This window comes from Rutidosis leptorrhynchoides, chromosome 5 (genome assembly GCF_046630445.1).
Source record: "Rutidosis leptorrhynchoides isolate AG116_Rl617_1_P2 chromosome 5, CSIRO_AGI_Rlap_v1, whole genome shotgun sequence".
Taxonomy (NCBI): Eukaryota; Viridiplantae; Streptophyta; class Magnoliopsida; order Asterales; family Asteraceae; genus Rutidosis; species Rutidosis leptorrhynchoides.
Genome location: NC_092337.1, coordinates 92,692,601 through 92,836,779, shown reverse-complemented (window position 1 = coordinate 92,836,779; position 144,179 = coordinate 92,692,601). Strand labels below are relative to the sequence as shown.

Sequence of the window (144,179 nt, the reverse complement as noted above, 5' to 3'; positions counted from 1 at the left end):
ATACTGTAATTTTAAAAACTTTTTTAACGTATGCCCTAAGAGTACAAGTTAAGCATCATTTATTACACTTAAATTTTTCAAATATGTCACAAAATTAATTTATCAAACTCACAAATTTCCTAATTTACATATGTATTATCTACACTTTTATATTATTCATGGAAACTTTAGCATCATTAATGGTTCTTAACATGACCCTTAGAACACAAGTTAGTTTTTCCCTAATAATAATAATAATAATAATAATAATAATAATAATAATAATAATAATAATAATAATTAATAATAACAATAATAATAACAATAATAATAATAATAATAATAATAATAATAATAATTATGATGTTGATGATATAATAATAATAATAATAATAATAATAATAATAATAATAATAATAATAATAATAATAATAATAATAATAATAATAATAATAGCTTTTAGAGCTATGTTTAGGAATATTATTTAAGAATTAATTACATGTGTATTTTTTACTCCGTATGTGTTTTATATATTTCGCCTATTTTTTGTCTTCGAAAATGCCCATGTCAGACGCAAGTTTTCCGATTTACGTATGGACTTTGCGATTTGGGAATAGCTTGGATTTCTCAGTCATAACAAATCACAAACTTTTTTTTTTTTTTTTTTTTTTTTTTTTTTGTGATTTGGGCATTAAATTTGCGACTTCCGAATTGGTGCGTGGGAATTGTGATAAGAAAACATGCAACTTTGAATGGTTATATATTTTGATTTGAAGCTCCGATTTAGTCACCTTTTTGTTTGTGATAAAATATTATACCTGGCGAACCAAACCCAAAGTGCTTAATTTGGGTCTAATGGGTCTTGCATATGGGTCAAACGGGTCGAGTTGTAAAGTTTCCAGTTTTTGAGATTCGCATTCCTAAAAGTTAGTCCAATGAGTTTTTTTTAAAACATATTGGGTCTTAGACAAAAAAATAAGAAATGGGTCGATTGTAGTGACCCGAACTTTTCCATGTTTATATATATTAATTGAGATTGATATTTACATGATTAAATGTTTCCAACATGTTAAGCAATCAAACTTGTTAAGACTTGATTAATTGAAATAGGTTTCATATAGACAATTGACCACCCAAGTTGACCGGTGATTCACGAACGTTAAAACTTGTAAAAACTATATGATGACATATATATGGTTATATATATAGTTAACATGATATTATGATAAGTAAACATATCATTAAGTATATTAACAATGAACTACATATGTAAAAACAAGACTACTAACTTAATGATTTTGAAACGAGACATATATGTAACGATTATCGTTGTAACGGCATTTAATATATATATATATCATATTAAGAGATATTCGTACATCATAATATCATGATAATATAATAATTTAAAATCTCTTTTGATATTATAAACATTGGGTTAACAACATTTAACAAGATCGTTAACCTAAAGGTTTCAAAACAACATTTACATGTAACGACTAACGATGACTTAACGACTCAGTTAAAATGTATATACATGTAGTATTTTAATATGTATTCATACACTTTTGAAAGACTTCAAAACACTTATCAAAATACTTCTACTTAACAAAAATGCTTACAATTACATCCTCGTTCAGTTTCATCAACAATTCTACTCGTATGCACCTGTATTCGTACTCGTACAATACATAGCTTTTAGATGTATGTACTATTGGTATATACACTCCAATGATCAGCTCTTAGCAGCCCATGTGAGTCACCTAACACATGTGGGAACCATCATTTGGCAACTAGCATGAAATATCTCATAAAATTACAAAAATATGAGTAATCATTCATGACTTATTTACATGAAAACAAAATTACATATCCTTTATATCTAATTCATACACCAACGACCAAAAACACCTACAAACACTTTCATTCTTCAATTTTATTCATCTAATTGATCTCTCTCAAGTTCTATCTTCAAGTTCTAAGTGTTCTTCATAAATTCCAAAAGTTCTAGTTTCATAAAATCAAGAATACTTTCAAGTTTGCTAGCTCACTTCCAATCTTGTAAGGTGATCATCCAACCTCAAGAAATCTTTGTTTCTTACAGTAGGTTATCATTCTAATACAAGGTAATAATCATATTCAAACTTTGGTTCAATTTCTATAACTATAACAATCTTATTTCAAGTGATGATCTTACTTGAACTTGTTTTCGTGTCATGATTCTGCTTCAAGAACTTCGAGCCATCCAAGGATCCATTGAAGCTAGATCCATTTTTATCTTTTCCAGTAGGTTTATCCAAGGAACTTAAGGTAGTAATGATGTTCATAACATCATTCGATTCATACATATAAAGCTATCTTATTCGAAGGTTTAAACTTGTAATCACTAGAACATAGTTTAGTTAATTCTAAACTTGTTCGCAAACAAAAGTTAATTCTTCTAACTTGACTTTTAAAATCAACTAAACACATGTTCTATATCTATATGATATGCTAACTTAATGATTTAAAACCTGGAAACACGAAAAACACCGTAAAACCGGATTGACGCCGTCGTAGTAACATCGCGGGCTGTTTTGGTTTAGTTAATTAAAAACTATGATAAACTTTGATTTAAAAGTTGTTATTATGAGAAAATGATTTTTATTATGAACATGAAACTATATCCAAAAATTATGGTTAAACTCAAAGTGGAAGTATGTTTTCTAAAATGGTCATCTAGACGTCGTTCTTTCGACTGAAATGACTACCTTTACAAAAATGACTTGTAACTTATTTTTCCGACTATAAACCTATACTTTTTCTGTTTAGATTCATAAAATAGAGTTCAATATGAAAACATAGCAATTTGATTCACTCAAAACGGATTTAAAATGAAGAAGTTATGGGTAAAACAAGATTGGATAATTTTTCTCATTTTAGCTACGTGAAAATTGGTAACAAATCTATTCCAACCATAACTTAATCAACTTGTATTGTATATTATGTAATCTTGAGATACCATAGACACGTATACAATGTTTCGACCTATCATGTCGACACATCTATATATATTTCGGAACAACCATAGACACTCTATATGTGAATGTTGGAGTTAGCTATACAGGGTTGAGGTTGATTCCAAAATATATATAGTTTGAGTTGTGATCAATACTTAGATACGTATACACTGGGTCGTGGATTGATTCAAGATAATATTTATCGATTTATTTCTGTATATCTAACTGTGGACAACTAGTTGTAGGTTACTAACGAGGACAGCTGACTTAATAAACTTAAAACATCAAAATATATTAAAAGTGTTGTAAATATATTTCGAACATACTTTGATATATATGTATATATTGTTATAGGTTCGTGAATCAACCAGTGGCCAAGTCTTACTTCCCGACGAAGTAAAAATCTGTGAAAGTGAGTTATAGTCCCACTTTTAAAATCTAATATTTTTGGGATGAGAATACATGCAGGTTTTATAAATGATTTACAAAATAGACACAAGTACGTGAAACTACATTCTATGGTTGAATTATCGAAATCGAATATGCCCCTTTTTATTAAGTCTGGTAATCTAAGAATTAGGGAACAGACACCCTAATTGACGCGAATCCTAAAGATAGATCTATCGGGCCCAACAAGCCCCATCCAAAGTACCGGATGCTTTAGTACTTCGAAATTTATATCATATCCGAAGGGTGTCCCGGAATGATGGGGATATTCTTATATATGCATCTTGTTAATGTCGGTTACCAGGTGTTCACCATATGAATGATTTTTATCTCTATGTATGGGATGTGTATTGAAATATGAAATCTTGTGGTCTATTATTATGATTTGATATATATAGGTTAAACCTATAACTCACCAACATTTTTGTTGACGTTTTAAGCATGTTTATTCTCAGGTGATTATTAAGAGCTTCCGCTATCGCATACTTAAATAAGGACGAGATTTGAAGTCCATGCTTGTATGATATTGTGTAAAAACTGCATTCAAGAAACTTATTTTGTTGTAACATATTTGTATTGTAAACCATTATGTAATGGTCGTGTGTAAACAGGATATTTTAGATTATCATTATTTGATAATCTACGTAAAGCTTTTTAAACCTTTATTGATGAAATAAAGGTTATGGTTTGTTTTAAAATGAATGCAGTCTTTGAAAAACGTCTCATATAGAGGTCAAAACCTCGCAACGAAATCAATTAATATGGAACGTTTTTAATCAATAAGAACGGGACATTTCAGTTGGTATCCGAGCGTTGATCTTAGAGAACCAAAATTTTGCATTAGCGTGTCTTATCGAGTTTGTTAGGATGCATTAGTGAGTCTGGACTTCGACCGTGTTTACTTGAAAAATGATTGCTTAACAAATTTTGTTGGAAACTATATATTTTTAACATGTGAATATTATGTGATATATTAATCTCTTAACGTGTTTGATATTATGTGATAGATGTCTACCTCTAGAACAAGTCCCATTGACTCACCTAATAATAATGAAGAGTCAAATGTAAATTAGAATGATTCGTGGACTGATTCACAAGTTCCCGAAGAGGAACCGGAAGAAGAGTCGGAACCGGAAGAAGAATCGGAACCGGAAGAAGAATCGGAACCGGATGAAGAAATAGAACCGGTGGGGGAAATAATAAAACGGTTAAGTAAAAGAAAATCCTCAACCAACCGACCAAGGTTAATTATGGTCAATGGTGTTTCCGCCAAGGAAGCAAAATATTGGGAGGATTACCAATTCTCCGATGAATCGGATTCCGACGAGAATTCCGATGATGTTATAGAAATTACCCCAACTGAATTTAAAAAGGCAAAAGAAAATAATAAGGGAAAGGGCATAAAAATAGAGAAATCTAATTCCAACCCCGATGAACTTTATATGTATCGTCAACCCCCGAAGTCCTTAAGTTGTAACAATGACCCGGGAACCTCTAAACCACCAGGTTTTTCTAAACCAATGTGGAAAATGACGGATCGTATTAGGGGAACATCATATATCCCTAGAAACTTGGCAAAACGAACCAAAACCGAAGAAGAAGAAGAAGAAGAAGAAGAAGAAGAAGAAGAAGAAACAAGCGAGTCGGAATAAGATAGTTGTATTCGTGTGGTGTATTATATGTAATATAGTGTGCTTATGCTTTATGATATATGTAAAAATTGCTTGTATTAATAAGTATTTTTTTTTATGAATCTAACTCTTGTCTATTTTACAGTATAAAAACACAAAATGGATAGACAACCCAATATTTTAAGAGACCTACCCGGAGACATGATTGATGAAATCTTGTCTAGAGTCAGTCAGAATTCTTCGGCACAACTATTAAAGGCGAGATCAGTTTGTAAGACATTTGAAGAACGTTCCAAGAATGCCTTGGTTTATAAAAGGCTTTCGTTCGAAAGATGGGGGATATCACATTGGGAAATCCATAAGTTACGATGTGTTTACGATGTGTTTACAAGAAAGACTCTATGCCAAATTCTCCAAGTGTGAATTTTGGTTGAAGGAAGTTCAATTTCTTGGTCATGTTGTAAGTGACCAAGGTATTAAAGTCGATCCATCAAAAATCGAAGCCATTAGTAAATGGGAAACTCCTACTACTCCGACTCACATTCGTCAATTCTTGGGTCTTGCCGGGTACTATCGTAGATTCATCGAAAACTTCTCTTTGGTTGCACGTCCTCTAACCGCATTAACTCACAAAGGAAAGAAATTCATTTGGGCGACCGAGCAAGAATCCGCGTTCCAAATCTTGAAGACAAAGCTTACCACCGCTCCTATCTTGTCACTTCCCGAAGGCAACGATGATTTTGTTGTGTATTGCGACGCCTCGAAACATGGTTTTGGGTGTGTGTTGATGCAACGAACGAAAGTCATTTCTTATGCTTCTCGACAACTCAAAATTCATGAACGAAACTACACGACACATGATCTCGAACTCGGAGCCGTTGTCTTTGCACTTAAAATGTGGAGACACTATCTTTATGGAACCAAGAGTACTATCTTTACCGATCACAAAAGTCTCCAACACATCTTCGATCAAAAGCAACTAAACATGAGACAACGAAGGTGGATTGAAACCTTAAACGATTACGATTGCGAACTTCGTTACCATCCCGGGAAGGCAAACGTAGTAGCCGATGCCTTAAGTCGAAAAGAAAGAGCGGTGCCTCTTCGTGTCCGAGCCTTAAACATCACCATCCACACCAACCTTAATAGCCAAATTCGGGTAGCCCAAGATGAGGCTCTCAAGGATGAAAACGTTTCACACGAGCTCTTGAACATTCTCGTCTCTGGATTCGAAACTAAGGAAACCGGACTCCGATATTTCGCCGGAAGGATTTGGGTGCCTAGTTATGGGAACCTACGAAGTCTCATTTTAGATGAAGCCCATAAGTCACGATACTCGATCCACCCCGGTGCCAATAAGATGTACCACGACCTTAAACAACAATATTGGTGGCCGAACATCAAAAGGGACGTAGCTACTTATGTTTCCAAGTGTTTGACATGTTCCAAAGTCAAAGCCGAACACCAAAGACCGTCCGGACTACTTCAACAACCCGAGATCCCGCAATGGAAGTGGGAAAGGATAACGATGGATTTTATCACCAAACTACCAAAAACGACGGGCGGTTATGATACCATTTGGGTTATTGTTGACCGTCTCACCAAATCCGCACACTTTCTTGCCATGAAGGAGACCGACAAAATGGAGAAACTTGCGCAACTTTACATTAAAGAAATCGTAGCCCGACACGGTGTACCTTTATCGATTATCTCCGACCGAGATGGCCGTTTTGTTTCTAGATTTTGGCGTACCTTGCAAGAAGCGTTGGGAACGCGTTTAGACATGAGCACCGCATATCATCCTCAAACCGATGGACAAAGCGAACGTACAATTCAAACCTTGGAGGACATGTTACGAGCTTGCGTGGTTGATTTTGGAAAAGCTTGGGACAAGCACTTACCTTTCGCCGAGTTCTCTTACAACAATAGTTATCACGTGAGTATTAAAGCCGCACCTTTTGAAGCGCTATACGGCCGAAAATGTCGTTCACCTCTTTGTTGGGCCGAGGTAGGCGACGTGCAAATCACCGGACCCGAACTCATTCACGAAACCACCGAGAAGATCGTACAAATCCGAGATAGGCTCCGGACGGCCCGGAGTCGTCAAAAGTGCTACACCGACAAAAGACGCAACGACCTCGAATTTCAAGTCGGTGACCGAGTAATGTTAAAAGTTGCACCTTGGAAAGGTGTAATCCGTTTTGGGAAACGCGGGAAGCTAAATTCGCGGTATATTGGTCCTTTCGAAATCTTGGAGCGTATTGGAAACGTTGCTTATCATTTAGATCTTCCGCCTCAATTGAACTCCGTTCATCCTACCTTCCATGTATCTAACTTGAAAAAGTGTCTTGCCGAACCCAATATCGTCATCCCTCTCGAGGAACTTACTATTGATGACAAGCTTCATTTTGTGGAGGAACCGGTTGAAATTGTGGACACCTCCGTCAAGACATTGAAACAAAGCCGAATCCCGATTGTTAAAGTCCGTTGGAAAGCCAAAAGAGGACCCGAGTTTACTTGGGAAAGGCAAGATCAAATGCAAAAGAAATACCCTCATTTATTCCCAATTCCGGAAACGCAGGATTCCGAGGAAGAAACAACGACTACTACGCCTACTTAAATTTCGGGACGAAATTTCTTTTAAGGAGTAGGTAATGTAACATCCCGCCTTTTTCTGTTTACTTTTCCGTTTAACTATTTAAATCCCGTTATATGTTTATAACATCTCCCGTTAATACGTGTTTTAAAAATATCTCGTCTAGGTAATTCACGCACCCGCAACCGAACTTGAGGGACTAGTTTCGCCAAAATGCCAAAGAGGTGACTAGCCTTTGACTAGTCAACCCCCACCCCCATCTTTTCTTTTTCATTTTCCCTTTTCTTCTTCTACTTCCATATTTTCTCTCAATTTCTCAAACAAGGAATCATCATCTAAATCCAAGCTAGCGGGTGTCTTGCAAAACAAATTACATATTTGAAATCCTTGCAACTTCCTCTTCGATTCCATACCGACTTCATCAAGTTTGGGTAACTTTCTAAAATCACTAGATTTTGTGTTCTTGATATTTTTGAACTTATAAAGTTGTTAATTAGTGTCTATGGCTCAAGTCTAACATGAATATATGATTTATATGCTCGATTTCATTATTTGAAGTAACTATCTTGAGTATGAACTTTGGTGTGTTTGATTTGGTGATTTGGTTGTTTGAATGTTGTTAAATGTTATAAATGCATGTATTAAATGTGTTCCTAGTATCACTAGCTTCAAATTGATGTGTAGGTTGCTTGAGAAAACTCCATAAACTTGATTAGTGATTTTGGTGAATTCGGGTTAGGGTTTGATAAGCTTGAAATGAATATTTGATGCATTGAATGACATGAATTGTAGTTAGTAAGTAGTTAGTTGTATTGTATGCTCGATTACCTACAAAACGGCATGTTATATGTATGCATTAAATGCCCGAATCATAAAGGTGCACTTATCAAATTTGTGTATTAAATGTGTGCATTAATTGATCATTTACTTTGGAAAGCCGATTGTTACAAATAACATTTTTGGTTGGTGAAATGTATTTAGTTGTGTTCTTTGTCAAATTACCTTTCTAACGATATAAGATACGAGTTCTAAGTATTAGCGGTTTGCGAGTTATGCTTGAAAGTGTTTGGAATTGAGACTTGGACATTTGAGACTGACCAGGTACCAGTTCCCGTGTATTGTCGCGGCGCGACAATTTGGGGCCGCGGCGCGGCCTAAGCCGTGTCCAGTTTCTGACCTCTTTGGTCAAAATACGAAAAATGTTTGGCACACTATGGACCTCCGATTCACATGAGACTTGTTCTAACATGCTTATATATGAATAAAAACCTCAGAAAAATAGTTCGGGACCCGACCCGAACGTGTTGACTTTCGTTGACTTTGACCGACCAAAGTTTGACTTTTTGTCAAACTTAACCAAATGATTATGCAACCTTCCTAACTTGTTTCTGTACTTGTATCTTGCATGAAACTTGACAATTTGATTCACATGCTACATAATCGAGTCGTAACGAGCCATAGGACTAATTAAACATCTTTGACCTATCGTGTTTACCGTTATTGATACGACCTATTGGTTTAGGTCAAGACTAGCACTATCCTTCGCACACGTTACTTTGTGAAGTACTTTTCATACGTGCACTCAAGGTGAGATCATAGTCCCATCTTTCAAACAACTTTTATGCTTTAAACTATGGGATGGGAAACATATACGTATCATGCTTTTACACTTTGAACACAAGTACGAAAACGAACATTCCACTTATGGGTTTGAACAAAAATCCTCAATTCAATTATCATTAGTTACACTTGCAGGGTGTAAACGTGAACTTATATTATGTGATCACATGGGCTTGACGAGCCTCATTCGGAAGGTTCGCTACCGTTAGTGGATGAAATATATTTTCGGGTCTAGTGTATGTTCTAACACTACGCGAAGGGTGCAAAACAGTTAAGTTTGATAATTGGGTGCCCGCGAAACAAATAACAACTTTGGAATGCAAATGATTTAGATAATCATATTATATTAAATCTTGTGGTTCAAATGCAACGTTTACTAAAACACCTATGATTTCACCAACGTTTTCGTTGACAGTTTTCTATATGTTTTCTCAGGTCCTTGAAAGCTACTTGATACATGCTTCCGCACTCTTTTTGATACTTTCTTGGATGTCGAGTATACATGCATAGATGGAGCGTCTTTTGACTACTTTAAATTGTGTCGCATAGGTTTCATTCGTACGTTAAACATTGTAATGTAACTAGTCTTTCGAACTACATTTGTAAACTTGAAACATCCTTTTTCTTATAAAATAAATGCGACATATTTTGGTCAAAAGTCATAATAAAGACTTATGACCACGCAACGGGACCGAAGTAGTCGGCGCCGTCAAACATGATTTGGTCGGGTCGCTACACTACAACTATTAAACAAAACGTTTCCACAAGTGACGGAGTCGGTAATTGGGGTAAGAAATGAGGTTTTTAGATTGTTACGGGACTGTTGGACATTACGTAACCCTCGTCCCTTTGACGACGTTACAACACGCTGTCTTATCAACGGCCATAACGGTTATGTTCCACAAAACCAAGGATGGGAAGTAATCCTAGTAAAACCAGAATGCATGACTTGTTTCTGGACGTATGAATTACGTGTCTTTATTGCCTTTGCTGAACGACTTGTGTACTAGCTAGAATTATCTTTACAACCATCTTGTATCAAATTTATTGTATGCTATATTTCACGCTATATGTAAAATAAGCGGTATTGTAAGTTTGTAAAATATTGTGTAAAAGTTTGAACGCGAAATATTATTATAATCAGTTTTTCATATAGAATTGTAGTAGTTGAATTGTATATTAGCTACTAAGTATGAACTTAACGGGTAGGTACTACCCGAATTTAAACTTATAAAATGCTAATATGAAGAAAAAGCTTTTATAAATGAGTTCATATTATGCTACGAAATACTATTAACTACTCTTAATATTCTGTATGATTAACTTGTTCCATTTGACTATTTTAAAGGAAATGGCACCGACTACTCGACACACCGTGAATATGAATGAAGAGGAATTCCGTACTTTTCTAGCTTCAAACATAGCCGCAGTACAGGCTGCGCTACATACCAACAATAACTTGGATCTAGCAGTACAGGAAATCGTGTAGGATGCACCTACAAAGAATTCACTGCCTGTAAACCTTTGGAATTTGATGGAACCGAAGGACCGATCGGATTGAAACGGTGGACCGAGAAGGTCGAATCGGTGTTTGCCATAAGTAAGTGTACTGAAGAGGACAAAGTGAAGTACGCTACGCATACCTTCACAGGTTCTGCGTTAACATGGTGGAATACCTATCTAGAGCAAGTGGGACAAGACGATGCATACGCACTACCGTGGTCAGCATTCAAGCACTTGATGAACGAGAAGTACCGTCCCAGAACCGAGGTCAATAAGCTCAAGACAGAACTTAGAGGGTTACGAACCCAAGGATTTGATATTACCACGTACGAAAGACGATTCACAGAATTGTGCCTATTGTGTCCAGGAGCGTTCGAAGATGAGGAAGAGAAGATCGACGCGTTTGTGAAAGGATTACCGGAAAGAATCCAAGAAGATATAAGTTCACACGAGCCCGCCTCCATACAACAGGCATGTAGAATGGCTCACAAACTAGTGAACCAGATTGAAGAAAGAATTAAAGAACAGACTGCTGAAGAGGCCAATGTGAAGCAAGTCAAAAGAAAGTGGGAGGAAAACGGTGATAAGAATCACCAATATAACAACAACAGCAATTACAACAATAATCGCAACAATTATCCCAACAATCGCAACATCAACCGCAACTACAACAAACGGCCCAACAACAACAACAACAACAACAACAGCAACTACAATAATCATCCCAACAATAATAATAACCACAACAACAACAACAATCAGAAGCAGCTATGCCAAAGGTGTGAAAAGTATCACTCGGGGTTCTGCACCAAATTTTGCAACAAGTGTAAAAGAAATGGTCATAGCGCGGCGAAGTGTGAGGTTTACGGACCAGGGGTTAACAGAACGAAAGGAACAAATGGTGTCGGAACGAGTAATGGCGGAGCAAGTAGTGTCAGAGCAAGTTATGCCAATGTAGTTTGTTATAAATGTGGAAAACCGGGCCACATTATTAGAAATTGCCCGAACCAGGAGAACACGAATGGACAAGGCCGCGGAAGAGTTTTCAATATTAATGCGGCAGAGGCACAGGAAGACCCGGAGCTTGTTACGGGTACGTTTCTTATTGACAATAAATCTGCTTACGTTTTATTTGATTCGGGTGCGGATAGAAGCTATATGAGTAGAGATTTTTGTGCTAAATTAAGTTGTCCATTGACGCCTTTGGATAGTAAATTTTTACTCGAATTAGCAAATGGTAAATTAATTTCAACAGATAATATATGTCGGAATCGAGAAATTAAACTGGTTAGCGAAACATTTAAGATTGATTTGATACCAGTAGAGTTAGGGAGTTTTGATGTGATAATCGGTATGGACTGGTTGAAAGAAGTGAAAGCAGAGATCGTTTGTTACAAAAATGCAATTCGCATTATACGATAAAAAGGAAAACCCTTAATGGTGTACGGAGAAAAGGGCAACACGAAGCTACATCTTATTAGTAATTTGAAGGCACAAAAACTAATAAGAAAAGGTTGCTATGCTGTTCTAGCACACGTCGAGAAAGTACAAACTGAAGAAAAGAGCATCAATGATGTTCCCATTACAAAAGAATTTCCCGATGTATTTCCGAAAGAATTACCGGGATTACCCCCACATCGATCCGTTGAATTTCAAATAGATCTTGTACCAGGAGCTGCACCAATAGCTCGTGCTCCTTACAGACTCGCACCCAGCGAGATGAAAGAACTGCAAAGCCAATTACAAGAACTTTTAGAGCGTGGTTTCATTCGACCAAGCACATCACTGTGGGGAGCTCCTGTTTTGTTTGTCAAGAAGAAAGATGGTACATTCAGGTTGTGTATCGACTACCGAGAGTTGAACAAACTTACCATCAAGAACCGCTACCCACTACCGAGAATCGACAACTTATTTGATCAACTACAAGGCTCGTCTGTTTATTCAAAGATTGACTTACGTTCCGGGTATCATCAAATGTGGGTGAAAGAAGATGATATTCCAAAGACTGCTTTCAGAACACGTTACGGTCATTATGAGTTTATGGTCATGCCGTTTGGTTTAACTAATGCACCAGCTGTGTTCATGGACCTTATGAACCGAGTGTGTGGGCCATACCTTGACAAGTTTGTCATTGTTTTCATTGATGACATACTTATTTACTCAAAGAATGACCAAGAACACGGTGAACATTTGAGAAAGGTGTTAGAAGTATTGAGGAAGGAAGAATTGTACGCTAAGTTTTCAAAGTGTGCATTTTGGTTGGAAGAAGTTCAATTCCTCGGTCACATAGTGAACAAAGAAGGTATTAAGGTGGATCCGGCAAAGATAGAAACTGTTGAAAAGTGGGAAACCCCGAAAACTCCGAAACACATACGCCAGTTTTTAGGACTAGCTGGTTACTACAGAAGGTTCATCCAAGACTTTTCCAGAATAGCAAAACCCTTGACTGCATTAACGCATAAAGGGAAGAAATTTGAATGGAATGATGAACAAGAGAAAGTGTTTCAGTTATTGAAGAAAAAGCTAACTACGGCACCTATATTGTCATTGCCTGAAGGGAATGATGATTTTGTGATTTATTGTGACGCATCAAAGCAAGGTCTCGGTTGTGTATTAATGCAACGAACGAAGGTGATTGCTTATGCGTCAAGACAATTGAAGATTCACGAACAAAATTATACGACGCATGATTTGGAATTAGGCGCGGTTGTTTTTGCATTAAAGACTTGGAGGCACTACTTATATGGGGTCAAAAGTATTATATATACCGACCACAAAAGTCTTCAACACATATTTAATCAGAAACAACTGAATATGAGGCAGCGTAGGTGGATTGAATTATTGAATGATTACGACTTTGAGATTCGTTACCACCCGGGGAAGGCAAATGTGGTAGCCGATGCCTTGAGCAGGAAGGACATAGAACCCATTCGAGTAAAATCTATGAATATAATGATTCATAATAACCTTACTACTCAAATAAAGGAGGCGCAACAAGGAGTTTTAAAAGAGGGAAATTTAAAGGATGAAATACCCAAAGGATCGGAGAAGCATCTTAATATTCGGGAAGACGGAACCTGTCATAACCCGTCCTTAACCATAAGAACATGTTAGATAACGTATGATTTCATTGCGAGGTATTGACCTCTATATGCGACATTTTTAAAAGAACAACTGCATATATTTTACATTACAAACCATAATTCTTATTTTGATACAAGCTTTAGACAAAATAAAGATGATTATCGTTTAGCGATAATCTTAGACTTACAAACTTTACATGTGATGATAACAATACGATTTCTAGCATAATTTACATTACAATTCCTCGGATATGCAGTTTTATTTTTGACACAAATATGCATACTCAAGATCTTGCTTAAATTCAACATGTTGCAGCGGAAGCTTTTAGTTATCACCTGAGAATAGACATGTTTAAAACGTCAACATAAAGTTGGTGAGATATAGGTTTAATGCCGGCAGCAATATATATATAGACCACAAGATTTCATATATAAACATTTTAATAAAAATATTCTAAGTGGTTGAGCACTTGGTAACCATACTTAACATTTAATCACGTCGCATATTCCCTTTATTATGAAATCTTACTACACCGTACCAAGTGTAGTCACGAAACGAAGTACTGTGCAACCGTTGAATACTGGTCGTCCAGTCCAGTTGGGGTTGTCAGGCCCGATAGATCTATCAACAGGATTCGCGTTTACAATACCGCTGTAAATAATAGTTACCAAGCTACAGGGAAGTATGCCAGTGGTACAACTCAACGTAGAATATATTTTTCAGTTACTTGTGTCCATATCGTAAAACATAAAATACATGTATTCTCATCCCGAAATATTTAGAGTTTAAAAGTGGGACTATATACTCACTTTCGTCTTGAAGATATGTAATTTTGACTTGGTCTCCGATTGATATCACAAACCTAACCATATATAATATATCAATACCTTTTCTTTTTAAACAATCGTCACATATATATACTTATAATACTTTTAATAATTCCTTAGTCCGTAGTTAGCAGTTCGATGTTAGTAATTCAATTTTAAATGGTTCATTTTTAGGTGATTAATAAACCCCCAATGAAATAAATAAAAACCCCATCGTATATGTATTGGTCGAGATTAATCTTGACCCACGGTACCGGTGTTGTCAAATGACGTGTTGCGTACATAAAGTACCGGTGTTGTCAAATGACGTGTTGCGTACAATCATGGGATCTTATGATTAATCTTCTCGTATTGTTTACGGGTGATCCTGAACCATATAAAATTAAATTATGAGTACATGTATATAAAATATCATGTTATTTTAGAAAGATGTGATTTATTTAATTTTTTTCCAATTAATCACGTAGCTAAATTAGTCTTGGATATCCGATTTCGTTTTGGTCATAGTTTCTTCGTTACAACTCCGTTTTCGTTGGTTCAACTTGCCACTTCCTTGGATCGAGTCCCTCTTTAAGAATATGAACTATAAATACCTTAGTTTATATTCGAAATCACAGGTCATAGGTCAAACTTTGGTGAAACTTATGAAGTTAATCATTTTCCATCATGTAAACAACCTTAAATGATTATTTTTCTAAAAATACTTATACTTTGAGTTAAATTATAAAATATTTATGCGTTAACATATTCATAGTAAAAATCATTTTTCCAGAAAATAAACCTCCAATTCAAAGTTTAAGATGGTTTTTAATTATCCAACCCAAAACTGCCCCCGGTTACACTCCGACGTCGTAAAAACAGTTTTTAAGGTGTTCTTTGAAAAACCAAGTTAAACCTTGTTAAATTAGCATATATTTAAGATATATTACAGGTCTTGAAGTATTTTAAAAGTTAAGTTAGAAGGATCTATTTAGTTTGCAAACAAGTTTGAAAACATTCAAACTATGTTCTTGTTGTTAAAATTTTATACCACAAAATAAGATAGCTATATATATATGAATCGAATAAGGTTATGAACAAAGTTACTACCTCAAGTTACTTGGACAAGATTGCTGTAAAAGAAGAGTAAGAACCTAGAACCAAAAGGGTGATGGAATTGGATGAAAGATTGGAAGTAAGTTTGTGTTCTTGGAAGGATTCTTGAAGTGTTTTTGTAAGAGTTTTCTTATGGTGATTAAGTGATGTTTTTGAAGCTAGATCTTCATGGTAACTTGCTGAATTGATGAGAGTTTCTTAGGGCTTTCAAGTAAGAGAGTTAGAGAGTGATTTAAAAGTGAAAATGGTGATCAAAAATTTGATATGGGATGGCCATATAAAACGTGTTCATGGGGGGGCATGGACAAATTTTCCAAACTTGTAATCTTGTAAAAATGTCATACTAACTTCCAATTCTAATTACCTTATACCTAGGGTAGTAACAAGGGCTGGTTAGGTGGTGATTTGATGTGTATATACCAATAGTAAATACGTATAGAAGCTAGGTATGATACGAGTACATATACTCTAGATATACGTATAGAAATCTTGTGAAAAATGGAATGAGGATTCAAATATAGCTATCTTTTGTGAATACACTTATATGGTTTTATGTATTTAAGTCCTTAAAAAGTGATTAAATACATTACTTATACGGTATATGTATAAACATTATAGATTATAAGTATTTATGTCAATTAACGTTACGTATGGTTATTGTTTTGAAAACTTAAGTTAGTAGTTTCAAAATATACTTATAACTTATTGTTATTAATACAAAATGAGATATTAAAACATCCTTAGATCATGTTAAATATGTATATATACATATATATACACAAACGTATAATTATCATATGTTATATAGTTCGTGATATCATCGGTCAAACTAGACGGTCAAACGTTGTGTAAAACTCATTTCAAAAACATAAGTCTCAACAATTTGGATTGCTTATCATGTTGGTAAGGTTTAATTTATGTAAATATTAATCTTATAAGTATAGAACGATCGAAAAAGTGCGGGTCATTACAGTACCTACCCGTTAAATAAATTTCGTCCCGAAATTTTAAAATTGTACCTATTTTGCGTCATCGGGAAACAAGTGTGGATACTTTTGTTTCATTTGATCCTCTCATTCCCAAGTAAACTCGGGACCCCTTCGAGCATTCCAACAAACCTTAACGATCGGTATGTTGCTCTGCTTGAGCCGTTTAACTTCACGATCCATGATTTCGATTGGTTCTTCGATGAATTGTAGTTTCTCGTCGACATGGATTTCTTCAAGAGGAATGGTGAGGTCTTCCTTTGCAAGACACTTCTTAAGGTTTGAGACGTGAAAGGTATTATGTACTCCGGCGAGTTGTTGCGGTAACTCGAGTCGATAAGCTACCGGTCCAATGCGTTCGATGATCTTGAACGGGCCTACATACCTTGGGTTTAGTTTACCCCTTTTTCCAAAATGTATTACACCTTTCCAAGGTGACACCTTTAACATAACCATGTCACCGATCTGAAACTCTAATGGTTTCCTTCGAACATCGGCGTAGCTCTTTTGGCGACTACGGGCTGTTTTCAATCTCTCCTTGATTTGTACTATCTTCTCAGTCGTTTCGTGTATGATCTCGGGACCAGTTAATTGTCGATCTCCTACTTCATTCCAACAAATAGGAGATCTACACTTCCTTTCGTACAATGCTTCGAATGGCGCAGCTTTAATGCTCGCATGATAACTATTATTATACGAGAATTCTGCTAATGGTAGATATTTATCCCATCCGTTTCCAAAATCGATCACACATGCCCTGAGCATGTCTTCAAGAGTCTGAATTGTTCTTTCACTCTGCCCGTCGGTTTGCGGATGATATGCGGTGCTCATATCCAAACGAGTTCCTAGGGCCTCCTGTAGTGATTGCCAGAACTTTGATGTAAATCTACTATCACGATCGGATATAATGGAAATAGGTATTCCATGCCTTGAAACAACTTCCTTTATATACAATCGTAATAGTTTCTCCATTCTATCCATTTCCTTTATAGGCAAGAAATGTGCAGACTTGGTGAGACGATCAACAATCACCCAAATGGTGTCGTATCCCCAGGCAGTCTTTGGTAACTTCGTGATGAAATCCATGGTAATACCATCCCATTTCCATTCTGGGATTTCTGGTTGTTGAAGTAACCCTGACGGCTTCTGGTGTTCAGCTTTGACTTTGGAACAAGTTAAACATTCCCCAACATATGTTGCAACGTCTGTTTTTAAATTAGGCCACCAATAATGTATCTTAAGATCTTGGTACATCTTTCCAACTCCAGGATGTATCGAGTATCTTGTCTTATGTGCCTCATTCAATATCAACTTCCTTAATCCACCCAACTTCGGTACCCAAATACGGTTTGCAAAATATCGAATTCCATCTTCCCGTATAACGAGTTGCTTCTCATACTTCTTCATTATTTCATTTCCTATATTTTCTTTAGTAAGTGCTTCTCGTTGAACTTCTTTGATTTATGAGTTGAGATTCATGCGAATTTTTATGTTCATCGCTCGTACTCGAATTGGTTCTCGTTCCTTTCTGCTTAGAGCGTCGGCCACCACGTTCGCTTTCCCGGGATGATAACGAATTTCACAATCATAGTCATTTATTAACTCAACCCACCTACGTTGCCTCATGTTCAGCTGTTTTTGATCGAAAATATGTTGAAGACTTTTATGATCAGTGAACACAGTGCATTTAACCCCATACAAGTAGTGTCTCCATATCTTCAATGCAAACACGACTGCTCCCAGTTCTAAATCATGCGTCGTATAATTCCGCTCGTGAATCTTCAATTGTCGGGATGCGTATGCAATAACTTTCTTCCGTTGCATAAGAACGCAACCAAAACCTTGTCGCGAAGCGTCACAATATATTTCAAAATCATCGTTCCCTTCTGGTAACGATAAAATAGGCGCCGTAGTTAACTTCTTCTTCAGTAATTGAAATGCGTTCTCCTGCTCCGAGGTCCATTCATATTTCTTCCCTTTTTGCGTTAACGCTGTCAACGGCTTAGCTATTCGGGAAAAATCTTGATTAAACCTTCTATAATAACCGGCTAAACCCAAAAATTGGCGTATCTGCATTGGTGTCTTAGGAGTCTCCCATTTTTCAATGGCTTCAATTTTTGCTGGATCAACCTGAATTCCTTTGCTACTAACAACGTGGCCAAGAAATTGCACTTCTTTCAACCAGAAAGCACATTTAGAAAATTTAGCATATAGCTGTTCTTTTCTCAACAACTCTAATATCAACCTTAAATGCTGCTCATGCTCTTGCTCACTCTTGGAATAGATAAGAATATCATCAATGAAAACGATAACAAACTTATCTAAATATGGACTACAAACTCGATTCATGAGGTCCATGAATACAGCTGGCGTATTTGTCAACCCAAACGGCATGACCAAAAATTCGTAATGACCATAACGTGTCCGAAAAGCAGTTTTCGGTATATCTTCTTCTTTGACGCGTAATTGATGATAGCCCGATCTTAGGTCAATTTTCGAGTACACACATGATCCTTGGAGTTGATCAAATAAGTCGTCAATTCTCGGTAGTGGATACCGATTCTTGATAGTTAACTTATTTAATTCACGATAATCTATACACATCCTAAAAGATCCATCTTTCTTTTTAACAAATAAAATCGGAGCTCCCCACGGTGAAGTACTTGGTCGTATGAATCCACGATCCAGTAATTCTTTTAGCTGACTCTGAAGTTCTTTTAACTCGGACGGTGCAAGTCTATATGGAGCACGGGCAACCGGTGCAGCTCCTGGTACAAGATCTATTTGAAATTCTACAGATCTAAATGGAGGTAATCCCGGCAACTCTTCCGGAAATACTTCAGGAAAATCTCTTGCCACAGGCACGTCATTGATGCACTTCTCTTTTTCTTTCTTTTCGACTTTATTAACATGTGCTAAGATAGCATAGCACCCTTTCTTCAAGCACTTTTGAGCTTTCAAATAACTAATGAGTTTTAGCTTTGAGTTACCCTTCTCTCCATAAATCATTACTGGCGTTTTATTCTTACGAGGAATGCGAATTGCCTTCTTGGCGCACACAACTTCAGCTCCTATTTTGGACATCCAGTCCATGCCGATTATTACATCAAAACTTCCTAATTCTACGGGTATCAAATCAATCTTAAATGTTTCTCCGGCTAAATTTATTTTACAATCACGGCAAATTTTATCGGCTTTAATTAGTTTACCATTAGCTAACTCAATCATGTACTTAGCATCTAGAGGTAATAATGAACAATTCAATTTAGCGTGAAAGTCTCTACACACGTAACTTCTATCAGCACCAGTATCAAATATAATAGATGCGGATAAGTTATTAACGGTAAACGTACCCGTAACAAGCTCCGGGTCTTCACATGCCTCTCTAGCATTAATAACAAATGCTCTCCCACGTGCAGGTCCGATATTCTTCTCTGGATTCGGGCACTGGCTCTTATAGTGACCTTGTTTTCCACACCCAAAACAAGTAATGGTAGCCAAAGCAGTTCTATTTGCATTAGTGGCAGGAGTCTTGGTACCATTTGTATTTGTAACGAGAGCCCTACAATCTTCAGCAAGATGACCCTTTCGATTACATTTGTTGCATACCACATTACAGTAACCAGAGTGATGTTTGTGACATCGGTTGCATAAAGGATTTTGTCCTTTATAACCAAAGCTTAACCCACTACCCGCACCTTGCGTGTTTTCTTGTTTCTTAAAAGATTGTTGTTGGTTACCTCGATCATAATTTCCATTCCACTTTCTTTTGTTACCTGATACCTTCACATCAGTATTGGATACTTTCTTATCCATGATGACCTGATCCATTAGCTCGTTTGCCATGGTTATAGCTTCATGAATTGTCTTAGGTTTCGATGCTGTAACATTTGCCTTGACCTTTTTGGGCAAACCATCTTTGTACATTTCAATCTTCCGTTCTTCGGTTGGAACCAATTCAGGACATAGCAAAACTAATTCCATGAATCGCTGATTGTAGTTGGTGATTTCAGTACCAATAACCTTCAGACTTCGTAACTCATCTTCCAACTTCCTAACCTCGTTCCTTGGACAATATTCGTTGATTAACATTGTTTTGAATTCTTCCCACGGAGTATCATAAGCTACATCTCCTCCTACCGCCTTCACATAATTTTTCCACCACGTGAGTGCACTATCTTGTAAAGTGCACGATGCATACTTGGTCATGTCCTTTTCAACACAACCACTGATTTTAAACACAGTCTCCATCTTTTCTATCCACCGGGTTAAACCGATCGGTCCTTCTGTTCCACTGAATGATGGGGGCTTGCAAGCTTGAAAAGTTTTGTAAGTGCACCCCACACGAGGATTTGGGTTAACTGCAGCACCTCTTGCAGCCTCGACCCATAACATTCTGTCGTTCACTCGCTGATTGATGAGTTCCTGGATTTCTTGTTCCGTCATTCGGTTCAATCGCGCCATATTCTTCTATAAGAATGAAAAGAAAATAATTATTCACATGGAATATTATAGATGTAGTGTATATTTACAGTACATTATAGCTTATTAATAATATGAACCAGGTATTATTATAAAAGCCTTTTCTTCTTATTAGCGTTTTATAATTATATCTAGGGTAGTACCTACTCGTTAATGTCCATACTTAATAGCTTAGTACAGAATCAATTACTACCATCTAAATAATACTTAACCATGGAAAATTATTGCATTTCACACTTCACTATTTTACATATGCTTATCTTACATCGAACATTAAACAAACCACACTAATAATATTATACAAAACATTATATGATCCCATGGTTTAATACGGCAGCGCATCATTTGGTCTATTTTCTAGGACGTTTAGGTTCAAAGAATCGCTTAACGCTTATCCTGGCTGTCTGCCTATATTTTGGCTGTGGGACTGAAGAACTGGATGCCGGGATAGAACGAATAGGAATAGCGGGAATAGGGGTGGTAGTGTCTAGTGGAGTTGGTGCCACATCATCCTTACTAAACTCGGGATTTGAATTTTCTAATTCATTAGCCTTTCGTTTCTTTCCTAGTTCGAACTCGTCTTTTGTAATTTCCTGTATTTCTTCCTCGGGTTCACTTTCCTCCTCGGGTTCACTTTCCTCCTCGGGTTCACTTTCCTCCTCGGGTTCACTTTCCGGGTTCTCTATAGTCGGTTCATCCAGAATTTGTGAGTCTTCCCCAAAGATATTATTTTCGTCATCGGATAGGTTAATGACTGGAACACCATCTGAAGATTCTGGTTCGGAGTCGCTGAACGTGATAACAAGTTTTGAGCCCGACATCTATCACACAACAACTAACCCATTAGTACTACATAATATTTACATATAAATTTTAACCAACAATGATAAGCAATGGTTTTTAAATCAGACCCGGTCAAAGTCCAGACTTACTAATGTATCCTAACGACTTATCAGTTAGACACACTAATGCAAACCTGGTTCACTAAGACCACCGCTCTGATACCACATGTCATAACCCGTCCTTAACCATAAGAACATGTTAGATAACGTATGATTTCATTGCGAGGTATTGACCTCTATATGCGACATTTTTAAAAGAACAACTGCATATATTTTACATTACAAACCATAATTCTTATTTTGATACAAGCTTTAGACAAAATAAAGATGATTATCGTTTAGCGATAATCTTAGACTTACAAACTTTACATGTGATGATAACAATACGATTTCTAGCATATTTTACATTACAATTCCTCGGATATGCAGTTTTATTTTTGACACAAATATGCATACTCAAGATCTTGCTTAAATTCAACATGTTGCAGCGGAAGCTTTTAGTTATCACCTGAGAATAGACATGTTTAAAACGTCAACATAAAGTTGGTGAGATATAGGTTTAATGCCGGCAGCAATATATATATAGACCACAAGATTTCATATATAAACATTTTAATAAAAAATATTCTAAGTGGTTGAGCACTTGGTAACCATACTTAACATTTAATCACGTCGCATATTCCCTTTATTATGAAATCTTACTACACCGTACCAAGTGTAGTCACGAAACGAAGTACTGTGCAACCGTTGAATACTGGTCGTCCAGTCCGGTTGGGGTTGTCAGGCCCGATAGATCTATCAACAGGATTCGCGTTTACAATACCGCTGTAAATAATAGTTACCAAGCTACAGGGAAGTATGCCAGTGGTACAACTCAACGTAGAATATATTTTTCAGTTACTTGTGTCCATATCGTAAAACATAAAATACATGTATTCTCATCCCGAAATATTTGGAGTTTAAAAGTGGGACTATATACTCACTTTCGTCTTGAAGATATGTAATTTTGACTTGGTCTCCGATTGATATCACAAACCTAACCATATATAATATATCAATACCTTTTCTTTTTAAACAATCGTCACATATATATACTTATAATACTTTTAATAATTCCTTAGTCCGTAGTTAGCAGTTCGATGTTAGTAATTCAATTTTAAATGGTTCATTTTTAGGTGATTAATAAACCCCCAATGAAATAAATAAAAACCCCATCGTATATGTATTGGTCGAGATTAATCTTGACCCACGGTACCGGTGTTGTCAAATGACGTGTTGCGTACATAAAGTACCGGTGTTGTCAAATGACGTGTTGCGTACAATCATGGGATCTTATGATTAATCTTCTCGTATTGTTTACGGGTGATCCTGAACCATATAAAATTAAATTATGAGTACATGTATATAAAATATCATGTTATTTTAGAAAGATGTGATTTATTTAATTTTTTTCCAATTAATCACGTAGCTAAATTAGTCTTGGATATCCGATTTCGTTTTGGTCATAGTTTCTTCGTTACAACTCCGTTTTCGTTGGTTCAACTTGCCACTTTCTTGGATCGAGTCCCTCTTTAAGAATATGAACTGTAAATACCTTAGTTTGTATTCGAAATCACAGGTCATAGGTCAAACTTTGGTGAAACTTATGAAGTTAATCATTTTCCATCATGTAAACAACCTTAAATGATTATTTTTCTAAAAATACTTATACTTTGAGTTAAATTATAAAATTTTTATGCGTTAACATATTCATAGTAAAAATCATTTTTCCAGAAAATAAACCTCCAATTCAAAGTTTAAGATGGTTTTTAATTATCCAACCCAAAACAGCCCCCGGTTACACTCCGACGTCGTAAAAACAGTTTTTAAGGTGTTCTTTGAAAAACCAAGTTAAACCTTGTTAAATTAGCATATATTTAAGATATATTACAGGTCTTGAAGTATTTTAAAAGTTAAGTTAGAAGGATCTATTTAGTTTGCAAACAAGTTTGAAAACATTCAAACTATGTTCTTGTTGTTAAAATTTTATACCACAAAATAAGATAGCTATATATATATGAATCGAATAAGGTTATGAACAAAGTTACTACCTCAAGTTACTTGGACAAGATTGCTGTAAAAGAAGAGTAAGAACCTAGAACTAAAAGGGTGATGGAATTGGATGAAAGATTGGAAGTAAGTTTGTGTTCTTGGAAGGATTCTTGAAGTGTTTTTGTAAGAGTTTTCTTATGGTGATTAAGTGATGTTTTTGAAGCTAGATCTTCATGGTAACTTGCTGAATTGATGAGAGTTTCTTAGGGCTTTCAAGTAAGAGAGTTAGAGAGTGATTTAAAAGTGAAAATGGTGATCAAAAATTTGATATGGGATGGCCATATAAAACGTGTTCATGGGGGGACATGGACAAATTTTCCAAACTTGTAATCTTGTAAAAATGTCATACTAACTTCCAATTCTAATTACCTTATACCTAGGGTAGTAACAAGGGCTGGTTAGGTGGTGATTTGATGTGTATATACCAATAGTAAATACGTATAGAAGCTAGGTATGATACGAGTACATATACTCTAGATATACGTATAGAAATCTTGTGAAAAATGGAATGAGGATTCAAATATAGCTATCTTTTGTGAATACACTTATATGGTTTTATGTATTTAAGTCCTTAAAAAGTGATTAAATACATTACTTATACGGTATATGTATAAACATTATAGATTATAAGTATTTATGTCAATTAACGTTACGTATGGTTATTGTTTTGAAAACTTAAGTTAGTAGTTTCAAAATATACTTATAACTTATTGTTATTAATACAAAATGAGATATTAAAACATCCTTAGATCATGTTAAATATGTATATATACATATATATACACAAACGTATAATTATCATATGTTATATAGTTCGTGATATCATCGGTCAAACTAGACGGTCAAACGTTGTGTAAAACTCATTTCAAAAACATAAGTCTCAACAATTTGGATTGCTTATCATGTTGGTAAGGTTTAATTTATGTAAATATTAATCTTATAAGTATAGAACGATCGAAAAAGTGCGGGTCATTACAGAACCCGGTATAGGGCTGAAAGGATTTGGGTACCAAAATTTGGAGATATGAGAGAAATGGTACTTAGAGAAGCTCATAAAACCAGATACTCAATACATCCTGGAACGGGGAAGATGTACAAGGATCTCAAGAAACATTTTTGGTGGCCGGGTATGAAAGCCGATGTTGCTAAATACGTAGGAGAATGTTTGATGTGTTCTAAGGTCAAAGCTGAGCATCAGAAACCATCAGGTCTACTTCAACAACCCGAAATCCCAGAATGGAAATGAGAAAACATTACCATGGATTTCATCACTAAATTGCCAAGGACTGCAAGTGGTTTTGATACTATTTGGGTAATAGTTGATCGTCTCACCAAATCAGCACACTTCCTACCAATAAGAGAAGATGACAAGATGGAGAAGTTAGCACGACTGTATTTGAAGGAAGTCGTCTCCAGACATGGAATACCAATCTCTATTATCTCTGATAGGGATGGCAGATTTATTTTAAGATTCTGGCAGACATTACAGCAAGCATTAGGAACTCGTCTAGACATGAGTACTGCCTATCATCCACAAACTGATGGGCAGAGCGAAAGGACGATACAAACGCTTGAAGACATGCTACGAGCATGTGTTATTGATTTCGGAAACAGTTGAGATCGACATCTACCGTTAGCAGAATTTTCCTACAACAACAGCTACCATTCAAGCATTGAGATGGCGCCGTTTGAAGCACTTTATGGTAGAAAGTGCAGGTCTCCGATTTGTTGGAGTGAAGTGGGGGATAGACAGATTACGGGTCCGGAGATTATACAAGAAACTACCGAGAAGATCATTCAAATTCAACAACGATTGAAAACCGCCCAAAGTCGACAAAAGAGCTACGCTGACATTAAAAGAAAAGATATAGAATTTGAAATTGGAGAGATGGTCATGCTTAAAGTTGCACCTTGGAAAGGCGTTGTTCGATTTGGTAAACGAGGGAAATTAAATCCAAGGTATATTGGACCATTCAAGATTATTGATCGTGTCGGACCAGTAGCTTACCGACTTGAGTTACCTCAACAACTCGCGGCTGTACATAAAACTTTTCACGTCTCGAATTTGAAGAAATGTTTTGCTAAAGAAGATCTCACTATTCCGTTAGATGAAATCCAAATCAACGAAAAACTTCAATTCATCGAAGAACCCGTCGAAATAATGGATCGTGAGGTTAAAAGACTTAAGCAAAACAAGATACCAATTGTCAAGGTTCGATGGAATGCTCGTAGAGGACCCGAGTTCACCTGGGAGCGTGAAGATCAGATGAAGAAGAAATACCCGCATCTATTTCCAGAAGATTCGTCAACACCTTCAACAGCTTAAAATTTCGGGACGAAATTTATTTAACGGGTAGGTACTGTAGTGACCCGAACTTTTTCATGTTTATATATATTAATTGAGATTGATATTTACATGATTAAATGTTTCCAACATGTTAAGCAATCAAACTTGTTAAGACTTGATTAATTGAAATAGGTTTCATATAGACAATTGACCACCCAAGTTGACAGGTGATTCACGAACGTTAAAACTTGTAAAAACTATATGATGACATATATATGGTTATATATATAGTTAACATGATATTATGATAAGTAAACATATCATTAAGTATATTAACAATGAACTACATATGTAAAAACAAGACTACTAACTTAATGATTTTGAAACGAGACATATATGTAACGATTATCGTTGTAACGACATTTAATGTATATATATCATATTAAGAGATATTCGTACATCATAATATCATGATAATATAATAATTTAAAATCTCTTTTGATATTATAAATATTGGGTTAACAACATTTAACAAGATCGTTAACCTAAAGGTTTCAAAACAACATTTACATGTAACGACTAACGATGACTTAACGACTCAGTTAAAATGTATATACATGTAGTATTTTAATATGTATTCATACACTTTTGAAAGACTTCAAGACACTTATCAAAATACTTCTACTTAACAAAAATGCTTACAATTACATCCTCGTTCAGTTTCATCAACAATTCTACTCGTATGCACCCGTATTCGTACTCGTACAATACACAGCTTTTAGATGTATGTACTATTGGTATATACACTCCAATGATCAGCTCTTAGCAGCCCATGTGAGTCACCTAACACATGTGGGAACCATCATTTGGCAACTAGCATGAAATATCTCATAAAATTACAAAAATATGAGTAATCATTCATGACTTATTTACATGAAAACAAAATTACATATCCTTTATATCTAATCCATACACCAACGACCAAAAACACCTACAAACACTTTCATTCTTCAATTTTATTCATCTAATTGATCTCTCTCAAGTTCTATCTTCAAGTTCTAAGTGTTCTTCATAAATTCCAAAAGTTCTAGTTTCATAAAATCAAGAATACTTTCAAGTTTGCTAGCTCACTTCCAATCTTGTAAGGTGATCATCCAACCTCAAGAAATCTTTGTTTCTTACAGTAGGTTATCATTCTAATACAAGGTAATAATCATATTCAAACTTTGGTTCAATTTCTATAACTATAACAATCTTATTTCAAGTGATGATCTTACTTGAACTTGTTTTCGTGTCATGATTCTGCTTCAAGAACTTCGAGCCATCCAAGGATCCATTGAAGCTATATCCATTTTTCTCTTTTCCAGTAGGTTTATCCAAGGAAATTAAGGTAGTAATGATGTTCATAACATCATTCGATTCATACATATAAAGCTATCTTATTCGAAGGTTTAAACTTGTAATCACTAGAACATAGTTTAGTTAATTCTAAACTTGTTCGCAAACAAAAGTTAATCCTTCTAACTTGACTTTTAAAATCAACTAAACACATGTTCTATATCTATATGATATGCTAACTTAATGATTTAAAACCTGGAAACACGAAAAACACCGTAAAACCGGATTTACGCCGTCGTAGTAACACCGCGGGCTGTTTTGGGTTAGTTAATTAAAAACTATGATAAACTTTGATTTAAAAGTTGTTATTATGAGAAAATGATTTTTATTATGAACATGAAACTATATCCAAAAATTATGGTTAAACTCAAAGTGGAAGTATGTTTTCTAAAATGGTCATCTAGACGTCGTTCTTTCGACTGAAATGACTACCTTTACAAAAACGACTTGTAACTTATTTTTTCGACTATAAACCTATACTTTTTCTGTTTATATTCATAAAATAGAGTTCAATATGAAAACATAGCAATTTGATTCACTCAAAACGGATTTAAAATGAAGAAGTTATGGGTAAAACAAGATTGGATAATTTTTCTCATTTTAGCTACGTGAAAATTGGTAACAAATCTATTCCAAACATAACTTAATCAACTTGTATTGTATATTATGTAATCTTGAGATACCATAGACACGTATACAATGTTTCGACCTATCATGTCGACACATCTATATATATTTCGGAACAACCATAGACACTCTATATGTGAATGTTGGAGTTAGCTATACAGGGTTGAGGTTGATTCCAAAATATATATAGTTTGAGTTGTGATCAATACTGAGATACGTATACACTAGGTCGTGGATTGATTCAAGATAATATTTATCGATTTATTTCTGTACATCTAACTGTGGACAACTAGTTGTAGGTTACTAACGAGGACAGCTGACTTAATAAACTTAAAACATCAAAATATATTAAAAGTGTTGTAAATATATTTTGAACATACTTTGATATATATGTATATATTGTTATAGGTTCGTGAATCAACCAGTGGCCAAGTCTTACTTCTCGACGAAGTAAAAATCTGTGAAAGTGAGTTATAGTCCCACTTTTAAAATCTAATATTTTTGGGATGAGAATACATGCAGGTTTTATAAATGATTTACAAAATAGACACAAGTACGTGAAACTACATTCTATGGTTGAATTATCGAAATCGAATATGCCCCTTTTTATTAAGTCTGGTAATCTAAGAATTAGGGAACAGACACCCTAATTGACGCGAATCCTAAAGATAGATCTATCGGGCCCAACAAGCCCCATCCAAAGTACCGGATGCTTTAGTACTTCGAAATTTATATCATATCCGAAGGGTGTCCCGGAATGATGGGGATATTCTTATATATGCATCTTGTTAATGTCGGTTACCAGGTGTTCACCATATGAATGATTTTTATCTCTATGTATGGGATGTGTATTGAAATATGAAATCTTGTGGTCTATTATTATGATTTGATATATATAGGTTAAACCTATAACTCACCAACATTTTTGTTGACGTTTTAAGCATGTTTATTCTCAGGTGATTATTAAGAGCTTCCGCTGTCGCATACTTAAATAAGGACGAGATTTGGAGTCCATGCTTGTATGATATTGTGTAAAAACTGCATTCAAGAAACTTATTTTGTTGTAACATATTTGTATTGTAAACCATTATGTAATGGTCGTGTGTAAACAGGATATTTTAGATTATCATTATTTGATAATCTACGTAAAGCTTTTTAAACCTTTATTGATGAAATAAAGGTTATGGTTTGTTTTAAAATGAATGCAGTCTTTGAAAAACGTCTCATATAGAGGTCAAAATCTCGCAACGAAATCAATTAATATGGAACGTTTTTAATCAATAAGAACGGGACATTTCATCGATCGGGTTCAAATCCACCAAGTCCAACAAATAGAGACGGGTCAAACGGGTCTTATATACGGGTCCAACGGGTCGAGGTGTAAATTTTTCAAATTTAGTTGCACGATGTAATTTTTCAAATTAAAATAAAAAATAATAAAATAAAATATAATAACAATGATAAAAAAAAATATTTAAAACTAAAATTTTATTGAATAAAATGGTTCTCGACCCACTCAGACCCAACCCAACCCGGCTCTCGACCCAACCCGGCTCTCGACCCAACCCATTTGACCCATTTAAATTCAGACCCGTTTCAACCCATGATCCGTTTCGACCCAAACTCATTTGGGTCTCGACCCAACCCGACCCGTTTGCCAAGCCTACTGATAATGTATTTTTTCGAGATCTTTATGTTCGCAAATGTCTGAAGGCGGGTTGTCTCATAAATTTTTCAAAATTTTTATCTTCACCTTCAATTTTGACATTTTTGATAATATTGACCTCTAAATGTACATTTGACCCCTCGTATTTTACTATAAATTTCAAATATTTAATTCGTTAAATTTATAATATATCATTTGAGTTTGAGTTTTTCATCAATATTGACTAAACTCAGTCAATTTGAAACAATTCAAAAATCACATCACATACTTGTATTTAAATCACAATCACAATAAGGATAAAATTTGGGACTTCCATTTTGATACAAACACATAAATCTCTAAAAAAAAATACACATTTGAAAAGAACTTAAAACCTGCCAACCCATTTATTATCAGGTTTGGCTCAAGGAGGGTCAAGTTTGTGTTAATGGCTCAACCCGTGAGTCTAAACGTATCTTGTAAATTTGATTGGTTCAATGTAAAACAGACTCCCCACCTAGTCTCAACTCGAAACTCACAAACCGTTAATATTTTGGTTTAACGAGTCAAAAAGCAAATCCACTCACCAAATTTGACCCGCTTAATACGAAATTAACCCACCAGGCCACCAATTAATATGAAAGATTGTCCGGGTTGAGTTTTTTTTGCCCGCCAACCCGTTTATCAAGCCGAGATGGTTCGACGCGATTATTTTGTCACCTACTCGAATCATTATCACAGCAGATAACTAAATAGTTTGAGAGAAGAAATCATTAGATTCTGGATAGCGTCTGATTCTTGCTTGAAAACTGATAGGTTTTACGTCTCACTTCCAGTGTTGTAAATCTCCAGAGATCTCACCGAGATGATCTCGTTTTTAGAAGGCAACCGAAACGAGATGTTCATCTCCCGAGATTTCTCGGTAAACGGGGTCAAACTTAGTCAAAGTCACGATTTCTCGAATTTTCTTGCTAATTTGTAAGATTTTCTTGTAAAATTCGTAATTTCTAAGATTTTCTCGCTCATTTCTCGGATATTTTTGTAAAATCCCGTAAATACGTATATAAATATACATATATTTATGTTTTTATATATATTTTTATTAAAAAAACTATAAAGTTAACGTAAGTCAACGTCCGATATCTCCCCGAAATTATTCCAAGCCAAGATCCTAAAAGTCCAAACAACTACTAGATTCGAGTTCTCCAACCTTTCTCACTTCTTTAATTCCTGCAATTTATCCCCAAATTAAACCAAACACAATGTTGGGTTCCTTTCAGAACAAATCTCAGCCCTCACAAAATGTACTAACTACACTTATATCTTCTAATCAATTTCTGGCCCTTTGAATGAATTATTACTATATCTGTGAGTAATTAATCAATAATTAATCAATTAATTTATTAATTAATTAATGAGTATTTTGCGATTGCAGAAACAATATAGAGGAGGAGGAGGATGGTTGGGTCGGAGCTTTGAGCCGGCGAATTTCATTCCGGGTCTCGTAATCGGGTTCATTTTTGGCATGTTGTTGGATTTATCAAAACCAATTTCGAGGAGAAAAACTAATAATAAGTTGTTAATTTCCAAATCATCAGCAAATTCTACCAATGAACAAGACCTTAAAATGGTTTGTTTTCTTTTTGCCTTTCTCATATATCAAGATTTATTTAATTTGAGCTAAATTACCTAGCTTTCTTCAATTGGTTTTGGATATTTGGGCTATATACACATAAACTCTTTTGCTGCACAGGTGTGGTGGACTAATTTTTGTGCCTTCATATGTACGTTTATATAAATATGTTAATAAGTTAAAATATTTCGATAGTGTGAACATGAAAAACCTTATCCGTTTACCCTTATATGTACGTATGACAAGTGCAACACGGATTATAAAGTAAGATAGTTTGCAAGCGTTACTTTTATCGACCCAAATTATGAATAGTAAGTTGTTACAAGCCCTTAATGATATGCCAACTGTAACTTTGCCTCATGATTTTAGCTTTAGTTATATGTGGCTTTGGGCTTAGAATATCAAAATGGAGGGCGTTTCGGGACGTTAACTTTTAGGCTCACACATGGGGCATTTCAGCTACTATATCCTTACACAAGTGAATTATTGAGTAGATTAGGAATACTAGAATGTGATGCTTATTTTCATTATTATAGTTATTGATTATTGATATTGAAGTTAACTGAAATACATGACAAAAATAAACTATTTCATTCACGTTAAATGTATTTATTTAAGGAATACTGTTATGATTAAGAGCGGCAAACGCACCGGAAATAATGTTAACTCGGAAAGGATAAGAACAAGTTGTATGATTAACTAATCTGCGATATTAAGTGCTTGTTTATGTTGAGACCTTTAATTGTTGAACACATGGACTATTTTCTTCTTAATTCAAGCTTGATATATTTTCTAATAGACAGACTTGATTTTTTTTTTTTTTTATATATAATAATTATTATTAATTATTATTTCGGTTGTAGGTCCTTGTTGTTAGACAAGACTTGAAGATGGGACAAGGAAAGATTGCGTCTCAATGTGCTCGTAAGAACTCTTCCACAATTTTTCATCTTGCGGTGCACGGCTTCTCCCTTTTTTATTATCTATTTTCTAATTATTATTTTCTTTGTAAATTATAGATGCTGCCACAGGTTTATATTCTGAACTAATGCAAAGGTTTGCTATGGAGTCTACTTATGATTATAACGTTTCAAATCTATTATTTTTTGTATTAAATTGTCACGTTAGTGCTTATAAAATTTCAATCTAACTTGTTGTACATGAGCTTCAATTTATCAGCCATCGGAATCTGTTGCATCGGTGGGAGCAATGTGGACAGGCTAAAATAGTTGTCACGTGTAAAAATCAACAAGAAATGTAAGCAGGCGATTATTTTTAACTTTTACGCATTATTTTCGGAACGTTCTTTATCTGGTTCATCATGTATTGATTGTGCAGTGTGTGTTGTATTAGGAATAAGCTGCAAGAGGTAGCTGAGGGAATTGGCCTTCCAACTTATGTTGTAGCTGATGCAGGACGCACACAGGTATGATTGAGAAACAGGACAACTTATTTTTGTCAAAGCTTTCATTTTTCAGTCCCAAACCGACATATTTTAATTTTATTATTTATGAAATTAATCTTTTCTGTTAATATTTAAGAAATATCCTATCAAGATATTTCCTTGTTTTTCTCTTTTTTGACAATTTTGCATCCTTGAATTGACTATTTTGACTTTTGAAGTCAAAATAGCAGTTGTGGAATCACACAATAAAGATAGTTCTTGGTAAAGTCAAACATGTGGAATATCTAACAAATTCTTCTAAGATCATGGATGTAATTTTTTATTTATTTATTTACACAGGTTTCAGCAGGGTCAAAAACAGTTCTTGCTATAGGTCCTGGTAAGTTATTGCTCTTTCTTTTTTCCTTTTATTAATCTGTTGTTGGTATTGTAAATTGGGACAGAGGGAGTATTAGTGAAAAAATGCTATGACATTTATGGCCAAAATAATCATTTGGTGTGTTTTGAGTTTTGACAGTTGGATCATGTTAATCAATCTAATATTCATTTTCAAACTGATTGGAAACTTAAAAAACTACTCAAGTTACAGAAGTATTTGACCACCACAATAACTATAGCAAGATTATCAAACTTGATTTACAAATTTGCAATGCTGGATTATCTAAATTTGGCTAAATTTTGATTTTGATTGAACAGGTTACAAGTCTATTGTTGATTCAGTAACAGGAAAACAACGCCTATTATGATGTCAAACTCAATGTTGATCTTCATGATTCATTGTTTTCTCGAAGCACCCGATAAAGCTCTCTTCTTAACTAAAATACTTTTGGTATTAGAATTTTATGTTCTTCAGTTCTACTAATTAGTTGATCATTCTCAATCTTAAATACACCATTTAGAAATATTTTGCACACCTCTGTGTTTCTTTTAGGTTCATCCATTCATATTTTTCTATCTTTTCTCTCTTTTAAAACAATTAATCACAGTTAACTTACGATTGTTCAAATCCAATTGAATTTTTTGATAAAGGGAAAGTCAACATCGAATTTGCATTTCCTCTTTAAGTTGGTGGAGGCACATGATCACATGAAATAAGTTAATTTAGCTGCAGATGTTTAAATATTAATTAACTTAATTAGTTATTGTTTGTAGTCAAATAATTAAAGAAGCACCAAATGCTTTAAAAGAAATCGAACAAATGCACATGTAGTAATCTTGGTATCCGTGATTAATCTAAAGATACATTAACTAAGTTATCAATATCTTTTTTTTTTATGTAATTTTTTCCAAAGAATATAATCACAAATGTGCATAATAAATGAAGTCAATTTGCTATTTATTATTTTCTATATATTTGAAAATATAAAACAAATGAAGTCAATTTTCTATTTTCTATATATTTGAAAATAGTAGAGAATGATATGATATATCGATCACGTAGTTGTGCAGTTTTAATAATATTAATTACACTAGTTTCTATAGTTGATTTGATTATATTAGTTTTACTAACTCGGCAAATAAAGTAGTACTTACTACGTGTTACTTACACTAGTTTCTATTGTTCATATTTAAAAACAGATCATCAACTTAGTTTTTAACCTTGCACCTTTTTTACAAAGTTATATGCTTGAAGTGAAGGTTAAACTGACATTTAACTCAAAAAAGGATATTTTTAAATTTAATCAAAAACTACAAGAAAGTTACTAGTGAGACATTTAATTTGACACGAATTGTGAATTTATATACGTATTTAGCTGAAGAAAAATGATGCGATATCAACAAGTTATTTAAATTTTACCCTCAAAGAAACACTTCGTTTAGTGCAAGGGTTCAAAGAAGCACTCATTTAGTTTTATCAGAATGTTTACTACGATAAAAAAAGGAAAAAAAAGAGAAAATAAAATAAATAAACCTGTAAAGAATTTGGCGATTCAATATAAGATTTTTGGTTCGCTTAAAAAAATTTGAATCAGAGCGTCTACATCTCATCTCATCTCTTCTATTTTTCCACAATTTTTTTTCTCGGAATTAAAAATAGAACTGTAAAATTCCCATACCTTAGGAAAGAGATATCCTAAGAAATTATGAGTCTAAAAAATTGAAAATGATCTAAATTAATCTTTAAGAGCTAAAAGGATTAGCAATCAATCTCACCAGGTTACCCTACTATTAAAGATCATATGAGTTGTCGATAATCGGGACCAATACGTTGATGAATCAAGTAATCATCATTGTTGTTAGGTACCTCAAACATCATATTTTGATGATGAATGTAATGTTGTTGCTGATGTTGTTGCACCATTTGCATCTCTTTCTGCCTTCTTAACTCGAGCACCTTTCGATGCGAATTTGAGTGTTTGGTCAGTTGAAACGTCGGACTTGAAGCAGGGCGGTATTCTGGAACCAATCGCCCTGATTTATAACGAACACCACAAGCATTGCAAAGCGTTTTGGGTCCCATTGGTCCGGAACGCCATTGTGGTGTTTTGTCAGTAGAACAATGAAGACACTTTCGTCCGTCGCCATTACTAGATGAATTTTCAAAAACCTCTTTTTTCTTTGTTGAGGTTTTCAATGTCTTTTTCGCGATGGAGCTTGAGGCAATATCGGACTCGGATTCTGATGACATTGTGGCGCTAGGGCTTGTAGAAGTTGGAGAAACGGCTAATAGACGAGAAGACCAATTGCACGGTGTTGCTCGGGGTCTTTTGGTACGGGCTTTTCCACGTACTGAAACGTCAGTATTGAAAACCGGGTTGTTGACCCGATTGTTTGTTTCGGGTTCTTGTTTGTTGGATGCGTAGTTTGGTTTGGCTTTGATTCCGGATATTAGTTGGAGCTTTTGCATATCCTCACTAGAAAACGATTCCTCCACGACGTTTGATAGCCATTCTAGCTCAGCGAAATCGTCATACTGTAGAAAATGGGAATATGTTAATTATTTGTCATTGAGTAATGTAATGTTATTATTTTACTTAGCATGTGTTTGATTACAACTGAAAAGAAGTGTTCCAGCACTAAATATTGAACCATTTAAAATGTAACGCGTTTGTTTGGAAACAAATGATGATGAATAACAAAAAAAAAAATGTGTTGAAACATTCAGAGTTTGAAAATACTCTATTAACCATTCAGTACTATATTTTTCTTAACATACTCCTTAAATCTTCATCACACTTATCAAACAGCTACGTTCTTTTATTTATTAAAGTAAAAAATTAATACGATAATAACTATCAAACGTGTTATTTTCATTCAGAAACACGTTCAATTATATTGAGTCTTTAAATGCTTAATTATTGTTTATCAAGCGCAACCTTAAATTACTATTTTATAATCTTAAGTGGTCAGTAAAAGTTACTCCGTGTTTAATAGACGCTACAAGTTAAACAAATTGATTAAGTATAGTTAACTGCAATTTAACGACTGTTACATATGTAGTGAAAAATATTTCACAAACATTAGGATATTTAGAATATACTCCAATAAAAGAGAGTTTCATCCTAGGCGGTAAATTTAATATAGTTTCATATAGTAGTATTAATTACATATTTACATATCAATAAATATTTTTCGTTGAATTAGGTCTAACAAATTAACAATGTTTTATCTCAAAAATATAAAAATGACATGCAAATGTGACGCGAAAGTAATTAGTTACCGGTTGAACACAAAGGTCATGAGAGAATTGAGTATCGGTAAAATTGCTCCGGCGAGCTGCGGCATTATCCGGCGGAACGTTATGGTCTGACTTAGAACAACTATCAACGACGGTTGAGGAATCTGTGGAAGCACCAGCAGCAACGAAAGGTGGAGAGTCAGTCGCCGGTAACATTTCGTCGGTAGGGAAATCGAGAAGGTCTTCGATAACGAAATTTTCAGTTTTCGATTTCTCCGGCGTCAATTGATTGGCAGAAGATGATCCTTGAGTGTTTTTCATGGTTAATTGAGTGTGTGTGAGTTTTGAATTAGGAATTAAATTTGGGGAAAATTAATAATATGTAACGTAGAGAAAAAGGGGAAGGTGTTTAGTGAAAGAGGAGAGTGTGGTGATAAAATAAACGTAAAGAGGAGAGTGTTTATTTGCGTTTGAAGAGGACACACGATGACCTACAAATATGGACCTTTTAATTTGACGAAGACTCGTATTTATTTTATTTTTTACGGAATAATAAATTTAATTTAACTTAAACTAAATGTTGTAACAAATTCTCCTTATAAATAATAACTAAATATGGATGAGCTTCTTGATATTTTGGCCCGCAAAGTTACAAAACACGGATGAGCTTCTTGATACTTTGGCCCGCAAAGTTGATAATGAAAGATTGGAGAAGGTTTTATGGCAGAAAGGACTTGGAGTTTAATTTGGCTGACAACGTTTTGAGCTATTTGGATTGCTAGGAATGAGTTGGTGTTTAATGGGGTCTATGTATGTTGGGCCGCTATGGATGATCGTTTCAAGGTGAAGGTGTTTCGATGGGTTGTTAATTCGAAGTTGTGCGAGTCTCATCTATTTTACGTGATTCACATCCAAAGATGTTACTGTGATAACATGAAGACTTTCAACTTATATGCATTTTTGCTTCTTTAAAGTTGGCTAAAAAAAAAAAACTAAATAAACATAGGTTGTCGTTTAGTGTAGCTGATTGGGCCCTAAATTGTACTGTGCTAATGGGCCTTTTGGTAGAGATGTGTAGTGGGCTACTTCGTTCCGTTTTAATTGGCTTTTTTGATAATTTAATCAGATGTATAGTGGGCTACTTCGTTTTTATTATTTTAATTGTAATTGTAATTAGGCTAAATGAGGATACATGCATATTATGGTTTCTTTTCTTCCAGTTTCATCATCGCGTGAACTATCTGCTTCTTCTTTATGCTTGCCGACTTTCAGGGATTTTGTAATCGGATTTTCTATACTGGTAATGTTGTTATGGTAGTTTTAATAGTTGTTCTTTTCACTTTTTTCTGTCAATTGAATTTTGTTCGTTCAGGTTTCGCTGAATAATGTGTATTTTGATTTTTTGCTTGACAGGTGAAAATTAAGAATTTAGATGTTATAAACCACGCGTTACTATGATTAATTGAGTTCGATTCGATCTCAAACATAATTACTGTTAAATGAATCGAGATGAATATCAGAATATTAAAACGACACGGTTCTTTAACAACAAGTATGTTATTTTATTCATATTGGAGGTCAGTGGCGGAACTTGACCCCGACTCGAGATCGGGGAAACTAATCGAAGGGGGGTAAACACTAAAAAAACCTTATTTTTTCGTAATTTTTTTTTTTTTAGTGTAAAAAAAATTTTCCCCCGAAATCGAGCGGGGGCGGATACCTCTTTCGTCCTATATATGTTCCGCCCCTGTTGGAGGTTTATATATACTTTTTTAACCAACCAAGTCAAAGTTAATAAATTATTGAATATGAGGTTTACTGGGCTAGTGATATATCCACCATGATTTTTACTGCACCCACCATAACGGTACGTTATAAGTTGTACGATACAACATGTTAATGCAAAAATTATGGTGGATATAATAAAAATGATGATAGATATATCACCACCCTTACTGGATTCATATTATTCTTATAATCATAATCATATTACCTACATGTATTCTGGTGAATGAAGAACTGATGTCGTATTGTACAAGATTGTTTATGGCAAGAAAAAGATTTAAATTGTTGTCTGTTTGCTTGAGCAAGAGGCCATCTGTTCAGACCTTTTCAGGTTAACACCAAATAAAGAAATTGAGTTCTGGGAAAAGATATACTAGCAGCCTGCTACCACATGTGATCTTTTTTATAATATATTTTATATATTTTCTCTGTTAAATAAAAGGAACTTATGAATTCATACTATTCTATTTTTAAGCTTTACTAAAGGAAATCTTGTTGGTAGTTGAATGAATATTCTATATTAAGCTTTACTAAAGGAAATCTTGTTGGTAGTTGAATGAAATTTTTATATTTCCATATGACATGTGTTGACACCTATTTTAATAAAGTTTATACAAAGATACGGAGTACTAATTAGCAGATATATATTGAGTAAGATGCAATTCATATTCAAGAAGCTAGAAATTTAACCGAAAAGTTAGTTATTAAATCGATTGAAAAATCATGAACATATGCACAACATTAGAAAGTGAGATAACATCAAAATGTTATCGATTACTATGAAAGTTAATAAGCTAATAGTTACCTGAACATGTATAGATAGTATTGATAACAATTTTGACGACCTAATGATTTAAAGGGGCAATGCAGTCGCACTACTTGCAAACCCTTTAACGCCCCCGTACTAACTACAAACCATTTGCTATAATCTCCAGTGAAAATTCTAAAACCGTCACATCTCATGAAACGGTTCGACCATAACACATTGAAGCAATATAAAGATTCTTTCCCCATTTGTCCTGCAGGATAACACAAATGAAGTTCAGAAATTAACACAAATAGACCTAAAACAAACGTACACTGGACGTATATAGATTTGAGAAAACGCACCTTAACATGAGTGCTAGGAAATGAAGAGGTGCGCAGGGTTTCCTGTGTCTCATCTGCAGGTTTTCTTCTTGGGACACTAAGAACAAAAGCAGCTTGGTCGAATGTAGCTGCGGTTGCTGTTATCCTAAACCCAGCATCCCATCTTTTATGAATACCTTCACTCGGATACAAAAAGTCTAGTTCTACCACCTGGATCACACACACAAATCTACACTCATATTTGTTTGCCTAGAAACATACCACAGTTATTGGAGATTTGGTTAAAAACATGAAAAAGAAATCTTATGTTCATTTCTTTCGATAATCAGCCTTAGTCCCATCATTGCGGCTCTGATGTCGAGAACCCGTATATCACCGTATTTTGGGGGTGAGACCTTTCGATACTTTGTATGATTCACCATAGTGACCGACATTTTCTCCGATAATATGTACACAAGCGTCTCTTTCTATTTCTTCCTTCCTCGAGTCCTCTCAAGTGATGGCAAGGAAGAGTCCAGATGTCATCACCATAATCTTCCCACGAACTGAGGAAATTGGGGAACATAAGACAAGTGGTGAAGAGATTGAAGTGTTGTTTTGTCTAACTAAATATTTATGTTTAAAAAGTTGGGTAAAAGTCCTAAATCCTTATTTTGAACTATTATCTATGTTTAAGAGAATTTGGTTAAACTCGTGAATCTCGATACCTTTTGTTTAATTTAGTATCTACGTCTAGATCGAACTTGGTACGTCATACAAAGATACTCTATTAAACAAAAGATATCGCGCCTTTAACCAACTTTTAAACATAAATAACACTTCAAAATAAACCTTTAAAAGTTTTAATCAACTTTTCAAACATAAATATTGAGTTAGACAAACGGCACCTCAATCTCATCATCACTTGCCTTGTTCGCTGATTTCTTCAGTTCGTGAGAAAATTATAGTTATGACATCCGAACCCTTCATTAACATCACTTGAGACACTCGAGCAAAAAATGAAAAGAGACGTGCGTGTATACATTATGAAAGAAGATGTCGGTCACAATGGTGGATCATACAAAGTATTGAAACGTCTTGCCCCAATATACGGTTATCTACGGATTCTCATCTCCCTATCGCCGAAAACGCATTCACGAGAATGGGTATTGGAGCCGCCATGATGGACTAAGGCCGATTATCAAAGGAATGGACATGGAATTTCTTCTTCTTGGTTTTAACCAAATCTCCAACTGTTGTGTGCTTCATTACACATCCGACGGTCAATTTAAAAAGTAATCATATGGGCTCCAAATTTAACAGACTCTTAAAACTTCGGCCATTTTCACTAACTAAATATCTAATTTTACTTGTTTGGCCGTTCAATAAAAATACTCCAATTTGACACATTGCAATTGCCTTTAACGGGAAACACATCAAAATTTTAACAAAGAAAAATACCTGCTCGGTGAATCCGGCACCACGAGACGTAACAATTGCCCATTTACTTCCTGCAGTTGCCATAGCAGTGACATGATACCCTTCTTTCCACTTTTTATTAATCCACTTAAACGGAAATGATTCGCTCACTTTATACGACTGCTGAATATATTGTGTGCCTGTAATTAAAACCGTTATACGTGTTTAGAAAAGTAACAATTGATATAAAAAGATAGTATTATTGCCTACATACAATTTCCCTTACCCATTGACATTACAACTACTGAGCTTCCATTGTTAGCACCAGCAATTGCACTGATGTAATAATTCTTCTCCCAGTGTTCCATTATCCATTCCTTAAATTACAAAAACAAATATAATGCTTAGTTGCATAAGTACGAAAACATGTGTAAGTAGTGATAACCGTGCAGCAAAGTTGTAAAAGTTGCGAGTCGGTCGGGACCTTAGAGGGACGGGTTGGAGGTTGACCAACGTTGACTTTTAGTAATAAATTAATTAAACATATACATATTACATAATGATATATCTAACATAAAACATAAATACTTCAAACAACGATATATGGCACAAAATCTAAAAGATATAAACCTTTTGACCTAACTTTGACTTCACCAACAAAGACCCGACTCAGGCCCGAATTTGACCCGACTTTTTAACGGTTTTTGATCGATTCGGGACGGGCTAGTCCCCAAACCGACTCGGCCAACTTTTACAACAGTGTGTGCAGCAAAACCTAAAATAATACACATAAGAACAAAGGGCATGAAATACCTTGTTGAGAAAAACGGGAGAAACTTGGTAAACTTGTGATGTGAATCTTGTGCCTGCATCCATGATAATAGCCCATTGGTTTGAGCATGAGGCCACACTGCTAATTAATAACCCGTCTTCATTTCCTTTCTGGATATGTTGTGCAAGTCTCGGTTCAGCCACATTATAATGATATCTAAAACACATTGGTAGGTCAAATTGACCAAGTTAGTCAACAAGTCGGAAAAGATAACATCACTTAGGTCAAACCAAAAGTCAAATGTGTTACCTCTGCTTCATTGGGCGACGAGCATTGTAAACACTTATCCACTGAGTTGCAGGCATTCCCATACGAATTTTCTTTGTTGGTTGTTCATCATCTTCTCCCTCGATTGTTAATCTTCCTCGTTTGTGTCCAATAAGCTAACAGAGTACATAACATATCAACAATGAATAAATATACAATTAAGAGTTCATAAAACATTTATTCTTTATTAATATATTTAAAAAAAAAAACACCTTCTGAGCACCATCAGTGTTTATCGGTCTAATATCCGGATTTGGCCCAACTATTCCATCAAAAAGTGAGATATATTTTGCATAATTAGGTTCCTCATCAAACTTTAAATTCACAACATATTCAACGAAATGCCGAAACGGGGCAGGACAGAAGCAGCAAAGTGATTCTGGAGATGTTGCCATCTTCTTCTTGCATACAAGAAACCCTTTATTTTCACCCTGTGAAATTTGTAACCAAAATGTAACAACTTTAACAACCTATCGTTCAAAAATAATAATTAGAAAGAAAAAAAAAATGAAGTTATGAGCTCACCTGAAAGCCTTGCCAAGGCAGTCGGCCACGTAGAAGAAATATAAGCGTATAAGCAAGAGATTCCAAATCATCCCTTCGGCTTCCCGTTCTTCCAAGATGTGCATGTACACTCGCATATCGAACAGTTCCCCTACAAAAATAAATAAATAAATAAATAAAAATAAATAAATAAAAAAATCTTGTAAAAATTAAAAAGATGACAACTTTGACATTTTAATAAGTCAATGGGTCACCTAACATACCTAAACACATCTGGTCGTTGGTCATAGTCAACGTGCCCTCCTGATGAAGTATCCCGGTATCTGGTGGCTGCCATATACAACATTTTGCTTTCAATAACATTAATTCTTCTAGAACCTATTTAATGATTTAATGATAAATAATAATAAAGAAATAAATAAAAGATAAAATATACCTAAACCAAGATCAACAAGAAACAGTTTCTTCTCATCTGATGTTCTTGGTGGACCAAGCAAAAAATTCTCGGGTTTAACATCACCATGTACGTACCTGCAAAACATCATCATTATTACAAACTTACATAATCAAGTACACACATTAAACAGATACTTACAAAATTGTAGATTTTAAAACAGATGAAGGTTACCCTCTGGAGTGTATCTTCTCTAATATAGAGATGGCTTCGATAGCAATGCACGCAACCATTTCAATGGACATCCTATAAAATTGACAGGTGGAAAAACAAAACATCACAACACTACAACAAATTGGTTAACATTTTACTAACAAACACACAAACATTTTCGGAGACCGAACTTACGTGTGCGAGTTGTTATTCCAGACATCCCATAGGCTAGGTCCAAGCATATCCATGACCTTCGATAATAATATCAACATCAACAGATATTATAGAAATATTCATTTTTTTAAATAAAAAACTACATTAGTTACCACTTACCATAATGTAGTATTCACCTTGTCTAACCTTAAAATGTACACGTGGCACACCGTGACTTCCACCAAGAGCACTAAAAATTAACCAACGAAACAAATCATCTTTTTAGCAACTTAAGGGACTCAGTATGTCAAAGTGTACAAAGATCATAACAGAACCTACTTGTAGACTTGCCACTCATATGGTGGGCCGTAGTTGCAACCTTTGCTACTTCTGTGTTCAAGCTTCAACGCAACCTATATAACGAATTACAAAAGACAGATTAAGCCAAAATTCAGTATTACAACTATTGAAAATTACCGAACGAATACTTGAATTGTAAGATATGTTATACCTCTATAGCTCCTGAACCAGTTCTTTCATGAGGAACCGGTGCATTAATACGACGACCAACATATACTTGCCCGAATCCTCCCTTTCCAAGTTTTCTCTCGATTTTATATGACGGGGACCCACCAACCTGAACCTGTTTTAAAGAAAACGCAAAAGAGAAAAATAGCATTACTAATCACAACATAAGAAATCTTGTAAAGCATATCTTTTGGAGTCTATAACAATAACAATTAAACGTTATTAACTTTGAGCAATATATAACAAAATATATATGTAGTGTAACAATTCTACTCACACCGTCACACATAACATAGCTGTCAATTTCTTAAAGCAGTATAAGTCATTTATATAGGATACCAAATTTTTCTTCTTCAAAATGGATATTCATAAAAAGCTAAACTTTGATCAACCATTGCATTAGAAAATGAAATTCACAAATATTCAAGGGATCATGAAAAAGCAGTGACAAACAGAATAATCAAAAGCTTGACTTTACAGTTTAAATTATTTAACCCTCCAAATCACTATCAAATAGTCCAAAAAGAATTATATTTTAATTGTCACACAATCAATATTAGGAGAATTCTAATCCACATACACAAGCACAAACTCACTCTTAAAGGTAACAAATTGAACTATATAAACATTCTTATAATTACTTTACCCGATAATATATAATATAGTACAAAAACAAATGGAATAATTATACCCTTTCTGGAAGTGGAGCAGTTTCGTCTTCAACACCCAAACCCTTATCATAATCGGGTGGGCTAGGGCTAGGGCTCGGGGCAGCACCTACGCTATCAAATTTATCATCCATTATTATTAATGCATTATCGATCATCCATGATACAAAGAAAACCTCGTTTCATCCGAATCAATCAGTAGAGATTTCACTCGAACCTCGTTACGAATCGGAGAAATTTGTGAGATCCGTGGGGTGAAAAGAGAATTTTGTTCAAAAATTGAGAAAATTGGAACTTAAAAAAGAAGAATTTTGTTATGAGTTGTTATGTACGGATAAATATATTTACATGTAATGCGTTAAAAAATTATAATTAGGGTTTTACAGGAGAATTATAGTAGCGGTGATTTTATCGCCGTAGTTTTTTTTTTCTTTTTAGAAATAGAAATAGGAATGGGAAATTTACAGAACAAAAGCGGAAGAGGGAGGACGGAGATGGTGTACACTTTTATCATGGAATAACTAAAATTATCCTTGACTAACTTACTTTTTATCAAGGAATAACTAACTTACTTTTAAAAACTTAACAATTATCCTTGACTTTTAAGGATTATTATTCAAAATTTACAAGTAATCTATATATTCTATTATATTGCTAAAATGATGACATCATTAAAAAAACAATTTCCTTTGTTAAAAAAAATTTAAAAGAAAAAAATCTAACCATGTCATAAACAAAATTAATTATTTTTTTCAAAAAAAAAAAAGCCAACCGTGTTTCTATTTTCTAACCCTAATTTAAAATCTCTCTCTTAATCTCAATCTCCATCTCAAATCGGCTTCTTCTCCTCCGTTACCATGCTATCCCTTCAATTTTAACCAGAAAGTGCGACTAATATTCTTTTATCTTCAATCAGCAAACGGGATACTTCGAGACTTGCAGACTTCCAGACTCCACAACCCTAATATTTTCAAATTGTCATATTTTCTTCATCTTCATCAACTATATGCTTCATCTTCATCTATGTCTTTCTTAAAAAACTCATTTTTTCTGTCATCATCAGATTCGTATACAGAAAAAGAATTGATTTCGTATATAGATCATGATAAGATTTAAAGTGATGAATAACAAGTTACATGCAAAAGTGATTTTAAGGCGACTGATAAAGATTGTGATGCTGATTCACATATATTCAAACTTTCAGTATCTTCTGAAATACAACAACCATAAACCCTAACGCCTCATTCAAGATCAGGTTTTTTTTGTTATTTTTTTCTACAGATTGTTCATTAAGTTTATGGTTTTTTGTTTTATTTTTTCCAATTACTTTATAAAGTTAAAGTTTTTTACAGATTGTCCATTCACGTTCATTATTTTCTACAGATTTGTCAATGTTAATAACTTCTGTTTTAGATTGAGGAATAACATGATGATGTAATTCTATTATGCAGGAGTAATAATTGATGAAGAGAAAATGTATAGCTTGCTTATTTGCTTATGTATCTATTAAAAAAGGTTTTGCTTTCTTTTATATTTTCTATTTTACCTAATTTTTCATGTTTGCAATAACACACATAAGTTCTTGAGTGTGTTAAAAAGGTTATAACATATTAAGATAGTCAAAAGATATGTATCATTATGAACGCACACCAGTTGTTCGATGAAATGACAAAGGCATAATATATTTATGTTCGTTAACTTTGCAACTTGGATATTAAATCTAAGACAAAATATGACATATTAGGGTCTATAATGCGTGTTTTTTGTATTGATGTTACTTAGTTATGGACTTATGGTTAGATTGTGACTTATTGTATGAACATGATATCTTTATCAAATTATGTTAAACTAATACTTAAATTTAATGTTGTTTTATCTATGTTAAGGATCTGAAAGAGAGCTATATGATGCTTGCTTGTGAAGCCCAAAAATAGAAAGATCAATAGGCTCTTTATTTGTTGATGAAAATTCTTTAAACTTCGGTCTGAGTAAATCTCACAGGTTTGCTCACATATATGTTACTTTGTGTACTCCTTAAAAAGCTAACAATCACAGCTGCTATTATAAATTTATAATAATTTGATATTTTATTTTCTAGGTTTTCTTAAGCACATAAACCATAATCTAATTAAAATCTTTGCTATTCTATTGTTTCAATAACTTGGATTTTTATTTGGTATGTTTACTTAGCGGTTGTTGCAGATTATGATGGTGGAATTTAAAAATTGAAGATGGATGAAAAGCCCAATAAAGATATGTATGTTCAGTTCAATCTATTTAAAACGTTAAGGTAATTTTAATATATCAAATGACTGAATGAAAATTTTTTATTAACAAAAAGTTTTATGCCTTTTTGATTGTGTTACATTAATTTATGCATATGGTTGGTTATATATAATGTTCATAAGAAACTGACTTGGATAGTATATGAAAAGTTGCCTTAACTATTACTGTTTTTGTAAGTGTTATGGGAATAAGGAGTGTTCATATTGACTACATATTTGTGATAACAGTAGAATTGTGATGCTATTAGAATAGCAACTAAATGGGTTCCAGGGCCACAACTCCACAAGACATATATCTCAGTGTTTGGACAACTGTGATAAAATAATTTGGTTGCTATTTCAAGATTTATCTTTCTTAAATATAGATATTGTATCATATATTAGTTTGTCATATATAATTAGTTTGTCATATATTAATGCCAAAGTTGATTTTGAAAGAACTTAGGAGTGTTATCTTTACTGTCTAGAATAGTTTAAACTTGAAATGTGGTTTTTCTCCCTTGAACAAAGGGGAGTATAATTTCCCTACAAGTGGTTCTAATGGTCTCCAAAGTTCTCATGGCAACACATGTTAAGTAATTAAAACCGCACTAATTTACCTCATTTTTGTAGGAATGCTATTGGTTCATCTTTATTTTAGCAATGGCTAAACAACATTCAGAGTGATAAAAGACTACTTGCTGAAGGATATTTGTGTGAACAAATTTTATCCCATTTATGTTTTGATTTAGATGCATGTAAGTTTTTGATTTAAAGTCTCTATTTTGATTAATCCCCATACACCACTTAGGTGGTATTGGGTTTTTTTGTTGATGTCTCTATTTTGATTAAGTTATTTGAATTTTTATGAACAGAGCAAAAATTGATTAAGAGAACTATTCTTGGAAGAGATGTGGTCTAGATGGGTATATGATTAAGGTCTGTGGGTAGCAATGTGGTGGTGTCATATGGGTAGATTTAGGTGCTGTTTGTTTTTTAAGATGTTTTATGTCTGTAGTCTGCGACTACATCTGCCAAAGAAGATGTGGTCCTGACATCTGCAAATTGAAAATAAAAAACTGTTTGTTTTTTTGTCTGCAAAATTAATACGATTTTGATATAAGATAATTAAAAATGACTTATTTTAATCCATAGCCAAGTAATATCTTAAAATATTAAGAAAATATAAATATAAAATGTATAATAAAAAAATTGAAATCAGAAGAATCCAACAACTTTACTGTAATTCACAATCAGTGTGTATATATAACTAGGATATAATTTACATGGTGTAATTCGCCAAGTAATTCACAACATCATACATAGTTTTTATCTGTGTAATTCATCACGGCATACATACATTGTAATTGTACACTATAATTCACAACAAAACTTTTCATCAAAATTAACATATGAACACATAATCAAAATACACGGGTTTGAGATATGAAAACAACAAACCCAAGTATCAAATTTTCATGGAGTATGCTCGAATTTAAAGTTCCCAACATTCCGGTACATCATTTTTCATGTGTCGGAGCTTGCAAGAGATAACTAACAAGGGAAGAGTTTGAAGTTGATACATCGGCTGTTGGGTGTTCGGTTATTGAAAAGACAATCGGGTTCAAGAATTGAAGATGCTAGGGGTAGGGAGAATTAGGTGTAAGATGTCTCTCGTTGGTGATTTGAAGAGGTAAAGGTAGTTGAGAAGTGGGTTAGGTAAAAATGTCTTCAGGAATGAGAAGCAATATTTTAGGTCTTCTTGTTGGAAGACATATAAAGGTCTTATTATGTCTTATGTCTTCACAAAAACAAACTATCTGAAATCAAAATGTCTGCCCGCCCGCAGACATAAGATCAAATAAGGTCTTCAATAAGAAAAACAAACAACACCTTAGCCACTCTTTCTGGAAAGGGCTTATAGGTGCTACATGAGTTTAATTTAGAGGGTCTTGGTGATCATTGTTATGGAAATATTAGATTGAATGTATTGTGTACAATTCATAAATACAATGATCAAGCATGAATTGGTGAGTTGGTATAAAATCATGGATGAACTTTAGATGTATATATGAACATAAATATATAATGTACTATTTGGTTACGTATGTTTAATAAAATGTTTAAATTAACTTGATGTTTTAACTCCGTTCTTGACATGTATCACATTAAAAGTGTATATATAACAAGTTGTCCTCTACAAACCATACTTACCAGCTGAGCGAGATGATTTTATAACTTTGGTAATTCCACTCACAATTTGTAGAAACATGGATCAAAAACACAATAAGAGCTATTAGTTTGTGATCTCATTGATGATTCATTTTTACCATGTTATATTTAAACAAACCCGTGAATTCACGGGTCCATATTATTAAACTGTTTCGTTTAAATAAACCCGTGATTTCACGGGTCATTTCACTAGTTTTAAGCATTTAAAACTCTAAAAGTTGTGGGTAAAGTTTTTTTATCATACACCAAATTAGTCACTGAAATATGGTATTTTAGACTATTTAAATATTCTCAGTGATTCATCCTACGATTGTTTTCAAATTTTTTCTATTCACTTTAAAATATTTATATTTTGCTAGTAGTTTGAATATAAGACATCTTGTTAATAAATTAGGACCTCAATCGCTAAGATATAATGGAGAGTTTTCATAAGAGATAAATGATGGATAATATAGATAAATTTACTCACATTGGGTTGAAATTTTGAGCGAGTTCTGATCGCCTTTTCCGTTTGTTAGTACTTGGTGTAATTCTTGGGTGATGAATATATTTGAGTTCCGCGTGTATTTTGTGTACTATGGTGACCTTGTAAGGTGTGAGACTGTCCTCATTTTTGGCATTTAATCTTTCTTACTATGGTTTTTCGCATTTTTCTAATGAGAAATGTAGAGCTTGACATCCACTTGTTAAGGAACTCAATGTGTATTCATGTGCTTGTTTCTTCATCCGGCGCAGTTCGTAAAATATTTTGGGAAAATTTGAGTGTATTTAGTTTGTAATTTAGTGTTTAATGTTTGTCGTGACGTAGTCAATTTTAGTTGTGTGTTATGATCGTCGAATGTTCAATCAGACAATGTTCTGAGTCAATTTTAATAAAACATTATCTAAAAAACTTTTAATATAAACTCGAGTCTATTTTTTTAATATTTTGTTTGTAAATTGAAAGTAGTTACTCATTTTTTTAAAATAACCAACACTAAGTCAATAAATGTACCACTTCGGATTTTGGTGGTTGGGGGTGGCTTCATGTAGAGACCCGTCCTAATCCATCCGTCCTAATCAATCCATCCGGATTTTGGTGGTTAGGTTAAGTCATAGTGTACCACAATCCTAATGCTCGAGACTATATGCAAAAGTCAACAAAAGTCAATTTGACTCAAAATGTTTTCCAAAATTTATACATGATTATTATATTTTAAATATCGTCGTTTTATATTTTTACATATTTTTAAAAGATTTTACTAAAGTAAATAATACAATTCATTTATTAATAATTAAAATATAATTTTATATATCTTAAGTAATAAAATTTATAAGGTTCATTTAATATCATAAAATATTATGATAGGTTTTATTAAAGTAATTATATTATTTGTGTTACAACATTGATAAATAAAATTTATATTATTTTGTAAGAATAATTATTATTATCTTATTAATAAAAATATTAATTTTTATATTTACTAAAAATGATATTATGAAAAATGATAATTTCTAATTCATGATATTAGTGAAATTTATATTAACAATTTTATTCCTATTAAAAATAATAACTTTTGTAAAAATGATATTTTTTAATATTAATAATACCTTTAATAATAATAGTGATAAAAATAATAAAAAATAATAATTTTATCTAAATCAGTTTCTTACAATATTTTAAATTTCATCATGATACTCATACTCATTATTTCCTAATTGATTTGTTAGTAGCTTTTAAGTCGTCTTTTATATCGTATTCCTTTTAATGATAATAATAGTAATTATAATAATTAAGTGTTACTTAATATTATACACTAATAATAATAAATATTATGATAATGATATTACTAATAACTATTTTAATGGTGATAATAATAATACTAATTATACTTTTAATGATAGTAATAATAATAAAAATAACAATTTTTAATGATAATACTTTTTATTGATAATAATAATAATAATAATAATAATAATAATAATAATAATAATAATAATAATAATAATAATAATAATAATAATAATAATTTGATAAAAACTAGAATGACGATAACAACGACGATAATAATAATCATTTTTAATAATAATATTAAAAATTCAATTGACTATAACTTCTAATCCGTTCATCGAAACCATTCGACATCTAAAGGAAAAGTTCTTAATTTTTCGCTAGCTTTTCAAAGACATGCATATCTTATACCTTATCTCAACCACAGGTGTAATTAATTTAAGATTCAACATAACCTATCTAAGGGCAATATAAAAAGTTCAAGCATACATAATCCTATTTTCTCGAGCACTAGTCAGGGATACACTATTAGTATGTAAAAATTAAATTATGAGTACTCACGTATCAATATTGAGATTCAATATTGCAGGAAAGGTACGTAGAAGCAACGGAGATGATAAACACTAATTTGACCTCACGAGCATAACCCCCGAACATTACCCATAACCTCCATAGCTATAACCCATAATTTCTTTAGTTCTATCCCGCTCAAAAAATTCATTTTGAGAGCACGCGGGCAGAACCTCGTCGTAGTATTTTATGTATAAATAATAATACTAATAATAATAATGATAAAATTAATAATAATATTAATCTTTAAACTAATAATAATAATAATGATGATGATAATAATAATAATAATAATAATAATAATAATAATACTAATAATAATAATAATAATAAATATATATATACGAGAGAGTGAGAGATATGAGATGTAATGAATGAATTTGATCCGAACCAAAAACGCGTTTTTAAAGGAAATGAGAGCTCACCAAACACACCATGCAATCGCATGGTGTCTCTCCTTTATATCCATGCGATTGCATGGAATCAACTTTACAGTTCAAGCGCACTCATTCTTCTACCGACGTTTCTTATGTAACATATGTTATATTTATATATTATTTAATATCTAATATATTTAATCTTTAGAATTAATTAAATATTATATTATATTTACGTTCATGGTAAAAATATAATTTTTACAAAAATGACACGGTCGTGGTCTCACGACTCCTGTACCACTTTCGGTTTTTCGAGCGCACTCTCGTACATTTAGAAAACTAGCCTTTTTCGTTATGCGACGTGTACTTTTAATAATAAATTGACTTTTTTTATCAAAAATTTACTTTGTGAAAATGTATCTTATAAAATTTGAGTGTTGTGGTCATTTGCTTCTATAAATCAGTGACTCGTTGTTTACCAAAATATATTATTTTAAATTAGGACGTTTTATGACTACGTAAAAATATATAGTTACATATTTAGAAATATAAGTTTGTATCCAAAATCTTTTATTTAATAGTATAACATTTAGTTTTTCAAAACTATTTATTTTTCAAAGTTTATTTTTATTTTGCTTAGAAAGATAGTTTAACGCGTAACGTTTTCAAGTTAATATATTTATACATAAACATATCTAATCATATACGTTCATTTAGTGGTTCGTGAATCATTGAAATTTAGTCGAGGTTAAATGCATATATGAATATAGTTTCAAATCCTTGACACTTAATCATAACAAACTTTGCTTATCGTGTCGGATTAATATAAAGATAAAGTTTAAATTTGTTCGGAAATTGCCGGGTCGTCACAGTACCTACCCGTTAAAGAAATTTCGTCCCGAAATTTGGGTGAGGTGGTCATGGCTAACAATGAAAATGTTTTCATGACGAATATGAGTTGATAAATTGAGTTTTATCATCATTGAGTAATATGGATAAAAATAATTCGATTATTCGAAGAGTACGAATGAAGCTATCACCAAAGAGTGAAATAGGAAAGTAAAGATTCATCTTAACTTTTGACAGAGTCAGGGTTGAATTCCAGAATTCAAGGGATTTAAAGGAAATCTTTGAAATCTAAAAGATTTGATTCTTCGGCGAATAAGGGAATTAAGATATCTCTAATTAAATACGGTGATCTGTCTCGATTACTCCGTATGATATTTCCATTATAAATTAAACTCTTCCGTTCCATTATTCTCACCATTCCTGTTCTTTCTTTCTTAGTTCGTACATCCAAAAGATTGTGAAAATACTTAATCCCATTCTAATCCTTGATATTTTCCTAATCATCATTTCTGTCATCCTTCTTTTCAATCTTCCACCAGAAAGATTTGGTTACTTCTATTATTACCTTGGGATGATACTATTCTTAATTCTACCGTGTCTTTATATTGCTATACGCACTGATATCCACAGTTTGTAATTTCGGTGTTGTCATTGGGCTTTATATTTTCTCTTATACTTCGAAGTCCTTGCTTCTGTTTTTCTATAATCATTATCATCCCTAGTTAATACTCTCTTTTATTTACTGCGATTTATACCCCAATTTCTATTTCGGAGCTTTGTCCCTTCATTTCTTCTTCTTGCGATTAAACACCGCTTGTAATGGTTCAGAATTCGCAGATATAAACTTCGGAATGAACATTGTTAATGTTCTAAGAAGGAAATCGTAATGGCACGATTTGATTTGTCAATTTACCAGAATAACTGAGAATAGAACTATCAAGAATATATTTTCTTGATATGTTCGGAGGTGAAGTAGAATGATCGAGTCGTGTAACATGGCACATGATGACGTTATGATCTGTGAATCATCACGTTCCATTAGAAACTCAGCATGACTTACTGTAATATAATCACGTTGATCAAGTGTCATTATATTATACTAACTTATGCATCAATTCCCAACACTACTTCAAAAACATTCATAATTTAAACTCGAATTTTTAAAGAAATTTAGAAACTAAAGTAGTTTCCTTTATGATGTAATATAGATGGAACTAAGAGATAAATAATTTCGGACGAGAATATTTATGAAAATATCTTCAGAAATATCGAAGATATTTATGATGATATTTTGGAATTTCTAAGTTCGATGGTTGATGAGGAAGATTTTCCGCAAGATTTTAACATGAGTATGGAGCAAGATATTCGTTGAAGGTTTCATCGGATCCAGAATTACCTGGATTCTTTGAATATATGGTATGGTCCTTGTATTTGTCCTTGTTCTCCTACGTGGTTAGCTCAATCCGTTTTCCAGTTCCAACTTTTCTGAGCTTTTCCAACATACTATTGTTTATCATCAAACTTTTGATGATTAAGGTCGTTTACGGTTTTCTATGGTTTCTGCTGCTTCATTCAGCTTTTTCAACATTTAGAGTATTGATTTGTGACTGAGTGCTTTTCAGAATTTCAGAATGAGAGATCATAATTCTAAGAGATAAATGTCATACATATAACTGTTGATGTAGATATGCTGTGAGTTTTCAAAGTACTGATTGCTGATTCCCGGTAATTGTTATGGCAGTTCTCGTTACAAGATGCAGATGAGTATATGATAGGGTTTCAATGAATAAATATAATGATTTGTCAGAGAGATTTAAGCCAAAAAGCAACGAGGTTGCTGGTACGTCTGCTAGTAATATGGTGGAATATAAAATAATTCTCCGGTATCAAAAGGGTAATTGTATATATCAGGATTATAGTAAGGCTACTTCGAATGAAAAGTCGAAGCTGACTTGCTGGAGCTGTAACAAAATTGGCTACTTTGAAAAGAGATCGCAAAGTTATTTTTGCTAATAAATGCCAAAGGATCTGATGTGGCTACGTGTTAAACTTTTACTCATTTGTCGAGAGTTTCTCAGGTGCATAACTATATGCATAAATCTTTCCTTCCGTAGATGAAGTGCGGTTGATTCATCTTATCGATTGAGGTGTTTTCAAGAATCATGAAAGGTTTGAATGCTGATTGTAATTGTCAAGATACAATGAGGTTTAAGATGAAATCAAGTGGCAAACTTGAAGAATTATTTAGTTTCATATGTTATAATCAATATTTTAATTCATTTTAAATGTCCAATGTTATTAGTCCATAGTCGATAGTCCACTATTGATAGTCCAATAATTCATATATAGTTTAATATATAACATTCGAATTAATTAATACGTGTCGTGACCCGTATACGTCTCAGACTCGATCACAACTCAAAGTATATATATTATTATAGAATCAACCTCAATCCTGTATAGAGAACTCGATCATTACTGCATATAGAGTGTCTATGGTTATTCCAAATAATATATATATATATATATATATATATATATATATATATATATATATATATATATATATATATATGCGTCGATATGATATGTCAAAACCTTGTATACGTGTCCCGATATTTAAAGTGTGTAAAAATAAATAACAGAAATTAAATGACGATAAATAAAATTGCGAGAATGTAAATTGCGATAATTAAATTGCGATAAATAAAATGTAATCAGTTAGCTAGGAACAATTAGCTAGGAACAATTAGCGTGGATTCTTAACAAAATTCCTCATAGTTAATTTGTTTGTTTCTAACAAATTTTATTTTGTCAAATATTTTATTCATTATGCCACTTGTTGGATTCTGATAAATCAAAATCCAAATATGAAATTGGATGAATATGGTTATTCTGTGGTGAACGGATTTGTATATAGGTGGATGTAAGTAGGATAGTAAACGACTGTTGAATCAGCTTCGAAGAATGTACATTGTAACTTATAAATGTGAAATCTGAATATTCCTCGGGTATTACCTACCCGTTAAAATATTTTCACCATTAACAGTTTGTACAATAAAACTTTTAATTACAATCTTTATGAAAACATATATACATATATATTTTCTTCAGACGTAATCATGGATTTTATGAGTCAATGTGATATTAAACTCAACATATTTGCGGCTAGAACTAGAGTACATAATCTCTAAAACATTAGAGATTACATAATCGCCATGAAGGACGAAGATAGTTTATGTAGAACGATTCGTAGACGATGATTATGCTTGAGGTATAGATTGCGAGGTTGAGACGTGTGATGTTGTTGTTTTTGGTGCTGGTTATGCTGCTGGTGCTGCTGATGGTGGTACTGTTGCTGTCGGTGCTACAAGTGTTGTTGGTGCTGAGGTTGATGATGATGTTGGTGTAGTAAGTATAGCTTGTAATTCACGCACCATTCTTGTCAGGGTTTCTATTCTACCCTCTATCATTTCTATCCATCCACTCATCTGATTCGATAGATCTTGATTATCAATTCGAAGTTCCCTAACTTCTTCTAATATTCCCCTTCGATTGGTATTCGGAAGTAGAGGTTGAATATTTTCTGAGATTGCAGTAATGCGACCTTCGAGGTGGAAAACTTTAGCAAGAAGAGTGAATACAGTGTTGCGCATAGGTTCACCGGTGAGTACATCGTTTTCTCTGATGTTAGGAGGTAAGTTTGGTTCGCGGTAGGGCTCGCCTTCTTCATTTCTCCATCGAGTGAGTAAGTCTTGGACCCACCCCCATCTCCTCCAGAAAGAAAAATAACTAAATGGTTGAGGCACTTCTGGTTCATTGACTTCGGAGTCTGCTTCAATATACATCTCGAAATCGCTTCCGGAACTAATGGAATCCAAGCTAGGTGTAGGATCCATCTCTCACGATCAGTTAAAGGGTTTTGATATGAAATGATTTTCGATTATCGAATGATATTCTAATTATATATAGAATATCTATACATACTTCCAAAGATCCCATGAATTACGGAGAAAATTAAGGAAATGTGTCAGATAAAGTCTACAGTGACAGATACGCTAAGATATGGATTAGTAGATATGCTAAGATATGAATTTTGTCTATACACTATTCATGCAATCATTGCAGTAAGATGTGTCTAGACTAAGAATGATAAGAAGGTAATTTCTTAAGGATGATAAACTGATGATTTCCGACAAAAATGATAAGCAAAATTTTGACATGCAGACACGGTCGAAGTCCAGACTCACTAATGCATCCTAATGACTTATCAGTTATACACACTAATGCAGACTGGTTCGTTAAGACCACCGCTCTGATACCAACTGTAGAGACCCGTCCTAATCCATCCGGACGAAGTCCATATCGATTACAAATGATTCACAACAGTTGATTACATCGCGAGGTAATTGACCTCTATATGATACATCTTACAAATATTGCATTCGTTTTTAAAAGACAAACTTTCGTTACATCGAAAGTTGACAGGCATGTATAGCATTTCATAATATATCCAAATATAATTGACTTAATAATAATCTTGATGAACTCAAAGACTCGAATGCAACGTCTTTTGAAATATGTCATGATTGACTCCAAGAAATATCTCTAATATGAGCAAATGCACAGCGGAAGATTTCTTTCGTACCTGAGAATAAACATGCTTTAAAGTGTCAACCAAAAGGTTGGTGAGTTCATTAGTTTAACATAAATAATCATTTCATAGTTTTAATAGACCACAAGATTTCATATTTCCATTTCTCATAAACATACGTCCCATGCATAGAGACAAAAATATCATTCATATGGATTGAACACCTGGTAACCGACATTCACAATATGCATATAAGAATATCCCCATCATTCCGGGATCCTCCTTCGGACATGATATAAATTTCGAAGTACTAAAGCATCCGGTACTTTGGATGGGGCTTGTTGTGTAGTGACCCGAACTTTTCCATGTTTATATATATTAATTGAGATTGATATTTACATGATTAAATGTTTCCAACATGTTAAGCAATCAAACTTTTTAAGACTTGATTAATTGAAATATGTTTCATATAGACAATTGACCACCCAAGTTGATCGGTGATTCACGAACGTTAAAACTTGTAAAAACTATATGATGACATATATATGGATATATATATATATAGTTAACATGATACTATGATAAGAAAACATATCATAAAGTATATTAACAATGAACTACATATGTAAAAACAAGACTACTAACTTAATGATTTTTAAACGAGACATATATGTAACGATTATCGTTGTAAAGACATTTAATGTATATATATCATATTAAGAGATATTCATACATGATAATATCATGATAATATAATAATTTAAAATCTCATTTGATAGTATAAACATTGAGTTAACAACATTTAACAAGATCGTTAACCTAAAGGTTTCAAAACAACACTTACATGTAACGACTAACGATGACTTAACGACTCAGTTAAAATGTATATACATGTAGTGTTTTAATATGTATTTATACACTTTTGAAAGACTTCAATACACTTATCAAAATACTTCTACTTAACAAAAATGCTTACAATTACATCCTCGTTCAGTTTCATCAACAATTCTACTCGTATGCACCCGTATTCGTACTCGTACAATACACAGCTTTTAGATGTATGTACTATTGGTATATACACTCCAATGATCAGCTCTTAGCAGCCCATGTGAGTCACCTAACACATGTGGGAACCATCATTTGGCAACTAGCATGAAATATCTCATAAGATTACAAAAATATGAGTAATCATTCATGACTTATTTACATGAAAACAAAATAACATATCCTTTATATCTAATCCATACACCAACGACCAAAAACACCTACAAACACTTTCATTCTTCAATTTTCTTCATCTAATTTATCTCTCTCAAGTTCTATCTTCAAGTTCTAAGTGTTCTTCATAAATTCCAAAAGTTCTAGTTTCATAAAATCAAGAATACTTTCAAGTTTGCTAGCTCACTTCCAATCTTGTAAGGTGATCATCCAACCTCAAGAAATCTTTGTTTCTTACAGTAGGTTATCATTCTAATACAAGGTAATAATCATATTCAAACTTTGGTTCAATTTCTATAACTATAACAATCTTATTTCAAGTGATGATCTTACTTGAACTTGTTTTCGTGTCATGATTCTGCTTCAAGAACTTCGAGCCATCTAAGGATCCGTTGAAGCTAGATCCATTTTTCTCTTTTCCAGTAGGTTTATCCAAGGAACTTAAGGTAGTAATGATATTCATAACATCATTCAATTCATACATATAAAGCTATCTTATTCGAAGGTTTAAACTTGTAATCACTAGAACATAGTTTAATTAATTCTAAACTTGTTCGCAAACAAAAATTAATCCTTCTAAATTGACTTTTAAAATCAACTAAACACATGTTATATATCTATATGATATGCTAACTTAATGATTTAAAACCTGGAAACACGAAAAACACCGTAAAACCGGATTTACGCCGTCGTAGTAACATCGCGGGCTGTTTTGGGTTAGTTAATTAAAAACTATGATAAACTTTGATTTAAAAGTTGTTATTCTGAGAAAATTATTTTTATTATGAACATGAAACTATATCCAAAAATTATGGTTAAACTCAAAGTGGAAGTATGTTTTCTAAAATGGTCATCTAGACGTCGTTCTTTCGACTGAAATGACTACCTTTACAAAAACGACTTGTAACTTATTTTTCCGACTATAAACCTATACTTTTTCTGTTTAGATTCATAAAATAGAGTTCAATATGAAACTATAGCAATTTGATTCACTCAAAACGGATTTAAAATGAAGAAGTTATGGGTAAAACAAGATTGGATAATTTTTCTCATTTTAGCTACGTGAAAATTGGTAACAAATCTATTCCAACCATAACTTAATCAACTTGTATTGTATATTATGTAATCTTGAGATACCATAGACACGTATACAATGTTTCGACCTATCATGTCGACACATCTATATATATTTCGGAACAACCATAGACACTCTATATGTGAATGTTGGAGTTAGCTATACAGGGTTGAGGTTGATTCCAAAATATATTTAGTTTGAGTTGTGATCAATACTGAGATACGTATACACTGGGTCGTGGATTGATTCAAGATAATATTTATCGATTTATTTCTGTACATCTAACTGTGGACAACTAGTTGTAGGTTACTAACGAGGACAGCTGACTTAATAAACTTAAAACATCAAAATATATTAAAAGTGTTGTAAATATATTTTGAACATACTTTGATATATATGTATATATTGTTATAGGTTCGTGAATCAACCAGTGGCCAAGCCTTACTTCCCGACGAAGTAAAAATCTGTGAAAGTGAGTTATAGTCCCACTTTTAAAATCTAATATTTTTGGGATGAGAATACATGCAGGTTTTATAAATGATTTACAAAATAGACACAAGTACGTGAAATTACATTCTATGGTTGAATTATCAAAATCGAATATGCCCCTTTTTATTAAGTCTGGTAATCTAAGAATTAGGGAACAGACACCCTAATTGACGCGAATCCTAAAGATAGATCTATTGGGCCTAACAAACCCCATCCAAAGTACCGGATGCTTTAGTACTTCGAAATTTATATCATATCCGAAGGGTGTCCCGGAATGATGGGGATATTCTTATATATGCATCTTGTTATTGTCGGTTACCAGGTGTTCACCATATGAATGATTTTTATCTCTATGTATGGGATGTGTATTGAAATATGAAATCTTGTGGTCTATTGTTACGATTTGATATATATAGGTTAAACCTATAACTCACTAACATTTTTGTTGACGTTTAAAGCATGTTTATTCTCAGGTGAATATTAAGAGCTTCCGCTGTTGCATACTAAAATAAGGACAAGATTTGGAGTCCATGTTTGTATGATATTGTGTAAAAAAAAACTGCATTTAAGAAACTGATTTCGATGTAACATATTTGTATTGTAAACCATTATGTAATGGTCGTGTGTAAACAGGATATTTTAGATTATCATTATTTGATAATCTACGTAAAGCTTTTTAAACCTTTATTTATGAAATAAAGGTTATGGTTTGTTTTAAAAATGAATGCAGTCTTTGAAAAACGTCTCATATAGAGGTCAAAACCTCGCAACGAAATCAATTAATATGGAACGTTTTTAATCAATAAGAACGGGACATTTCAGTTGGTATCAGAGCGTTGGTCTTAGAGAACCAGAAAATTTGCATTAGTGTGTCTTATCGAGTTTGTTAGGATGCATTAGTGAGTCTGGACTTCGACCGTGTTTTTTTTAAAAATGATTGCTTAACATTTTTGTTGGAAACTATATATTTTTAACATATGAATATTATGTGATATATTAATCTCTTAATGTGTTTAATATTATGTGATAGATGTCTACCTCTAGAACAAGTCCCATTGACTCACCTAATAATAATGAAGAGTCAAATGTAAATTGGAATGATTTGTGGACTGATTCACAAGTTCCCGAAGAGGAACCGGAAGAAGAGTCGGAACCGGAAGAAGAATCGGAACCGGAAGAAGAATCGGAACCGGATGAAGAAATAGAACCGGTGGGGGAAATAATAAAACGGTTAAGTAAAAGAAAATCCTCAACCAACCGACCAAAGTTAATTATGGTCAATGGTGTTTCCGCCAAGGAAGCAAAATATTGGGAGGATTACCAATTCTCCGATGAATCGGATTCCGACGAGAATTCCGATGATGTTATAGAAATTACCCCAACTGAATTTAAAAAGGCAAAAGAAAATAATAAGGGAAAGGGCATAAAAATAGAGAAATCTAATTCCAACCCCGATGAACTTTATATGTATCGTCAACCCCCGAAGTCCTTAAGTTGTAACAATGACCCGGGAACCTCTAAACCACCAGGTTTTTCTAAACCAATGTGGACAACGACGGCTCGTATTAGGGGAACATCATATATCCCTAGAAACTTGGCAAAACGAACCAAAATCGAAGAAGAAGAAACGGGCGAGTCGGAATAAGATAGTTGTATTCGTGTGGTGTAATATATGTAATATAGTGTTCTTATGCTTTATGATATATGTAAAAATTGCTTGTATTAATAAGTATTTTTTTATGAAACTAACTCTTGTCTATTTTACAGTTTAAAAACACAAAATGGATAGACAACCCAATATTTTAAGAGACCTACCCGGAGACATGATTGATGAAATCTTGTCTAGAGTCGGCTAGAATTCTTCGGCACAACTATTTAAGGCGAGATCAGTTTGTAAGACATTCGAAGAACGTTCCAAGAATGTCTTGGTTTATAAGAGACTTTCGTTTGAAAGATGGGGGATATCACATTGGGAAACCCATAAGTTACGATGTGTTTACTTTGACGCATATATTGCGGGGAACCCAAATGCTATTTTACGCAACGGGTTAAGAAATTATTTTGACTCAATATATTCGAATATTGGACTTCGTGATTTAGAAAAAGCGGCTAACATGCAACATAAAGAAGCATGTTATGCTTACGGATTAGTAATGTTCGCTTCTCACCAAAGTGAGAACAAGAACATCGGGCTACAACTATTAAACAAAACGTTTCCACAAGTGACGGAGTCGGTAATTGGGGTAAGAAATGAGGTTTTTAGATTATTACGGGACTGTTGGACATTACGTAAACCTCGTCCCTTTGATGATGTTACAACACGCTGTCTTATCAACGGCCATAACGGTTATGTTCCACAAGACCAAGGATGGGAAGTAGTCCTAGTAAAACCAGAATGCATGACTTGTTTCTGGACGTATGAATTACGTGTCTTTATTGCCTTTGCTGAACGACTTGTGTACTAGCTAGAATTATCTTCACAACTATCTTGTATCAAAGTTATTGTGTGCTATATTTCATGCTTTATGTAAAATAAGCGGTATTGTAAGTTTGTAAAATATTGTATAAAAGTTTGAACGCGAAATATTATTATAATCAGTTTTTCATATAGAATTGTAGTAGTTGAATTGTATATTAGCTACTAAGTATGAACTTAACGGGTAGGTACTACCCGAATTTAAACTTATAAAACGCTAATATGAAGAAAAAGCTTTTATAAATGAGTTCATATTATGCTACGAAATACTATTAACTACTCTTAATATTCTGTATAATTAACTTGTTCCATTTAACTATTTTGAAGGAAATGGCACCGACTACTCGACACACCGTGAATATGAATGAAGAGGAATTCCGTACTTTTCTAGCTTCAAACATAGCCGCAGTACAGGCTGCGCTACATACCAACAATAACCTTGGATCTAGCAGTACAGGAAATCGTGTAGGATGCACCTACAAAGAATTCACTGCCTGCAAACCTTTGGAATTTGATGGAACCGAAGGACCGATCGGATTGAAACGGTGGACCGAGAAGGTTGAATCGGTGTTTGCCATAAGTAAGTGTACTGAAGAGGACAAAGTGAAGTACGCTACGCATACCTTCACAGGTTCTGCGTTAACATGGTGGAATACCTATCTAGAGCAAGTGGGACAAGATGATGCGTACGCACTACCGTGGTCAGCATTCAAGCACTTGATGAACGAGAAGTACCGTCCCAGAACCGAGGTCAATAAGCTCAAGACAGAACTTAGAGGGTTACGAACCCAAGGATTTGATATTACCACGTACGAAAGACGATTCACAGAATTGTGCCTATTGTGTCCGGGAGCATTCGAAGATGTGGAAGAGAAGATCGACGCGTTTGTGAAAGGATTACCGGAAAGAATCCAAGAAGATATAAGTTCACACGAGCCCGCCTCCATACAACAGGCATGTAGAATGGCTCACAAACTAGTGAACCAGATTGAAGAAAGAATTAAAGAACAGACTGCTGAAGAGGCCAATGTGAAGCAAGTCAAAAGAAAGTGGGAGGAAAACGGTGATAAGAATCACCAATACAACAACAACAGTAATTACAACAATAATCGCAACAATTATCCCAATAATCGCAACATCAATCGCAACTACAACAAACGGCCCAACAACAACAACAACAACAACAACAACAGCAACTACAACAATCATCCCAACAACAATAATAACCGCAACAACAACAACAATCAGAAGCAGCTATGCCAAAGGTGTGAAAAGAATCACTCGGGGTTCTGCACCAAATTTTGCAACAAGTGTAAAAGAAATGGTCATAGCGCGGCGAAGTGTGAGGTCTACGGACCAGGGGCTAATAGAACGAAAGGAACAAATGGTGTCGGAACGAGTAATGGCGGAGCAAGTAGTGTCGGAGCAAGTTATGCCAATGTAGTTTGTTATAAATGTGGAAAACCAGGCCACATTATTAGAAATTGCCCGAACCAGGAGAACACGAATGGACAAGGCCGTGGAAGAGTTTTCAATATTAATGCGATAGAGGCACAGGAAGACCCGGAGCTTGTTACGGGTACGTTTCTTATTGACAATAAATCTGCTTACGTTTTATTTGATTCGGGTGCGGATAGAAGCTATATGAGTAGAGATTTTTGTGCTAAATTAAGTTGTCCATTGACGCCTTTGGATAGTAAATTTTTACTCGAATTAGCAAATGGTAAATTAATTTCAGCAGATAATATATGTCGGAATCGAGAAATTAAACTGGTTAGCGAAACATTTAAGATTGATTTGATACCAGTAGAGTTAGGGAGTTTTGATGTGATAATCGGTATGGACTGGTTGAAAGAAGTGAAAGCGGAGATCGTTTGTTACAAAAATGCAATTCGCATTATACGAGAAAAAGGAAAACCCTTAATGGTGTACGGAGAAAAGGGCAACACGAAGCTACATCTTATTAGTAATTTGAAGGCACAAAAACTAATAAGAAAAGGTTGCTATGCTGTTCTAGCACACGTCGAGAAAGTACAAACTGAAGAAAAGAGCATCAATGATGTTCCCATTGCAAAAGAATTTCCCGATGTATTTCCGAAAGAATTACCGGGATTACCCCCACATCGATCCGTTGAATTTCAAATAGATCTTGTACCAGGAGCTGCACCAATAGCTCGTGCTCCTTACAGACTCGCACCCAGCGAGATGAAAGAACTGCAAAGCCAATTACAAGAACTTTTAGAGCGTGGTTTCATTCGACCAAGCACATCACCGTGGGGAGCTCCTGTTTTGTTTGTCAAGAAGAAAGATGGTACATTCAGGTTGTGTATCGACTACCGAGAGTTGAACAAACTTACCATCAAGAACCGCTACCCACTACCGAGAATCGATGACTTATTTGATCAACTACAAGGCTCGTCTGTTTATTCAAAGATTGACTTACGTTCCGGGTATCATCAAATGCGGGTGAAAGAAGATGATATTCCAAAGACTGCTTTCAGAACACGTTACGGTCATTACGAGTTTATGGTCATGCCGTTTGGTTTAACTAATGCACCAGCTGTGTTCATGGACCTTATGAACCGAGTGTGTGGACCATACCTTGACAAGTTTGTCATTGTTTTCATTGATGACATACTTATTTACTCAAAGAATGACCAAGAACACGGTGAACATTTGAGAAAGGTGTTAGAAGTATTGAGGAAGGAAGAATTGTACGCTAAGTTTTCAAAGTGTGCATTTTGGTTGGAAGAAGTTCAATTCCTCGGTCACATAGTGAACAAAGAAGGTATTAAGGTAGATCCGGCTAAGATAGAAACTGTTGAAAAGTGGGAAACCCCGAAAACTCCGAAACACATACGCCAGTTTTTAGGACTAGCTGGTTACTACAGAAGGTTCATCCAAGACTTTTCCAGAATAGCAAAACCCTTGACTGCATTAACGCATAAAGGGAAGAAATTTGAATGGAATGATGAACAAGAGAAAGCGTTTCAGTTATTGAAGAAAAAGCTAACTACGGCACCTATATTGTCATTGCCTGAAGGGAATGATGATTTTGTGATTTATTGTGATGCATCAAAGCAAGGTCTCGGTTGTGTATTAATGCAACGAACGAAGGTGATTGCTTATGCGTCTAGACAATTGAAGATTCACGAACAAAATTATACGACGCATGATTTGGAATTAGGCGCGGTTGTTTTTGCATTAAAGACTTGGAGGCACTACTTATATGGGGTCAAAAGTATTATATATACCGACCACAAAAGTCTTCAACACATATTTAATCAGAAACAACTGAATATGAGGCAGCGTAGGTGGATTGAATTATTGAATGATTACGACTTTGAGATTCGTTACCACCCGGGGAAGGCAAATGTGGTAGCCGATGCCTTGAGCAGGAAGGACAGAGAACCCATTCGAGTAAAATCTATGAATATAATGATTCATAATAACCTTACTACTCAAATAAATGAGGCGCAACAAGGAGTTTTAAAAGAGGGAAATTTAAAGGATGAAATACCCAAAGGATCGGAGAAGCATCTTAATATTCGGGAAGACGGAACCCGGTATAGGGCTGAAAGGATTTGGGTACCAAAATTTGGAGATATGAGAGAAATGGTACTTAGAGAAGCTCATAAAACCAGATACTCAATACATCCTGGAATGGGGAAGATGTACAAGGATCTCAAGAAACATTTTTGGTGGCCGGGTATGAAAGCCGATGTTGCTAAATACGTAGGAGAATGTTTGACGTGTTCTAAGGTCAAAGCTGAGCATCAGAAACTATCAGGTCTACTTCAACAACCCGAAATCCCGGAATGGAAATGGGAAAACATTACCATGGATTTCATCACTAAATTGCCAAGGACTGCAAGTGGTTTTGATACTATTTGGGTAATAGTTGATCGTCTCACCAAATCAGCACACTTCCTGCCAATAAGAGAAGATGACAAGATGGAGAAGTTAGCACGACTGTATTTGAAGGAAGTCGTCTCCAGACATGGAATACCAATCTCTATTATCTCTGATAGGGATGGCAGATTTATTTCAAGATTCTGGTAGACATTACAGCAAGCATTAGGAACTCGTCTAGACATGAGTACTGCCTATCATCCACAAACTGATGGGCAGAGCGAAAGGACGATACAAACGCTTGAAGACATGCTACGAGCATGTGTTATTGATTTCGGAAACAGTTGGGATCGACATCTACCGTTAGCAGAATTTTCCTACAACAACAGCTACCATTCAAGCATTGAGATGGCGCCGTTTGAAGCACTTTATGGTAGAAAGTGCAGGTCTCCGATTTGTTTAAGTGAAGTGGGGGATAGACAGATTACGGGTCCGGAGATTATACAAGAAACTACCGAGAAGATCATCCAAATTCAACAACGGTTGAAAACCGCCCAAAGTCGACAAAAGAGCTATGCTGACATTAAAAGAAAAGATATAGAATTTGAAATTGGAGAGATGGTCATGCTTAAAGTTGCACCTTGGAAAGGCGTTGTTCGATTTGGTAAACGAGGGAAATTAAATCCAAGGTATATTGGACCATTCAAGATTATTGATCGTGTCGGACCAGTAGCTTACCGACTAGAGTTACCTCAACAACTCGCGGCTGTACATAACACTTTCCACGTCTCGAATTTAAAGAAATGTTTTGCTAAAGAAGATCTCACTATTCCGTTAGATGAAATCCAAATCAACGAAAAACTTCAATTCATCGAAGAACCCGTCGAAATAATGGATCGTGAGGTTAAAAGACTTAAGCAAAACAAGATACCAATTGTTAAGGTTCGATGGAATGCTCATAGAGGACTCGAGTTCACCTGGGAGCGTGAAGATCAGATGAAGAAGAAATACCCGCATCTATTTCCAGAAGATTCGTCAACACCTTCAACAGCTTAAAATTTCGGGACGAAATTTATTTAACGGGTAGGTACTGTAGTGACCCGAACTTTTCCATGTTTATATATATTAATTGAGATTGATATTTACATGATTAAATGTTTCCAACATGTTAAGCAATCAAACTTGTTAAGACTTGATTAATTGAAATATGTTTCATATAGACAATTGACCACCCAAGTTGATCGGTGATTCACGAACGTTAAAACTTGTAAAAACTATATGATGACATATATATGGATATATATATATAGTTAACATGATACTATGATAAGAAAACATATCATAAAGTATATTAACAATGAACTACATATGTAAAAACAAGACTACTAACTTAATGATTTTTAAACGAGACATATATGTAACGATTATCGTTGTAAAGACATTTAATGTATATATATCATATTAAGAGATATTCATACATGATAATATCATGATAATATAATAATTTAAAATCTCATTTGATAATATAAACATTGAGTTAACAACATTTAACAAGATCGTTAACCTAAAGGTTTCAAAACAACACTTACATGTAACGACTAACGATGACTTAACGACTCAGTTAAAATGTATATACATGTAGTGTTTTAATATGTATTTATACACTTTTTAAAGACTTCAATACACTTATCAAAATACTTCTACTTAACAAAAATGCTTACAATTACATCCTCGTTCAGTTTCATCAACAATTCTACTCGTATGCACCCGTATTCGTACTCGTACAATACACAGCTTTTAGATGTATGTACTATTGGTATATACACTCCAATGATCAGCTCTTAGCAGCCCATGTGAGTCACCTAACACATGTGGGAACCATCATTTGGCAACTAGCATGAAATATCTCATAAAATTACAAAAATATGAGTAATCATTCATGACTTATTTACATGAAAACAAAATAACATATCCTTTATATCTAATCCATACACCAACGACCAAAAACACCTACAAACACTTTCATTCTTCAATTTTCTTCATCTAATTGATCTCTCTCAAGTTCTATCTTCAAGTTCTAAGTGTTCTTCATAAATTCCAAAAGTTCTAGTTTCATAAAATCAAGAAGACTTTCAAGTTTGCTAGCTCACTTCCAATCTTGTAAGGTGATCATCCAACCTCAAGAAATCTTTGTTTCTTACAGTAGGTTATCATTCTAATACAAGGTAATAATCATATTCAAACTTTGGTTCAATTTCTATAACTATAACAATCTTATTTCAAGTGATGATCTTACTTGAACTTGTTTTCGTGTCATGATTCTGCTTCAAGAACTTCGAGCCATCTAAGGATCCGTTGAAGCTAGATCCATTTTTCTCTTTTCCAGTAGGTTTATCCAAGGAACTTAAGGTAGTAATGATGTTCATAACATCATTCAATTCATACATATAAAGCTATCTTATTCGAAGGTTTAAACTTGTAATCACTAGAACATAGTTTAATTAATTCTAAACTTGTTCGCAAACAAAAATTAATCCTTCTAACTTGACTTTTAAAATCAACTAAACACATGTTATATATCTATATGATATGCTAACTTAATGATTTAAAACCTGGAAACACGAAAAATACCGTAAAACCGGATTTACGCCGTCGTAGAAACACCGCGGGCTGTTTTGGGTTAGTTAATTAAAAACTATGATAAACTTTGATTTAAAAGTTGTTATTCTGAGAAAATTATTTTTATTATGAACATGAAACTATATCCAAAAATTATGGTTAAACTCAAAGTGGAAGTATGTTTTCTAAAATGGTCATCTAGACGTCGTTCTTTCGACTGAAATGACTACCTTTACAAAAACGACTTGTAACTTATTTTTCCGACTATAAACCTATACTTTTTCTGTTTAGATTCATAAAATAGAGTTCAATATGAAACTATAGCAATTTGATTCACTCAAAACGGATTTAAAATGAAGAAGTTATGGGTAAAACAAGATTGGATAATTTTTCTCATTTTAGCTACGTGAAAATTAGTAACAAATCTATTCCAACCATAACTTAATCAACTTGTATTGTATATTATGTAATCTTGAGATACCATAGACACGTATACAATGTTTCGACCTATCATGTCGACACATCTATATATATTTCGGAACAACCATAGACACTCTATATGTGAATGTTGGAGTTAGCTATACAGGGTTGAGGTTGATTCCAAAATATATTTAGTTTGAGTTGTGATCAATACTGAGATACGTATACACTGGGTCGTGGATTGATTCAAGATAATATTTATCGATTTATTTCTGTACATCTAACTGTGGACAACTAGTTGTAGGTTACTAACGAGGACAGCTGACTTAATAAACTTAAAACATCAAAATATATTAAAAGTGTTGTAAATATATTTTGAACATACTTTGATATATATGTATATATTGTTATAGGTTCGTGAATCAACCAGTGGCCAAGTCTTACTTCCCGACGAAGTAAAAATCTATGAAAGTGAGTTATAGTCCCACTTTTAAAATCTAATATTTTTGGGATGAGAATACATGCAGGTTTTATAAATGATTTACAAAATAGACACAAGTACGTGAAATTACATTCTATGGTTGAATTATCAAAATCGAATATGCCCCTTTTTATTAAGTCTGGTAATCTAAGAATTAGGGAACAGACACCCTAATTGACGCGAATCCTAAAGATAGATCTATTGGGCCTAACAAACCCCATCCAAAGTACCGGATGCTTTAGTACTTCGAAATTTATATCATATCCGAAGGGTGTCCCGGAATGATGGGGATATTCTTATATATGCATCTTGTTATTGTCGGTTACCAGGTGTTCACCATATGAATGATTTTTATCTCTATGTATGGGATGTGTATTGAAATATGAAATCTTGTGGTCTATTGTTACGATTTGATATATATAGGTTAAACCTATAACTCACTAACATTTTTGTTGACGTTTAAAGCATGTTTATTCTCAGGTGAATATTAAGAGCTTCCGCTGTTGCATACTAAAATAAGGACAAGATTTGGAGTCCATGTTTGTATGATATTGTGTAAAAAAAAACTGCATTCAAGAAACTGATTTCGATGTAACATATTTGTATTGTAAACCATTATGTAATGGTCGTGTGTAAACAGGATATTTTAGATTATCATTATTTGATAATCTACGTAAAGCTTTTTAAACCTTTATTTATGAAATAAAGGTTATGGTTTGTTTTAAAAATGAATGCAGTCTTTGAAAAACGTCTCATATAGAGGTCAAAACCTCGCAACGAAATCAATTAATATGGAACGTTTTTAATCAATAAGAATGGGACATTTCATGTTGGGCCCGATAGATCTATCTTTAGGATTCGCGTCAATTAGGGTGTCTGTTCCCTAATTCTTAGATTACCAGACTTAATAAAAAGTGGCATATTCGATTTCGATAATTCAACCATATAATGTAGTTTCGATTACTTGTGTCTATTTCATAAAACATTTATAAAAATTGCGCATGTATTCTCAGCCCAAAAATATAAAGGGTAAAAAGGCAAATGAAACTCACCATACTATATTTCGTAGTAAAATACATATAACGTCATTGAACAAGTGAAATGTTGGCCTCGGATTCACGAACCTATATTATTTGTATATATTTATTTGTTGGTCAATATTTGTTCTTACAATTTAGGTTAAGTCATAGTGTACCACAATCCTAATGCTCGAGACTATATGCAAAAGTCAACAAAAGTCAATTTGACTCAAAATGTTTTCCAAAATTTATACATGATTATTATATTTTAAATATCGTCGTTTTGTATTTTTACATATTTTTAAAAGATTTTACTAAAGTAAATAATACAATTTATTTATTAATAATTAAAATATAATTTTATATATCTTAAGTAATAAAATTTATAAGGTTCATTTAATATCATAAAATATTATGATAGGTTTTATTAAAGTAATTATATTATTTGTGTTACATATTTATTTGATATAATAACATTGATAAATAAAATTTATATTATTTTGTAAGAATAATTATTATTATCTTATTAATAAAAATATTAATTTTTATATTTACTAAAAATGATATTATGAAAAATGATAATTTCTAATTCATGATATTAGTGAAATTTATATTAACAATGTTATTCCTATTAAAAAATAATAACTTTTGTAAAAATGATATTTTTTAATATTAATAATACCTTTAATAATAATAGTGATAAAAATAATAAAAAAATGATAATTTTATCTAAATCAGTTTCTTACAATATTTTAAATTTCATCATGATACTCATACTCATTATTTCCTAATTGATTTGTTAGTAGCTTTTAAGTCGTCTTTTATATCGTATTCCTTTTAATGATAATAATAATAGTAATTATAATAATTAAGTGTTACTTAATATTATACACTAATAATAATAAATATTATGATAATGATATTACTAATAACTATTTTAATGGTGATAATAATAATAATACTAATTATACTTTTAATGATAGTAATAATAATAAAAATAACAATTTTTAATGATAATACTTTTTATTGATAATAATAATAATAATAATAATAATAATAATAATAATAATTTGATAAAAACTAGAATGACGATAACAACGACGATAATAATAATCATTTTTAATAATAATATTAAAAATTCAATTGACTATAACTTCTAATCCGTTCATCGAAACCATTCGACATCTAAAGGAAAAGTTCTTAATTTTTCGCTAGCTTTCCAACGACATGCATATCTTATATCTTATCTCAACCACAGGTGTAACTAATTTAAGATTCAACATAACCTATCTAAGGGCACTATAAAAAGTTCAAGCATACATAATCCTATTTTCTCGAGCACTAGTCAGGGATACACTATTAGTATGTAAAAATTAAATTATGAGTACTCACGTATCAATATTGAGATTCAATATTGCAGGAAAGGTACGTAGACGCAACGGAGATGATAAACACTAATTTGACCTCACGAGCATAACCCCCGAACATTACCCATAACCTCCATAGCTATAACCCATAATTTATTTAGTTCTATCCCGCTCAAAAAATTCATTTTGAGAGCACGCGGGCAGAACCTCGTCGTAGTATTTTATGTATAAATAATAATACTAATAATAATGATAAAATTAATAATAATATTAATCTTTAAACTAATAATAATAATAATGATAATAATAATAATAATAATAAATATATATATATACGAGAGAGTGAGAGATATGAGATGTAATGAATGAATTTGATCCGAACCAAAAACGCGTTTTTAAATGAAATGAGAGCTCACCAAACACACCATGCAATCGCATGGTGTCTCTCCTTTATATCCATGCGATTGCATGGAATCAACTTTACAGTTCAAGCGCACTCATTCTTCTACCGACGTTTCTTATGTAACATATGTTATATTTATATATTATTTAATATATAATATATTTAATCTTTAGAATTAATTAAATATTATATTATATTTACGTTCATGGTAAAAATATAATTTTTACAAAAATGACACGGTCGTGGTTTCACGACTCATGTACCACTTTCGGTTTTTCGAGCGCACTCTCGTACATTTAGAAAACTAGCCTTTTTCGTTATGCGACGTGTACTTTTAATAATAATTTGACTTTTTTTATCAAAAATTTACTTTGTGAAAATGTATCTTATAAAATTTGAGTGTTGTGGTCATTTGCTTCTATAAATCAGTGACTCGTTGTTTACCAAAATATATTATTTTAAATTAGGACGTTTTATGACTACGTAAAAATATATAGTTACATATTTAGAAATATAAGTTTGTATCCAAAATCTTTTATTTAATAGTATAACATTTAGTTTTTCAAAACTATTTATTTTTCAAAGTTTATTTTTATTTTGCTTAGAAAGATAGTTTAACGCGTAACGTTTTCAAGTTAATATATTTATACATAAACATATCTAATCATATACGTTCATTTAGTGGTTCGTGAATCATTGAAATTTAGTCGAGGTTAAATGCATATATGAATATAGTTTCAAATCCTTGAGACTTAATCATAACAAACTTTGCTTATCGTGTCGGATTAATATAAAGATAAAGTTTAAATTTGGTCCGAAATTGTCGGGTCGTCACATTTCAGACTAGTTTCAGGGGGTGGTGGTGGTTTTGGGCTCTGTCGTGCTGTTGGGTGGTGTTAACCGTGAGTTCGAGTGCGAGTTTCTTCCTGCTCGGGGACACTTTCGGGTTTGGTCCAGGCGACAATCTCCCTGTTGGAGATCTGGTTCAGATCCGGGGGTGGAAGCGATTTTTTGCGGATTAGACTCTTCTTCAGACGGTTGGGGCGTCGCTGTTTGCTGGGTTCTTTGTGTGTTGTGGTGGCGTTCGGCGTTCTCCCGATCGTCACCGTTGGTTTGCGTTCTTCTTTTAAATTGTCTATGTGTAGTATAACCGGTATTTCAGATTCATGTTGTTTTAGCTTTAGTTGGTTTTGTTTCTTTGTAAAATGTAATTTCTCACCATGTTGGTGAGCCATTTGATTAGGTCTGTTTAGTATTAACTAGAGCTTGTATTGGACTCTATTGTATCGGTTGTACGAGTTGATTTTCGGATCCGTTATTAATGTTATGGTTTAAAAAAAATGTTATGTTTTTTTTTTCCAAAAAAAAAAAAATTAAAAAAAAAAAAAAAATCCTAGGTTATCGTTAGCAAATTTCTTTATTCAACTTTTACTCAAAAAGAAAATAAAGCTATTAAGGGATCAAGTACGCAGCCAAACACCCCCTATTTTCACATAAATCGTACAGAAAACCGATCATCAAAGAAATTGAACATATACGGAGTAGTATAATTCAATTTGTATTGAAGCTGCTCCTGCTATCGAACAACATTACTGAATACATCTCTGTTGATACTCATAATTTATAGGAGAAAATTTGGGGTACGTGGTTTATTATCCACTTTAGGTTTTTAAATTTACAATTTTTTTTTCTGATGGTTGGATATGTTTGTTGATGATAAAGCATTCCTGAATCATGATTGTAACCATTTCATATTGATGTATTATTTGGATTCAATCAAAATTTTTGGAAATTTGCATTTTGAAAAGTTTTTTTAACCCTAAAAATCTGATTTGGGGTATTATTCGATTTTGTACTTTATAATTAGAATTAGAATTGATTGATATTAAATCAATCTGTTTAGATTATGCTGTAGTTTGATAAATCATGTGAATAATAATAGATCAAAATGTGGCTCCTTATTTTCATTAGTTTCGAACTTCTGCTGCTTCGAAAAAAGAATAATAATCAGGAATGTTTGGCTTACCTTATTTATGATCTTATTAGTTAAGTCTCTACAGATGTTGAGCAGCTTATGAGCTTCAATAAGCCATAAACAGAAGTTGATAAGCTCATATGGCGTTAAAAATGGGCTATTGGCATTTGAGATTCTAGTATCTTCGTAAAATAAAGTAAACTAATGTCCCTTGTTTAGTATCATGATCATTAATCAAGGTATTACGTTATGGGTATGCAATATGTTCATAGGTAACTAGTTTTGTGTCGGATGTAATTTTAGTAGCATGCTTGCATTATAAAAGCAGTTACCTCAATCAGCTTTGAGCCTGATATATGGCAATATATAGGTTACTTGCATTACATCGTCGTTTGTAAGTATTGTACGGAATGTGGTGTGTGTTTTTGTTTATAGAAGTAGACTTCAAGTATAACTTTTACTCTGAAATGAGTGTGCAGGCGACAATCTTTAGGCACATTACGATGTTCAGTTTCTGCATTTTGCAAATGCCGAATTAGTTATTGAGATTTTAAAGTAAGAATCCTTTTTTTGGGTAGATCTGATAGATTTTAATATTTCTTTCAGGAAAAGGCTCGATCTTGATACATGGATACGGATGCTGCAAAAACTGCTAAGGACTCTTTAGAGCTGGTTTTTCAAATGTCAAATATTCTTGATACGGGTTTGGATCGCCACACCCTTTCTGTATTAATTGCCCTATGTGACCTTGGTTTGAACCCCGAGGCACTAGCCGCTGTTGTCAAAGAGTTCCGTAAAGACTCTCCATCCACATCAACCAGTAGGTAAAGTTTCATCCAAATATCGGGTTACATGTATTTCTCCATTTCAGTTTTATGTTGTATCTTCCTTTAAGATCATGTTGAAAACGTTGGAATGCTTATTCCTTAAAAAAAAGTGTTCTCTTGTGTTTGTTGACTGTCTTATGCTTTTTCCAGTGCATCATTACTTGGATGGGTTGGGTTGGGTCGGGTCGGGTCAGGGTGACTTGCATATACTTTAGTCTGATCTTCTTTTCTCGATATTCATTTTAGGACTAATTGACGTGTGAATTCTAGAAAATCGATCCACCAGCCCGACGCTGTAAAGTTAATCCTTTTTTTGTACAATTACAGGTTACCAAAATGAGTTTTTTGTGTTGATTATTATTTTCCGGGTAGGTTTTCTTGTTTCTGAATATTTTGAAGACCTATAAATTTACCAACTTGGCAAGAGTTTGTGTTATGTTTGAACAAATATAAATTGCTAGTTTAGAAAGAAACTTGTGTTCCCCATAAAAGGCCATAATAGTTAAAAGAAGCAATTCACTTTATACCCAACTTATCAATAGAACACTTGTGACATCATTTTAATAACATTGTTATACATACAGTTATACAATAATTGAAGCACATAACATATGATCTGTAATCTTGAAAACTAATAAAACCACTATAATAATTAATTAAGCAATCAAATTTAACCTCTAAGAACTAAAGAATTAACGATAATTGCGGTACTTTGGAGAATACATGCAACTTTCTGCGAATTTAACAAGGTTACTAGGACGAGGGAGATGAGATGCCAAACCTAAAACATATCAAAGAATATTATCAATAAAAGGTTTTAAAAAGAGAAATTATTCGTAAGATCTCAAATGCGAGAAATGCTTACCGTATTCATATGCTCTTGAAGCTACCTTGGCTGCAATATTGGCTGAGATTTTTCTAATATTTTTAAAACTAGGATATATAATACCCTTGGCATAGTCTTCTTCAGTCACTTGAGATGCCAAAGCTTCCGCTGTTTGCATATGTACATATATATCAATGCATTAAGGGAGTGATTCGTATACCATTAAAATTTATCCATACACCACTAAAACTATTTTAGAGAGTTGTACAGTACAACATTGTAATGCATATTTCATGGTGTACAGATAATGTTAATGGTATACGGGTCATCACCCTAAGATAAAGTTGCACATTAATAAAATGTCACACCTGCTGCCAAGAGGAACTCATCATGCACGCGAATTGCACCACACATGATCAACCCCAAACCAAATCCAGGAAATATGTATGCATTGTTTGCCTATGTGTAAAAAATAAGGTAAAACTTCACAGCTAATCGGATAGGTATTCTATCTGAAACAACGGTTAAAAAAGGGAAATAAATGATGATTCATGTAGAAGTGTTAAACCTGTCCAGGTACGAACTCTTTGCCATCGTATATGACCGGGTCAAATGGGCTTCCACTAGCAAAGATTGCATGACCCTGAAAGTATTTTGAACTCATGTAGTTATATTATTGTCGTGGGGCCCATGACCCGATGTTTGCACGAAATGAAGAATAGAGAACAATTGGCAACTTACTTGACTCCATGTATAAGCTTCTTCAGCGGTACACTCAGATTGTGAAGTTGGATTAGAAAGAGCCATAATGAGAGGTTTCTACATGCCAAACAATCTTATTAAGTCTCGTTAGTTATATGTAATAATAACCTGGTAATAAATGACATTTCTATTGTGTCAATGCAATATAGCAAGAGAATCTAACTGCGTTAATAGATGACATGGCCTCGATAACTTCCTTCGTAAATTGTTTCCCGACTCCTGATGTTCCTATTAAAATTGTTGGCTTGATTGCCTGGGTTGACATAAGAATCGAAAAAAAAAAAAAAAAATCTTTAGTTTACATTTCCTGAAGAATTTGGCTTAGTGGCCAAAAAGAAATATAAAAACGTCATTTGAATATTTAATTGCACCTTAACAGCTTCCAAGAGTCCAGTAACGGGTTCATGATCATGAGCCCATGGTTGCTTAAAATGTTGAAGAGAATCTTTACGCGAGCTTACAATCAATCCCTGCATCAACGGAACACAACTTAACTTTCACAGTATACTAATTCTATTCTAATATATACTATAACACAATCATTGTTCACCAAAAACTGGAAATTTTGATGGGCCCATGTTGCTTTTAAACCTCTAATAAATCTAGTACCTTCGAGTCGACGAGCCAAATTTTCTTCCGAGACTCTTCCACCGTCAGTTTAGTCTGCAAACAGCACTTTTTAAGGTTAAGATCTTGCACTGTAATAATCCTTGTTTATGACTACTTAATCCAATACCTGGACAGTTGCATACTTGCATCCTATACCATTTAAAGTCGCATCTAATTGTTATCTTAAGGGTTATAGCAAAAGAAAATAAATTAATAGCAAAGACTTCAATAAACTATCACTTCACTTTTGACTTGGTCAATAGAATTTATATTTTTTACCAAGACCATCTACCATTCTACCTTGCAACATTAGAGTAAAAATACTCGCCTTCCCGGGTAACCCGAATAAAGAAAACCTTACCACTTTTCAAAGGCCGAATCGGTAAAATCAATTCGAATTTTCTAACAGGAATGGGCCAAATGGGTCAAAAGTCCCCAAAAAGTTTAACTTTGAACCATAAAACCTCCTAATCATATTACTAGAAAAGAAACATATTCCATTCGATAACCTACTCTATTGTTTTAGTAAATAAGATCAATCTCAAATGGTTCTAAAAATGATTTTAAAAGTCCAACAAACCAAATTACATATGCAGGGAAAGTGTGTTATATTTATAGCAATTCGACATAAAAATATAGCAAGTTCGAGAGTCATGGAACAATGACCTTCTTTAATATCTCAAGCGAAATAAGCTCCGCTATACCTGTACCAGCCTTTACAACAAAAGAACAAATATTATGTCCAAAACAAGCCAAGTTATCAATATTTAAAGTGTGAGATACAGGTTTACGAATATATTTCGCCGCTAACCTCTCCGGCACCTAGAAATAAGAACGTGTGATCGGCTAGAGTCCCTCCAATCAACTTTAAAGCTGAAAGCAAACCTCCCAAAACAACACACGCGGTACCCTGAATCGCATTGAAAGACTTGCTAAAAAGATGACTTCTTCAACCCAATTACTCATGCATTGTTAAATTCGGGTTGACTCGACCCATTCTTTATTACTATTGCCCAAAAAGGAGTCTGATTCCAATTTGGTGCGGAAAAAGGATTCGTATTTTAAAAAAGTTGCACTCAATGTAAATTTTACCATGTGGCTGCCACCTCATCAAATTTGATGAGGTGGCTGCCATCGAACAGGGATTATTACACCAAATTGAAATCATACTCCATTTACTCATGACCAGATTTCCAAGTATGATTACAAATGCTAAAAATATTGCAACTTTGTTAAGTCATTGCATTGGAAAAAATATTTGTCATTGAAATAACATAACATTTGTAATCATACTTTTTAACATGTACCCCATCTACGGAAAAAGGTGATAAAATATTGAAAAAAAGGTTTCAAGTCTACCCAACATGACTCTTATCAAGCCATACTACCCATTTTGACCCTGACCATTTTCCCACCTTTTGTTTAAAAGAAGTTACCTGAATATCATCATTAAAAACAAGATGACGTGTTCGGTATTTAACCAGCAAATCAAACGCATTGTGGTTGGCAAAATCTTCAAACTGGATACACACAACAGGTTCACATTTAGACAAATTAAAACATAAATAAACACCAAATATTTATATCTTGTTAACAGACCTGAATAAGGACTTTTTCTCCATAATTTTTCTTGACTGCCGTCATGAACTCCTCTAACAACTCGTCGTATTCCTAAATCAAACAAAAAAGTAATCAACTTTATGACTCAACAACCAACAACTGAACCCGAGTTGCCCACTAAATAACCATAGTTACATAATTAATTAAATACATATTCTAAAAAGAAAAACATTATGAAATAATATTATCAAATGATACCTCGCCAGTTGCTCTCTTTTGCTTAAGACCAATGTAGAATTCATCATTTAACAGTTTCTCGTTTTTTGTACCGACATCAATTGTTACGGGCAGGCACTGTAATGAAAATTAAGAGAAAATTTTATCCTCTTAATGTTACATTATTTATCAGTATTTACAAATCTTATCACTATAATTGTGATATTTTCCATTTTGTTACTATTACTGAAAACACTTACAACCGAAGGACGAACACCTCCAAGTGCTGTATACAAAGAAAGTTTTCCAACAGGTATCCCCATCCCCTGTAACATTGTAATAATAATCAAATAAATAAATAATCAATAATAATAAAAATAAAAAATGACTGGATTTTACCTGGCAGCCGAGGTCACCTAGCCCCAATATACGCTCACCATCGGTCACAACAATAACTTGGATGTTTTTTTCCGGCCAATTTTTTAGTACTTCAAGAATCTTACCCCTGATAATTCGATTACCGTATAGCATAATTTAGTACAACAAGAACAACTTATATACTACAAAGTCAACATTTGAAGTTTGACTAATTGAACATACTTGTCTTTTAAGCTGATGTAAAGTCCCTGTGGACGTCGATAAATGCTGCCGTATTTCTGGCACGCTTCACCAACGGTTGGCGTGTAAACTATCGGGAGTAGTTCCTCAACATTATTAATAAGAAGCTTGTAAAATAATTTTTCATTCGTCTCCTGCTCGAAAACGCGCACAATTTTTATAAAATTATATACTAAATTAGCTAAAAAACAAAACCTATGTAAAGTTACAAAAATGTGAGAATACGGGTACCTGAAGATCCATCATCGCTATATATTTATGCAGCGGAACTTGATATTGGCGAAGTATGTGCAAAGTTCTTTTTTCCTAATTGTTAAGGAAATTATAGTCGACTGACGAGTTAGTACATATGCACTCCATAGTCCATATTATGGTCAAAGGAAGTCAACTAAATGTTATGAATTTACTTGAAGTTCTTGAGTGAATACAGTGGGGGGCAAAAGCCCCCGCAGGTAATGAGCATCTCTTTCTTTCTCTGTGAAAGCAAGTCCTTTATTATGTTGTGGGCTCCGCAACAACGTGTGCCCACTGAAACATGAAAATAATAAGAATTTTGTTACACATTGTGTTCAAAAAGATTTATATTATTATTATATCTAATTCTAATGTAGTTATAAAATAGTAACATGTGAACTGGTGAAAATGAAACTGAATACTGAAAATGGGTCTCGACACAACCCGACCCAAAAATTTAAGATGAAAAATGGGTGTCGGTCCTACCCGGCCCGGGTCTCGACCCAACTCGTTCGACCTATTTAAAAGCTGACCCATTTCAATCCATGACCCGTTTCGACCCAACCCACTTGATACTTGACCCAACCCTACTCAACCCGACCCGTTTGCCATGTATACATGTGATAAACATAACCAAAGGACTAATTAAAGGCATTTAAAAGATTATAATGACCTGGCAACAGATACAGCCCAAGGAGTAAACGATTGATCATCATCATCGTCATCATTGGTGGTGTTCGTATCGTCTTCACTACCCGCCATAGTAGATAGATTACTATTCCTTTCTCCTTTATCACCCAAAACACCTAACAACTGTTTTGGTAATCAGATAACCTCAGAAACACAATGCAACAAGAAAATTGCAAATAACTCAAGACGTTAATCGATACCCATTTAGAAAATTAAAATTCTGTTGCTTTAGTATATTATGATCAATGCAGAAGGATTGTATGAGCACCCACTTAAAAATGCAACTTTTTTACAGCAATGCAAGACATCTATATACTTATTCGACGAAAAAGTTATGAGTTTTTTTTCGGGAACCTTGAAATTTAACTGTATTTATGAAACGGGTTCAAAGTGAAAGTTATAAAATTCATTAGAAAAATATGAGAACTGTCTATGCAAATTAACCAAGCTCAATAACACTATGCAGCAACCAAAATCCATATTTGTTAAGATTACAACTCAATTCCTTAAGATATCAAAATTTAAGTTAAGCATATAAAAACTTAAAACCAGCACGCTTCTAGTCGAGTGGTATCCTCATTCCTTGTGTTTGGGGCTAGGGTTGAGGTCGTGAGTTCGAGCCTCACTCACCTCACCCTCTTAATTAATCTGTCTGGAGCTCCGGATTGACCCTGAGGGGGTGTTTTCTCCAGGATCCATTCAGGATTCAAACCTGGCGGAAGCAGAAATTTTTTTCACCAGGGGCGAACTTTTTTTAAAAGCGTAGCAATTTTTTTTTGGGCAAAAATGAAAGTTTTGGGGCAAAAATTTGGAGGTTTTTAGGCAAAATTTGGAGGTTTTGGGGCAAAATTGAATGTTTTAAGGCAAAATTGAATGTTTTAAGGCAAAATTTAGAGGTTTTGGGAAACAATATGAAGACTTTGGGGTAAAAAAATATTCCACTTGGGCAAAATCGAAAAATCCAAAAATTTTACACTGAAAATTGCAAACTCACTGGGGGCGGCTGCCCCCCTCTGTCCCCATTAATTTTCGCCCCTGCCTGCAATGCGATTCGAGTTTCCTCCCGAAAGTTTGCGTGAGTGGCAAATGATCGCGAAAGTGGTTAATTCCCTCTGATTGATGCCGACAACTTGTCTTTCAAAAAAAAAAATATAAAAACTTAAACTAAGTTTATTTGATGATTATTCAACCATTGGAACTTTTAAATATGATTATTTTGGGGAAGTGTTGGTAAAAACAAACAAATAAACCAACTTGTAACAGACTAACAAAGTTCAATGGTTTATATACTGGTTGCTGAAAGTTACTATATGATTACCAATCTAAAAGTTTGGCAGTTTTAACAAAGGTTGTAAGAGTTCAATATGCTCAAGAGTAAACTATTGCAATTTGCCAAATTAAAAATGTCATTTGACCTTTTTTACATACTTATTTAAATTACAGTAATGCATTTCTGCCCAACTACGTAAATCTGTAAAATGTATATGCAATTGAGGCAATCTCAAAAATACAAAACAAGAAAAGTGCAATTGTAAATTAAAGATTAAACACACAATGCTACTGTAGCAATGAAAAGATCAAGAAACACAACCCAATAGAATATTGGATTGAAATCAATAATAAATTAATACCCACTAATTCAGCTTGGTTGTATAAGATAAATTCGTGGTGTACCCTCTAAAAAATTAAAAAGCTTTGACTTTGAATATAAGAAATGCCTATCAATTACACATGGGAAAAAAGTCTTTCTTTTTTTTTTTTTTTATTAATAATATGGGTTTGAATTGATAATGCAGGTCATTAAAACAGTAAAGATAAAGGAATGGGATGGTACCAGAGAATTGATTTTCTTGAAGGAAGATGATGACGTGAGCATCAAGAACTGCAACGAAAACGAATAAACACAATTTTTAGAGAATTTAGTTTTGTATGTTTGAGAGTATTTTGATAACATTTCGAGAGAAAGTTGAAAATTTTGTCCTGAAAATAATACAAATTGTTGATTGTTGAAAAGTTCTTCCACTTCTTTCTCTGTCTCTCAGTTGATAAACCCAGCAGTTAGGACCATATGTTTCTTTTTAATTTTTTACCCAACTGTTATTTTTCCCCCCTTTTCATTTTGCATTCGTTATTAAAAATTCCTCTAAAGAATTACTAATTTTTATTCATAATTTATAATAAATAAAGGTAAAGTTATTATTGGATTAGACTAGAAAGTTACCGACCGCGCGTTGCGGCGGTGGCGTTCGGGTCATAATGTGGGTGGCGGGAAAATTTACTCGTGGCGAGCAGGAAGAAACGGGCTGTCGTTGTGTTTAGCGTTTTTTAAAAGGTATCCGTTTCGAACGTACCTTTTATCGTTTTGTTCATAAAATTATTTCGATTACGACGCTGCTTTCGAAAAAATTTAACTCGCGCCGAGCGAAAAGATACGGGCTGTCGTTGTGGTTAACGTTTTTTAAAAAGTGTCCGTTTCGAACGTAGTTAGTTTCGTTTTGTTCACAAAAATATTTCGAGTTTAACAGTGTGGTCGGTGGAATTTAACTCGGAGCGAGGAGGAAGATACGGGCTGTCATAGGGGTTGGGGGAGTTTTTTATTTTAATTAAGTAAATTGACGTTTTACCCCTTGGATTTAAGGGTAGTTTATGTAAGTTGTCGATAGTTGAGGGGGTTTTTTGCATTTTTGGGGTAAAGTTTGGTCAATTGTCGTTTTGACCAAATTTTGGGCGGGGTTGGGGGTCAGACGACCAAACTTCCCACGACTATTAGTATATAGGGTAATAATTAGAACGGTCCTCTACTATATTCTCTATTCGAAGAAAAAGGAAATGAAGTAAAATTAATCAAAGAAAATTTTTGTTTCCAAGTTTTGCTATAAAATGAAAGATATGGAAGGAAATGAATGAATGGTGTTAATTGAATTTTTCTCTCAAATTTTTCTTCCAAAATTAACAAGATTTTATTTGTTTTCTTTTCTTTAGTCACAAAACTCGGGAAGTGAATTGTATTTACCATTGTTTGTTTATCAATAAAATAATGTATAATGTATATATATATAAACATATTGTAATGTCTTATTAAAAATCAAATTGAGTATATAAGTTAAGACAAACTCTACAATTCAGTTAAAGTATCTAATTATTTTATTAGAACAGGTTAAAGGAATTGCATATTAAGACACAATAAAAAGTTTAGCTTATAATTGCAACTGTAAACTTACACGCATGAATAAAAAAAGGTACCTTTATAAGACAGCTTAGATAATCACTAAAAAGTTGATGATACATGATCATTAAAGAAGAAATTGAGGGTGTAATATATTTGGTCATTTAGGAAGATGCGATAATTGGTGTTTAATGAAATTTTAAGGCATTAGAATTGATCATATACAGATAGTATGTTATGTAGCTACGCAATGGTAAAGTAATTAGGCAGAGAATGGAGTATAGAGTGAAATTATGGATGCATAAGTTAGGAACATTTTCCTTTAAATCTCTGTTTTTTATACGTTGGTGGGGTCAAGTTGGATTTGCGGTGATATTTCCACTTTAAAATTTGATAAATCCACTGAGTTCCATGACATAATTCAAAGGATTCTGTACTTGACACATAAAGCATGTTCTAAAGATGTTTATAGGTACCAAATGGTGTACTCGTTATATTGTTGTAAATAGAAAAAGCAAATGCTAAACTTAGTCTTTAAGACTACTACGTTTAATTACAAGTGAATATATCACAGACCCACAATGCCTTTCCCTCTCCCCACCTCCCCCTTCACTCCTCCGGCAACTAAGAGATGGATTCCGGTAAACAGACAACAAATCAATCAAGATGATAACAATGGAGAATGGATCGAAGTCACACGTAAACAAAAAACCAAACCCAATCTGCAACACAACAGACTTCGAAACCTAATCCACAAATATGGAAGTTACAAACCCACAAACTCACCCTCTCCTAAACACAATCACTCTTTTGCCACCTATCCCAACAATATTCCAACCCGTCAGTTCTCATCACCTGAATCCTCAGAACCCATCTCGATATTATTCTTCAATCATCCTGATCACTGGACCGACAATGACCTTCGCATCTTCTTTAAAAGATATGGCATGGTTAATGATGTATACCTCCCTCCTAACAAGGTCCTAAAAAATGGTAAAAAATTTGGTTTTGTTAGATTTTCTGGTATTAAGGACCTAAGCTATCTTCTCAATCGTTTAAACACCATCTACCTTGGAGGGAATTGGCTAAGGGCTTTTCGAGCTCATGCCAGGACAAAGAAACCTTTCGATCACCCCAATCCCAATCGGAATCACAATAAAACCAGTTACTCCGGCCAAAACAACTCAACCTCTCCTCTCCAACCCAACCAACACAAGCCCCATCAATCACCAAATCACACCCCCAAAGTAAACCTGCAACAACAAAGCAAACCAGGGACCAGAGACGGACGCTCGTTCAATGAGGTACTTAATGGAACACCCCCTACAAGAGAGGATATTACCCGAAGAATCTGTATCGAAGAAGAGGATTCTAACATTCAATTGCTGGAACATTCAATAATTGGGGAAATTATAAACATTGACCTTATCGAGCAATTCCCAACTCCATGTTCTGCAGAAGGTTTAACTGATTTTAATATCAGATATTTAGGTGGCCTGGATATTTGCCTATCCTTTGATAATGAAGATACGGTAAAAAACATTCTTTCAAACGAAAAGCATATTGTTCATCAGTGGCTAAAGAACCTCAGAAAGCTCAAGGATAAATGTTTCCAATCTTCAAGGCTAACATGGCTCTGCATAAAAGGGGTTCCGATATCCTGTTGGTCAGAAAAAATTTTTAAAAAAATCGCTGAATGGTACGGTCCTGTTTATGATTTTCAAAATTGCAATTTTAATGGGAATCAAAATCTAGTAATCGGCAAAGTCCTAGTCAAGCTCTGGGGACACAAATTAATGAACACAATTGCGGAGGTAACTACAGCAGGAGGTAAGGTATTCTATGTTCAAATCTTTGAAGACTCCAATTGTATTGTTGAAATTGAAATGGAAGAACAATCTGTTTTTGAAACCCATAACAATACGAGCTGCAAGTCGGATTATAGATCAGATCAGGTGTATTCAGATTCAGATAACGAGGATGATGACTTACCTCCGGTACCAAAAAATCAAAAAGTCTCCGGCGATGCCTGTCACTCCAAAAAACACGCCACGTCAGCATCAAATTTCGATAGCAGTGATGACCTTGGAAACTCCACACCTAACGGCCACAAATCATTTAATGATTCCATTGAAAATTCAACCGTGGGTGATAGCTCAACTATTGGGAATTATCAAAAAGAGAATATCTTAAATACAGATAAATCTGTGAACGAAACCCCAATTACCGAGGATGTTCCTGTTAACACTCCAAAGCCGGTTCATATTAAAGGTAATTTGACCCCCAACCATGACCCCAACAAGGCGAACCCCAGTCCACTTAACCTCTCAAACCTGAGCCCATCGAGTGCTAAGTTTAGCCCAACTCCTCACCCCATTAGCCTAATAACAACTGACCCAATTGGCCTGGCAAATCAATGTTTCGATCCACTTTACTCTTCATTCGAATGCTCTCCACCTTCTGGTACAAACAAAAACGAAAAAGATAACCCTTTGATCTTCACCTTTGCTTCTCAACCCCCTTTACCTAAAAACCCCCAAAATAATTCACCTACCACCCACCCACAGAACATCAAATTATCGAAAAAAGCACCAACCTCTGGCAACCCTAGTAAGAAACGTAAAACCTGCCATGATAAAGCTACCTCCATTTCTTCTGTCTCATCAGGAAACACTTGGTCAAAAATTAGGAAATGGAGCTCCTCTTCGAAAATATTAAATGCCAAAGCTAAAGCTAGAATTCCTAAAGGCAATCGCAAAGTTAATGGTAGAAAGGCAATTTCAGGAAGCAAAAAACCGTAGAAAAGATCTAGCAGAACAAACACTGAGCAGACGCTTTCGGATCATTCTCTGAGTTACAACCAAATGGGCTCGATTCTAGGTCTATCCAGGAAACCGCAATCACTGTAAGGTAGATTACCTTTTTCGTGCTTTATTTTAAATTGTTTACAATGAAGATGCTGTCACTTAATATTAGAGGCTTAGGAAAAGACGATAAAATCAAACTAAATTGGTTTAAAAACTTAATTTATAAAGAATAACCCTCTGTCATCGCATTGCAAGAAACCAAATGTAGAAATTTTCCTGAATGTTGGATTGAGAAAATATGGGGTAATGAGGGGTATAATTATGCTGTAAAAAACTCAACTGGGAATTCGGGCGGGATTCTTACTATTTGGGACCCTAAGCTATTTATTGCTAACTGTGTTGTTGAACGAGATTCCTTTATTTTGATAAAAGGAAAATGGAAAGATGCAGGTACTGAGCTCATAATTGTCAATGTTTATGGTCCTCACACGGATGTTGCTAAAAAGAAAATGTGGGAAGATCTTAGTGATGTAATGAACTATGATAAGGCAATGTGGGTCCTGTTAGGTGATTTTAATGAGGTTCGATCCGAGCTTGAAAGAAGAAACACAAAATTTCTTGAACACCGCGCCAAACGTTTTAATAGCTTCATCAAAGACAACAACCTAATTGATATCCCACTTGGGGGAAGAATTTACACAAGAATCAGTACGAATGGAGTGGAATTCAGCAAACTTGACAGATTCCTGGTCTCAGAAAATTTTCTTCAATAATGGCCAAATACTCACGCTTTGGTGCTTAACAAGAAACATAAGGACCATTGTCCGATAATGTTGAAAGAAGGAAATGTTAACTTCGGACCTAAGCCTACAAAAGTTTTCGATGAATGGCTACATCATAAGGAGGCACCGGATGTAATCAAGGCAGCATGGTTAATGGAGGTTAAATCCTCATAAACCGATTGTATCTTTCGCGACAAATTGAAAAACGTCAAAACCGAACTCCGTAAGTGGTATTCTACCACACCTGGGAAGCTAAAAGCTGAGATTGACGAGTTAACTAAGTCGGTTAATAATTGGGAGATCAGAGCAGAAACTGAGGACCTGAATGATTCACAATTGAAAGAGTGGATGGTTGCTCGGGATAATTTGATCAGAAAGGAAAAAACAGAACTAGAAATGTTAAAGCAAAAATCCCGGTTCAAATTGGCCTTGGAAGGAGATGAGAATTCCAAATTTTTTCATAACATGATACGTAGAAGGCAACAAAAAAACAACATCCATGGCGTGAATATTGCAGGGGTCTGGTCAACATATCCCGAGGACATAAAGAAAGAAGCACTTGTTTACTTCTCTTCACTGTTTGAAAAAAAGACATCCGAAGGTCTCGAACTTAATGATTGGGACGGGCCACGTCTAGACAGTAATATGGTTGATAAATTGGAAGCTCGTTTTAGTGAAGAAGAAATTATTCAAGCGATCGAAAGTTGTGGCAGGAACAAAGCCCCCGGCCCGGATGGTTTCAACATCCTTTTCTATGTCAAATTTTGGGACGTTATCAAAGCAGATCTTGTGAATGCCCTGAATTGGTTCTGGGAAAATGAAAAAATCTCTAACGGGTGCAACGCGTCTTTTATCACTCTTATCCCCAAGGTTAGTGACCCACTAAAGTTTTCTAATTACCGCCCTATTAGTCTTATTGGTAGCTATTATAAGATTCTATCTAAAATTCTTGCCAATAGAATTAGGGTAGTTATCCCGTGGTTAATAGGAAAGGAACAAAGCGCCTTTTTAAGTGATAGATACATACTAGACGGTATCCTAACTGCACTTGAAACCTTAGACGAACTTAAGGCAAAAAATCTAAAAAGTTTTATTTTTAAAGTGGACTTTGAAAAAGCCTTTGACTGCTTGGATTGGGACTTTCTTTCTAGATTGATGGGTTTCATGGGTTTCGGATGTAGTGACCCGAACTTTTCCATGTTTATATATATTAATTGAGATTGATATTTACATGATTAAATGTTTCCAACATGTTAAGCAATCAAACTTGTTAAGACTTGATTAATTGAAATATGTTTCATATAGACAATTGACCACCCAAGTTGACCGGTGATTCACGAACGTTAAAACTTGTAAAAACTATATGATGACATATATATGGTTATATATATAGTTAACATGATATTATGATAAGTAAACATATCATTAAGTATATTAATAATGAACTACATATGTAAAAACAAGATTACTAACTTAATGATTTTGAAACGAGACATATATGTAACGATTATCGTTGTAACGACATTTAATGTATATATATCATATTAAGAGATATTCGTACATCATAATATCATGATAATATAATAATTTAAAATCTCATTTGATATTATAAACATTGGGTTAACAACATTTAACAAGATCGTTAACCTAAAGGTTTCAAAACAACACTTACATGTAACGGCTAACGATGACTTAACGACTCAGTTAAAATGTATATACATGTAGTGTTTTAATATGTATTCATACACTTTTGAAAGACTTAAATACACTTATCAAAATACTTCTACTTAACAAAAATGCTTACAATTACATCCTCGTTCAGTTTCATCAACAATTCTACTCGTATGGATCCGTATTCGTACTCGTACAATACACAGCTTTTAGATGTATGTACTATTGGTATATACACTCCAATGATCAGCTCTTAGCAGCCCATGTGAGTCACCTAACACATGTGGGAGCCATCATTTGGCAACTAGCATGAAATATCTCATAAAATTACAAAAATATGAGTAATCATTCATGACTTATTTACATGAAAACAAAATTTCATATCCTTTATATCTAATCCATACACCAACGACCAAAAACACCTACAAACACTTTCATTCTTCAATTTTCTTCATCTAATTGATCTCTCTCAAGTTCTATCTTCAAGTTCTAAGTGTTCTTCATAAATTCCAAAAGTTCTAGTTTCATAAAATCAAGAATACTTTCAAGTTTGCTAGCTCACTTCCAATCTTGTAAGGTGATCATCCAACCTCAAGAAATCTTTGTTTCTTACAGTAGGTTATCATTCTAATACAAGGTAATAATCATATTCAAACTTTGGTTCAATTTCTATAACTATAACAATCTTATTTCAAGTGATGATCTTACTTGAACTTGTTTTCGTGTCATGATTCTGCTTCAAGAACTTCGAGCCATCCAAGGATCCGTTGAAGCTAGATCCAATTTTCTCTTTTTCAGTAGGTTTATCCAAGGAACTTAAGGTAGTAATGATGTTCATAACATCATTCGATTCATACATATAAAGCTATCTTATTCGAAGGCTTAAACTTGTAATCACTAGAACATAGTTTAGTTAATTCTAAACTTGTTCGCAAACAAAAGTTAATCCTTCTAACTTGACTTTTAAAATCAACTAAACACATGTTCTATATCTATATGATATGCTAACTTAATGATTTAAAACCTGAAAACACGAAAAACACCGTAAAACCGGATTTACGCCGTCGTAGTAACACCGCGGGCTGTTTTGGGTTAGTTAATTAAAAACTATGATAAACTTTGATTTAAAAGTTGTTATTCTAAGAAAATGATTTTTATTATGAACATGAAACTATATCCAGAAATTATGGTTAAACTCAAAGTGGAAGTATGTTTTCTAAAATGGTCATCTAGACGTCGTTCTTTCGACTGAAATGACTACCTTTACAAAAACGACTTGTAACTTATTTTTCCGACTATAAACCTATACTTTTTCTGTTTAGATTCATAAAATAGAGTTCAATATGAAACCATAGCAATTTGATTCACTCAAAACGGATTTAAAATGAAGAAGTTATGGGTAAAACAAGATTGGATAATTTTTCTCATTTTAGCTACGTGAAAATTGGTAACAAATCTATTCCAACCATAACTTAATCAACTTGTATTGTATATTATGTAATCTTGAGATACCATAGACACGTATACAATGTTTCGACCTATCATGTCGACACATCTATATATATTTCGGAACAACCATAGACACTCTATATGTGAATGTTGGAGTTAGCTATACAGGGTTGAGGTTGATTCCAAAATATATATAGTTTGAGTTGTGATCAATACTGAGATACGTATACACTGGGTCGTGGATTGATTCAAGATAATATTTATCGATTTATTTCTGTACATCTAACTGTGGACAACTAGTTGTAGGTTACTAACGAGGACAGCTGGCTTAATAAACTTAAAACATCAAAATATATTAAAAGTGTTGTAAATATATTTTGAACATACTTTGATATATATGTATATATTGTTATAGGTTCGTGAATCAACCAGTGGCCAAGTCTTACTTCCCGACGAAGTAAAAATCTGTGAAAGTGAGTTATAGTCCCACTTTTAAAATCTAATATTTTTGGGATGAGAATACATGCAGGTTTTATAAATGATTTACAAAATAAACACAAGTACGTGAAACTACATTCTATGGTTGAATTATCGAAATCGAATATGCCCCTTTTTATTAAGTCTGGTAATCTAAGAATTAGGGAACAGACACCCTAATTGACGCGAATCCTAAAGATAGATCTATTGGGCCTAACAAACCCCATCCAAAGTACCGGATGCTTTAGTACTTCGAAATCTATATCATATCCGAAGGGTGTCCCGGAATGATGGGGATATTCTTATATATGCATCTTGTTAATGTCGGTTACCAGGTGTTCACCATATGAATGATTTTTATCTCTATGTATGGGATGTGTATTGAAATATGAAATCTTGTGGTCTATTATTATGATTTGATATATATAGGTTAAACCTATAACTCACCAACATTTTTGTTGACGTTTTAAGCATGTTTATTCTCAGGTGATTATTAAGAGCTTCCGCAGTCACATACTTAAATAAGGACGAGATTTGGAGTCCATGCTTGTATGATATTGTGTAAAAACTGCATTCAAGAAACTTATTTTGTTGTAACATATTTGTATTGTAAACCATTATGTAATGGTCGTGTGTAAACAGGATATTTTAGATTATCATTATTTGATAATCTACGTAAAGCTTTTTAAAACCTTTATCTATGAAATAAAGGTTATGGTTTGTTTTAAAAATGAATGCAGTCTTTGAAAAACGTCTCATATAGAGGTCAAAACCTCGCAACGAAATCAATTAATATGGAACGTTTTTAATCAATAAGAACGGGACATTTCATCGGATCCAAATGGGTCATTTGGATTCGAGCTTGCCTTGCATCCACCTCTATCTCTGTACTCATCAATGGGTCCCCGACCAACCAATTTTTTCCTAAAAGGGGGGTAAGACAAGGAGATCCTCTTTCTCCTTTTCTTTTCATTTTGGCAAGCGAAGGCTTAAATCATTTACTTAAACTTGCCATTAATAAAGGTATTATAAAAGGTGTAGAAGTAGGAAAAGATAAGGTCTCCGTGTCGCATTTACAATATGCCGACGATACGATTATTTTTGGCAAATGGAATAAAGTTGAGGTTAGAAACATATTGAAAATCCTAAAGTGCTTTGAAAACCTATCGGGCCTCAAAATTAATTTGAATAAGAGTTGTGTGTATGGAATTGGAACCACGAAAGTTGAATCTTGCGCGCTTGCTTCTTGGTTCGGGTATATGGAGGGTAGTTTTCCATTCAATTACCTAGGGTTACCTATAGGCGCAAATCTCAAACTTTACAAAAATTGGATACCCGTTATCGATAAATTCAAAAAAAGGCTCTCTACTTGGAAGGCCAAGTCATTATCATTTGGAGGCCGTCTAACCCTCATAAAAGCAACTTTAAATAGCCTCCCCCTTTATTACTTTTCACTCTTCAAAGCCCGTGCTCGTGTCATCAAGGAACTAGAAGGTATGCGTCGCGACTTTTTTTGGGGCGGGACTTTGGATAATAAAAAGATGGCTTGGGTAAATTGAAAGTTTATCTGTCTACCTTACGACTCCGGTGGTTTAAACGTCGGGTTTCTTAATTTAAAAAACCTCACACTACTAACAAAATGGTGGTGGAGATTCTTAACCTTAAAAAACTCTCTTTGGGTTGAAGTAATTAAAAGTATTTATGGTGACCATGGGGGGCTAGGATGCCTTTCACCACAATCGAGTTTAAACCTTAAAAAACTTTCGGGTCGAACGTGGTTTTCTATCATTAATATCGAACACACCCTAAACAAGTTAGGGTGTGATATTTCTAACTCTTTCGTTAAAGTGATAGGCACAGGCTTGGACACAAGTTTTTGGGATGAAGTATGGTGTGGTAGCGAAGCGTTCTTTCTCAAATATCCCAGGCTACATAGACTTGAACTCAACAAAAAAGCTTCGGTTGCAGACAGAATCATTTGGTCAGACAGCAGGCCGAATTTTACCTGGGAATGGATCTCGCAACCAAGGTGGAGGGCGTCTGATGATCTCGAAAATCTGGAAAAAGTTATAAGTGTACTCCCCCTGCTAGTGGTAAACCGGATACATGGGCATGGAAACATGAAAAGAATGGTAAATATTCTTCTGCTTCGTTAGCTGCTATTTTAACGAATGCTTTCTTGGCCAATAAACCCCTGCCCGAACCTACCTTGCTCAACAAGTTAATCCCACAAAAAATTGGAATTTTCATGTGGAGAGTGCAAACAAATAGGCTCCCGGTTAGAATCGAATTAGATAACAAAGGGATTGACCTTAACTCCGTTCTTTGTCCGGTCTGCAATGACGATATCGAGAGTATTAACCATGCACTTGTCGCCTGCAAATCAGCTGCGTCTCTGTGGGAAAAGGTTCGGTTGTGGTGGGGTATAGACAATCTCCAAATCACGTCCTACTCTGATCTTGCCTTATGCTCTTCTCCGCATATTCGTGATAATTTGGGTTCTCAGATTTGGCAAGCGGTGATTTGGGTAACAACCTATTACATATGGAAAAATCGCAATGCCCTCGTCTTTGGAAATAATGCATCAAGCATCCCCTGCCTTTTCTCGGATATCCAATCTAAGAGTTACGAGTGGATCAATTGTCGTGGCAAAAATATTGAACTCGAGTGGCTCACGTGGATTTCCAATCCTAAATCATGCTCCTTCAATTTAAAATCTAAAGATGGAATAGGTTAACTTGTAGGTTTTTTTCACACTCTGGAATTTTATCCGAGGCTATGTTTTGGGCTAAGTGAATGGGGGCTGAGTTGCTTTGTCGCCGAATTACCGGTACTGTAATTCATGTCTTCATTCGGCTTGTCTTTTTCAAGTTGTCCCAACGTAGTGTAGGTCTTAAAGAAAGAGTTTTTTTTCCTACGCTTGTCCGAGTTTCCTTTCCTGCATTTTCTTTCGAGTTCTTTGTGTATATGTATGTATTTTCGCTGTGGTGTTTCGCGGTTTAGGAAGGGTTTTGCCCTCCTCTTTGTAATTACCCTATATTTAATAAAATCTCTGTTGATCTTTCAAAAAAAAAAAAAGACTACTACGTTTAAGCATTAAGCATTAATTACAACGTTAATATTTTAAATAAAAAAATACATATTCCTATATTTAAATAGAGACTCGGAGAGTACATTATGATATGAAAAATCAACACTTTGTAATAAATGCTACGTTTAGCTACGTTCAAAGTTCTCCATAAAAAATATTCAATTCGCGAAGTGACTAGTATTGAAAACGTAAATACGTAAACAGTCGGTCATTCCTTCACCGTGTTCAAAAGTTTTGACCGAAACACAAAAAGTTGGCATATAAATTCATCCTCATTATAATGTTGTAATGTCAGCTCAATATATTGTTCGACCTCACATATCATTCAACACTTAACTAGATGAACTTCAAGTAAATGGCAGACAAGAACATAAATCTACAACAGTTTAGACTAAATTTAAAGTCCGGATCTCTAAAACATTAACGATAATACAAGAAACGATACAAACTACATTATCCGACTGAAAGAAACAGACACATGAAATCCACATACAGTTTTGTGTTGTTCACTTCCAAAGTTTTACAATCTTATCATGGCTTGCGGAAGCTACCAAACCTGTAACCGTTGATAACGCCAAATCAGCAATTAGCCCTTCATGTGCTGACAGTGTCATTGTCTTGTTCTCTGACATGTTCCATAGCTCCAGAGACTGCATTAACATCACATAATTAAAATTAATTGGCTTATTAGACTGCAGGTATATGCACTTCAATATGAAACCACAAGAGCCAGCATAAGAAAAATATCTGTAAAATTTTTATAAAATTTCTCCCTATTAATCTCTCCACAACAAACGCAAATTAGAATAATAATAACAATATTATTATTATTTTCTTTTAAGAAAGACCCGTTTCAAGTGTGTAGGAAGAATAAAATAGAGGGCATATTTCATGAACAACAATTTAAGGAAACATGTACTAATATGCAAGAAATCTTCTTTTCTTAAACTTCATGAATGTGTTGCCCAGTTAGGGAATTTTGATAATCATAATACCTTTTATAAAGATTTATGTAATTATGGTCTTTATATTAAAAAAGAAATCTTTTTGTTACATGTCATGCTTAATTCCTCAAATTAAGAAATATTAATGATTGTTACCTTTAAAAAAATTTGCCATAATAAGAATAAAAGAAATCCATGAAGTTTACAATGTATAAAAAGAGGTAACAAGAGTGGAGATAGATATATGTTCAAATGGAGAAATAAACGATTTCTCCACACATTTAGATATGGACTAATAGAAGCAATTTGATAATCTATGAAGTTTAAATATTGTAAAATTTGATCCATTTGTCCATAGCTATTTAGAATGAAACGAATGCTAACCTGATAACAGCCAATGACCAATAACGAAGGATAGGTAGGATGAAAAACACACGAATGGAACTTATTTCCGTTACAGCTAAGATCATGTATACACTCTCCTTCATTTCCCGACATAAGCGACCAAACTCTGACAGAATCCTCACTAACTGACGCCAAATACTCGCCTTTCGGGTCCCAGCAAACAGAATTTATTGGTTTCGTATGTCCCTATAATCATCATAAAATCCCACTCAGCAATTTTTTAAAAGAATATTCATGTTCATAATATTTTTTCATAAAATATTAAAAGGTGCACTGAAATAAACCTGTAATTTATGTCGTAAGGCTTGCGTCTCCACATCCATTATTGACACGATGTTCTCAGCAGCTGCGGCAAGATATCTTCCGTGACGTGGCTGGAATCTCACTTGAGCCGTTCCACCCTAAAAAGAAATGAAAACATTAATCAACAAAGAAAAATAAATTAAAAAAAATCAACATGAAGTGTATGAAGTTTGTGAGTTGTATACCTTAAATACACGTGCGCAGCTACCGTTATTTATGCTCCAGTATCTTATTTCACCATCCCCATCGCACGAGCAAATGAGGTCGTCTTTATTCGGGTGAAAATCTAATGACATTACAGATGCCGAGTGCCCGATAAAGTTACGTAGCGAAAAACCAGGCTGCAAGTTCAGGTCAAAATGCAAAAATTACATCTTTACCCTCGTTAAAATCTAAAAAACTTTCCATTTTGAACGAGTAGATAAAAGGTGAACTAACATTATCAGCATCCCAAACACGAACTGTTTTATCAAAAGATGAAGTTGCAAGACGAGGCATGCTTGGGCTGAAACGCACATCCGTGATTAATGATGTATGTTCTTCGAGAGTGGATTTCGGCTTTAGAGAATCAGTGTACCACAACACGGCCTACATGACAAAACAAACAAACATATTAATGTATAATCCTTCCCATGTGCCTTCCATAAAACCGATATCTTTACCTTCTTATCGTGGCCCCCACTCGCAAGAAGTTTACCGTCCGGTGAGAAGTGGCAACAGACTACCTTGCTTGCACTTGCACGAACCGAATTCACTTCCGTAAACGTAAACTCTAACACCAACCGAGTAAAGGTGAGAAAACATACTTCTTTTAATGTATATATGTAATATGTAATATGTAATGTATATGTATATATGTATATGTATTTGTAGAAACCGTACAAATGTCTCACCTTTGCTTACATCCATACAACGACCAACTGCATCTCTCGGATCGTTATCATCATGGGATAAAAAAGACTCCACGTTATCATCAAGAGATCCATCTTCCACAAAACGATCCATATCAGCCTGCACAATGTCCTTATCATTCTACTGCAAATAAAAACATGTTGAAAATTCACCTTAACAAACGTTAATCAACACTCACCAATTGATTTGATGGGGAAGTAAGAGCGGTGGGACCATCCGAACCAAACATCATCATAGGCTTAGAAGACGCGCCCTTGTGTGGCAACGAAATCACATCATTAGGAGTATGAGTTGATGGAGTAGAAGGTGCTGAACTTGGTGAGGGTCCCGCAGTGTTTGCAGTTCCAGAACTATTTGCGGGTCCCGATGATGACACGGGTTGCTTTCTCTTTCTTCCAGCCTGGTTATTCGAATCATTAGAAACCATGTCACATGTAAACATGTTGTATGATGTTACAATGATATTGACAACACTACAAGGAACATAACTAACTTAACTGACCTGATCGTTTCCTCTAAAGGAGTTTGACATGCTACCGTCTCCGGTTACGTTGTTTGTCCCCATCATCTTATCTTGTTGAAGATTAAGATTTGGATTTTGAATTAAAGGAGCAGAAAGAGAATGTTGCAGATGATGTTGCTGCTGCTGTTGCGGGTTACCGTTTTGCTGCTGCTGCTGCTGCTGTTGTTGCTGTTGTTGCAGCTGAGCCATTTTTAACTACAAAACGCATGTTTTAGTGATTTAAAAGACAAATAAAGTTTAATTGTATATTTTATAAACATTTAAAAGACAAACAAATTTTAACATAGCCCAAATTTTACATAAATGAATTAAAAATATTAATAGGAGTGAATAGAAAAGACACCTTGAGTAACATATCTGGGTCCCCACGAACAGACATCGATGATCCAAGATTCGGAACGACATCGCCCACGGAATTAGCAAGACCATCCTTACCCATACTCATGCTTCGATTGTTAAAAAGCATTCTCAGCCTTCTGCTCTCATCATTAGCCGATGCTGATGTCATGTTTTGTTGTGCTAACAGAAGTTGTTGCTGATGCTGTGGCGTAAGCATTTGTAGCTGATGAAGAGGTTGTGAGCCCTGCATATATGATTTCTGTTGCTGTTGTAGTAAACCAGACCGTAGCTGATCTAAACCCTGTAGGATCGAACAGAAACTACAGTTTAAGTAAAAAAATATTGGACCTTTATTGAGTAGATAGTGGTGGGTCGTATTTACATGTATATAAAAGGTGGTAACTTCAGCCCATCTAGTACTGAACAGGTCTATTCGGATGATGGGAGCTCTAATTAGGTCAAACAGGTAAAATATTAAAATAAAAAATAAAAATTGCTCGTATCTTGCAAGATATTAAAACGCATTGAATAGTTGTTTAGCTACAAAAATCGTTTATTAACTCACCGTGAGAGGCCACCCTTTTAACGTCAAGTTGTTACCACCTTGATTTGATCCTGTAAAATGGAGCTTGATTAAATGATTTGATAGTAAATACTCGTACATCTTTCACAACACTTGCATTTCCTGTCTAATAGTTATAATGCAATTAGAGTAGTGATTCTGTTATACAACAAAATCACAAAAGGCACTTGACAAAAGTAGTTATTTTCATCAAAAGGAAATAAATAAAAAAATAAATAAATAAATCTTATATGAAATTAAAACATTTGTATTGGATCTAATGGATCAATCTTTTAAAGTCACACATTTTGATGTATGTCTTTTTCAGTAAACCATGAAAATGTAACAATCAATATTACAATGTATAACTTCCATTTATTAGCTATTGTGTTCTTATCTTAATTACGGAAGTTTTGTGAACTTTTTGCCTCTATTAGAACGTAAACAAAGAAGTAAAGCAATATAAAATAAAAGTAACCAGACCAAAACAAACAGTTAAGTGGTAGTTGCTTATCAAATCAACAACATGGTGTTCTAAAGACATACTTTAAATAATTATATCAAAATTACCTGGAATTCCTATTAATGACCCCTCGGGGCCTGCAGCTCTGGGATTCAATATTGGATTCATTTCCGTCTTTATTTCCTATTCAACACGGATTAGTGCAAAATGAGATCACATGTAATGCAAGATAGCAATATAACTAACAGAAATAATTGATATAAAAACAAGACTAACAAACAATATTTGCGCTTTTATGTAGTGTGGAAATACGCTTTATTCCGATCATTCTAAACTTAGCTCAATTGTTACGACGAACGAGCACTCACCGGAGCAGATCCTGGAAGCTGTTGGTTCCGACCTTGAATTTGAGGAGACATACTACCAGATGTACCATGCAGCACTTGCCTGGAAAATAAGCCACTAACTTAGCATTTACTAATTAATAATTAATTAAGTTTATAAGGTATGGTTTTTTATGGTTCATATAGCTATATGTTATTGCACTTTTTACATAGTTTCATACAGCAATACAGCATTAATATTTAATATCTTTCTTAGAAACATGATGTAAAGCACATTACCCTGAAGGTTGCCCTGCTGCCGCTGATTTCAGAATTGATGCATGTTTTGAATCCAAAATCTGGCCAACATTCTCACCATATCGTTGCTGAATATTGAAAAAAATAACAACAAATACAAAAATCAGATACCTCAGATAACAATTGAATTAGCAATATCTGACACCACACATGTTACATATTCTCACTGTCTGAACGCTAATGGATACATCTTAGATTATGTTTTAATACACAACTTGCCATTACAAGAATTATATACATTTGTAATCAAACTAAACACCGCCATTTTCCTGATTGTAGCATGTTTTCACGTAAAACAATGCTTATCCGAAGTAATCATTAAAGATTTCATATCGATCTATTCAAAGATGCTTGCTTTTTGTTGCGGACTTGCGAATATTAACAACTTATGATAAAAACATAAGCTTAAATATCGATAAAGTGGCGAAAGATCTACCTTCATAGCTGCATCATCTAACGAATCCCTCGAAAGTGGCACTTTCAAATTCTCTTCGTACATCTTTGTAGCCATAGCATTAGCAGTTCCGGTATTTTGTCTCATAAGTGGCTCGTTTCCAACAAGCCCATTTGAAGTTCCGTTTAGTAAATGGGCCCCATCTCTCCTCTGTTGTTGCTGCTGTGCTTGTTGTTGCTGCTGTTGCTGCTGTTGCTGTTGTTGCTGCTGTTGCGCTTGTTGAGCTTGACGTTGCAATATCATTTGTTGCATTTGCATCTGCTGCTGATGTTGTTGCTGCTGCTGTTGTTGTTGTTGTGGATGAGGAGATTGTTGTTGTTGCTGCTGCTGCTGTTGTTGTGCTTGTTGCTGTTGTTGTTGTTGTTGTTCCCTTACTTTTATTAGCTGTGTCTGAAATTATAGAAATAACATGATATAAGAACAGAGGTGATTAATGGGATTTAGTGCAACTTAATCAAGTTTTAACACAATAGTAACAATTTCTTTATAACTAAAAAAGTCAAACTGACCTCGATATAGGAAGCTGCAACATCTGAGTGCTTCTCATTAGTCCTAGCTATAAAAATGTCCCAAAACACCGACCACCATTCGAAAAGAAAGCCGCCAGGGGCGTCGATAGCTGGATATCGTCCAAAATAATAAGCCATTAAATAAAACATAACTTGTATTTTTTTTGGAACTAAACTTTGTAATAAATTTCATACCAACAGGGTCAGATGAGACTTTTCCTTCAGCTTGAAATGCCTGAGCAGAGGCCTTTAAATCCCTTTTTACCAAATAATCATGTATATATACATCTAACCTGTTAATAAGTATGTAAAAAATAAAGAGTGAGGCAATAATTAGGTAAATAACAACAAAAAGTTTAAATCTTTCAACAATTAAAAGCTGATTTTGAAAAGCACAAGCAACATAAATCAAAATCTGCAGAAATATCAACCAAATTAAGCAAAATAGCTCATGAAGTCCAAATCAAGCTCAGTTTGGTAACAAAATCTGAATTAACTAATACCAATTGACAAGGTAAATGGGGCAACATTTAGAGTTAATAACCTAGATTTGATACACCTTGTGGAATAATGAAAAGGGCTTAACACAGATTAGTGTAATACTGTAATTAAATAAAAATATTTTTTCAACAATTTGTTGTACTTGAAAATGCAGCAATTGTAATCTAATTATACCCTGTTAAGTTAATTAAAAAATTTAGGGCTAAAAAGAAAACATGAAGATTGATGGACGTACAAACCCTAAAACGATAAAGAAGAACATAAGCAGGGGATCAAAAAAGATTCATAAAAAGGACAAAATTAACAAAGATGAAAGATACCCACAGCTTAAATCTAGCAAATATATAATAAAAAAGAGATTTTTTTTCAAAATTATTGCCTAAAAAATTTAGGAAAAAAAAGGCTTACATTTTATCAGCTTCCCAGTTAGCTTGAGACATGATTCCTCAAGAGAAAGAGAAACAAAGGTTAGGTCTTCTTCTTCATACAGTACGAATATGAAAAGAGATTTGGTCTTTTGGGTTCTGTGTCTCTTGTCTGAAAGTAAACCTCTCTAAACAGCTTTAACAATTTATAGAAAATAGAAAATTCCAGAATATTTAAGATAAAAGAAAAATAAAAAGGGGGAATAACAAAGATTGTAGCAGTATTTTGTGTTTATTTATTACACGTATTATTAATATTATAATATTAATATTAATATTAATATTAAAATATTAATATTAATATTAAAATTAATTATTTAATTTAATTATTATATTTATATTTTATATTATATTATTTAATATTAATATTAAAATATTAATATTAAAATTAATTATTTAATTTAATTATTATATTTATACTTTATATTATATTATACGGAGTAATTATAAATTATAAATAAATATAAGATTATACAGAGCACTAATATAATTAATTATTTATTTAATATTAACATATATAATAAAATATAATATAATATAGTACATATTATAGTATATAATATATATATATATATATATATATATATATATATATATATATATATATAGTTTCTATTAAAATTTTACAATGATAATGTCATTATTATACTAATCCCTTTGTTAAGAGAAAATCAAAAAGTCTTTAAGATGATATCATTAATCTAATTAATGACTAATTAAATTAAATCTACTTATTTATTTATTTCATGTTTTTCGAGAAAAAAATTCACTCTCATTAATTATTGTTATATTATTATTCAAATTCAAATATGAGTTCTCTTTACGAGATTAATTACGTTATATATGTATGCGAAATACACGTCTCAATAAAAGGTTCTATGTAGACTTTTATAACAAGAAAAATAGTAATTGTGCTGAAAATTGGAAGATGATGGTGAGAAAATATATGTAGTTCATTTATTCCGACCAAGTTAAGTACATCAATGTGTATGTAAAAACAAAGAGAAGTTTCTTAGTCGTAATCCGTCGGGTCATTAAACTAATTAACTTTAGCGTATAAATTCACTTAATACCTAAAATATATCATTAAACTGTTTTGTTTAAACACGCGTTTCGAAAACGCACATCGAAAATGCACGCCAAAAAATGCGTCTCGAAAAAGCGCCTTGTAAACGCGCCTAAAAAACATGTCGCGAATTCGCGAGTTGAAATGTTGGTCGATAAAGGACTTAACATGTTATGCGAAGTTGACACTTAACTGAGAGAGTTAACAAAAGTTAACGACACCACTCTTTTTGATTAACTTTTGAAAAAGACTCCTATTTTCATATCTAAATAAAATAGATTACCTAGAATAGGAAAACATGAACAATAGGTTACCTTTTTATATAAGTTGCCTTTTTCATAACTAAACTAAATTAAATAATAATTTTTTACATATCTACCATACCCTTTCCTAAATTATTAATTATATTATATATATATATATATATATATATATATATATATATATATATATATATATATATGAAAGAAAGATTTACAAAATACTCTAATTTTAAATAATTACAAATAATATAGAATATATATTCATTGATGGACCTATGAATATATACATAAATTGTATATTTATTTATTATTTGGAACGACCCGAAAATTTTCAACTAAATTTAAAACTTAATCTTTATATGATTTCGACAAGATAAGCAAAGTCTGTAATATTGATTCTCAAAATTTTTGAACTAATGTTATATATTCAGTTAACCTTTGACTATTGACCAACGATTCACGAACATCTATTTGTAAATAGATATATATATATAAATATATATATATACAATAAGTTGAAATATTAATTATTAAAAAGTAATTATAAATAACTTGCAATGTGTATTTAAAAACTGATTTATGGATATTAAATAAAGATATTTACATATATATAATTTCAAGTTATTTAGTAAACGATAGTAACATTCGTTTATTGATTCGATTGATATTTAGATCAGTTAACTAAAACGTTTAAGATGAACAAGCAAAACACTAATTTGCTACAGTATTTTCGAATTGCTACAGTACCCGAAAAGCTACAGTGTTTTCGAAACCCACTATTTGCTACTAGTAAAAATCATTTTGCTACAGTAAAACACTATTTCAAAATGAAAATGTATGTATATTTTTATAAATGTTATAAAATATAATATTAACTTAGATATAAAATGTTTTGATTTAAAATAATATTATTATATATTAAGACGTAAATTTATAGATGCAAATGATCAAAACACTCGAACGTACAAGATACACTTCGAGTAATATAGTTATTGGTAATGTAAGTCTATATTTTGACAAAGGTACACGTCGCGAAACGTAAAGTACAAGTTATTAAAGCATACGAAGTAACGTTCGAAAATCCGGAACCGGGAGATAAGTCGAACGTAAACGTACAAGACATCAGAACCAAAACTACAAGTTAACTAGGCACAAGAATATAATATAATATATAATTAATTAATATAAATTATATATTATATATATATATATATATATATATATATATATATATATATATATATATATATATTTAATCATGTCGACAAGCAAAACGTTAAACGATTGTGAGCTGTCAAAGGAACCCATGCGATCGCATGGGATTTACCCCTTCAATCCATGCGATCGTATGGCAGGGCTGGTGAGTTCAGGTCCTATAAAAGCTCGACGAATTATGGTCACCATTCACTCATTCACTTCACAATCTCTCTATCTCTCATATTACTACGTATATTTATTTATTTAAATTATTATTATTATTATTATTATTATTATTATTATTATTATTATTATTAAGATTAATATTATTATAAATCTTAATATTATTATTAGTAGTATTAGTATTATTATTAGTATTATACATAAAATACTACGACGAGGTTATGAGCGTGTGATTTCAAAACAAGCTTTTCGAGCGGGATAAAGCTAAGGAAACTATGAGTTATAGCTATGGAGGTTAGGGGTAATGTTCGTGGGTATTGTCCACAAGTCAAACCTAGTGTTTATCATCTCCGTTGCGTCTGCGTACTTTCCTACAATATTGAATCACAATATTGATACGTGAGTATTCATATCTTATCTTTTATATATTAATAGTGTATCCATGTCTAGTGAAATGTCCCGTTCATATTGATTATAAACGTTCCATATTAATTGATTTCGTCGCGAGGTTTTGACCTCTATATGAGACGTTTTTCAAAGACTACATTCATTTTTAAAACAACCATAACCTTTATTTTATCGATAAAGGTTTAAAAAGCATTACGTAGATTATCAAATAATGATAATCTAAAATATACCGTTTACACACGACCATTACATAATGGTTTACAGTATGAATATATTACATCAAAAATAAGTTTTTTGAATGCAGTTTTACATAATATCATACAAGCATGGACTCCAAATCTTGTCCTTATTTTAGTATGCAACAGCGGAAGCTCTTAATAATCACCTGAGAATAAACATGCTTAAAACGTCAACAAAAATGTTGGTGAGTTATAGGTTTAACCTATATATTATCAAATCGTAATAATAGACCACAAGATTTCATATTTCAATACATCCCATACATAGAGATAAAAATCATTCATACGGTGAACACCTGGTAACCGACATTAACAAGATGCATATAAGAATATCCCCATCATTCCGGGACATCCATCGGACATGATATAAAAACTCGAAGTACTAAAGTATCCGCTACAACGGATGGGGTTTGTTGGGCCCAATAGATCTATCTTTAGGATTCGCATCAATTAGTAGACTGGTTTACTAATTCTTAGGTTACCAAGTAAAAGGGGCATATTCGGCTTCGATCGTTCAATCATATAAAGTAGTTTCATGAACTTGTGTCTATTTTGTAAAACATTTATAAAGCTGCATGTATTCTCATCCCAAAAATATTAGATTTTAAAAGTGGGACTATAACTCACTTTCACAGATTTTTACTTCGTCGGGAAGTAAGACTTGGCCACTGGTCGATTCACGAACCTATAACAAATATGTACATATATATCAAAGTATGTTCAAAATATATTTACAACATTTCTAATACATTTTAATGTTTTAAGTTTATTAAGTCAGCTGTCCTCGTTAGTAACCTACAACTAGTTGTCTAATGATGTATCCTATCGTATACAAGCATAAAAGGCGTAATGGCAGCATAAAAGTGGCATCAGGAAGGCTGGAAGCAATAGTTTTGTGAAGTTAACCGTCCAGCGTACTCCGTTGTACAGGCTGCTCCGTCATGCGTAAGCCCTGAAGGCCGCCTAGCGCGTAAGCCCTGGCTGGAAAACGCCACCTTCATCATAAATCTAGGATCACGAATAACAGAACGTATCATCATCTGACACGTGTCCCCGAACAATCTAGTGGATCTGACACTATAAGTAGACCCCTTGGGTCGTCATTTTACACAGTTCAGATATTCTGACAACTTTGGGAGCTGAGACTTCACTTCTCTCTCTCTCTCTCTACTTTCTCTCACTAGAAATCATCCGGCTAGCACTTTTACGCTCTACGGACTACAGATTGATTAAGCCACCCCACAATTTTCTACACTTGTGAACCGGGTCTGCAGGGATTGTTTCCCGAGGGTAAAAATTAATCGGCAACACTCCGCCCTCCTAAAGCTAGATTACTTCTAGTATCTTGTTGACACACTAAGCCTTACCTCATAAGGAAATAGGTGTTAACAATGGCGCCATCCATTATTAAGACGAATCATCTCACCAATACTGATAAAGACGGCGAGGATAACGAATTCATACCCATAGAAGTAGGCATGATACATCCATGGAAAGCTGGACAACGGAGGAAGGCAGAAGTATTAGAAGATTGGGAAGAGCAATTAATATCATTTCCTTCTATGTGTAACACAAATCCATCCGATGGTCCAGTAGTTATAGAAGCGCGAGTTGCTAATTACTTAATACGCAACATTTACACTGACACAGGAGCTGGAGCAGACATTATGTATGAACATTGCTTCATACAGCTACCAAAAGATGTACAAGAAAAAATGAAGGAAACATATGTGCCGTTGGCAAGTTTTACAAGTGAGCCGTTCTGGTCTGAAGGAAGTATTCTGCTTGAAGTAACCTTGGGCAAACCACCTCTAAGACGCACGGCCAACATTGAGTTCTTGGTGGTTAAAGCAAATTCACAGTACAACATAATTTTGGGAAGAACTGCTTTAATGACGTTTGGAGCTATAACATCAACTGTACATGGTATGATGAAGTTTCCAACGCCAGGCGGAGTAGCAACGTTATATGCAGAATGGCAGAAGTCAATTGAGTGTTCTCAAGTAACAAAGGTAGTAATTAAACCAATCATACACGATGATGGTCAATTTCACCAAATCTTAAATTTTCAGATCAGAAAATCATAATTGGGCACACGTTATCCGCCAAATGTAAAGAAAAATTATACAATATTTTGACAACAAATCTAGACGTTTTTACATGGCAGCCGTCTGATATGACCGGTGTTCCAAGGGAAATTGCAGAGCATAGGCTAAACGTGAATCCCAACATACATCCTGTTTGTCAGAAAAAGCGTGGCATGGCGCCAGAAAGAAGCAAATTCCTCTGTGATGAGGTACGAAGTTTAGTGGATGCTGGGATCTTGCGAGAGGTCAAATATCAGACATGGGTAGCCAATCCGGTCATGGTTAGGAAGCCGGACAACTCATGGCGGATGTGTGTGGATTTCACAGATATCAATAAAGCATGTCCAAAGGACAATTATCCTTTACCTGAAATTGATTGGAAGGTTGAATCATTGGCAGGATATCGATTCAAATGTTTCCTAGATGCAGCTAAGGGATATCATCAAATCCCAATGGCTTTAAAAGATGAAGACAAAACGGCTTTTCACACGACGGAAGGAATATTCTGTTACATGAAAATGCCTTTTGGTTTGAAGAATGCAGGAGCAACATATCAACGACTTATTGATATGGCGTTTAAGGATCAAATTGGGCGAAACTTAGAAGCTTATGTTGATGACATTGTCATCAAAAGTCATACTGAAGAAAAGATGTTACGAGATATACAGGAAACTTTTGCATCTCTGCGAAAAATTAACATGAAATTAAATCCCAAGAAGTGTACGTTTGGTGTGGACGAGGGAAAATTCTTAGGTCATGTTGTCACAGAACGTGGAATTAAAGCTAATCCTAAGAAAATTCAAGCAATTGAAGATATGAAGTCACCAACTAGCAAGAAGGATGTTCAACGTCTACATGGATGTCTAGCAGCATTAACAAGATTCTTGTCCAGAGCAGCTGAAAAGTCACTTCCATTCATGAAAGTGTTAAAGGGCTGTTTAAATAAAAAAGATTTTGTGTGGACGGCGGAAGCCGAAAATACATTCCAAGAGATCAAGTAGTTATTAAAAACATTACCTACATTAACAGCACCAAAAGAGGGGGAAACCCTAATTTTATACTTAGCTGTCTCAAAGGAAGCAATAAGTTCTGTCCTAATCGCAGAACGGAACGGCGTGCAAATGCCTATATATTTTGTTAGCAAGGTGTTGCAGCTTAGTGAAACAAATTATCCACCACTTCACCGAATGGTTTATGCCCTTGTGCATACTGCACAACGTTTACGAAGATATTTTCAAGGTCATCCCATCTTAGTGTTAACAGATCAACCATTGAAGCAAATACTCCGGCGTCCAGAATCATCTGGCCGTTTAGCAAAATGGGCTATCGAGTTGGGGGAGTATGAAATCAATTTTGCTCCCCGAAATGCAGTTAAAGGACAAATTTTGGCAGATTTCCTCTTGGAGACAAATGAAAAAGTAGAGTATGACAACAAAATGGCACCATCACAGCATGAGTGGGAGTTACACACTGATGGGGCATCCAGTGAAGAGGGAACAGGTGCAGGGATAGTTTTAACAAGTCCAGACGGTGAAGAGTATACTTATGCATTGAAATTCTATTTTTATGCTTCAAACAATGAAGCAGAGTATGAGGCGTTACTCTCCGGCCTCCGCATAGCTGTAGAAATGGGCATAACAAATTTACGAGCATATGTTGATTCTCAAATTGTCGCCCAGCAGGTTAATGGAACGTTCGATGCAAGGGATACATCCATGAGGCAATATGTAAAGTTGGTGGAGGCAATTTCAAAGAAATTTAATAACCTTGAAGTCGTGCAAATCCCTCGAAATAAGAACAAAAAAGCTGACGTCTTGAGCAAGTTAGCTACTTTAACCTTTGATCATTTGCACAAACGAGTGTTGGTGGAAGAACTTAAGGAGAAATCAATACATGGAAAATCAATTATTGCAATAGTTGAAGGAGCTAAGGAAACTTGGATGACTCCGTATTTGAGATATTTGCATGACGGATGGTTACCTGTTGATAAGGCGGAAGCAAGAAAAATAAGAGTGACCGCACCAATGTATGAAATTGTTAGTGGTGTCCTTTATCGAAAATCATACAATGGTCCGTTGTTAAGGTGTTTAACCGATGATGAAGCATTAAAAGTGGTCAAAGAAATGCATGAAGGAGTTTGTTCTTAACACTCCGGTTTCCGTACTGTGGCATCACGGATCATGCGACAAGGGTATTTTTGGCCTTCCCTTTATCGGGATGTTGCAGAAATCATAAAAACATGTGAGAATTGTCAGAGGCATGGTACAATTCAGCGTCTTCCAAAGTATGACTTGATACCGGTGTCATCCGCTTGGCCGTTCTGTAAATGGGCTATTGATATTGTGGGGCCATTCAATAGGAGCACTGGTAATGCTAAGTTCTTGGTGGTAGCGATCGATTTTTTCACGAAATGGGTTGAAGCAAAGGCTTTAGCCAAAATCACAGGAGAAAATGTCAAGAAGTTTGTTTGGCATGATATTGTATGCCGTTATGGGGTGCCAAATGAAATAGTCAGCGATAACGGCAAGCAATTTGCAGAAAATCCATTTCGGAGTTGGTGTGAAGAGCTGGGCATAAAGTAAAACTTTACATCTGTTGCTCATCCTCAAGCGAACGGACAAGTGGAGGTTACCAACAAGGAAATCGTTGCTGGCATTAAGGCACGGTTGGGTCTAAGTCAAACTGGATGGGTGGATGAGCTGCCAAATGTATTGTGGGCACACCGGACGATGCCAAAGCGGAGCACGGGGAAAACACCTTTTAGTCTGGTGTATGGAACAGAGGCAGTGATACCGGCTGAAATATGTGTGCCAACGCAACGCATTATGGCATTTGATGTTGAGGCTAATTCTGAGGCGTTACGGGAGAATCTTAACTTGTTGGAGGAAAGAAGGTTGATGGCCGCCATCCGGCAAGCAGATCACAAGCATAAAATGGCAAAATATTATAACAAGAAAGTGCAGCATGTGCAGTTTGAAGTAGGTGATTTAGTACTACATGATAATGAGGCAAGCAGGCAAAACAAATTTGGAAAGCTAGCCCCAAAATGGGAAGGACCTTATAAGGTCACAAAAGTAAATCAGAATGGATCATACATGCTTGCTGCGCCTTCCGGCGAGCAATATGAAAGAGCTTGGAATGCAATGAATTTAAAGAAATTTTATGCGTAACACTATATGCATGGACAGCTTGATCAACTGTAAAATGCATGAGATATAGTCATAAATGTAAAAATTTCTTTAAGAATATGAATAATAGCAATTATTCTTATGGCAATATTTTTCACAAATTTTATCCGGCCAAGGATTTTTTAGCCCAGGTGTCACATAGATGTGTGTCATCCCTACCCGCAGAAAGAAAGAGAGCCTTTCGGTGGTAGAAGTACAATCATACTCAAAATGGTTGTATTGATAGTGAGACATGTAGAACTCACTAAAGCATCGAAACGATGAAACGAATCTACAAAAAATGTCATGACACAACTTACAGAGCAAAACGGAAAACGGATCATAGTGTCCAGCAAAATATTTAAAGGCGAAAGTAATTCATAACTTTTCCTCATGCGTTTCATGACGGAAGGCGTATGACGGAGAATATGATTTTAATGTTTACAACTATAATGATTGCAAAGTACAATCTCAATATCTTGTGCATTGTTCACTACAACAATCTTACTAAGTTACAGCATATATTTCTAATATACATAACCAAGTGCAATATTAAACGTTATGTAAAAGCAGATGTATAAAAACATAGTATTTCATTCATCCTGCGGAGTATAATTCAATACATCATCTATTGTTACATCCGGCCTTTTACAAAGATTTTCAAGATCAGAAAACTTCATATTTTCAATTAGTGCACCGGTTGCATCAGCTTCTTTTATGGCGTTTTCATTAATCTTTGATGTAATAACAACAGGCATCGGACTTGGCAATTCTGGCAGTTTTCTTTTCATAAAGTTGAAAAAATTTAGTCGTTCAGCAGACTTCGCAAGACGGACAAACTCACGAATCCTGTGAGACAAAGCTTGGCAATTAAAGATACGCTCAACAAGCGCAGGGATGCCAGTTATCATTCGTCTTTCGTTCTCCTCTTTGGCTTCAAGCTGTTCTTTCAATATGTTATTTTGCTCAAGCATTTTTTCGTTCTCCTTTACTAGTTCATCAATTTTGCTCAGATGCCGCTTTTCTCTGAAAGATAGTTCTTTGGCTTGCTCCTTATACTCCGCCCTCTGATTGTTGCAATTTTCATAATGCCTCTTCATTGTCTCGTATTCCCTCTTTATCTCTGTGGCTATTCGTTCAGTCCTGGCTACTTTCTCCTTTTCAGCAGATAGCTCCTTATTTGTAGTGACTTCACTGTTTTGCAAATCAGATAGGCGTTGAAGGTCATTTAAACCAGAAGCGATGTTCAGAATGATACTTTGTGCCTTAACCTTCTTGGCATCTGCATAAGATAAATTGCTAAATAATTGGGCTAGTGAAGGACACACCATGGCATTCAAAAAAGTCATGAAATCTTCGTACGAGTGTGGTGGTCCTTTTAAAAGAGAGGAAAGCATGTTTGTGTCAAGATTGAGAAGTGTAATTTGTTGTTGAGAAGAACTAGGGCCAGCTCCTTGTTTAGAGGATGACGGAGGAATTTGACCAGTTCTTCTCCTCTTGGCGGAAGGCGAAAGAGTTGTTAATGTAATGTCTTGATGTGATGCACTAGCTGTTGGAGATAAAGGGAAATCTTACTATACATTAAAAAAGAACTTTTATTAAGAAATAAGTCTTCCCAATCTATGCTTTAATCACCATTAGACTTTTATCTACCCTTTAATCCAACGATTAAAATTAATCCTGCGAAACTATTACTTAATCTAAAATTAGCTACCAAATGTCACCAAAATACCCTTTTTAATTAATTCCATCTCAATTCAAATTTCAAAAAACTCATTTACTCCATTTCCTTTTAATTATAATAAAAAAAGTCAAACAATGGATTCAATTTTCCATTAATCACTCCTTATTATACCCTAATTACAAATTACAATTACAATTCTTGACCGAATTTTAAAAAAGTACGCAGTCATCAGTTTATGGCTTTGGAGTTTTCTTTGCAACCCTAGAATTATCCCAAATTTCCCTCGAATCAAAATCAAAATCAAAATCAAAATCAAACCAACAAACATCTATTTGAATGCGATCATCAACCAATTCGACGATTTATCATTTCCATCATCTTCCTTCATCACGCGTATCTTCGCTGGTAATTGTTTCAGTTTTTGCTTTTTTTATAAGATTATATTATTGCAAAAATTAGGGCTTTTGATTGCAACAATTAGGCGTTTAGGGTTTCGGCATAAATCGAACAATTGTGTTTTTGTTTGTTAAAATCAGGGTTTCGAATTCCACATTTGATTTTTGGAGCATTCAGTGAAGATTGCACTATCTGCAACATTGAAGATTATGATTCAGCAACAGGTCAGTAACACAATCGGTTTTATTGTTTGATAGTTTTTTATTGCTTGATAATTTATTAACAGGTCACTCATGATCGGTTTTATTGATTAATATTCATCAACAGATCATCAACATTCAAGAATTTTTTTTTTATCTCTACTTGTTTATATGAACTTCTGTTGGAGTTTTGTGCTACAAATCAGGTAAATCTCATTAATTATTGTTGATGTTAAGAATCTTATCTTTCTTTTGTATATATAAATAATATTTAGTTGTTACTGACGTAATATCCATCACATTGTATTGCATTTTGTTATGCATCCTAAAAAACCCTAAATCCCAACAGGGTTTTATATTGATTTTATCATACAATCGATTTGGTATCGATTATACAATACAATCAATTATATAGATTCCCTAATCAAGCTCTATCGCATTAAAGCTTTCGATTATATCAGATATGTTGGATTAAGGGATACCGTATACGATATATGTGGATACACATTGCCTTTTGATTGCCAGGTACAAATCTGGTTATTGTTTATATGATTATTGTAATTCTATATTCTATATGTTTATATGTTTATTACACAAACATCCGAAAAATGTATATCTAGGTTAATGTTTAGTTTTTGTGAAAGTTACTTTTTTATTTTATTCAGGTGATTAATGTTTGTGTATTTATCGCCTTATATTGATTGCTCTATATCATCAGTGGGTTGCTTATGAACTTTGCAGATCATAATTGTGTAACACTTGAATCATATAAAACATCAACTTTGTTTTCTAAAGTAAAAAAAATAGCGTATAATAAATCGAAAAATACATGTAATTTTAGCCCATCCCTAATATTTGTTATAAGATGACGCAGGCTTTTCATGGTGAAACAGGTTTCAATAATTATCAGAAGTATAATGTCAGGCTGCAAGGTGGCTGATAGAAGTGATATTATCCTGGTATGAATGATTCTATGGTTTTTTTTTTAAGTTCATTGAATATACTGACATATAATCACAGATGTTGATTACATAATCATTTTTAGGCAACTATTGTTGGAGTACATACCAAATGGGGGTTGCTTATGTCTAGCATCTCAAAAGAAGGAAGCCTCATTGTAGGTTAGTTCTCCTTCATTTTTTTAATAGTGTATGATTAGCAAGAAAAATATGTACTTTGAAGATTTAGATATTGTTAGTATTGTTCTTTTAAAACAAGATGACCAAGATCTCTGGGATAATGTTGCAAAATGTGGGTGAAAATGTTTTAGTTATTTGGATTTCAGGACCCAATATTGAAGCCATTGTGGTTGAACTCTCACATGTCTCCCTGAATTAGTGTGGTATGGAATTGCATGTGTTATTTGTGTATTCAGGTTGTTGGTTGTTTATGTAAATTACGATTGTAATAAATTTGTAAGGTTTATCAGTTTATGCACATTCAAAAGTTTCTTAGTTTCATTTACATTTACTTAAAAAAATACAGAGATTTTTATCAATTGAATATATATTCAACTGGTTTAAATTTTTATTTTTTAATTTTTACACGTATACAGTTTCTTTGCTTGGTGCAATTCAGATCAGTATTAGTAATGGTTGGAATTTGGGTAATCATTGGCACTGCGTTCTCCTCTGGCTCGGACTGCTCATCAGGTACCATTTTTACGCTATAACTGGACTTTTAATTGATATAAGTCTATGCACACAAGTAATAAGATGTTAAAATCTCATAATCCACTTCATAGTTGAAGAATATCATTATTTGGATTGTATTGTGATGTATAACCTGTCTTATGTTTCTCTTGACTATGAAGTCAAATTGTGTACAGGTACAAATTCTTCGTATAAAGTGGTTGCTACTGGTTAGTTTACTCTTAACCGATAACGGTTTCAAATATGAGATACTTAATTTGGCTCGAGTTTATTGAATTCACAAAGGGTTTCCATTTGATTTCCAAGATTGCTGCTACGGTTTGAAAATAAGGATTGCTTTTCTACGATTTTTCAGTTTGCATCTTAGACAAGAACATAAAGTAAGTTTTATGAATACTTAATATATTCATATAACTAAATATATATTTATGGTACAAAACAGGGAAAAGAATGTGTAATATAATGGTTGTTATGAACTTATGATGTTGACGATGATGTGTGACTGTTTCAGATGTAATTTGAAAGTGCTTAGTCTAGCTAACCAGTTCTTCATTGAAACGATCTTGAAAATCTACGCAGTTTATGTTTCTTGTTCGGAAATTATTACGAACCTAATTTGTGTTGATAAGGAAGGTAGGCTCAGGATGTTTCCTTATCATGGTTCGGCTAGGCAGCCTCATGAGTGCAATCTTTGACTTCCCAATTTGTGCAAGGTATATCTACTATCTGTGTATCTGTTGTAGTGCCTTTTTAGATTACTCTTTGTGTATAACATTTACTTCTTATATAACAAGAGATGAATATTCAGTTGTGGGTCCCACTTATTGATCAAAAAATGAGAACATCACATTAAAAATGCTACAGTATTAGCTAATGAAACAAGGTCACACACTAATAAATTGACATTTTTTTCATATGTTTGAGCATTACAATATTACATGTTACCTCCTTTTACGGGTTGCAAAGTGTGATTTTCACTATCCTGATAAACATGTAAAACATGTACTGATTATCCCTTAATACTAAATAACTTCCTTGTCTATGACCTAAAGAATCTCTCTTACGTCTTCTAACGACATTGAACAAATTTCAAACCATCTGAGTTCTAGGATAGTGATATGGGTTGGGTGAGTACATAGAAAACGAGTTTGGGTTAAAATTGATAACTTTTAGTTTGTATGACATTTTGTTGATCATGGTTGAGAAAACAAAATAGCAAGTGGATCTAGATCTAGGTGATTATGTTGGGACAACCAATGGATGAGGTTTTTGGTTAGTTTACTTATGAATTTATAGTTAACCTACTAATTAAACAATTATTACAACATTTGTGAAGAATCTGACAATGTTTTTGTCTTAACAGTTAACTTTCGAGATAATCTGACAGTTTAAGTTGGGTATAATCTTATTCTCTATGCTAACGCCTGTAGATTCATGAAAAGAGTTTGACTTTGGCAACTATCATCAGCGGCTTAAACGTACATCTACCCATGATAAAGCCTTCGATACAGATGTCAAATATCAGGCTTGCTAAATATAAATAGGTTTATATTACGCACCATACTTAATATTAAATTTTGTTCCTTTGCTTAAATTGTGTTTTGTACACAATTAACCCAAACAACCTTTCATGAGTATATATGGCTCGAAATTATCAGCTCCACTATAAGCCCCTCATAAATATTTCCGAACACCTTTGTTTCAGGAACCGCCAAATGAAGATTTATGAAAAGATACCCAGTATGGAAGATGTCATTGTTGCACCTACAGTCGGGTATAATGGTCTTATTCTGAATCCATTCACTTTTGACAGTTATTTATACTCTTAGGGTTAATCATTATGCTTCCAATATCTCAACTTGAATTCTTTTTGTCTGTTGATAGTGTAACAACATATGACATCAAGTAAAGGAGGTTGACATAAGGATAAAGGAGAAATTGGTTCTGCTCGAGCAGCTAATACGTGTTGGCCCTTATGATGAGGGTAGGAATGCTCTTACTTTTCAATTGTCAATTGCCAGTTATGTTTAGGGTAGGATTAATAAGTATATGACTTTTTTTTTTTTTTTTTACCACTCTTTACATTATTATTATTAATAAGTCTATGAGTAAAAACCACATATTATTAGAACCATGTTTTTTTTATCACGTGTTCAATTTCTTATTTTTGTTGTAACGCGGTGTAGAGTTTGTATATTTTGTAACCACAAAACCTCAACAATTAGTGGAGTACTAATAAAGTCACGGGATGTAATTAAGTTATAATCAATCCCTTTGAAATCAATTAGGTGCCATAATGGTTAATGGGTAAAATTGGGTTTTGGTCATGCCATCAAGTTTTTAGGGTCGGTCAACAATTTCATATTGTATTTAGGGTTTAGGGTTTTGAATTTAGGATTTTGGGTATAGATTTAGGGTTTAGGGTTTATGTTAGAGTTTAGGGTTTATGCTAGGGTTTAGGGTTTAGATTTAGGGCTTAGGGCAGATCAACATATTTTCAAGGTAAATAACTCAATTGTTGTATTCAATTACAAAAGGAAATTTTTTACTATTAATTAAGTTACAAAATGCTATCTTTGATGTGTCTTTTATGGGAAGCTTATAAATGAAAAGACAGTTGCATCCATAAGTTCAAATATTGAAGTAGATAATGAGATCATGCTAAAAAAGAGAAACCTTTAAATTTAGAGAATTGGCCAATTCTAGGTTAATAAGTTGAAAGCTCGAATTATCTGCAAAGCAAAAGATTTATACGGAGTACTAATTATAGTGACACTAATTGATCTTGGTTGGGTTGGGTTGGGTTGGTTTAGCTGTATATAAGTAAAATTATGATATTATTTTTATTTAAACTAATTTTACGTGTGAAAAACTGTGTATTATGGAACTTTATTGGAAGCGAAGAATCAATGGAGTATATGTTGTTCAAGGAATCATTGAAACACAGCAAACCAGCTCGCCGAGCATTTGTTGTTTATTTGTGCGTATAACGTACAAATATGAGCTATTTCTATAGATTATGTTAAGTTCGTTGTGAAGAGAGTCTTTGTTTAACTTCCTTTATGCTGCTAGACAATAAAAGAGATAATAAAGGCAAAATTTGGTATTTTTTGTTGGTATTCATTTTATGAGAAGTTATTTATATTAATCTCTCAGTTTAATTTTTTTACATTATATCTTTCATTCGTTGTAATTGTACATATTTTTGATTTTTTGTTACGTTGGATGTTTTCTGGGGGTTCCGTCCACTTTATCCCAAAAGAAAAAAATTTGGTTAAATTTCCGTTACATATAATTTTGGGCCAAAGTTGATACCTACTTGTGAAAGAATTTTTACAATCGTCGAGTGAACTGTATCTTCTTTGTGTTAGTTAACCTAAGTCTTTGTGTTAGTTAACCTAAGCCGCACAATCAACAATAATCAAGAGGGGCACCATCAATCGGAATCGATTAATGTTTATTTTTTTTGTCAAATCGTCTTACATATCATTATTCAATAAATTCCGCGAAATCGCGGGTCTTTAACTAGTTGTTACTTATAAAAGAGATCCAATATGCTTCACAACATTTCAAGGGTGGCATAAAATATAAGGAAGGGTTTGGATTATAAAATCCACCAGTACTGGGCATACAAGAAAACAAGTACAGGTTTTGGTATGGTATTTTACACAATTCAGTGTAATCATTACCCGAGGCACGACGTTCTCTAGAGGCAACTCGATTCATACCTATGTCTTCTTCTTCATCCTCCTCCTCCCTCACTTCATCTGTCTTGGGGGTATCATCAATAATTTTCTGAGTAGTAAAGGTAAGCTGCGAGTAAACCGATGACCGCATGGCGGTAAGCGGTGTAATTTCTGCAAAAGTTTAAAAGTCAGAGTGGTTAATTGGATAGATAAAGGAGGGCATCTTATTAAGCATATGTAACAAAAGTAAATGCTTACTCTTCCTCTCAGCAAGAATACAGGCATAACCTTGTGTGATATCCCAATCTTGACTTACGGATGTCAGCGAAAGCATGTGTTCCCCATATTTAATGTCATTGATTTGTTCAGCTTTAATCCTCTTAAACAAAAGGTTTTCCTTGGTGACGAGTTTTGGAAAGGTAACAGATACGGTATACGAGTATTTGCGCCATACTCGAGTGGCTGAGTATTGTTTATCAATTGCATCTTCATTAATAAAGATAAATGAAGCATACCAGTTATCGCCAGGATGATCAAGTGCAGGTTTCAGAAACCTATGAACTTTATTAAATGTGAACCAACCATTTTCATGGCGTGCTATACGTACCAAATGGCAAAATATCCGAATGGATGGCTCAATATTCCTTGCGTGACAATACATTTCAAAAATCAAGATCTTTCGAATTGATGCTGGTTCGAATTGACCAACAGCAACACCGTAAAACTTGCAAACTTCTAAGAAGAATGGTGTAAATGGCAGACGTAAGCAAAAATTGAAGATTGAATGGCCATAAATAGCAACCTTGCCAGGGGGCGGTGAGCAGGCTCTGGCATTAATTGCAGAAATCACTGGTTCAACACCAGCTAATCTAGGAAAATGTTGCAGTAGCTCGCTTAAATATTTCTCATTTACTCTGCTAGGAATAGCTAAAACATCCTTTATGGCTGCCATTAATGTTCTAATGAAACAGGAAGTAAAGAAGGTATTGATGGAAGAAGATGAATACTGTCGAAGGAAGTTGTAAAAGTAAATGATCGGTTAGGGTTTATGGTGGTTGAAAAGCAAAAAGATATAACAGCTGTAATCAGTGATGATTTTGGGGGTTTTGTTTTCAGTCACACACGTGTAAGGACAAGATAAAAAGGCGAGTACATCGAAGAGTCATTTTACAGCTAGAGGCGCGTGAGGTATTTTAGCTGTGCAAAAAGCAATCATCATAATGTCAGTAAAATTCGCCTATCATTTAATGCCTGTGATGTACTTCCCAATGCAAAAGGAAAACGTGAAGACTTGGTTGGCATGCGTTATTCCAAGTTTAACAACTTAATCAATTTTCAAATGCTTAAGTCATTAAACTGGGGGGACTTAATGGTGTATCCTATCGTATACACGCATAAAAGGCGTAATGGCAGCATAAAAGTGGCATCAGGAAGGCTGGAAGCAATAGTTTTGTGAAGTTACCGTCCAGCGTACTCCGTTGTACAGGCTGCTCCGTCATGCGTAAGCCCTGAAGGCCACCTAGCGTGTAAGCCCTGGCCGGAGAACGCCACCTTCAGCATAAATCTCGGATCACGAATAACAGAACGTATCATCATCTGACACGTGTCCCTGAACAATCTGGTGGATCTAACACTATAAATAGACCCCTTGGGTCGTCATTTTATACAGTTCAGATATTCTGACAACTTTGAGAGCTGAGACTTCACTTCTCTTTCTCTCTCTACTTTCTCTCACTAGAAATCATCCGGCTAGCACTTTTACGCTCTACGGACGACAGATTGATTAAGCCACCCCACAAGTTTCTACACTTGTGAACCGAGTCTGCAGGGATTGTTTCCCGATGGTAAAAATCAATCGGCAACACTCCGCCCTCTTAAAGCTAGATTACTTCTAGTATCTTGTCGACACACTAAGCCTTACCTCATAAGGAAATAGGTGTTAACATTGTCCATAGTTAAATGTACAGAAATAAATTGATATATATTATCTTGACCCAATCCACGACCCAGTGTATACACGTCTCAGGCTAGATCACAACTCAAAGTATATATATTTTTGGAATCAACCTCAACCCTGTATAGCTAACTCCAACATTACTGCATATAGAGTGTCTATGGTTGTTCCAAATAATATATATAGATGGGTCGATATGATATGTCAAAACATTTGCATACGTGTCTATGGTATCCCAAGATTACATAATATATTAGAATATATGTATTATACAATATAAGTTAGCTAGGATATGATTAATATAGATTTATTACCAATTTTCACGTAGCTACAACAAGTAAAAATATCCAATCTTGTTTTACCCATAACTTCTTCGTTTTAAATCCATTTTGAGTGAATCCAATTGCTATGGTTTCATATTGAACTTAAGTTTATGAATCTATACAGAAAAAGTATAAGTTTATAGTCAGAAATACAGGTTACAAGTCATTTTTGTAAAGGTAGTCATTTCAGTCGAAAGAACGACGTCTAGATGACCATTTTGGAAAACATACTTCCACTTTGAGTTTAATCATGATTTTTGGATATAGTTCCATGTTCATAAGAAAAATCATTTTCTCAGAAGAACAACTTTTAAATCAAAGTTTATCATAGTTTTTAATTAACTAACCCAAAACAGCCCGCGGTGTTACTACGACGGCGTATATCCAGTTTTACGGTGTTTTTCGTGTTTTCAGGTTTTAAATCATTAAGTTAGCATATCATATAGATATATAACATGTGTCTAGTTGATTTTAAAAGTCAAGTTAGAAGGATTAACTTTTGTTTGCGAACAAGTTTAGAATTAACTAAACTATGTTCTAGTGATTTCAAGTTTAAACCTTCGAATAAGGTAGTTTTATATATATGAATCGAATGATGTTATGAACATCATTACTACCTCAGGTTTTGTGGATAAAACTACTAGAAATGAAAAAAATAGATCTAGCTTCAAAGGATCCTTGGATGGCTTGAAAGTTCTTGAAGCAGAATCATGACACGAGAACAAGTTCAAGTAAGATTTCCACTCGAAATAAGATTGTTATAGTTATAGAAATTGAATCAAAGTTTGAATATGAGTATTACCTTGTATTAGAAAGATATCTTACTGTAAATAAGAAAGATTTCTTGAGGTTGGATGATCACTTTACACGATTGGAAGTAAGCTAGCAAACTTGGAAGTATTCTTGATTTTATGAAACTAGAACTTATAGAATTTATGAAGAACACTTAGAACTTGAAGATAGAACTTGAGAGAGATCAATTTGATGAAGAAAATTGAAGAATGAAAGTGTTTGTAGGTGTTTTTGGTCGTTGGTATATGGATTAGATATAAAGGATGTGTAATTTTGTTTACATGTAAATAAGTCATGAATGATTACTAATATTTTTGTAATTTTATGAGATATTTCATGCTAGTTGCCAAATGATGGTTCCCACATGTGTTAGGTGACTCACATGGGCTGCTAAGATCTGATCATTGGAGTGTATATACCAATAGTACATACATCTAAAAGCTGTGTATTGTACGAGTACGAATACAGGTGCATACGAGTAGAATTATTGATGAAACTGAACGAGGATGTAATTGTAAGCATTTTTGTTAAGTAGAAGTATTTTGATAAGTGTCTTGAAGTCTTTCAAAAGTGTATGAATACATATTAAAACACTACATGTATATACATTTTAACTGAGCCGTTAAGTCATCGTTAGTCGTTACATGTAAATGTTGTTTTGAAACCTTTAGGTTAACGATCTTGTTAAATGTTGTTAACCCATTGTTTATTATATCTAAAGAGATGTTAAATTATTACATTATCATGATATTATGATATATTAATATATCTTAGTATGATATATATACAGCTAAATGTTGTTACAACGATAATCGTTACATATATGTCTCGTTTCGAAATCATTAAGTTAGTAGTCTTGTTTTTACATATGTAGTTCATTGTTAATACACTTAATGACATGTTTACTTATAGTTTATCATGATTAAACATAGTGTATCAATATCTTAATATGATTCATATGTATTTAGTAAGACGTTGTTATAACGATAATCGTTATATATATCGTTTCGAGTTTCTTAATTCAATAAACTCAATTTTATGTATATAACTCATTGTTAAAATACCTAATGAGATACTTACTTATCATAATATCATGTTAACTATATATATAATCATATATATGTCATCATATAGTTTTTACAAGTTTTAACGTTCATGAATCACCGGTCAACTTGGGTGGTCAATTGTCTATATGAAACCTATTTAAATTAATCAAGTCTTAACAAGTTTGATTGCTTAACATGTTGGAAATACTTAATCATGTAAATAACAATTTCATTTAATATATATAAACATGGAAAATATTGGATCACTACAGTACCTACCCGTTAAATAAATTTCGTCCCGAAATTTTAAGCAGTCGGAGGTGTTGACGTATCTTCTGGAAATAAGTGCAGGTATCTCTTCTTCATCTGATATTCTCATTTCCAGGTGAACTCGGGTCCTCTACGAGCATTCCATCGAACTTTAACAATTGGTATATTGTTTTGCTTAAGTCTTTTAACCTTACGATCCATTATTTCGACGGGTTCTTCGACGAATTGAAGTTTTTCGTTGATTTGGATTTCGTCTAACGTAATAGTGAGATCTTCTTTAGCAAAACATTTTTTCAAATTTGAGACGTGGAAAGTGTTATGTACAGCCGCGAGTTGTTGTGGTAATTCAAGTCGGTAAGCTACTGGTCCGACACGATCAATAATCTTGAATGGTCCTATATACCTTGGATTTAATTTCCCTCGTTTACCAAATCGAACAACGCCTTTCCAAGGTGCAACCTTAAGCATGACCATCTCTCCAATTTCAAATTCTATATCTTTTCTTTTAATGTCGGCGTAGCTCTTTTGTCGACTTTGGGCGGTTTTCAACCGTTGTTGAATTTGGATGATCTTCTCGGTAGTTTCTTGTATTATCTCCGGACCCGTAATCTGTTTATCCCCCACTTCACTCCAACAAATCAGAGACCTGCACTTTCTACCATAAAGTGCTTCAAATGGCGCCATCTCAATGCTTGAATGGTAGCTGTTGTTGTAGGAAAATTCTGCTAACGGTAGATGTCGATCTCAACTGTTTCCGAAATCAATAACACATACTCGTAGCATGTCTTCAAGCGTTTGTATCGTCCTTTTGCTCTGCCCATTAGTTTGTGGATGATAGGCAGTACTCATGTCTATACGAGTTCCTAATGCTTGCTGTAATATCTGCCAGAATCTTGAAATAAATCTGCCATCCCTATCAGAGATAATAGAGATTGGTATTCCATGTCTGGAGACGACTTCCTTCAAATACAGTCATGCTAACTTCTCCATCTTGTCATCTTCTCTTATTGGCAGGAAGTGTGCTGATTTGGTGAGACGATCAACTATTACCCAAATATTATCAAAACCACTTGCAGTCCTTGGCAATTTAGTGATGAAATCCATGGTAATGTTTTCCCATTTCCATTCTGGGATTTCGGATTGTTGAAGTGGAACTGATGGTTTCTGATGCTCAGCTTTGACCTTAGAACACGTCAAACATTCCCCTACATATTTAGCAACATCAGCTTTCATACCTGGCCACCAAAAATGTTTCTTGAGATCTTTGTACATCTTTCCCGTTCCAGGATGTATTGAGTATCTGATTTTATGAGCTTCTCTAAGTACCATTTCTCTTATATCTCCAAATTTTGGTACCCAAATTCTTTCAGCCCTATACCGGGTTCCGTCTTCCTGAATATTAAGATGCTTCTCCGATCCTTTGGGTATTTCATCCTTTAAATTTTCCTCTTTTAAAACTCCTTGTTGCGCCTCCTTTATTTGAGTAGTAAGGTTATTGTGAATCATTATATTCATAGCTTTTACTCGAATGGGTTCTCTGTCCTTTCTACTCATAGCGTCGGCTACCACATTCGCCTTCCCTGGGTGGTAACGAATCTCAAAGTCGTAATCATTCAACAATTCAATCTACCTGCGCTGCCTCATGTTCAGTTGTTTCTGATTAAATATATGCTGAAGACTTTTGTGGTCGGTATATATAATACTTTTGACCCCATATAAGTAGTGCCTCCAAGTCTTTAATGCAAAAACAACTGCGCCTAATTCCAAATCATGCGTCGTATAATTCTGCTCGTGAATCTTCAATTGTCTAGACGCATAAGCAATTACCTTCGTTCGTTGCATTAATACACAACAGAGACCTTGCTTTGAAGCGTCACAATATATCACAAAATCATCATTCCCTTCAGGTAATGACAATATAGGTGCCGTAGTTAACTTTTTCTTTAACAATTGAAACGCTTTCTCTTGTTCATCCTTCCATTCAAATTTCCTCCCTTTATGCGTTAATGCAGTCAAGGGTTTTGCTATTCTGGAAAAATCTTGGATGAACCTTCTGTAGTAACCAGCTAGTCCTAAAAATTGGCGTATATGCTTCGGAGTTTTCGGGTTTCCCATTTTTCAACGGTTTCAATCTTTGCTGGATCCACCTGAATACCTTCTTTGTTCACTATGTGACCGAGGAATTGAACTTCTTCCAACCAAAATGCACACTTTGAAAACTTACCGTACAATTTTTTTTTCTCAGCAACTCTAGCACTTTTCTTAAATGTTTTTCATGCTCTTGATCATTCTTCGAGTAAATAAGTATGTCATCGATGAAAACAATGACAAACTTGTCAAGATATGGCCCACACACTCGGTTCATGAGGTCCATGAACACAGCTGGTGCGTTCGTCAATCCAAACGGCATAACCATAAACTCGTAATGACCGTAACGCGTCCTAAAAGCAGTCTTTGGAATATCATCCTCCTTCACCCGCATTTGATGATACCCAGAATGTAAATCAATCTTCGAATAAATCGACGAGCCTTGTAGTTGATCAAATAAGTCGTCGTTTCTCGGTAGTGGGTAGCGGTTCTTTATGGCAAGTTTGTTCAACTCTCGGTAGTCGATACACAACCTAAATGTACCATCCTTCTTCTTGACAAACAAAACAGGAGCTCCCCACGGTGATGTGCTTGGTCGAATGAAACCACGCTCTAAAAGTTCTTATAATTGGCTCTGAAATTCCTTCATTTTGCTAGGTGCGAGTCTGTATGGAGCACGAGCTATTGGTGCAGCTCCCGGTACAAGGTCTATTTGAAATTCAACGGATCGGTGTGGAGGTAGTCCACGTAATTCTTTCGAAAATACATCGGGAAATTCTTTTGCGACTGGAACATCATTGATGTTCTTTTCTTCGGAATTGACTTTCTCGACGTGTGCTAGCATAGCATATCAACCTTTTCTTATTAGTTTTTGTGCCTTCAGGTTACTAATAAGATTTAACTTCGCGTTGCTCTTTTCTCCGTACACCATTAAGGGTTTTCCTTTTTCTCGTATAATTCGAATTGCATTTTTGTAACAAATGATCTATGCTTTTACTTCTTTCAACCAGTCCATACCGATTATCACATCAAAACTCCCTAACTCTACTGGTATCAAGTCAATCTTAAATGTTTCGCTAACCAGTTTAATTTCTCGATTCCGACATATATTATCTGCTGTAATTAATTTACCGTTGCTAATTCGATTAAAAATTTATTATCCAAGGGCGTCGGTGAACAACTTAGTTTAGCACAAAAATCTCTACTCATATAGCTTCTATCCGCACCCGAATCAAATAAAACATAAGCAGATTTATTGTCAACGAGAAACGTACCTGTAACAAGCTCCGGGTCTTCCTGCGCTTTTGCCGTATTAATATTGAAAACTCTTCTGCGGCCCTGCCCATTAGTATTCCCCCGATTCGGGCAATTTCTACTAAAGTGGTCCGGTTTTCCACATCCAAAACAAACTATGGCGGTATTATTTGTTCCGACATTATTTGTTCCTTTAGTTCTGTTATGCATTGGTCCGTAGATTTCGCACTTCTTCGTGCTATGACCATTTCTTTTACACCTGTTGCAAAATGTCGTGCAGAACCCCAGATGATGCTCTTCACATCTTTGGTATGGCTGTTTTTAGTTTTTGTTGCCATTGTTGTTATTGAGATTGTTATTGGGATTGATATTGTTGCTGTTGTTGTTATTGTTATTGTTGTTGGGTCGGTTATTGTAGTTGTTGTTGGGACGTTTGTTGAAGTTGTTGTTGCGGTTATTGGGATAGTTGTTGCGATTTTGGTTGTGATTGTTGTTGTTGTATTGGTGACTCTTGTCATTGGTTTCTTCCCACTTTCTCTTGACTTGTTTCATGTTAGCCTCTTCGGTCGCCTGCTCTTTTATCCTTCCTTCGATCTGTTTCACTAATTTGTGAGCCATTCTACTCGCCTTTTGTATGGAGGCGGGCTCGTGTGAACTCACATCTTCTTGAATTCTTTCCGGTAACCCTTTTACAAATGCGTCGATCTTCTCTTCTTCGTCTTCAAACGTTCTGGGACACAATAGGCAAAATTCTGTGAATCATCGTTCGTACGTGGTGATATTGAAAGGACCCGTTCATATACATTATAAACGATTCACAATAGTTGATTACATCGCGAGGTATTTGACCTCTATATGATACATTTTACAAACATTGCATTCATTTTTAAAAGATAAACTTTCTTTACAACGAAAGTGGACGGCATGCACACCATTTCATAATACATCCAACTATAATTGGCTTAATAATAATCTTGATGAACTCAATGACTCGAATGCAACGTCTTTCAAAATATGCCATGAATGATGATAATGCTAAAAACGAACATATATTTCATAGCATTATTCCTCAAGAAAGACAAGCTTTTAGTTGCAATTGTTCTATTTACAAGTAATATTCGTTTAAATAATAAAAGGTGAAGACAAAAGACAGATTCGACTAATTGAAGACGCAAACGACCAAAAAGCTCAAAAGTACAAAAGACAATCAAAGAGGTTCCAATTATTGATAAGAAACGTCTCGAAATTACAAGAGTACAAGATTCAAAACGCAAAATACAAAATATAAAATTGTACGCAAGGACGTTCGAAAATCCGGAACCGGGACCAGAGTCAACTCTCAACGCTCGACGCAACGGACTAAAAATTACAAGTCTACTATGCACAAGAATATAATATAATATATAAATAATTATATTAATTATTTATATTTTATATTTATATATAAAATCCGTCGGAAAGAAAGACTCCAAAAGATGTGAGCTGTAATTTCAATCTCCGCGACTCGCGGAGTTTGAAGGCCAAAAAGGCCGCGAGTCGCGGAGCCCCAATTTCAGAAACTTCCTATAAAAGCAAACGAATTCTGATCGAAAAAAACCACCAAATATATCCATCTCTCTATCTATATCGTATATATTTATATTTATATTTTAATTTTAATTTTAATTTTAATTATAATTCTAATAATAAGGGTATGTTAGCGAATATTGTAAGGGTGTAAGTCAAAATTCTGTCCGTGTAACGCTACGCTATTTTTAATCATTGTAAGTTATGTTCAACCTTTTTATATTAATGTCTCGTAGCTAAGTTATTATTATGCTTATTTAAAACGAAGTAATCATGATGTTGGGCTAATTACTAAAATTGGGTAATTGGGCTTTGTACCATAATTGGGGTTTGGACAAAAGAACGACACTTGTGGAAATTAGACTATGGGCTATTAATGGGGTTTATATTTGTTTAACTAAATGAAAGTTTGTTAATGTTAATATAAAGATTTACAATTGGGCATCCCTATAAATTACCATATATACTCGATCGGACACGATGGGCGGGGTATTTATATGTACGAATAATCGTTCATTTAACCGGACACGGGAATGGATTAATAGCCACTAGAATAATTAAAACAGGGGTGAGATTACATTCAAGGGTAATTGGTGTAATTGTTAACAAAGTAGTAAAACCTTGGTTTACACGCAGTCGATAACCTGGTGTATTCATTAAACAAAGTATTAAAACCTTGTTACAATTCGAATCCCCAATTAGTTGGAATATTTAACTTCGGGTATAATAATAATTTGACGAGGACACTCGCACTTTATATTTATGACTGATGGACTGTTATGGACAAAAACCAGACGGACATATTAAATAATCCAGGACAAAGGACAATTAACCCATGGGCATAAAACTAAAATCAACACGTCAAACATCATGATTACGGAAGTTTAAATAAGCATAATTCTTTTATTTCATATTTAATTTCCTTTATTTTATATTTAATTGCACTTCTAATTATCGCACTTTTATTTATTGTTATTTAATCGCACTTTTAATTATCGTACTTTTTAATTATCGCAAGTTTATTTTATCGCACTTTTATTATTCGCAATTTCATTATCGTTATTTACTTTACGCTTTAATTTAAGTCTTGTATTTATTTTATATTTTACATTAGGTTTTAACTGCGACTAAAGTTTTAAAATCGACAAACCGGTCATTAAACGGTAAAAACCCCCCTTTATAATAATAATATTACTTATATATATGTTTGTATTTTTATAAAAGTAAACTAATATAGCGTTGAGCTTTGTTTAAAGATTTCCCTGTGGAACGAACCAGACTTACTAAAAACTACACTACTTTACGATTAGGTACACTGCCTATAAGTGTTGTAGCAAGGTTTAAGTATATCCATTCTATAAATAAATAAATATCTTGTGTAAAATTGTATCGTATTTAATAGTTTTTCCTAGTAAAATATAAACTATTTTATATACACCTCGCATAACATCAAGTATTTTTGGCGCCGCTGCCGGGGAACTCTCTTAAAAGCCGGAAGCGCAACGCTAATATAAAAAAAAAAAAGATTTTTAGTTAACTTTTATTAAAATTCGTTTTTGTAAAAATACGTGTTAATTATTCAAAAATATAAAAAGAAAAACAAAAATATAAGTATTTTTTTTAAAATATTTAAGTTTTATAAGTTTCTTTATTCTTATTTTAATTTATAAAAATATAAGTTTTATTAAATATCTTTTATATAAAAAAAAAAACAGAAAACAGATATAAAAAAAAAAATACAAAAATAAAGAAAAAAACGCGTTGAAATTATAAGCTGTCAGCTGAAATTTGAAACCCCGCGACTCGCGGGGTTTGATGCATTAATTACCGCGACTCGCGGAGGGTATCTGACACACGGACAGAAGCCCTAATTCAGCATTAATTACGGGTTTTAATTAATTATAATTATTATTTAACCCTAATTATTATTATTATTATTATTAGTTTTATTTTTACTTTTACTTTTTATTTAATTTATGTATTTAGTATTAATTAGTTTTATTAAATTGTAAAATTAGTAGTTTTATAAATAAAAAAATAATAATATAAAAATAATATTTTTATAAAAATTGTACTTTTTACAACTTTTATATATTTTTATATTTTGTTCCTTTTTAATCGTTGTAGCGTAATATTTGTATTTTTAGCTCATATTTAATTTTAAACTTAGTTTTTAATATAGTTATTTTTACTCCTAGATTTTTAGGCTTTGCCGTAGAATTCCTTAAGTGCTTTTTCTTTAGACTAAGATTTAGGTGCTTTAGAATTTTGCGACGCCTTTTTAAGTTTTAGTTTCTTTTTTAAGTTATTTCCATTTGGGATTTAGTTTTTCCTGTAAGCTTTAATATTTTTAGACACCTTTTACTATGTATCAATTATCATTCCAATTAGTAATTTCAATTTGCGATTATAATTTTAAGTTAGTTGTAGTAATAAGGTTAGGTTAGTCAAGTATTTTTAAGTTTTTATAAGTTTCTTTTATTTTTCCGTCACCTTTTATTTTTCAACCATTTTTTCTTTTTCGACCTTTTTCGACGAACTCTTTGTCTTTCTTATTTCTCGCTATTCTAGTTTTAGGACATAGATTTTTATTCTACTTCTTATCTAAATTTCTTAAAATTACGAAAATTTATTTTAAGTGGTTAAATTAATAGACATCAAAATTTTCTGGTTCGTAGTAATAGTTGGATTTGTACGTGGACCGGGTTATTGGAGCCAAACAGTCCTCAATTATATTGAGACCAAATGAATCCTGCCCCTCTGCTGCATCTTTTGGCTATTCGAAACGTGGGCAAAATCAGAAAAGTCTATTGATTGGATAACTTATTATAATTTTTCTTTCCTTTTTAAAAACTAATAGGATATTCAGTGAATGCACCGAGCAAGACGTTCATCACCTTTTGTACGTTCACCACCTGTAACTAGATCAAGACATTTAGCAAATATAATCGCCGTTGATTTTTCTTTAGAATCGTCATCCAGTAGACCAAGTACTTCAGTTCAAATTTCCGATAATCCATTTTTTGAACCCGACCTCACAATTGAGAATCCGGAAAATATTCAGGAACGGTTCGTAGATCCTGAACCATTAAACTTTCCTCCGGAACCACCAATCATTCAAACAGAGATTGTTGAGGAACGAACCATTAAATCAGAATCATCTAGTGATACCGATTCAACAAATTCAATTATGGAGAATCTGGAACCTCTAAGTATGGAAGACCGAATGAGAGCTAAATGCACTGGCCAAGGTCACGCAATTACTCATCCTGACATTAATGCGCCGGATTATGAAATCAAAGGACAAATTCTACACATGGTGACTAATCAATGCCAATTTAGTGGTGCGCCGAAGGAAGATCCAAATGAACATCTACGTACCTTTAATAGGATCTGCACACTATTTAAAATCCGAGAAGTGGAGGATGAACAGATATATCTCATGTTATTTCCCTGGACTTTAAAGGGAGAAGCCAAAGATTGGTTGGAATCATTACCTGAAGGGGCGATCGATACGTGGGACGTTTTAGTTGACAAATTTCTTAAACAATTCTTTCCTGCATCTAAAGCCGTAAGACTTCAAGCAGAAATTGTTACGTTCACACAGAAACCAAATGAAACTCTATATGAGGCGTGGACAAGATATGGAAAGTTGTTAAGAGGATGTCCGCAACATGGTTTAGACACCTGTCAAATAGTACAAATATTCTACCAAGGATGCGACATCACTACAAGGAAAGACATAGATATAGCAGCTGGTGGTTCTATTATGAAGAAAACCGAAACTGATGCTTACAAAATTATTGATAACACTGCTTCCCACTCACATGAGTGGCACCAAGAAAAAGATATCATTAGATCATCTAAAGCAGCTAGAGCCGATTCTAGCCATGACTTAGATTCTATTTCCGCAAAGATAGATGCTGTGGAGAGACGAATGGAAAAGATGACTAAAGATATTCACTCAATACGAATTAGTTGTGAGCAGTGTGGAGGACCACATTTGACAAAAGATTGTCTCAGTATTGAATTAACAATGGAACAAAGAGAGAATATTTCATACATAAACCAAAGGCCTGGAAATAATTATCAGAATAATTATCAACCGCCAAGACCGATTTACAATCAAAACCAGAATTATAACCGAAATATTCCATACAACAACCAACAAGGTCCTAGCAATCAACAAATATCCAATAATACTTATAATCAGCAAAGACCTAATTTTCAAAACAAACCACCACAACAAACTGATGATAAAAAACCAAATTTAGAAGATATGATGACGAAGCTAGTTGAAACTCAAACACAGTTTTTCACATCTCAGAAACAAACAAATGAACAAAATGCTCAAGCATTTAGAAATCAACAAGCTTCTATTCAAAATCTGGAACAAGAAGTAAGTAACCTAGCAAGGTTAATAGGTGAAAGAAAACCGGGAAGTCTACCTAGTGATACAAATGCTAACCCCAGGAATGAAACAGCTAAAGCCATTACCACAAGAAGTGGTACAACACTTAAACCACCTGAAATACCTGTAACTTCTGATGAAACTATTCCTACTCCACAAGAACCACAACCTGATCAAGATAAGGAAAAAGAACCGGTAATTGAAAAAGTTAATGAAAATAACACAGTTAAGGATAAACCTTATGTTAAACCATACCAACCACCACTTCCTTACCCGAGTAAAATGAAGAAAGAAAAACTTGAAGCCGAGCAATCCAAATTCTTGGATATGTTTAAACAGATAAATGTAAATCTTTCTTTCATTGATGTGATTTCAGGAATGCCAAGATATGCTAAATTCTTGAAAGATCTAATCTCAAATAGAAAGAAAATGGAAGAACTCTCGGCTGTTACTATGAATGCTAATTGTTCAGCAGTGCTGTTGAATAAGATACCAGAAAAACTATCTGATCCAGGAAGTTTCACAATTCCATGTTTTCTGGGTAGTCTTAGTTCAATAGAAGCATTGGCAGACTTAGGTGCTAGTATAAATTTAATGCCGTATTCACTATACGCTAAACTAGACCTTGGAGAATTGAAACCAACCAGAATAAGCATACAACTAGCCGATAGATCAATAAAATATCCTAGAGGGATAATGGAGAACATGCTAGTTAAAGTTGGTACTTTAGTATTTCCAGTAGATTTTTTTGTTTTGGACATGGAAGAAGATTCTCAAGTTCCTCTCATATTAGGAAGACCATTCTTAAACACGGCTAAAGCAATGATAGACGTGTTCGGTAAGAAACTGACCCTAAGTATAGAGGATGAGAGTGTTACCTTTTCAGTTGATAGAGCAATGCAACAACCACAATCTGCAGATGATACATGTTATTATATTCAAACTATAGATGCACATGCAGAATTATTAGAAGAATTTCCAGAATTACAAGGAACATGAGAATGTTCTTTAGGAGAAGGTAATGAACCAATTGATGAAGCTGAAATGTTAGCTACACTAATAGCTAATGGATATGAACCAACAACAGAAGAAATTCAAATGCTAAAAGAAGAAGACAGATATCGATATAAATCATCGATAGAAGAACCTCCGAAATTAGAGTTAAAGCCACTTCCAAACCATTTGGAATACGCTTATTTACATGGTGAATCTGAATTACCTGTAATAATATCGTCTTCTCTTACTGAAAATGAAAAATCACAACTCATTTCTGTGTTAAAAGCTCATAAACCAGCCATTGCATGGAAGATTCATGATATTAAAGGAATAAGTCCTTCGTATTGCACACATAAAATCCTTATGGAAGAAGGTCATAAAACGTATGTGCAACGCCAACGAAGACTAAATCCTAATATGCAAGATGTAGTTAAGAAAGAGATTATTAAACTGCTAGATGCAGGTTTGATATATCCAATCTCTGATAGTCCATGGGTAAGCCCAGTTCAATGCGTACCTAAGAAGGGTGGCATGACTGTCATTACAAATGAGAAAAATGAGCTTATTCCTACTAGGACTGTAACAGGATGGCGTGTATGTATTGATTATAGAAAATTAAATGACGCCACCAGAAAAGATCACTTTCCCTTACCTTTCATAGATCAAATGTTGGAAAGATTAGCCGGAAATAGTTACTATTGTTTTCTAGATGGATTTTCCGGATATTTTCAAATTCCAATAGCACCCGAGGACCAAGAGAAAACCACATTCACGTGCCCTTATGGTACTTTTGCTTACAAACGCATGCCATTTGGACTTTGCAACGCCCCTGCAACCTTTCAAAGGTGTATGATGGCGATTTTTCACGACATGATAGAAGAATGCCTGGAAGTATTCATGGATGACTTTTCAGTCTTCGGTGATACATTTAAATCATGTCTAGTTAATCTGGAACGAATGCTAATTAGATGCGAAAAATCAAATCTAGTACTTAATTGGGAGAAATGCCATTTCATGGTTAAAGAAGGCATCGTTCTTGGACATAAAATTTCAAAAGAAGGAATTGAAGTGGATAGAGCTAAAGTAGATGTAATTGCTAAACTTCCACATCCCACCAATGTTAGAGGAGTTAGGAGTTTTCTAGGGCATGCCGGTTTTTACCGACGTTTCATAAAAGATTTTTCTAAAATTGCCACTCCTATGAATAAACTCCTAGAAAAGGATGCTCCATTCATCTTTTCAGATGAGTGTATCAAATCTTTTAATATTCTTAAAGAGAAACTCACTAATGCGCCGATCATGATAACGCCAAATTGGAATCTACCATTTGAACTAATGTGCGATGCAAGTGATTTTGCAATGGGAGCCGTTTTAGGATAAAGGATTGAAAAACGATTTCAACCTATATATTATGCTAGTAAGACATTACAAGGAGCACAAACAAACTATACAACTACTGAAAAAGAACTCCTTGCTATTGTCTTTGCTTTTGACAAATTTCGATCATATCTCGTTCTAGCAAAAACGGTGGTCTATACCGACCATTCTGCTCTTAGATACCTATTTTCAAAACAAGATGCTAAACTAAGATTAATCCGTTGGATCTTACTCTTACAAGAGTTTGATATTGAAATCCGAGATAAAAAAGGAGCAGAAAATCTCGCCGCTGATCATCTTTCTCGTCTTGAAAATCCCGAATTAGAAGTTCTAAATGAATCAGCCATACAAGACAACTTTCCTGATGAATATCTATTGAAGATAGATTATAAAGAAATCCCATGGTTTGCAGACTATGCAAACTACTTAGTTTATGGATTCCTTGAAAAAGGATTATCGTACCAAAGACGAAAGAAATTCTTCAGTGATATAAAACACTATTTCTGGGAAGATCCACACCTGTTTAAAAGTTGTCCCGATGGAATAACACGTCGATGTGTATTTGGAGATGAAGCTAGTAAAATTTTAAACCATTGTCACACAGGACCAACAGGAGGGCATTATGGGCCTCAACTAACAGCAAGAAAAGTTTATGAAGCTGGATTCTATTGGCCTACAATTTATAAAGACGCACACCTTCTTTGCAAATCCTGTGATGCATGTCAAAGGGCCGGAAAAATAAGTCAACGTGATGAAATGCCACAAAATATCATCCAAGTATGTGAAGTATTTGACATTTGGGGTATTGACTTTATGGGTCCATTTCCAAAATCTCATAATAATCTATATATACTCGTAGCCATTGATTATGTATCTAAATGGGCGGAAGCACAAGCTCTCCCAACTAACGATGCACGAGTTGTAGTCAACTTTTTAAAACGTCTTTTTGCAAGGTTTGGAACACCGAAAGCTTTAATAAGTGATCGGGGTACTCATTTCTGTAATAATCAACTTGAGAAAGTTCTTAAAAGATATGGAGTAACTCATAAAATCTCCACCGCATATCATCCACAAACAAGTGGACAAGTTGAAAATACCAACCGAGCTTTAAAACGTATTCTAGAGAAAACCGTAGGATCAAATCCGAAGGAATGGTCCATTAAATTGGAGGATGCACTCTGGGCTTTTAGAACAGCCTACAAAACTCCAATTAGAACCACACCTTTTAGACTTGTTTATGGAAAAGCATGTCATCTTCCAGTAGAAATTGAACACAAAGCATTTTGGGCTTTGAAGACATGTAATCTTGATTTACATGAAGCCGGACGTCTACGATTAAGTCAACTAAACGAATTAGAAGAATTAAGACATGAAGCATACGAAAATTCGTTAATCTATAAAGAAAGAACGAAGAAATGGCATGATAAAAGAATCAGAAGTTCAAAAGAATTTAAAGAAGGAGACAGAGTTCTTCTTTTCAATTCACGATTCAAGCTATTTCCTGGAAAATTGAAATCTAGATGGTCTGGACCATTCATAGTCAAAAGAGTTTTCCCATACGGAATGATAGAATTAATAAATTCAAATGGGATTGAATTTAAAGTTAATGGTCACAGAGTTAAACATTACATACATGGTCCGATGGAAGTCGACAACGAAGTTAATCACAATTTCGACACCACAGCTAACTAAGTGTGGGGAGAATCAAGTCTTTAAAGGATAATATGTATTTCTGTTAGAGTTAGATTGTCTGTTTTCGTGTAGTTCTCGAAAATGGAACCCGAATGGTCTTTCCCTAGCAGACCCTAAAGAACTAGTCTTCTCCCCCCATTCTGAATTTTTATTTTTTTTAGGTTTTTACAAAATGAAGACTGCCTGTGAACTAAACCATGGTCTAATGCTACACGCTTTGATCACTAAACGTAATAATGACATACTCCCGAGTGAAATAGTATCAGTAATCAGAGAAAGAATGGACGGAGTTAGAAAAGAATCCAGATGCGAAGATAATAAGTTACAATTTGGTAAAGGAAAATCAAAATCCGCAGCGAAAAGAAGAGCACGACACCTAGAAAGATGTCACAAATGCGGAAAATGGTCACATGGAGGTAAATGTTCCAATAATCAAACCTATTCAAATACCGAATTTGTTACTTTATGCAGAGACGGACCGTTCATATGTTTAGAAGAAAAGACACTGAATGCTCGAGGTTACGCCTATGTAGCCATGGAAAATCAATTAAACCGACTATCTTATGAATGGGATAGATCATATAACTAAGAAATCTATTTCACAGGTATGTCTGTACAGTTTTTATTTTTATTTTTATTTTTAACCTTTTGATAATAAACGCTAATTTGTTCGCTAAAAAGTATTAAATTGATATTGAATAAAATTAGGTTTGGCGACCGAAATTATTGATATCATTCAAAAATTTATTACATCACTGCGAAATTTAACGTTTATTCTTAAGGTATAAATATCTTTAATCAATCAAACCAAAATATTTCAAAAATTCGTCATGAGTTAAATTAGGTCCTGGAACCGAAATTACTTTACCGAAAAGAGGGGCGCATATTTTTGATAATATTTGATTGATTAAAGTGGGATAAAAAGACAAAAAGATTTTTAATTTTATTTTTACCATATTTTTAAAATTAATATTTAAATCTTAAATTAATATTGTAAACTTTGTAAAAACAATATATTTAAAATTGTAAATATTTGAAAAAAAATTAATATAAGTTTGATATAAATTTATAAATTTTTAAATTAAAGTTGGTGTGAATTTTTAATTTTTTAAAAAATATAAATTTTTAATTTTATGCATTTCAAATTTTAAGTTTGGTGTGAATTTTTAATATTAATTTTGAATTTCATATTTAAGTTGTGTGAATTTAAAAACAAAAATTTACTTTATCTCATTAAGTTAAGAATATGATTTTTAAAATTCGTCGTAAGTTGAAGACTAGGTCTTTGAACCGAAATTGCTTTACCCGAGGGAGGGACGAGAACTTTTATTATCATTATTTTTAATCTTATTGAATTAAAGTATGCCAAAAACATTGAAAAAACCCAAAAATCTTAGCTTTTAAAACAATCGCTACAAAAAGACAAATTTTAAAATTTTGTCGAAGGACGGACTAGGACATTGATCCGAAAGGACCTCGTCCTAAATAACAAGGGAAACAAAATTTTAAAATTAAGTACTTAATTGTTTTAATAAGTTAATGATTATAAAAAAAAAAAAAAAAAATATATCAAACTCCGCGACTCGCGGAGTTTGAAGTGCATTTCACCGCGACTCGCGGAGGAGTCGGATTACAGAAAAAAAATAAAGAGCTGCAACAGCTCAGTTTCAACCCCAAAACAGAAAAATAGCTGCGAAAACCCACGAAAAACCACCCAAAACACCCCCAAAATCACAATTTTTAACCGTTAATCACCAAATCTTTTGCTAAAATCATGTTGAGAAGGATGCTATCTAAGAATTACTCAAGAAAAACGGTAAATTTCTACACCTAAACACCATTTAATCCGAAATTTGGTGTTCTTGAGCAAATTTTTCCCCAATTTGATTTTGATGCTTTTTAGTGTAATTAAGCTTAAATTGTTTATGTATTATGCTTGTATAACCTAGATTGATGCTGTTTAACATGATTAGAAGCCTTAAACTTCAAATTTTGAGTAATCTAGGGTTTGTGTTCTTGAGCAATTTGGGGCTTTTTGATATAAACAGGTTATGGCCGATTTTTGTCATGAATTGTTGCTAAATTAAGTAGTGTAACATGTTTAGGTAGTTAAATGATCCAAACTTTGAGCCTAAACATGATTTTGAGAATTAAAGTGGACTTTTTCAAGTCTAAAATTCATGAACTTGATTTTTGAAAGATAATGCCATTTGAGACTTGTTTAATTGCTAGTAATGATTATTTTGACATGTTATTTGAGTTGAATGTTTATGAACTTGGCGAACATTTTCGTATATGCTTATTTGAAAAAGTGTAGATTTGATAAAAATGTGAAAATGAGCTTATGTTTGATATAAATTGATAATGTCATTGTAATTATTTTGATTGATGATTTTGCTGACACTAATGCATATTTGGATGCACAAAAATTGTGTTTGATGTGTTTTGCAGAATCAAAGGGGTGAATCTTCATCCCAAGCCCGCAATGCTCCTGCTGAGAATTTGGAACAACAGGAGGTGGATAACTACTACAAGCAGGATATACCTCATCCAGTCATGACCTTTTCCGATATGCACTTGGAAGAGTTGCACCCGAACCTGAGATTTGACAGACTTTGGATAGATTATCCAAAATATCAAAGGGGTTTGCATACTCTTCATTCTAAGGTTGTTGAGGTACCAAGGGTCATAGAATGGGGACCCTTAGAAGCTGTAGAATTGGCCGGGCCAATTAGGGAATTACTTGTACAGAGGTATGGTAATTCTTCTTTTAATGACTGGATATGTTTATTCACCATACCTAGACCTGTATATAAAGTATGGTGTGAAGAATTGTTATGTAGTATAGAGTTGAATGATCGGGTATCTAGTTTAACCGATCGTTCTTTTATTAGATTTTTGTTAGGCGGTTCGATGCGCCACATGTCTTTACTGGACATGGCTCAGGCTTTATGTATATATACGCCTGAGGAGTTAGCGTCTACCGATTGTAGAGGATTGATACTAAACGGTAGAAAGATAGATGAGAATTTTGATACACACGGTGTGTGGAGTCAAATGACAAGCCATCACCGTTTCAAAGGGGGAAATTACTCTTATTTGGATATAGATAGAGCCGAATTAAGAGTGATACATAGGTTTTTAGCTAATTCGATTACACAAAGGGGTAAGAACAAGGAAAAAGTAAATGAACAAGATTTGTTTTACCATATGTGTATTCGAGACCCACAAAGCGCTGTAAGTATACCATATTGTGTGGGTTATTATTTATCAGCTATGGTTCGGGGGATGCGACCACATAGCATAATAGGAGGTGGTATTTTTATTACTTTGATTGGTGAATATCTCGGTGTGGATATAAGTCAGGGGGGATTATTAGTAGAAGAACCAGAACCCCGCGATACTATAGGTTTAAATGTATACCATGGTGCGAAAGTTTTGAAGAGGCGAAATAACGCCGCAGTACGATACCATGGTAGACATCCACAGGTGGAGAGAAACCAACAACAAGGTAATGTAGGAGGGGGGAATGAGATGCAAGAAATGCATAGGTTTATAGCTTCTCAGGAATACGAAAATGCTAGACAGAGAGCATTTGAAGATTGGCAAGTTCATCAGAACCAGATCATAGCTCATTGCCAATATATAGGTAGAAACTATATTCCTACACCGAAACCCATCTTCCCTCCTTGGTCTATAGAGATGCAGCCACCATATCCTACGTATGACCCTGCCGAAGCATTCTATAGCACTTATGGTTATGCCTGGAACCCCTATTGGTACCAATATCATCCTTAGTTTACTTATTATTTTTTTTTATTTTGAAATTTGTAATTATTGATATGTTTAATACTTTTGTTAATATTGTAATCATTTTTATAATTATCTAACTTTTATTCTTAGATTTTAATAATTTTTGAATGTGGGGTAATATACCAAACTTCAAAAATATGTATATATATTTGCAGTTTATCTTATGTACACAACAGGGTAAAACAATGCATTTTCAAAGACTGGCATTAAGTTCAGCAAAAGCAACTAATTTTGACGACAAGATGCAAAATATATGTGAAATAACAACAAGACGGAATGAACAAATGATGTGCACCATTTATCATTCAGCAAACAAACGCCAATATATTTGGAAACTTTGGTAAAATTTAATCATTTTCACACAAATCACCCTCAATAATTTAAATTGTTACTGATTTCTTGCAAATGAGGGCATTGCAAGATCTTAAGTGTGGGAAGGGGTTAAATTCTTTCGGATTTTAACACTTGGTTACCATTAAAAATACTAGTAAAGCAGTAGTTGTATTAGAATCTAGTGCTCTCTGATAAAAAAGAACAGCCCTAGTCTTATATACTGACTACCCAATTCTAGTAAAATTTTTCAAAATTTTCAATTAAATGAACTCAAAATCATGTTTATACATATTTATGAACGATAAAACTAGGTTTTAACACCGAAATTATTGTTACCTCGGAAAGGACATAAATTGAGAAACAAACTAAAATGTTAAAATTCATTTAAAATGGAATAGAGGACGATAAAAAGGAAAATAAAAGCCAAGTGTGGGAAAATTTACCAAGTTATCTTAACATATGTCACATATATCTGTAACAAATAACTGAAAATACTTTTGCTTTGGACTAAACTAAACTGTTTTTACTCGATGAAAGAAAAGAAAAGATGGATCTACACGATGAATCAATTCCATCATTAAAAGGAAGTAAAGTCTTCCGAAAAAGAAACGCGCTTCCTGATTTAGGTCATGAAGTTGTCATCCAGACCAGCTGTAGGTTGACGAAAAATCTAGAAAAGTCATCACTAAAATCAGCAGGAATTCCACGGACCTCAGCATCAAACAGGGTCGCCAAGTGGTCAGATTTATCCTAACCATGAGAAGGATTTATCTCGTACAATGGGGGGGCACCATGCAAATTAGCTGGATAAGACTAATGAATCAGATCCCCAGAAAGGATAATCTCCTTAAAGATTAAAAATCAGCTTTTAAGACTGATATTACTCAATCCTTGAGATTGACCTTAAAGATTGAGAATTTAAACTCATGGAATTCAATGATATCTAAACTCGAGCTTGAACGAGAAAATATTTTGATCAAAATTATAAACTGATTTGTTTTTTGAAAACCCTATTTTCAATGCGTTCATTACCATTGAACGTAAAATCCTAGGAATTCACCTGGAATTCATTAGGTCACCTGAACCAAATCGGGTGTCAACCGTAAGAACGGTGGTTGCATAGTGGTCAAAGACAGGACCTTGTACCATACCGAAAAATTATAAGGGTGAGCTTTACTATTACTCCTACCAAGGATAGTAATTGCGTCCGACACGTTATAGACCATAATTAAAAGCATGTCAGGGGACATTGCCTTAACAGTTGCTTGTTCAACGCTTTCCTTTCAACCGGACGGTAGTTTACCGAAAGGTAATATACGGGACAAGTAAACTGGACGTGTTGCTTTCCAAATACAAGGTTAGCAAGTGGGTGACACAAAACCATAAGTTTTGAGCTAAAATTTTCAAATCTGAAACCCACCAAACCCACAAAAATATTTTGCAAATACCGGTAAAGGGTTATCCCGGAAAACTTATCTAGGGTAAAAACTAGATTTAATTTTCAAAAGATCAAATGTTTTCATAAAGATCCAATTTCCTTAATGGATCTAAATTTTTATAGTCATGTGGGACTGTAAACCATATCGTTACTACCATTGTTTATACCGCCGTATAGAAATCACTGATGTACAAAGTGTGAAGAATAAAGAAGTGATTCTAGTATTTCAAGACGATATTGCTTGAGGACAAGCAACGCTCAAGTGTGGGAATATTTGATAATGCTAAAAACGAACATATATTTCATAGCATTATTCCTCAAGAAAGACAAGCTTTTAGTTGCAATTGTTCTATTTACAAGTAATATTCGTTTAAATAATAAAAGGTGAAGACAAAAGACAGATTCGACGAATTGAAGACGCAAACGACCAAAAAGCTCAAAAGTACAAAAGACAATCAAAGAGGTTCCAATTATTGATAAGAAACGTCTCGAAATTACAAGAGTACAAGATTCAAAACACAAAATACAAAATATAAAATTGTACGCAAGGACGTTCGAAAATCCGGAACCGGGACCAGAGTTAACTCTCAACGCTCGACGTAACGGACTAAAAATTACAAGTCTACTATGCACAAGAATATAATATAATATATAAATAATTATATTAATTATTTATATTTTATATTTATATATAAAATCCGTCGGCAAGAAAGACTCCAAAAGATGTGAGCTGTAATTTCAATCTCCGCGACTCGCGGATTTTGAAGGCCAAAAAGGCCGCGAGTCGCGGAGCCCCAATTTCAGAAACTTCCTATAAAAGCAAACGAATTCTGATCGGAAAAAAACCACCAAATATATCCATCTCTCTATCTATATCGTATATATTTATATTTATATTTTAATTTTAATTTTAATTTTAATTATAATTCTAATAATAAGGGTATGTTAGCGAATATTGTAAGGGTGTAAGTCGAAATTCTGTCCGTGTAACGCTACGCTATTTTTAATCATTGTAAGTTATGTTCAACCTTTTTATATTAATGTCTCGTAGCTAAGTTATTATTATGCTTATTTAAAACGAAGTAATCATGATGTTGGGCTAATTACTAAAATTGGGTAATTGGGCTTTGTACCATAATTGGGGTTTGGACAAAAGAAAGACACTTGTGGAAATTAGACTATGGGCTATTAATGGGGTTTATATTTGTTTAACTAAATGAAAGTTTGTTAATGTTAATATAAAGATTTACAATTGGGCATCCCTATAAATTACCATATATACTCGATCGGACACGATGGGCGGGGTATTTATATGTACGAATAATCGTTCATTTAACCGGACACGGGAATGGATTAATAGCCACTAGAATAATTAAAACAGGGGTGAAATTACATTCAAGGGTAATTGGTGTAATTGTTAACAAAGTAGTAAAACCTTGGTTTACACGCAGTCGATAACCTGGTGTATTCATTAAACAAAGTATTAAAACCTTGTTACAATTCGAATCCCTAATTAGTTGGAATATTTAACTTCGGGTATAATAATAATTTGACGAGGACACTCGCACTTTATATTTATGACTGATGGACTGTTATGGACAAAAACCAGACGGACATATTAAATAATCCAGGACAAAGGACAATTAACCCATGGGCATAAAACTAAAATCAACACGTCAAGCATCATGATTACGGAAGTTTAAATAAGCATAATTCTTTTATTTCATATTTAATTTCCTTTATTTTATATTTAATTGCACTTCTAATTATCGCACTTTTATTTATTGTTATTTAATCGCACTTTTAATTATCGTACTTTTTAATTATCGCAAGTTTATTTTATCGCACTTTTATTATTCGCAATTTCATTATCGTTATTTACTTTACGCTTTAATTTAAGTCTTGTATTTATTTTATATTTTACATTAGGTTTTAACTGCGACTAAAGTTTTAAAATCGACAAACCGGTCATTAAACGGTAAAAACCCCCCTTTATAATAATAATATTACTTATATATATGTTTGTATTTTTATAAAAGTAAACTAATATAGCGTTGAGCTTTGTTTAAAGATTTCCCTGTGGAACGAACCGGACTTACTAAAAACTACACTACTTTACGATTAGGTACACTGCCTATAAGTGTTGTAGCAAGGTTTAAGTATATCCATTCTATAAATAAATAAATATCTTGTGTAAAATTGTATCGTATTTAATAGTTTTTCCTAGTAAAATATAAACTATTTTATATACACCTCGCATAACATCAAATGACTCCAAGTAATATCCTTAAAATGAGCTAATGCACAGCGGAAGATTTCTTTAATACCTGAGAATAAACATGCTTTAAAGTGTCAACCAAAAGGTTGGTGAGTTCATAGGTTTATCATAACAATCATTTCAATATATTAATAGACCACAAGATTTCCGTTTATAAATATATGTACACTCGCAAGTGTATAAAAGTATTCTGTAAGTTGTAGGCACCCGGTAACAAGCCTTAACGTTCATGTTTTACCCTCTGAAGTACACCAGATCAGGTGTGTTTAAAATAACCTCGAAGTACTAAAGCATCCCATAGTCAGGATGGGGTTTGTCAGGCCCAATAGATCTATCTTTAGGATTCGCGCCTACCGTACATAGACAAGTAGTTTAATGTTACCAAGCTAAGGGTATATTTCTGGTTTAAACCCACATAGAATTAGTTTTAGTACTTGTGCCTATTTCATAAAACATTTATAAAAACAGCGCATGTATTCTCAGTCCCAAAAATATATATAAAAGGGAGCAAATGAAACTCACGCAAAATCAGTTTTAGTGTTTGTATTCATTTCATAAAACAGTTATAAAACAGCGCATGTATTCTCAGCCCAAAAATGTAAATTGCAAAGCAATTAAAAAGGGAGCAAATGAAACTCACAATACTGTATTTCGTAGTAAAAATACATATAACGTCATTTAACAAGTGCAAGGTTGGCCTCGGATTCACGAACGTATCAATATTTAGATTCAATATTGCAGGAAAGTACGTAGACGCAACGGAGATGATAAACACTAGATTGACCTCACGAGCATACCCATGAACCATACTCATCACCTCCATAGCTATAACCCATAATTTCCTTAGCTTCGACTCATTCAAAAAAACTATTTTGA

General features: G+C 33.8%; 9 protein-coding genes and 1 long non-coding RNA gene across 12 annotated transcripts; 6 read left to right on the top strand and 4 right to left on the bottom strand.

Annotated features, from left to right (window-relative positions):
- Positions 1-31,401: 31,401 nt before the first annotated feature.
- LOC139850491 (uncharacterized) lies at positions 31,402-34,085 on the top strand. The gene is made up of 8 exons (XM_071840061.1): positions 31,402-31,443; positions 31,575-31,769; positions 32,636-32,696; positions 32,792-32,828; positions 32,952-33,029; positions 33,126-33,198; positions 33,517-33,556; positions 33,874-34,085. The coding sequence occupies exons 1-8, from the start codon at positions 31,402-31,404 to the stop codon at positions 33,921-33,923; spliced, it is 576 nt and encodes a 191-aa protein (XP_071696162.1). The 3' UTR covers positions 33,924-34,085.
- A 1,176-nt stretch (positions 34,086-35,261) lies between these two features.
- Positions 35,262-37,234, bottom strand: LOC139850280 (GATA transcription factor 12-like). Its single transcript, XM_071839869.1, has 2 exons — positions 36,839-37,234; positions 35,262-36,091 (listed from the first exon to the last, which is right to left on the bottom strand). The coding sequence occupies exons 1-2, from the start codon at positions 37,115-37,117 to the stop codon at positions 35,354-35,356; spliced, it is 1,017 nt and encodes a 338-aa protein (XP_071695970.1). The 5' UTR covers positions 37,118-37,234; the 3' UTR covers positions 35,262-35,353.
- Positions 37,235-39,404: 2,170 nt separating this feature from the next.
- Positions 39,405-45,116, bottom strand: LOC139847806 (casein kinase 1-like protein HD16). Of its 2 annotated transcripts, XM_071837528.1 has the most exons (16): positions 44,651-45,116; positions 43,943-44,074; positions 43,771-43,844; positions 43,612-43,681; positions 43,474-43,529; positions 43,300-43,371; positions 43,108-43,202; positions 42,935-43,001; positions 42,693-42,822; positions 42,380-42,598; positions 42,150-42,283; positions 41,882-42,056; positions 41,355-41,445; positions 41,111-41,268; positions 39,692-39,880; positions 39,405-39,600 (listed from the first exon to the last, which is right to left on the bottom strand). In XM_071837528.1, exons 1-16 carry the CDS (start codon positions 44,783-44,785, stop codon positions 39,541-39,543), a joined length of 1,857 nt encoding a protein of 618 aa, XP_071693629.1. In that variant the 5' UTR covers positions 44,786-45,116; the 3' UTR covers positions 39,405-39,540. The 2 variants fall into 2 exon arrangements, with proteins under 2 accessions (XP_071693629.1, XP_071693630.1); XM_071837529.1 differs by lacking the exon at positions 39,405-39,600 and having other exon boundaries at positions 39,699-39,899.
- A 348-nt stretch (positions 45,117-45,464) lies between these two features.
- On the top strand, positions 45,465-47,665 carry LOC139850437 (uncharacterized). The gene is made up of 5 exons (XR_011760031.1): positions 45,465-45,882; positions 46,079-46,142; positions 46,514-46,628; positions 46,818-46,917; positions 47,525-47,665. It is a non-coding gene; the product is annotated as an uncharacterized lncRNA (long non-coding RNA).
- A 26,493-nt stretch (positions 47,666-74,158) lies between these two features.
- On the top strand, positions 74,159-75,630 carry LOC139850391 (mitotic-spindle organizing protein 1A). Its single transcript, XM_071839973.1, has 2 exons — positions 74,159-74,343; positions 75,285-75,630. Exon 2 carries the CDS (start codon positions 75,306-75,308, stop codon positions 75,504-75,506), a length of 201 nt encoding a protein of 66 aa, XP_071696074.1. The 5' UTR covers positions 74,159-74,343; positions 75,285-75,305; the 3' UTR covers positions 75,507-75,630.
- A 430-nt stretch (positions 75,631-76,060) lies between these two features.
- On the bottom strand, positions 76,061-83,047 carry LOC139848256 (NADP-dependent malic enzyme-like). Of its 2 annotated transcripts, none has more exons than XM_071837990.1 (20): positions 82,855-83,047; positions 81,004-81,143; positions 80,504-80,624; positions 80,328-80,402; positions 80,079-80,230; positions 79,878-79,983; positions 79,739-79,804; positions 79,521-79,616; positions 79,302-79,373; positions 79,139-79,222; positions 78,514-78,612; positions 78,369-78,416; positions 77,703-77,756; positions 77,465-77,563; positions 77,257-77,346; positions 77,073-77,150; positions 76,900-76,974; positions 76,700-76,790; positions 76,371-76,499; positions 76,061-76,286 (listed from the first exon to the last, which is right to left on the bottom strand). In XM_071837990.1, exons 1-20 carry the CDS (start codon positions 82,972-82,974, stop codon positions 76,198-76,200), a joined length of 1,884 nt encoding a protein of 627 aa, XP_071694091.1. In that variant the 5' UTR covers positions 82,975-83,047; the 3' UTR covers positions 76,061-76,197. The 2 variants fall into 2 exon arrangements, with proteins under 2 accessions (XP_071694091.1, XP_071694092.1); XM_071837991.1 differs by having other exon boundaries at positions 80,079-80,227.
- Positions 83,048-87,136: 4,089 nt separating this feature from the next.
- Positions 87,137-93,445, top strand: LOC139848841 (uncharacterized). Its single transcript, XM_071838530.1, has 5 exons — positions 87,137-87,147; positions 87,262-87,574; positions 87,800-87,934; positions 88,028-88,846; positions 93,227-93,445. The coding sequence occupies exons 1-5, from the start codon at positions 87,137-87,139 to the stop codon at positions 93,443-93,445; spliced, it is 1,497 nt and encodes a 498-aa protein (XP_071694631.1).
- Positions 93,446-93,620: 175 nt separating this feature from the next.
- LOC139848840 (uncharacterized) lies at positions 93,621-94,109 on the top strand. Its single transcript, XM_071838529.1, has one exon. It carries the CDS (start codon positions 93,621-93,623, stop codon positions 94,107-94,109), a length of 489 nt encoding a protein of 162 aa, XP_071694630.1.
- A 609-nt stretch (positions 94,110-94,718) lies between these two features.
- Positions 94,719-101,581, bottom strand: LOC139848000 (transcriptional corepressor LEUNIG-like). Its single transcript, XM_071837738.1, has 18 exons — positions 101,428-101,581; positions 100,714-100,811; positions 100,519-100,628; positions 99,992-100,399; positions 99,538-99,623; positions 99,283-99,361; positions 99,022-99,097; positions 98,455-98,504; positions 97,894-98,190; positions 97,530-97,745; positions 97,206-97,427; positions 97,009-97,126; positions 96,778-96,887; positions 96,554-96,703; positions 96,301-96,456; positions 96,097-96,213; positions 95,792-95,998; positions 94,719-95,113 (listed from the first exon to the last, which is right to left on the bottom strand). The coding sequence occupies exons 1-18, from the start codon at positions 101,457-101,459 to the stop codon at positions 94,970-94,972; spliced, it is 2,676 nt and encodes an 891-aa protein (XP_071693839.1). The 5' UTR covers positions 101,460-101,581; the 3' UTR covers positions 94,719-94,969.
- Positions 101,582-112,030: 10,449 nt separating this feature from the next.
- Positions 112,031-114,260, top strand: LOC139847613 (uncharacterized). Its single transcript, XM_071837316.1, has 8 exons — positions 112,031-112,143; positions 112,275-112,358; positions 112,462-112,540; positions 112,796-112,859; positions 113,228-113,293; positions 113,380-113,455; positions 113,890-113,986; positions 114,163-114,260. Exons 3-8 carry the CDS (start codon positions 112,506-112,508, stop codon positions 114,179-114,181), a joined length of 357 nt encoding a protein of 118 aa, XP_071693417.1. The 5' UTR covers positions 112,031-112,143; positions 112,275-112,358; positions 112,462-112,505; the 3' UTR covers positions 114,182-114,260.
- The last annotated feature ends 29,919 nt before the right edge of the window (positions 114,261-144,179 follow it).

Bases quoted from the DNA above. Each gene is read 5' to 3' on its own strand.
- LOC139850491 (XM_071840061.1), top strand. From the start codon at position 31,402: ATGTTGGGTTCCTTTCAGAACAAATCTCAGCCCTCACAAAAT. The intron at 31,444-31,574 runs GTACTAACTACA...TTGCGATTGCAG, and splicing joins AATCTCAGCCCTCACAAAAT to AAACAATATAGAGGAGGAGG. The intron at 33,199-33,516 runs GTATGATTGAGA...TTATTTACACAG, and splicing joins CTGATGCAGGACGCACACAG to GTTTCAGCAGGGTCAAAAAC.
- LOC139850280 (XM_071839869.1), bottom strand. From the start codon at position 37,117: ATGAAAAACACTCAAGGATCATCTTCTGCCAATCAATTGACGCCGGAG. The intron at 36,092-36,838 runs GTAACTAATTAC...CATTTTCTACAG, and splicing joins ATGACCTTTGTGTTCAACCG to TATGACGATTTCGCTGAGCT.
- LOC139847806 (XM_071837528.1), bottom strand. From the start codon at position 44,785: ATGATCGATAATGCATTAATAATAATGGATGATAAATTTGATAGCGTA. The intron at 43,845-43,942 runs GTATAACATATC...TTCGTTATATAG, and splicing joins CTGGTTCAGGAGCTATAGAG to GTTGCGTTGAAGCTTGAACA. The intron at 41,446-41,881 runs GTATTTCATGCC...TTGTAATTTAAG, and splicing joins CTCCCGTTTTTCTCAACAAG to GAATGGATAATGGAACACTG.
- LOC139850391 (XM_071839973.1), top strand. From the start codon at position 75,306: ATGGATACGGATGCTGCAAAAACTGCTAAGGACTCTTTAGAGCTGGTT.
- LOC139848256 (XM_071837990.1), bottom strand. From the start codon at position 82,974: ATGTTATCAAAATACTCTCAAACATACAAAACTAAATTCTCTAAAAAT. The intron at 80,403-80,503 runs GTAAATTCATAA...CTTAACAATTAG, and splicing joins TATTCACTCAAGAACTTCAA to GAAAAAAGAACTTTGCACAT. The intron at 80,231-80,327 runs GTACCCGTATTC...GTTTTCGAGCAG, and splicing joins TAGCGATGATGGATCTTCAG to GAGACGAATGAAAAATTATT.
- LOC139848841 (XM_071838530.1), top strand. The intron at 87,575-87,799 runs GTTCGATCCGAG...GTGCTTAACAAG, and splicing joins TGTTAGGTGATTTTAATGAG to AAACATAAGGACCATTGTCC. The intron at 88,847-93,226 runs GCAAAAAATCTA...TTAAAGTGATAG, and splicing joins AAACCTTAGACGAACTTAAG to GCACAGGCTTGGACACAAGT.
- LOC139848840 (XM_071838529.1), top strand. From the start codon at position 93,621: ATGTGGAGAGTGCAAACAAATAGGCTCCCGGTTAGAATCGAATTAGAT.
- LOC139848000 (XM_071837738.1), bottom strand. From the start codon at position 101,459: ATGTCTCAAGCTAACTGGGAAGCTGATAAAAT. The intron at 98,505-99,021 runs GTAATTTTGATA...TCCATTTTACAG, and splicing joins GTCATTAATAGGAATTCCAG to GATCAAATCAAGGTGGTAAC. The intron at 96,214-96,300 runs GTATACAACTCA...ATTTCTTTTTAG, and splicing joins GCTGCGCACGTGTATTTAAG to GGTGGAACGGCTCAAGTGAG.
- LOC139847613 (XM_071837316.1), top strand. From the start codon at position 112,506: ATGAACTTCTGTTGGAGTTTTGTGCTACAAATCAG. The intron at 112,541-112,795 runs GTAAATCTCATT...CGATTATATCAG, and splicing joins AGTTTTGTGCTACAAATCAG to ATATGTTGGATTAAGGGATA. The intron at 112,860-113,227 runs GTACAAATCTGG...ATGGTGAAACAG, and splicing joins CATTGCCTTTTGATTGCCAG to GTTTCAATAATTATCAGAAG.